We start from the raw sequence: 144,179 nt of genomic DNA, 5'->3' as shown, positions 1-144,179 counted from the left end.
GTTACACATTCAGGCGAAAGGTAAGAAAAAAAAAACACGTGCCAAGGCCCGACGTGTTTACGGACACTAGTCCGGCTGTTTAATCTCCTCCAAGGTTAACCCTACAACTTATGGCGAACTCACTGGTCGTTTTGGAGCGCGCCGGGAACAGTAGCAATTGATCGATTTATCGACAAATTAATCGATTAATGCTTCAATCACGATTAATTTGTTTATTTAACTAATTAAACGATAACATTTTGACGAACCAAAAGAAAGTAAAAACTGAACTCCTTTACTACACAGACGTGGAATAGTATCCCTGTATGAAGGGCAAACTTCAGGTAAAATGTTAACCTAAATTAAAGTGTATGGGCGAGATTTGTAACTCGATCCAGACAAGTGTAGAAGGTTACACGTGTCCCGGCCACTTCAATGACCCGCGAGTGTCCGTTTGGTCCAGCAGAAGCTATAGACCATTCCATTTAGCGCTCTCTGGGCGGCACCATTTTGTTCGACAGCAGCGCCCTCTCCATACATCCGGGAAATTCCGCGGGTTCAGTGTTGGTTCGGCGGGGTAAAAAGAGAGAGAGGGCACGCGCCCGACTCCGCTAGCAGACGACAAAACGGGAGGTTGCCATTCTCCATCTTTGGGCTGTATCGGCGGGCTGTACAGTACACCGAACTCTCGCTCGTGGCTGCCGTTGTGAAGTGGTTCGCGTTCTTAGAATAGTTGTGGCTACTCCAACACCAGCCTAGAGCTCTCTGGTGTTCTACTTCGGTAAATGATCAACTGACATATCTTTTTTTCGTTACTTAAATAGCACTTGAGTCAGCCGGCAGTACTACGCTGAACTACTGCGTGTATTGCGGCAGGAGAGCACGTTTTTATTTATTATTTCAGACATCCACTCATGGTCGCTAAAGGCCTACACCAGTACGAACTCTGTATTGTAAAAAAGGTACAACCATCCAATTCACTTTTCGCCGGAGAGACCGGCCAATCTGACAGTTTTCCCTATTCTTTTTTTATTTGCACGCAGATAACAGCGCAAATGGACCCTGTGAGTCTTTTTATCTAGCATAGTAATTCACGATAACTGGCATACCAAAATCTGCGCATCTGCGCTTGAAATTTCCAAAATGACGCGATTTTAAACAGAGTTTGTACGCCAGCCGGATGATAGGTACTGCCCACTCGGCGGAGCAGACGACATACGGATGAGAGGGGGAGGGCATTTTGTTCTCTTTTTACCCTCTCTGCTATGACCCTAATGGAACGGTCTATAGTGAACAACAAGGAGAGGTCACTCTTGCCTGAGGATATCAACGAACCTCTTTGCCTCGTGCAGCTGAAGTAATAATCTGCTAATGTGAGTGCCTTTGAACCGTTCTCCACTGCACATCGAGGTTGATTCATAATCAAAATCGGATACTTCGCTGTTTATCACATTTTCAGCAAAACGATATTAACAAATAAATGTAATGCCTGAATATGAACGAGACCGATTAATCAATTAAGGGCGGCGATTAATAGGGTTAAAACTTTAAATCGACGCCCAGCATAGTTTTCAGCCATCTGCAATAATGCAGACAATAAAACACTAATATTTGTTTTAACTTATGCATTATAGTGGTGAAGAGAAGGCCAAGAAAATTCCGAGCTCTGTATTTTCTGGGCTTTTTCTTTACCGTGATATAACAAGGTCAGAAAAACGCGAGGCAAGCCCACTTACAGATGTAGAACATGCCAGCTTGCTGTAAGTTCATGCAATACCACGCGGCTTTAAATTAAGATATTTTTCCAGGACCGTCACATGCATCTGAACTTTTAGAGTGCTCTTTTCAGATTAGATTTTGCTTCAGAGGACGTCAACACTTTAGTCTTTGGGAACCAAAACTTACCAGCGTTGCTGCCACATGCATGACGACTGCACATGAGCACGCAACAGAGCAGCTTCATACATGACTAGAAAAAAGTCAAATACATTATTTACTATATTAGTGCTGCCATGGGCGTACCGACCAGGGGGGGGGGGGGGGGGGGCAAACGCTTGCCCCCCAGTTCTCAGAGGGGGGGGCAAGGCATGTGTTTTACCCCCCCCCCCCCTCAAACAGCTGCCACTATGCAGAGCAAACACTGGCCGGCGGCGCCCAAGGGATACCAAGCGCACCGCCCCCAGCCCTGGGGGTCTGGTTCACCTCTCCACTAAAAAAAAAGTTGGTACGCCACTGAGTGCTGCCACCCAGCTGTGTCGGACGACGGACGTGCTGATGAGCTGTCGATCTCAGTACAACAGCCATGGTGTGCCCACTTCTCGCCTACGAACCTCGCCTGGCTTCCTTTCTTTCTTGAAATTGACGACCTCTTCAGGGGATGGATGTACCAAACCACTTTCATTGCTCAACCAAAAATTATGTAGGATAATGCGAGCGTGGAGCACCTCTAAGCAAAAAAGAATCGTACTTACCTTCTCTAGCCATGGATGCTTTGTCTGTTTCCTGGGCCCGTTTGCTCGAAGCTGGTTAACTAACCGCGGTTAACCGGATTTCCCTACGAGGGGGAATTCGGGCCAGGTCACGTGACCGGCAGAGTAAGGACGGCGGGGAAACATGGCGGTGCTCCGGTGAGTGAGCGCTGCTCGCTTTCGAACTAATACGTCGTAGTAGCTGCAGTAGCGGGCGCGTTAGTCAGCAATGAATGGTGCAGGAGGTTTTCGCGTTGCCTTACTTCACGTAAAACGCAAAACATGAGCAATGACCTCGCCGCATTTTTTAGATAACTTTTGACTCTGGCCATTCCTAAGCCTAAATGAACGCGATAGTGGTCGGCATGGCAACGTCTTTGGAAAGTGGATTGCCTTGACTAAATCGGCCGGGTATTGATAGCACACAAAAGCAGTTTCAAAGGCACCGAGGTGCATGCTACGAGTGTAGTTACATGCGTTAAACCTGCTGGCGTCTGCAGTAATAGCTGCTCTTAAGCGAAAAGCATAAAACAAATTTTGCCGTGCACGCGCGTTCGTCAAAGATTTATTATGGTTGTTTACTTCAAATCGTTTATAAGTGGAAGGCCAGCGCGGGCGGATCGTAGAATTACACTTCAAGCGTTCTTCTCGATGTTCGGGTAATTTACTAATAGGTAAATTTTCACTGGAGCCGAGTTACAGGTTTTTCAATTTATGACGGTGTTATATACAGTTCTTGCCTGCTGGCCAACCATGCTGCCGGTGTACCGCCCGCCTTTCACTGCTCACTTCTCCCTCATTGTTTTTAGGACTGAACTTCGTCGTCCTCTTTCGAACTCTGAAGGAAATTTCAACGAGGCTTTTCTTCACTTCAGACAGCCCAATATTTAGAAGATTTCCAAACAATGGTTAATTTAGTTTTACCTTACCGATTATTTGTACCACGAGCAATAAAAATTGTTTCTTAAGCTCAAATGTATGCCGCGCTGCGTCGCGAAAACCAGGCAGCGCGCATTTTTTGGGTCCCCCCATTTCGGGAACCTTTCCACGGAAGCCACTTATATTCGCTACTGCCAGTAGGTGACGCCAGCTACCACCCCATAATAAAACACGGAGCTATCGCTCATCCAGCCCTCGTCAAACTTGGCTAGGTACTTGTAGGTACCTAGTAGGGAAGGGTGGTTAACTTTTAACCGCGGTTAAAGTTAACCGGCTTCGAGCAAACGGGCCCTGGAGAGCATGTGTTCCACTACAAATGAGAAAGAAAACAAAATAACGCCACCAAACAGGTACAGCCTTCGTAATTAAATCAATAATGTTCAAGAAAGTCAATGAATACACTGAGAAGCAAGGTTAATTCTTTTCAAAAGCTGGAAGAACCGGATCGCGTGATTTCGGAATCCGCTGTTTTTCCAGTTCAGTTGACATGCCACCGTCAGCTTTTACTTCATGATGATGATGGATAGATGGATGGACGGATGTTGATGGCTATATTCTTTGTAACGGGCGGTAGCTTGCGCCACCTAGCCTAAGTCTAAAAATACAAAAAACATGATTCTTCTCACCTTTTTAAGCCCAATATTTTCCCTTTCCCCTAACTGTCACCAGTCAGTGTGGGATATCACCAGGATCACATTCGGGCGATCGGGCAAAAAAACTAAAAACATCACCCCCTGCCTCTTTCCCCCGGCGAGGGAGTCAACAATTTTCCTCTAATCAAACCTTGTCGGCTTTACCCCAGCACCGGACCCACTGGGAGACAGTGTTGAGACTTTGGGCCGGAACCACGCGGGAGGGAGTCCCAATTTTCATCTGTCCCGCCTGTCCCCAGTTGTGTTAGTTAGTTGTGCATTATTTAATTTTCCCTAGATAATTTCCACCAATCTTCTAATCGCCTCTTTGTGAGCATGTAATCATTTTTTCTTCCGTCCTTCCATCGTCGCCAGCAGAACCCAGGGCCCCGGCCTGATCCGTTACCCCTTCAGGGAGGGAAGGGTGAAGCCCCGTGCATTTCAAAACCAAGCGCTCTAGTGTCTCGCTATCATTATGGCAGGCGGCACATAATGTGTCTGTCTCTTGAAATTTAGCCCTATACGTCCTCGTCCTCAAAACTCCTGTTCTCGCCTCAAAAAAAGCACTTCCCAGTGAATTGTCAAACACTTTTCCTTTCTTATGTCCCGCTTTCATGACCTGTACACCGTTAAAGCTGATTTCTCCTGCATTCTTCCGTCCCACATTTTCCTATCTTACCCCCTTTTTCACTGAAGTAGTCTGCTCAGCACCATCACCAATGTGTAGGTATTTAAATACAAGCTTTCGGGTTCGCTTTGTCCATTTTGTGTTTAAGCTTTTCACGTATAAATACCAAACGTGTGCCTATTTCAAATACTCTACTCCAGATAGTGTATTTCAAATACTCTTTAAAGTATCTTGGTATCTTTCAAATACTTTTGATCGAAAGTATTTTATACTGTATTTTAATTACATTTCTCAGTATCTTGAACTCATTATCTCAAATACATTTTTGACATTCCGCTATTTTTTCAAGTATTTTCGGAATGAAGTGGCGTGGGCGTGGCAAGAGCAAACGTGAACATTCTTTTGAGCAACCAAATCCTGTTGCTAGCTACGATAATTTAGGGTGACTTAGATTGAGCTCGAGATAAGATCGCTTTTCTGCCGATGGTGACTCATATTTTGCCCTAAAGTTCGTACAATGAAGGTTTTCCCCTCGTCTTCCCAGACGCGCCTTTTATTTCCCAGAGTTTCTTCCAACAAATCTTCGAACAAACGGGGTAATTTTACGGAAGTAAAGATTGCCACACTGAGGCGCAACACAGAACGGGAAACAACCACGACAACAATGCAGACTTCAGTGTAAAAAAAAATAACAAATAGAAGAAAATGAGAAGTAGACACAAAAAGAAGACACTTTTTTGCTTGTATATTTGACGCCGCTATGCAAAATGTCGAGGTTTCGTTTTTTTTTTTTCTTATCTTTTTGTCGTTAGTTTAGCACTTATTGTCCTCGCAAACGCTGTCTGTAAACAAACATTGATAAGCAGAGAACAGGACAGGAAACGAACTACAAGCAGGATGACCTCTCCAAAATTCCAACAAAGCGTCCCCCAATTTTGAGTGCCTTTCTGAACGCAGCCTAATTGAAGAAGGTGCGACCAGTGCTGTGGCTATTATGTCAGCTGTTTTTGTTGTCCATCCACTCATGTTCGTATCCCGAGTTCGCTTATAGTGAACTCCCCATATAAGGAATATGAATTGTAGTTAAACGATGCGTCTAAGGTGCGCCGCAGGACGAGATAATCAATGATGTCATCATAGATTAAGTGAATTTTTTCTCGTTCCAAAAATGTTTTGTAACATGAATCAGTGATATCTTGCTCACTATAGTTGGGCTGCATAAAACAACCCTACAATGTTCTTTTTGCAATTTTGTGTTGTTGCGTGCATAATAAACCACTCTGGTAAACCAGATTTGCGCAACTGCATAATTGTGTTTGTCACTGACGTCGATACAAATTACGCAATGCGTAATTCAAAAGTAATTGAATTACGTTTTAAGTATTTGTATTCTACTCAAGATACATTGTAGTGAAAGTAACTTGACTAGTATTTTAAATACCTTATGAAGTAGGTATTTAGTAACTTAACTTAAATACTTGTGTCGAGTATTTTGTCCAACACTGATTAATACTTGAATACCTTCCCTGCCCACCGCGTATCATCCGTTTCGGTCAACCATTGTTCAAATTTCACCTTACTAATTGCGTCCCTGCTCTCAAAAGACGACCATCCCATATCCCCCTGTACTCCCTCATTTGGTGTTTTTCATGTGTTCCCAGTGCCGATCTGCCTACGCTTCTTTGTCGAATTTCTAATCCTTATTGAACCTCTGATTTCATGCAGAGTACTACATTTCGAAAAGACAGTCCTGGTAGCATCACTCCTTTTCATATACCTCTAATGACTTCGTATCTATTATACTTCCATCGTGCCTTGAGCTTCATATTTGATGAATTTCTTTTCCCTTTTCTAATTACATTCTGCTCGTGCACTTCTAGATACTTCCTTCCCTCATTGAGCCAGACTCCCAGATATTTGTATTTTCTTGCATAGCCTATCACAATTGTCTTGTATCCTCAGGGGTTCCCTCTTTGCATCGTTAAACACCATTACTCCAGCCAGACTCGCCACTACTAAAACTCATGCCCAAAGTGACCCCTTCCTCTCCACATATAGTTCCTTTAATGTGTCCTAGTTATTTGCCATGAGTACTATGCCATCCCCATACATCAGTCCTGGTATTACCTGTATTTCATTTCTCCCTCCTTCTATATAACTCACATCAAAACCTAAGTTCCACTGCTCTAATTTCTGTTCCATTTTACTGAGATATATCACGAGGAGCAGAGGTGACAGTTGATAGCTCTGCCTGAGTCATCTTTTTATTGCTGCGGGTTGTTTAGTTTCTGCTTCCCGTGTTATAACTACCTGATTGTCTGTGTACACCTGCTGAAGAAACCTACCTAAATTTGTATCTAAATTAGACTCCTTCAGCTGACCCCAGAGTTTTTCCTGGTTCACATCATCGTACGCTCCCTTGATGTCCAAATAAGCTAACCATAAAGGAGTTTGGTTCTTCATTGTTATTTTTATACATTGAGTGGTGACGAATAAGTTATCTTCGAGTCGTCTATCGCATCGTAATCTATTTTGAAGCTCGCCCAGTATTTTAATATCTTCTCTCCATTGCTCCATGCTACACTTTACTATCTACATTGCTAATTCGTATAGAATTCAATTTGCCGATATCGGGCGATATGACTTAATGCTGGTTTTGTTTCTTTTGCTTTTATATATTAGTCTCATTTTATTTAGTTTTCAATCATTGGGTACCTCTCCTCCCATAATTACTTGGTTAATCACATGCTGTACCGTCAATTTGCTTGTTTTTCCTAGTGTCTTTATGAGTTCCATGGGTATGTTGTCTGGGCCTGTCGCTGTACCTGCTGAAACCTTACTTTCTGCCCTGTCCAATTCTTTTGTAGTTGTCTCTATCGTTACACAATTATGTCCCTCCTCAACATTGCTGCTGACCTGCTGTTTACTGTCTCCCAATCGCCACAGTGGTGGCGATTGAAACCTATAAGCATCTTGCACATGACGTACTGTACAAAAACATACACACACACACACATGCTTCAGCATCTGTTTCTGCCCCTTCTGTCGTTCATCTCCCAACCCCAACGCGCTTCCGAGGAACATGCCGCTAAAAAAAAAAAGTAATAGCCGGCTTGGTCCGCTTTGGCCCCCCTTGTATATAGACTTGAATGCAAGTGCTGTACGCGACCCGGGCCCTTCATGGATGTTGCCGTGAAGCCCGAGCCCGACCCGCGGGCAAGGCCGGCCCGGCCGTGGCCCGCGGTCTGGCCCGTACCAGTGCAGATCTCTACCTGCGACGCTGACGGCTCGCCCCTCTGCTATGACTGGGCAGACATCGCACCCTCGCGGCGAGCGACGGAGCTGGCGCAATTACACCACGGCCGGACTGCACAGACGCGCTCTGTGCAGTTTGCACAGACGCGCTATGTGCAGTTTGCACAGACGCGCTATGTGCAGTTTGCACAGAGCGCGTCAGTGTATCTCAGCGCTTTCGCAACTTGCGGCCGATATTTTTATAGCCTCTGACACCTGATCCTTACGTTTAGACCCTCAACCACTATCTAATGCGCTTCTGATGAGCCCAAAACGGTGAATATTTGACTCACATCTCCGAGAGATTCGGCAGTAAAAAGCAGTAAGTAGAGACAGCGAATGCAATTGCGGTAAAATTATACTCGTCTTTACCTCCAGGACTTCTGTTGCAGCTCAAGAACTGGAGGAGACGGACCCCTTCTACGTGGAGGAACTTTAAATGATAAATAATTCGTACACTCTCGTGAAATGCAAGCACGCCCAATCTATCTATTGCCTTGGTCGGCATCATCATTTTATAGGCCACATATGAAGTCGGTCAGCTGCTCTAGACGAGGGTGTAGTAGTCTGTACAATTTTCGCACAGTGCTTATTACAGGCTAAAGTGCTTCCTCGAGGGCCTGTGCACATATCCAGCTGATTTTTCGTTTCTGCCCGTGACCGTCTTTGCATGGTTAATCAGAAGTATTCTGAGGAACTTGTTGCAAATTAAACAAGCCAAGCGCTTGAGTGATTGTTGTCAATGCCCTCTGGGCAACTTAGGATTGGCGCGCCTTCAAGATAGGGTGCAATGAGTAGTTGCAGAACTTCGTGCACATTTGTACGCGAAAGGTGCTTAACAGCCTTTAAAAAAAAAAAAAGTTGTCCTGAAGTGCGAGGAACCTAGGATTTGGATAATTAAGTCCGCTTTTCTCCTGGCCTTGCAATAAGACGAAAAGAGCATCACCTCTGTTACTCGTAGTCAACAGCATAACACAGGCGTTGCACCCAAACTCATCAATGAGTTTCACCAGATAGCCACCGACGTACACCAGACCAGAGTATGTAACGGATGGAGATGGAGCGCAAGGCTCTTTCAGTTGTTTCAGGTCAGTGGTAACCGAGTCGTGCACAGCCGCTGCCAACTGCTCAGAATCAGTGTCTGATATCTGTATTTGCTTAGAAGGGGCCTTTTCTTTGACAATGTGATCAAGGGCTGCTGTGCCAGCCCTTGCATCAAGCATGTCATTCTCCCCACACATGGACCGTAGTCGTTAAAGACAAAGAAAGCTCGAACACCAGCGCAAAGAAGCTTGAAGGGACTTGCCGAGTGGGTGAAGTGGCCGGGGTCTGGCCACGGTCAGAGCCTTTTAAAAGGGCTCTGGCCGGGGTGAGGTGGTTGCGCCCCTGGCTGCAAGCAAGTGAACTACATACGGAGAAAAAATGCCATTGACTCAATACCACCTAGAACACAAGGCCTGCGCGTTTCCTCCTCTAAACGTCATCACTAGTAGATCCCCTCAGCGCCCCCTAGCTAGCCCGGATGAGCAACATCGTCTGCTACATCGTCTGCAACATCGTCTGCTCCATTGACTGCTTCAGTGGTTTGTGTAGCAGATAATGAAACAGGTGCTCATGTCGAGTGTCTTTTGCTATGGCATACGATGAAGTTAGACTTTCACGTGGAGCGTCAAATGCATGAGTGAAAGTGCCTTACTGCTGTGCGAAAAGCCGCAAAGCCCTCCGCTGGGCGCTGGACGCTGGCACTAACGCCATTTTTGAGGGCGCTGTTCATACTCCGTTCATTCCTAAGCAGAGAACGCAGCCAATGCCAGAAGCACGAGAGCTCGAGGTGGCTGCTTTGAAGCGCTCTTCGGCAGAACGAGCGCGCGCTCGAGAAATGCTCGTCCCAAATCCAGGAGCGCGTGCTAGCCGGCGCTTCTGGCCGAGGGAGTGTTCGCATGCACGTTACAAATGACCTGCAAGCTCGCTATCAGCTCGCGCTCAGCAGACGGGCACGCACACTGATCTCAATGACAATTGCTGGATCGCGCTTGCCGCTCCCGCAAGTGAAGCCAAGGGCGTCACTCGCTTAGGATACGATTTGCCGTTTTTGCTAGCCTTTGCTGCGGTTTTCCAGCGTGCTGACGACACGTTTTCTACTCGTTCGTCGTCATTCGCCGAAGAAGTTTTTTGAAGACTCTGTGTATTGTTGAGACTTTCCGTTGTGAACACGTGGAAAATTTTACGAAAGTGCAGTGTCGCAGGAAAAAGGCACAACGCGTCGAAAGGAAGGGCTGGCGGCGTGTTCAAAGCATCCTTGGCACGCCGAAGTGCCGTGTCTCTGTGCCTTCGCGCGCTTGGATACCGACCAAGAACCGACGCCGTGTGAATGTGTTTAGCGAGTGCAATGTGCGTGAAGCCGTATCAAAAGGTACAACTCGTCGAAAACGTGTCGCCGGTGTCGCGGCGTGATCAAAGCTTCCTTGGCACGCTGAGTGATGCATCTTTGTGCCTTCGCACGCTTGGATACCGGTCAAGAATTGACGCCGCGCCAAAGTTCTGAACGTGTGTCGCGCGTAGATGCCTTTAGATCATTTATATATATCGGCCACGGAGTTCTGGATCGTCCAGCTGTTCAGGTGAGTTGCTATCAATAAAAGGGGGAGATCTGTACGTATTCTTATGTTCTATATTAACCATGGCTATGTCCCAAATCTACTCTAATAGATTCCGTGGGAGCACGAATAGGGCAACGTTGTACGTGGAGCCAGGGGGGTTTTCGAAAGCAAAAGTACAAGACGGCGAGAATGAAAATCTTTGAAGCGCGGCCGATATGGTCGTGTGCAATCTGTTGACCAATTACAATTAGGCGAGTCGCGTAGGTTGATAATAAGCCAGCACTGATCAGTGATGAGGAGCTGTTGTGCACGGTATTGTGTAAATCGTCTAAGGACGAAAAAAAGACGTACCTTCTCCCCATCCTCCGTCGCTAGTGGACGCTGGATTAAGCTCGTTCCTAAACCGCGAGGGGAAAAGACGCTGATCCAGAGGCACGAACAGCTTCACGCACATTGCACTCGCTGAACACATACACACGGCGTCGGTTCTTGGTCGGTATCCAAGCGTGCGAAGGCACAGAGACACGGCACTTCGGCGTGCCAAGGATGCTTTGAACACGCCGCCAGCCCTTCCTTTCGACGCGTTGTGCCTTTTTCCTGCGACACTGCACTTTCGTAAAATTTTCCACGTGTTCACAACGGAAAGTCTCAACAATACACAGAGTCTTCAAAAAACTTCTTCGGCGAATGACGACGAACGAGTAGAAAACGTGTCGTCAGCACGCTGGAAAACCGCAGCAAAGGCTAGCAAAAACGGCAAATCGTATCCCAAGCGAGTGAAGCCCGGTGGCTTCACTTGCGCTGCAGCGAACAAGCGGGGAAGCGCGATCCAGCAATTGTCATAGAGATCAGTGGGCACGCAGCTGTGGCCGCAAGTGAATGCGACGTAGTTGGCCGTGTTCCAAAATTTACTCGATCTTACTCCAGGATAAGGTGTTTATACCTTGGCGTTCTAAGACCTACCCGCGTCCAGCGTTTTTCAATATCTGTCTTGTCACGTGACACGACCCGTCGGAGTAACTTGGATCTGTTTGGGTAACATTTGGAACGCAGCCGTAGTTCTGAAGCGGCCCATACATACTCTCGTCAAGCTTCGGGGTGTTTGCCGCTTGGGGCGGGTCGGGGATCTACTAACGAAACGTCATGCGCAGGTCTTGTCTTCTAGGTGGTATTGATTGACTCCCGGGTGATTGCAAGGGCCGTAAGAAGAGAAAGAGAGCGCGCGCTTCCACTCCGGCCGTGATTACACTCGTACTGCTGGGGAGCGACTCGAACGAGACGGCCGGAGAAGCCTTCGCGCGCGCGCTTCGGGATCTGGGTGGTTATGATTACACTCGTTCACTCTGGAATCCGGACGTCAGCGCCATAGAGTTATTATGATGTAACTCTATGGTCGGCGCACGGGATTTGCCACTCCTCCCACCCAAATAGCCTTTACCACCCTGCCCTCCGTTGCTCGCCGCGAGGGTGCGATGTCTGCCCACTGCCCAGTCATAACAGAGGGGCGAGCCGTCAGCGTCGCAGGTGGGCAAAACCGCGGGCCACGGGCCGGCCCGGCCCGCGGGTCAGGCTTAGGCTTGAAAAGACGGTGAGAGTGCAGGCGAGCTGGTGGTAGCTAATCATGTCGTATTACACCTGAGACTGCGGTGGAAGAAATCGGAAGAGCTTTCAGTAGAAGGAACAGACACAGAGAACGTCTCAAACTCAGCTAACTGGTTTATTTCTCAAACAGCCTTTAAGTACCCACGGAACTTTTTCCCAACCACACTCTACAGATAAACTCCTTTGTTGCAGACATTTCGAACCGGATGGAACCCGCGCAAAAGATACAAAACAACCCACACATGAGACGAGGACTAAACAATGAGACACTGCGGATCATCGCAGTGACCTTGAGAGAGATATGTCCCGAATTATCCTAACACTCACGTCAAAGCGCACGCACAAAAAAAACACACAGGTGGCCTCTAAACCGTGGCGACGCACCCAGACGTAAAGAGACCACAAAGAGAACACCTTTTTCTCCTTTTTCTTTTCCTTGGGAAAACACACCCAAGTGATCTCGAAACCGCGATCACAAGCACATTAAAAAAAAAATTTATAGATGTATATACACATACACATTGTCTCTCCCCCCCCCCCCCCCCTTTTCTCGTAAACCGAATGCGTTCGTTCAAAGTCTGAGAAACTTTTTGGAGTTGCGTGCAAGTTGCATCGATGCTTGGCTTATGCAGTTTCCAATAGAACTTATTCTTATTGTTACTTTAACGACCCTCTTAAGGTGCAACCCCACCGTGCATGACGCTTTCCTGCTGTTTTGACGGCTTATAACTTTCTTTCTATGTACCTTACATTTATAAACTTAATGTCAAATTAAAGAGCTGTTTTTCAGCGATACTTTAATGTTTCGATATTACGATTATTTGTAGTGGTTTGTTATTTATTTAGCTTTTAATAGACCACAGTCTCTAATATTGACAATTTTATTTCTCGAGTTATAACGTCCCATCGTCCACGATATTTTACGTGAGCGTTCGGTTGGATGTAATAAAGTAAAAAAGTAAGCAACGAACTGTACAGATAATGTATATTTTAAAATAAAAAATAAAGTTTAAAATGGTATTATTTCATGGCGCTATAAAAACGGATTCACGTCAACTAATCAAAATAACGAGACATTAAATTATGAAGCATCCTTCGATATTACAATTTCCAGAACTTCCATATTGATATATTACACGTTAATAATGTTATAGGACCTCAAACTTTTCCCATTCAGTTACGGCAAATTGTAGTTTCTTATTATAAAATACAGATGGCGACACGTGTTCAAGAAGAGCTTGATGTGCATTTTCCGTCATGTGCCGCTTGGAACGCCACGTGAAAGACTGAAAAAGCGCCAGATGTCAAGGTGTCAGATGCCTGGATGCTCGCAGTGACCGAGCCAGAGATGTCAGAACAACAAGCGCGAGGCTGCGGGTGCACCACAGCTACTTTTGCGCGCGTTCTACTGTGCGTCGGTTCACATGCCCGACGCGATCCAAATGAAATGGGCGCCATGAAGTGCATTCTGCCAGCGCAGATTCCGCCACGTATGCGAAAACATTTTAATGATTTTGTCACTCGCAAAAATCATTTTCGCAATCAAACTATGCTTGTCGGAATGTTTCGACTATATTTTGTTTCAAAAACCACATCGGTGGCTCTTAAGTAGCAATAATATTAAAACAAAACACAAAACGTTAAATCGTCTCGGTATCTCTGAGCCAACGTGCTGGCCCATGAATTCATATTTGTCGGATTTAAATATCGGCCGAGGTGCCCGCAATCCGACGGAGGCCAATCTGAGATTTCGGTTGCACGTCAAAAGATCTCCAGTTAGTCAAAATAAACAAGTACTTTTTTTTACTAGGGCGTGATTTTTGTTGGTTTGGCTTGTGAGAAACTAAGATCTGAAAATTTGCTTTACTTTACCTTAGCTCGGAACGCAGCCAACACTACCGGCTGAAGCCACTGAAGCATCGCCAAGAGCGCGAGTTTAAGCTGTTCGTTTTCTTTCTGTGCCTAGGTGGTGGGGCTAAACTAGAGCCACTCTATAGACGATTGCAAGCTGGGCGACTGGCCGCCGCTATGTCTCTGCTCGAGCAGGCACGCCCGTGCGATTACGAGCTTGCCAAAGCTACGTTCACCCGCGCGTTGCACGCGCATGCACGCATGGGGCACCACTTGTGGCGCCATGCTTGCAATTGTCTATATGGCAGCGTAGCTGCCAGAGTAGCGACACGACGCAAAATTATCTAGATGCACAACGTCAGAAGCGCTGATGGTGATCTCCATTTTGGGCCTGGGAGGTTGCCATGGTAACCGTGCTTCTAGCGACGCCGGGCGGAAACTTTTGTAGTCTAGTTGATATCTCCATTCGTTCATTGAAAAGTGGTATAAGACGCTTGGCGTCGCGGTACGGCAGGAACCTCTGGAGGAATGGGGCCTGTTTTTTTCTGAAAAGTGAGACGATTTGCAGCCCGGGGACTGTCGGGCGACGAGTGCTGCTATGGTATCGTACCTGCACGGACAAGGCGAGTGGTTTTCGGCGCCGCCTGGATGGCGCCCGCTTCGTGGGACGAACGTACCGTCCTAGTACTTTCGGACTTCGCTCCGATGGAACAAAATCCGATTACGCCGGCCACGACAGGACGATTGGCTCGGGACATGACTGCTGCTTGACTGCTCCGTGGTGAGCGAGTATACGTTTAGCATCATACTTCTTCAAGACCCAATCATTCCTTCAAGATGAGATTTTCTCACCGACTGGTGAGGAGCGACGTCGACGGGGTTCAACCAAGGAAGGACGGCATGGTGGTCTCTAGGGAATCGTTGACGCCATCAAAAGAGACGGACGCCGGATATGAAATGTTCTTGCCGACAGGCTAAATGGTCGTTCGGAAGTTTACCGGCATTCAAAAAGTCAATATTTTTATCTGGTGTAGCACAGATATTCATGTTAAAGGGGCCACGAAATTATTTTTAAACTTCTTCTTTCTTACCTGTAATCCTCAACTCAAAAGAGAACTGTGAAATCACGCAGTCGTGACATGGTAGGGCACCGGCGCGATGACCCCAAGCTTTCACCGTGCTTTTTAAGCACACCGTAGAACTTGGCATTCGCAAGTGACGATAAGTTTTGTCAGGACACTCATTGGCCAGGAAAGCGAATTCAAATATCCATGGACGAATTGATTGCTGACGAGCGCATACATCCGAGTGACGCAGTTTTTGTGTCCAATGCGTGAGTTGGGGTCGGCTGACGTCATTTTGGCCTTTGTAGGCATTGTAAAGAGGATATTTGGAACCAAGCACACTGACATTTAGGAGCACGAAACGGGCCCAGCTACAGAAAATAAATATTACACTCGTAAGAAATAAATACGTCTGTAACATGTTAATTACAACGACGAACACGCCTCTGAGCATCTAAGTTTAATAGTATGTGTTGATGCACTGTTATATAGCAGGACATTTCATATAAGCCACTTGGGCAAACGCCAGTTTTTCACTTGAAAAACAAACCAAAAAACACTGCGATCAAATGCAAGCTATTGCAACGAAAGCAAGTTATATCAAAATCTTCAGAACTGCCAAGTCGTAAAATTGGCGAGTAGTAAAAAAAGTTAAAGATCGCAGGAGCTTCCTCGCTAAGAATTGCTGTGATTATTCGGTGACCCAGGGCTAAAACAAATTCCCCTACGCCCTAAAAGCGCCGTATACCTTTCGTTATGATTCTCAGAAATTAAGCCTTTCAAAGGAAGCTCGAAAAATGCGAAAATTTTATCCCAAAAGCTATGTGGAGCGCAAGTTCGTCTGCTTCTTTTTGCAGGGGTTGTGGTGACGTCAGAACACCGAGATCTGAGTGACTCCGATTGAAGGATAGTGGGTAGACCTAAAAGCAAGCTTCCTTGAAACCTACCCGCTATTCTTTATTCAGAACCAACCAGAGCTCGGCGTTCTGACGTCACCGCAACCCCTACTAAAAGATGCAGACAAACTTGCGCTGCGCATATCGTAAAATCGTTGATTAGTATGCTTGGGAGCTGTGTTAATATTTATACAGCGTGCAGTTGGTCAGCCATTTCAAAGTTGCGACGAGTCACTCGCTGTAGATGAGCAATTTAGCCAATGCAGTATAACCGCTAGCCTGGGGTCTAAAGGTCTTTAACGTGCACCACGCAGTAGTGATACATAACCGCAGGCCGGTACGATGCTCATCCAGATCGAAACGGGCAAGGGTGGTGATTGAACCCAGGTTCCCTCATTGATTAGTACACAACGTAAGCATCGCAGGAGCTTCCTCGCTAGAAGTTTGTGATCATGCGGTTACCTGGGGCAAAAACAAATTCCCCAAGACCCAACATGCGACGCATAGATTTCGCATCGATTCTCAGGCTCTCCAACGTTCAAATAAAGCTAAGAGAATGCGAAAATTGCATGCTAAATGTCTTATCGATCCTCAAACACATCCGGAAACCCGAGCACCGCTAAGGCGATATTACTGATGCTGCCGCACAGGTGCGAATATCCAGAGCGATCTTGCACAGAAAGGGTATAAATTATCATTCTTTCAGATCTTCACGCTATACCTACGCCAGAAAGCACGAAGAAGCCCTAAATCGTCGGCAAGCTGCGGCATATCACGACTCCGCGCACCGAACAAACTCGCATCCACCAGCTCTGGGCGCTGCCATCTTACCGATGACATCACGGCTCTTGAGAGGTCAGGTGACGAGTCGTCACTCGGTTGCTACGGAAACCGAGCCAGCTCAGCTCGTTGCTATGGTACCGCGTGTGACCAATCGCGGTGAGAGGCGGCACAGGGAAAAGCGTGGCGCTACTCTGGCAGCTTCGCTGCCACATAGAGTGGCTCTAGGCTAAACTAGAGCCACTAAATAAGCTACACTTCATACACAACTTGGTGCTTAAAATGATGGTTGTCAGTTATCTGAAGCTTTATCTGAAATCACAGGAAGCGCTTTTACGTCCTCGACAAATGTTTAAACAGTTCTAGAAAAGGCAAAGCAATATTACGTGAGCTACCTGACACCAAATGCTGAGGAAGTCGCACTTTTGAATTTTCTTGGTTACTAACCTAGAAGATGGCGGCGCCCACAACAATATCGGGGGAAACGTGCCGATACTCTAAGCGTAGCTCATTTGGTTTACCTCACATGCTAAACCTAAAGCCCCTCTACACTCTTAGAAAAAAGGGTATGGATAGTCCTCCCTTACGGGAGGAACAGTCTTGTAACCTATGTTCCTTTAGAAAGGGAGAAACCTTCGTCCCTGAAGCAGGGGAGCAAAGTTCCTCCATCGCTTGCATCTCAATATGGCGGCCCCGAATCGAGCAAATCGAGCCCAATAAGGCTTAACGAGGACGCTACGTCTCTTGTACGGCACGAGAGCAGCAGCAAATGAAACCGTAACACGAGCTTTCCGCAAACTGTGTTTATTTCCGAAGCCAGACTCCCCCCACCGGTACAGAAACCTGCGTTTCGAAAGGAGTTACTAAGTCTTCTCGTCGACAGCACAGCGATGTTAAACGGAGACAACCGATACCCAGTTACTTCGCGCACTTTGCGTCTTACCTTTCGTGTTCCTCGAGTCACAATTCCTTCGTCAACCGCACATCACGGAGAAGGGCAAACTCACTCCGCGAAACTAAAAGCCGCTCTCGAAAGAACGAACTCGAAGCCGCTGTTTTTCGCGTAGCGTAAACGAAGGTTAAATCGCTAGCCACCAGATGGCGGGGTCAGGCAGAGTAATTGCAAGTAGCTGCTAGGCTAGGTGGCGCTAGGTACCGCCCAATTCATGTTCTACAAAAAATAATTTGCTCTTCTTGGGCCACTACTGCGCTTGAGGATCCTCTACTATACACACATTACAACCATTGCACTTATTACAAGCATCAGGTGAACATACATTTAGCACATACACTCCACACAGAAATATCAATACAACGGAACACCGCACTGACCCGAACACTACACTCGTGCTCTGCGTTTCCGTCTTTTATACTGGTCATTTTCAAAGCACATAACTTTTCGGTGACTCCCTAAGCAATAAAAAATATTCCCAGCATGTTGATTTTTTCCCAGCAATGTCATACCTCTGAGAGTATTTTGAATGGCTCAGGGGTTGAATCTCTTATTAAAAAGTAAACGCTTGATAATGCCGTAATTATTTGAAAGCCAATAAATCAAGCCGCTCCAATGCGGTTCGAAGCCATGAGTTCGTTTCCCCACACGGCATGTCGTAGCCTGTATTTCTATTTGTTTTTCTATTTGTGCTGTTCGCGCAAAGCTGTAATTGCCGTCTTGAATTAATCTCTGTAGTGCGGATATTCAGTCAGCTGGAAGTGATGCTTCACGGACTGAGAAATAGCTTTTCGATCAACTTGAATGCAGTCAAAGCCGCGACCTGCGGCAGGTGTTAAGTGTACGGAGCTACGCCGTGGCGAGCCCGAAAACTTCTAGCGCTCATCCCAGCGCGCCACGGAGGGCAGTTTCTCCAGCAACCGTAGTATATTTTAACAGCAAAATAAAGGGTAGCTTCTTTTTTTTCGATTTTACCTACTATTGTTTTTAATGCCGAAATTCTATGCTGTAAATATACGTACTTTACGTCACGCTTTCGTACTGTTCAGTCCTTGCCCCAGAGCGCAATCGCTCTCGGGGACGAGACAATTCCGACAGTCACATTGGCCACTGTACGATAGGAGCTTCTACTGTTCAGACCAGCGTTCCAACATGACTATCCGCACGTTGATCGATTGCACGTAATCCCTCAAGTGGTACTAAACTTTTCAATGTAAAGCGGAATGCCAACCCGCGACACCCCGCCCCCTCCGATCACAACCCGACCAGCGGCATCAATGCCCAACAGTTTACGTTCTTATCTTCTTGTTACACCACTGATACGCGAACACATGGTCACATCGGCGATAATTCCAGTCTTTTGTTCACAACCCACAACACTCCCATCACGATGTTGCAGCTATGTTGCTGACACGCACAAACAGAGAACCACGTTGAACGCCGGTTGCACTCGGCATCGGAAAACAGAACCGAACTCAGGGGGGAAGGCACCCAGGCAGCCGGCAGCAAAACCTGCCTGTCTTGGACGCAGTTCCTGCGGTTTCCTTAACGTCGAAAATGTCGGCACAGTTCCGCGCGGTTTCGCTACTGAAGGACTGTAGCCCTGTATGACTGTAATTCCGTGCCGCGCGAGTCACGCAATCCGGAGACAGCCATCCCCCAGTGTACGTGGCGCTGCTGGCACTGCTCCGGAACTTCGCTGTTTCTAGCGGCTTCGTTTGCTCGCTTGATAAAATTAGTGATTAAAACGTCAATGCAACCGAAATATTCTGCACGTTTAAGCTAGAAGACGGAATTACAGGCGGCCTTTGCTGCTGCTGAAGCTCAATCAACTCAACAGCTATTTATTAAAGAACGTGCGCGACCTGCTCGAAAAACGAAACCGAAAGACGATGAGTCGGGAGGGCGAAAGTTTTCTCCCGTCTGCCTGGAGAAGGAGAAAAACGTTTCGGTCCTCCCCTTTTCTCGTGTCCGCTTGGGGGCGCGTCGGTAGAAGGGAGGAAGACGCGCCGTTGCTACTTTTTTCCTCCCTTTTTTCTTAGAGTGTATCCTGGGAAAAGTGGCGCCATTCATTGTTGTAGAAATGCTCGAGGCACGTGCCGCGCCCCACCTCTGGGAAATTCATGGCGTCTGAAATCTAGCTCGGTGCCGCGCTGTGCCGCCATGATCTTCCCAAGAGCTGCACGTTGCACGTGCCTCGTGCATGGACAAAGCTTGCGCTACTTTTGAAACATGAAGGGGCTTTAGCTAAACCAAGTGCCGTGGGGGATCGTTAACCGAGTGCGTTGTGGCACCGCAGACCAGAGCACGTGGAAAAATGCTTAAACGTGAGCTCCATTCAGGGCACGGAGCTCACGCTACAGAGCCTGTAGGGACTAAATCCCCTCGATGCCGTTTGCGCTGGTTTTTCATGTAACCTCAAATGGGTGCCAGTACACGAGTTCCGCCTCTCGAGCAGCCCTTGGAGGCAAATGGCGGCGCAGCACTAAAATGACTGGCCCCTGAAAGAGATTGGCGGTGGAGCACCCACTCGTGGCACGTGTCTTGCACGTTTCCACAACAATGGTTGGCGATACTTGTAAAAAGACGCTTTTATCAAGGGGCTTTAGCAGGGACCCTGGGTTCAGTCGCCTATCTGCATCCTACCGTCGTGCGATCGTGTACCACATATACTGCGCAATGCACGTTAAAGACACCGAGCTAACAGTTGTACAGCACTTTTTATAATCTTCAACGGGTAACAATGTCGCCCTACGAAACTCATGCTCTCTAAAAAACTAACGACTAATTATGTGGTTCTTACTTATGAAACAGACTATAGTGGTCAGACTTCTGGAAAATATTATATAACTAAGAAAATGGCACGTGAACGCAAAAGAAGAAAAAAAACATAAACACAGGCGCACTTAATAAACATAATTGAAATAATAGAAATGATTATAATTGTGTTTTCAAAGATTTGAGCGCACCAAAGGCTATAAAAGCAAGCTCGATGCATTGGGTGGTGCGCTTGTTCACTGGAAGTGTAGTTCAGGGCAGTATGCTCGCACGTTTATGTTCCGCTTCGCTCACACAATAAAATCAAATACTCTACTGGTAATGTATTTAGTGAAACAAAGCTACCTTCTACATATGTGCAAGGCCCTCAGTTTTCGCGTGATTACACGGGCGCTTGTTTGTCATTATTGTTTTCGTTTCCCACTGCGATTCATTTCGTGCTTTTTGTGTGATACATGCATTAGATACCAAGGTAACCCAGGAGCATTCTATTTCGCGGATTGTAGAAAAAAACTTGACACGGGTGGCACAATCAATACAAAATATTTTATAAGCTTCACATGTGACCGCTGGCCTGAGTAAACGTTGTTTGTCAAAAACAATTGCGATTGTGTAAAATCACGTGGGAAAAACTCGTTCTAAGCACACGACCGTTAGCATGCAGTGAATACTCATAATGGGCGCCGAGATGATTGGTAGCTGTCAGCGGGTGGAGTTTTTCTATCAACACAGAGTTAGAATGTTTCCTTCTTTCTGTTGTAAGCAAACAGGAGACAACTTACACCAAATCTTAGGGTAATAAAGTACTATGAACATTCAAACATTACTGCCTGAGCAGTATATGCGTGCAAACTTTAGCTTTTGATGCACGCTTAACTTTCGATACGCTGAACGCCAGTGCAAAATGTAGCACTGTTTCAGTCTTAAGCAACGTGTCATGTGCGTGCTTACACTGCATTTTATGCAACGTCAAACTCTACCCGTTTGCATCTTTTTCATTTATGCACGTCACTACTTGCGCGCATAAATAAAAAAATTAAGACTGGTGCAGGATGTCACAAAAAGCATTTACAGCCTTCTTTTTACCGCAAAATAAACTACGCATTGCCTAACGCTCACTATCCGCCCAAAGGTAGTGCTAGGTCACAACCAGATGCCAAAGGTTTATTCCGAACGGACACCTTATTCAAAAGTTATAAGTGATTTTCTGAAAATTTTCAATGGGAAAATGAAGCCCGTTATTGCCCGTCTTCGGTTTCTGGTGCTATAGAGCCTCATGTATTCGAAAACTACGTCGGCCGCCATTTTTCCATTGAACTTTTCAGAAAATCACTTATAACTTTTGAATAAGGTATCGGATCGTGCTCAAACTTTGACATCTGGTTGTGACCTCTACCGCTACCTTTGGGCGGAGAATGAGCGTCCGGCGATGCCTAATTTCTTCTTGCGGTAAAAAAAAATCCTGTAATTTTTTTGTGCCTCACTGTACATTGCTTAAACTCTGTGCAAAAGCTATCCACAGACCCAGAATCTTTGCCTGACCAGTCCTGCATTTATCACTGGATTCGTATTAAAATTAATTCTTATAAATTATTGCTGTGAAGGAATTATTAACCTCGTAATTTTTTTATTATGACTCCCGCACCAGTTTTACTTTGGGTTTACCAAACTCAACAGCCAAACCTGAGTGCCATTTTTTGTGTTTTCCAGCCTCGTGGGAAAGAAGAAGAGGGCGGCAGGCAGTGCGGACGTGCTCTGCTCGGCTCCTTTTTTCGACACATTTTCGATTGCTATTCACCAGTTCTGCAGATTTTCTGGATTTCCACCCGACGGCCAACGGTAAGCGGACCACTTTCACACGATTCCGAACCCGGACCGTCGCCAGGAACCAGATTTATGCGCCGCTTTTCCCCCCACGCATGTGGGGGGAGAAGCTAAGCCCAACGCCTCGGCATACGTGGGGCGATCATATAATCGACTCCGCTGCTACTGCATAAGTCGCCTCGACCTTTGGGATGCATTACGAAGTCGAAGGCACCTCGATCACACCGGAGGACCTCCAGGAGGGAGTCTGGGAGTCTGTTTTTCGCCGACAAATGAACGCACACACCGCCTTTGTCTCGAAGAGACAGAAAGAGAAGGCCACACAGGAAGCAGCGCGTACGGCTCAGCAGACGGCCACGCCATTATCCACCACTCCACCCGGGAAGCGGGAAATGAATCCGGCAAAGCCTCTAAAAGGCTTCGCGCAAAAACGCCGTCCGACTTTATCAAGACTACCTATGGAAGAAGGTGGTTTTCCGTCCACGTGGGTTCGATCCCATAACATACGGTGCTAGTACGCTTATGATGGCGATACTTCAGCTTCTTCCACCTCTTCAGTCACGCCCACAGGAGAAGATTAGGATTCACCCGTACAACCGCACCTTTACGGTCAGCACACCAGGTCAGGACAGGGCTCGCCGACTAGGCGGAGCCACATCGCTCACGCTGGGAGACCGGACTTTTCAAGTTTCTGCCTACGTGGCGATGCCCGAAAACTCCACCCGCATAGTTGTACCGGAGGCACTATGCATGGGGGAGACGATAGAGGAAGTCATACACTACGCCACCCTTGACAACCCCGAACTGAACGTCCTTCAGGCGAGGAGGATGGGTACAACTCGGACCATGTTAATGACTATTGAGGGAACCAAGCTACCCAGACAAGTCACCTTTCGTCACGCAGTGCTGCTCTCCTACCCATACAGAGAGAAAATCGAGACCTGCTTCAACTGCCGCCAAACCGGACACAGGGCCGACGTGTGTAGTCAAGCCACCAGCAACAAGTGCCACAGCTGTGGCACCGAACACTCCAACACCAACCCAGACGGCTCGACTTACACCTGTAAACCGGTCTGCATCATCTGCAGAGGGGAACATGAAAGCGGCTCCAAAGTGTGCCCCCACCGCTTTGTGCAACGCAAGAAGACACCGGGACCGTCGACACCGTCAGACAGAAAATACCGACGCCGATCCAGATCGAGGCGGCGGGGAACGGAATCCCTCAGGAGCCGGGACCGCTCCAGGTCCTCAACTTCGCACCCAGGGAGCAAGGGCAGGACGAATCAGCAACAGCAGCGGCAAGATGACCCCCGCAAGGTGAGCTGGGCTAGCAGGGTCGCACACAACACCAACACACGCCCCAACAACACAATACCCCCGGCAGTAGCTAGGGAGCTGGAAGCACTCAGGAACGAATGCGCAATCCTCAGGCGGAAAGTAACCGCAACCCCAACACCACCCCTCGTGAACATGGAAACCACAACCGCGAAGCAGACTTATACCACGCTTCTCAGTCAAGCGCACACACCAGCAGCTACGACTTTAACACCACCAACCCCTCCGAACGCAGAAACCGAAACAGCGAGGCCAACCTTCACTGCGCCGGGAGGACAGACATCCACTCCCACTATGACACACCATCCGCAAAGCTCGAAGCGCAAGGCGACAGACGCCGTATCGGGGAAGTGGGACTCTTCTCTCACGGAAATGTCGACCGTGGGATCGGTGACGAACTCCGTCAAAGAGAATCCTAAACGTAGACTCCGGCTCCGCGATCGCGTGGCTCGGCGGGAGGAGCGCATAAATAGACTAGAAGAGCGCATGGATAGTCTGGAACAGAAGGTCGTGGCAATACAACAGAGCCTCGACAGTATCTTACCCATCATCGCTCTAATAGCGGCCAAATTAGACATAAGCATTAACCATGGCCAACCTCAACAGACCAATAACTGTGTGGCAATGGAACTGCAGGGGACTTCGCCAAAAGCGGAGTAACCTGTCGCTCCACATCAGTCAACAACCGACACAGCCAGACATTCTAGCGTTACAAGAAGCGACGCCACCACTTAAAATGGCGGGCTACGCAGCGTTCGCATACACTTACCCCACGCAACCATCCACTTCCAAACGACAACACAAACAAACGTCGACGGTAGTCACATTCACACAACGCAATCTTGCAGTCACACAACACGAAATCGAGGACACGCTAATTCCACACGTGTTCCTCGAGATCCATCCGCACAAGAAGGGCAGGCCCAGTATATATGTGCTTAACGCTTACAGCTCGCCCAAAGATAGTTCCAAGCAGGCAGCTGCACTCATCCACAAAGCCGCGATCCTGGCCGGCGCAGCACCCTTATTAATTGCGGGGGACTTTAACGCGCGCCACCAGGCATGGGGATATCCGCGCTCACTACCCAAAGGCGTAGCCATATGGAACACGCTCCAGACGGACCATCTCACACTCATAACTGACCCGGATTATCCGACCCGCGAAGGGAACAGCGTGTCTCCGGATACGACCCCGGATCTTTCCATCACGCGCAACATCCCGCTAGCGACTTGGTCGAACACTCGAAACACGCTCGGCAGCGATCACTTTATTCTGGAAATAACGATCCCCGACAACACGCACAAAAGACGGGAGACAGCCGAAAAACGTTTAGTTAATTGGGACCATTTCCGGGCCCTTCGCGAAGAGGAGGGGGAGGCTGTCGACCTGGGCAGCTGGACGCGTTCCTTACAGGACAGTGTCAGGCAGGCCACGGACACGGTCCCCGCTGCCTCACCAGAAGGGAGGGCGGACGCCAAACTGCTACATATGTGGCAGGCTTTGGAGAGACTTCGCGCTCGCTGGTCCAAACAAAAACGCAACCGCTCGCTCCGTAAACGCATCTCGCGCCTAGAGAGGGACATCGAAACGTACGCGATTGAGCTAGACAGTCAACACTGGGGGCAGATATGTGACCAGATCAACGGCAAATTGGGGCTCCGAGACACGTGGGGCCTCCTTCGCCACCTGATGGACCCCCAGGGTTCAAAAACGGTACAGCGTAACACACTAACCAAGGTAGCCAGTACGTTCCCGGGAGATGCCAGGGCACTCATATAGAGGCCCTGAAGGACAAGTACGTTAACCTAAAGAAGGACGACGCGGAATCTCAATCGTACTCGGGAATCGGGAACCCCGAACTAGGTGCGGATATCCTCGAGGCCGAGGTCCGTCACGCCACCACTCAACTCAATCCCAATTCGGCACCGGGCCCCGATGGGATCACCAACAAGACCTTACGCAACCTAGACGCTAAATCTATAACGGATACACGCGTTTCATTAGGGAGTTTTCGTAGATCGTTTCTGACGTCCCGCAATGCCCTCCGCAACCCGCTACGATAGCGGAACTCCACAGTCAAGGCTATCGGCGCGCAGGCGCAGTAGCAACTTCTTCGTTGCGGAACGCTTAGCGGAGGGGGCAACGCGGTCTACGAAAACTCCCTATTAACGAGATATGGCACAGCGGCACAATCCCGCCAGAGTGGAAACGGGCTAAAATGCTTTTTATACCCAAAACTGGTAAACCTCTCAACGTCGATAATTTGAGACCCATTTCGCTGACGTCCTGCGTCGGCAAGGTGATGGAGCACGTAGTGCTCAATCGTCTTCGGGACTACATGGAGGATCAGGGCTTGTTCCCTGACTCCATGTTTGGCTTCCGCCAACACCTCTCGACGCAAGACATCCTTCTCCAACTCCAGTCGGAGGTAATCGAGCCGCGCCGAAACAAAAGGGTTGTGGTGGGGCTTGACTTGCACAGAGCCTTTGACAACATACGGCACACGGCAGTCCTATCCAACATAAATAATTTGGGGCTGGGCGAACGCTTTTTCGCGTACGTGCAGTTGTTCCTCGAAAACCGTACGATAGAAATTTCAGTCGCGGGATACACGTCAGACCCCATACTCACAGGGGACAGAGGCACTCCGCAAGGAGCGGTCCTGTCCCCTATGCTATTCAACATAGCCATGCTGTACCTCCCGAGTAAGCTGGCCACTATACCCAGACTTGGTCACTCTATTTACGCAGACGACATCACGCTGTGGACCAACAAGGGCAGTGACGCGGAGATGGAGGAGACGCTTCAGACAGCCATAGACGTCACATATGAATATGTCGCGAATTTAGGGCTCGACATCTCTCCGCTTAAATCAGAACAGCTAATCAAGGACGAGAGCGCACGTCTCACTGACACAGAAGGCTCAGTAAAGCGACTGGACCTGAGGGTAGGCGACCAACCCATACCGGGGGTCAGAACCATCAGAATACTGGGCTTAATCTTTCATTGCTTCAAACCAAACACGGACGTAATGCTAAAATTACACTCGATCACCCACCAGACTGTTAGACTCATCAGACGCATATCCAACAGACGCGGAGGAGTAAAGGAAGCAGACATTGTGAGACTCATCAAGGCTTTCGTGGAGTCCCGCTTCCTATACTCCTTACCGTATCTACTATTAAGAAAGACCGACAGGAACAAATGCGATCTGCTTCTCCGGTCGGCGTACAAATCGGCACTGGGCCTGTCCCCCCAAACACCAACTGTCCGCCTCATGGCTCTAGGACTACACAACACAGTAGACGAGCTGCTTGAGGCGCACCGCTCTGCTCAGATGCTACGCCTGGCGGGCACCAGAACCGGACGAGCGGTTCTCGAAAGGCTCGGCATACCCCCACCTCTAAATACCGCGTCTCTAATCGTGCCGATACCAACCGAAATTAGGTCTCGGCTCAGGATCCCACCCTTACCCAGGAACATGAACCCGACTTTCCATATTCAACGCCGCAAAGCCCGAGCGGAGGCCCTTCACAAGCTGTACGCGGGGCGTCCCGACGTATACTTCGCAGACGCGGCTAACTACAGCGAACACCGGGACCGCTATGCCCTGGCCGTGGTGGATGGGACGGGGCGCATTGTAGTGATGGCCTCAGTCAAGGAGGATTCCCCCACCAGAGCGGAGGAAGATGCAATCGGCCTGGCCCTCAACCACGCGTCCGAGTCGTTACGCACCGTAATCTGTGACTCCAAGACGGCCATTCTCGGCTTCAGCTCAGGTCGCGTCTCTCGATCAGCAACAAAGCTCCTAACATTGAAATCATCCATCATCCCTCCAGTCACACACCCAATCACATTAATCTGGTCTCCGGCTCATCAGGGGGTCGGTGGTAACGAGGCGGCCCACGCCGCGGCCCGAGATGCGACTCGCCGGGCCGGGACATGCGGGGCGGTCGGCGTGGCCATTCCGATTGCTAACGAGCCGAGAGATATCCCATGGCATAAGGAACCGCTTCGTGGGTTTCATGACATTACACAACACTACAGATTACAGCGCCAGATATACCCACCACCACATAAGTCACTCAACAGACGCCAACAAGTATTATGGCGACAACTTCAGACGAATACTCTTCCTAACCCCGCGACACTCAGACACTACCTCCCGGATCTATACAAGGCCCGATGCACCAAGTGCTATGATCCAACAAAGGACGGCTACGAATACAACAAGGCCACGATCGAACATATATTCTGGTCCTGCCCGGCCGATCCCCCACCGTCTTCCCTCACACGACATTTGACACAACCAGACACTCAGTGGACGACCCTGCTGCTCAGCTCCGACTGCGTTATTCAACTCGCTGCGGTCACAAGAGCCGAGCAAGTCGCCGCCCGGCCCAGTCCGTCCGGCCACTCTGCAGGGGAGGCACCACGCCGGCCGTAGGAGAAGGAACCCACGTTCTGGATCTTATGAAGCTTTTATAAAGTTTATTCTCTCTCTCTCTCTCCAGCCTCGTGGTTTTGGTCAAACTAAACACCCAGCTACTTAAAGGAGACACCTGACCGATAGTTCATTTGTTTTGATATTTTAGGTAGTTAATTCCTCAAGCTAGAATTTTGGAAACCCATGTCTATCACGTCATCACGTTTTCCTGGAAATCCACAAAGAGCCAAACACATGCACGACGAAAGGGCCGGCCCGTCTTATTGCCGCCCGCAGAGCCGGGAAAGCAACGATCGGTCACGGACTTCTGGAAGATTCGCGTTCATTCCTGCACCAGACTTAACTTTCGCCCTGTTTTCTTGTTCTCGAAAGTGCCAGTTCATCCTCGCCCCAAGCGCGCGACGCTCGAACCTTCTTTGCCGAACTTTCGAGATGGTGACGCACTGTAGATAAGCAGCTGCCGGCGACCTTGTCGAGTCACTCTCGCTCTCGCTCTCTGTCACGCTGCCGAATCGCCGCCTGCTTTTCTGCTACCTCGACGCTCTTTCCTTACTTTTTTTGTGTGGCACAAGTTCGCCGATTAAGCCTTTATTTTTCAGTTCACTATTCGTCCTCTTGTAACCTTCATTCGTCTCAACATAAATCTGATCATATTGAAATATGTGTAATTGGCCTCTGAAATCTCCGGTAACGGCGCTCAGGCAATTTTATGTATTTCAACGCGTCGGTGGTTTGATTGTGCATGTGTCTCGCCATTTGGCTCGGGACGATTTTCGCGTTTTGTTCTACCCACATTTGCTAGAGACGTGAGCTCGGGGCGTAAGCAACTGGCCCCCTTGCGCGAGAAATAGCGCAGCTGTGCGCGTTCCAAAGAAAGCTCGAGCAGAGAAAATCAAGCAAGGGACCAGGGATGTCAAATTCAGGGTATAGAAAAATACCCCACTGTATCGAAGCGCCACCACACACGATTTCTCGGATTGATGAACAGGCTTGGAAGGCGATCCCACCGCCATCTGTTGGTTCAGAATCACACTAACCAAGCGTTGGGTTGCACCTTAATGTCATTTCGCTCTTTATGCAGAACTTCTGTCTCTGACCAATGCGCATTACAATTATTGCACTCCTCTATGTGCTTTTATTTCGGAGTTCGGCGCATGCGTGCGTACATTTCTCTTGTGTTCTAGTAACCTGTCATTGAGGCATCTTGAAGTTTGTCCCACGTACCTAAATCCATATGTCAACGGAATCTCATATACTCCACTCTCTTTGCAAGGAACTGAAGGTTCCCGATGGGCCTTCTGACAGCCCTTGTGGTCCGACAGAAAGGGCGTCAACCTGCTCATTTTTAAATCTGAAGAAAACACTACGTCCACGCCGAACTTTTTTGCGAGAGCCTTTAGGTTGTGGGAAATCCCGTGGGAATACGGGATTACTGCTATCTTCTTTCTTGCTTCCTTTTCCCGTGGTTCGTTGTTAAATTTCAGTTCTAATTGTCTTTTAATGAATTCTTCTTCATAACCTGCCGATTCTAGCCTCCTCCACTGTTCTTTCACAGCACTACTCATAAAATGAGCGCACGATTTACCCAACGCGTTTGTTACTAAGGGCTTAACTAACCCTGCTTTAACCGACTTGTCGTGACAACTCTTTCTACTTAACACAGGTTTTCCGGCTTTTTTCCCGTATTCCCAACAAAGACCTTGTTCGACATGTGCGCGTAAATCTAGAAACTACAGAATTCCATTTTCAGCTTTTTCAGTTGTAAACCTAAGCTCCGGAGCTGCTGCTTTTATAATCGATTCCAAACCCTGAGCATCATTCTCTCGAAAAGCGCAAATAAAAATATCATCCACGTACCTTTTAACAATGCAACCATTCAAGTTATTTTCTTTAAGTGTTTCACTTATGCAACTATCTAAGGTGTTAAGATAGATTTCTGCTAACATCGGAGCCACCGAAGATCTAATGCATACACCATCTCTTTGAACATATTTCTGCCCATTATATTCAACAACTGTTGCTTGAAGGTACAAATCAAGAAGTGAAAGGAAACTGTCGACGGCGATGCCCGTCCTGGACTGAAAGTTTACCAGGTTTAACCCTAGCACTTGCCGAACTCTTTGCATCAAGCGCACTTTCTCAAGCGAATGGTATAGATCCTTAATGTCCATTGACATTACAGTGCATTGTCTTCCATGAAAGCCCTCTAGAACATCAATTAGTGCCTCTGAATTTCTCAGTGAAAGACTCCACTCCAATTGAATTACATTCAACCCTCTTTGCAAAAATTTCGAGACGCTACACTGCCACGTTCTGAGTTCGTTGATTACTGTGCGAAAAGGCATATCCGGTTTGTGATCTTTCAAAAAAAAATTTTAGACTTAACGAAGACCTTGTTTGGTTAACTACTTGTTTTGCCAAATTATCCATCTCATCTTCCTTGAAGATTTCAACAATATTCTTCTTAATTTTCTTAATGTTCCCTTTCCATTCAATAAAGAATGCGCTGAGGGCTTCGTCTGCCTTTCTTCCGAACAGTGTCTCGGGAAGTACACCGAACACACCCCTTTTGTCAGCCTGCAGCAGACGCAGCGATCCCCTTTCTAGTTCCTTCACGGCAGCGCTTATGACACGAAAATCTCTCTTTTCAGTTCGAAAGCTATCATTCATTAGTTTGTCCATTCTATCAACAGCACAATCCACAAACGTGGCTCTTTCATCATGACCCGTCACTTTTGAAATAGTCTGAATTGCGGAAAACACATCTACCCTTGAAGGTTTCACGTTCATGCAGAACTTTGGGCCATTCCCCAGTGTTTGTTCCGTCTTTCTAGAAATGGACACCTCGCATGGATTCACCACGTGCGGTATAGTCAGATTGGACTGATTGTTGAGGTCTGGTAGTCTTCCACATGCTGTCGCCTGATTGTTCCTTTGGATGCTCCTTAACACTGTTCTTCGCTTTACGCTCCAAAAGACTGTCAAAAAGTACCTTCTTTCCTGCGTTCCAGCGTTGGAAGTCGTGATCGTGCTTGTATTGCTGGCCCCGAAGGATGGGAGATGCGCTCGCAGGCCCGTCGTAGTTCTTCAATTCTCTTGGTCGCACCTCGTCTGTATGCCTTGATAACCTTCTTTTTGGCGCTCCATGGGAATCTTGAGGATGATAGATGTTTGAAGAGGTTCGGATCCACATACCGCTTTCTCAAACTGATGCCCAGGAAAGCGACCTCCGCTTCCAATTCAGCCAGACGTCGTCCCAGGTTGTCGAGTACCATGAATGCTTGAAGGAGCAGCGAGGTTGGTTGGGGTACAGCCGCGGGGCCATGGTTGAAGGGAAATAAGCCTGCTTCCGGAATTATTAGTGAAAAGACGGTGAGAGTGCAGGCGAGCTGGTGGTAGCTAATCATGTCGTATTACACCTGAGACTGCGGTGGAAGAAATCGGAAGAACTTTCAGTAGAAGGAACAGACACAGAGAACGTTTCAAACTCAGCTAACTGGTTTATTTCTATCTATTTATTATTTAAGCGAATCAAGCCGGCCATTACTTTTTTTTTTTTTTTTTTAGCGGCATGTTTTTTGGAAGCGCGTTCGGGGGTTGAACGAGGAACCACAGTGGGGGAGAAACAGATGCTGAAAGCATGTGTGTGTGCGTGTTTTTGTACGATTCGGTGTGTGCAGCGAATGCTTTTCTAGAGGATTAGTGGCGCGGCGTTCCTGTTCGTTCCCGGCGTCCCCGCCATCATACGATCGCTTTTCACCACAAACACGCACACACACACGCCTACAGAATGCGGACCCTCACCGGCGTAAACCAGAGCTGGCAGTAATGCAATTACTGTAATGAAATTACAGTAATTTAATTACTTGTTCCAGTAATTAGTAATGTAATTCATTACTTTTTGTAGCAGGTAATTTAGTAATGTAATAAATTACTCCAGCGACGGTAATTGTAATTAAATTACCTAATTACTTTTTCGCACCAGGCATATTTTTTGTGCCCACAATACACAAGAGCGCTTTTCTTTTTATTTTATTTTTTCTTTTTCCTCTACACCTTTCCAAAAAACGCTCTTTGGCCGCCGCTATGTTGCTGATGCTAATGCGGCTGGTGCGACTCTCGCGCCCGCTATCAGCTAGACATTTTCTGCCACTCTCTTGAACTGTGAAAACCCGCTCTGCGCGATTCTCTACCTATGTTTTGCGGTTTTGCATTCGACGTTTTCTGGCCCCTCTTGAAAGTTTCCGCTTACTTTTTCTGATGCATACTGCGTACCCTCTCTGTGTTATCTTCCACTGTGAGAAATAGGGCTGGTGAGTGGCTTCCATTCGAGCTTTTCTGCTCGATATTCTCGGGAAACGAAGGAGGGGAAGTAGGTCGAACTAAGGCCCCTGGTGGAACGGCCCTCGACGCGATTTTGCGAACAATGACAATTGTTCTCCCCCCTCCCAGAGATAATCCGCGTAGGGTCCTCAGTCATCTCCAAAAATAGTTGTCCGGGTTGGGGTGGGAAACGGATCAGTCGCGTGCGTTCCTCTGTCCATCGGTAAACATGCAACAGAGAGTTCTAGCTGTGTGCCATGAACTGTCTAAATAATGTAAATAAAGTTATCTATAAAAGGAAGTTATCAATAGCTCCTTTATATTTAAAAGCATACAAAAGTAATGCGAAAGTAATGTCATTACTTTTAAAAATAATTTGTAATAGTAATTAAAAACTTTGTGGCTGTGGTAATTTGTAATGTAATTTAATTACATTTTAGCAATTTTCAGCAAAGTAATTAGTAATGTAATTTAATTACAAAATATGAGTAATTTGGCCAGCTCTGGCGTAAACCATCCATCTGTTCGTTAGGGTGCTTGCATCCCCAATATGGGTGAAGACATTCCCCTGAGGGGTACTTTTCCTGAACAATTTCTCCTAAATCACCACAAAAACAGTAACATATTTTTTTGTTGTTGTTGTGCACAGCGAGAGTGGCCCGCTTAGAACTTTGTCCTTCCTTTGTTTAAACCCGTCGCGACGTTTCCCTTTCTTTTCGACTGTGAAACGTGGTTTTGTTTGCTAGCTGATGCTTGTCATTATTTGTTTTTCTGTCCTTTTCGCGCGGGTTTGGTCGCAGAAAAAGAATATCGGGGTGATTTTTTTTTTTTTTAACAAGCTGTCTAGGCCTGCAGGCTGGCCCAACTAACAATAGTAGCAAAAAAAAAAGATGTTTACAGTATTTTTAATGTAAGTATTTACAGTATTTACATTGGAAAGGACAGAAGGTACTTCTAGTAGAAGCAAACACCTTTAAGAATGAAATGTATTTGTTACATTTCTTGAGAAATACACCCCTTCCCCCTTCCCAAAAAAAAAAAAGGTTTAAACGTTGAATGACGACAAATAATCCTTGGAGAAGGGGAACAAGAGGGACAAAGGGACAAACACAAATTATTTTCGTCGTTCTTGTCCAGCTCGCTTGCACCTTTGCATTTAATTGCATTATACTCGCAGTGAAGTTCAACGGGTACGTCATCAGTCGACGTGAACGTGACCCGCTGCTCTGGTGATCTGATACCCAGGAAGGAGGCCAGACATGGCCTCGCTGTGCCGACCCCAGACTTCGTACACCTGCGACTCGTCTCGAGTGCGCGCTGTTTCTCGGAGAGCTCGCACCTGTCACCTGTGCCCGCAATCTCGGGTAGCAATCCACGAGGGGTCTCTGTTTGGATGACGCTAGGCGACACCTAAGGACTGCCTCCCATGCGTCATAGCATCGTCGGGTCGGCGGGAAGAACGGTCACAACAGCGGTGTCGTTTTTTTCAACAGAAGATAAGACATGTGTTCCAGGATGCTTCAGGTGGTCCACCTATTCTCGAAAATTCCAAATGCACAATTGCCTGCACGATCTCCAACAAGGTCGCCTACAACGAAAGTACGTATTGTCATTTCATACACCAGCGTGGGTAATGTTTCATGTTCAGGGCCAAACTAAAGTGCCTTCATGTTCGCTTTGCCTTGGCACAACCCTTAGCGAACCGGGAGATGAAGGCACCCTGGCCAAACCTACAGATACAATAATACTAGTTCATTCCACCGTGGCGTCATGTGACCACTGTTGACAGGGGCGCCCTTATTGGCCAGGAGCGTGGTTACGTTTCGATGGGATTTAGGGTGACATGGAATTTATTTAGAGGTTGAAGCATTTTCGCATCACTTGTCAGAGAGAGAGGATGTCAGGGAAGGAACCGCGGTCAATCCTTGGTGGAGCGCTTTTTGAGCCCACTGTAGGCTCCTCTTCCGAAACCACTACCTTCAATACAAAATGCTAATCCTACGAGAAAGTAATTTCAGGATCAAAAACTTCCACTTCAAACTTCAAGCTTCATCTCAATTGGCGTCTCAAACAAATTTGAAAACATTATTGCAGTATCTTCTGTAGTATATTTCTGCCTTCCCTAAAATGTATTCTTGTATTTGTATTTCCGAAGACTTTTGGCCTCTTTTTAAAATGTATTCCCGAATCCCGATACATATTGCGATACATTATTACAGACATATTTCAGTACCAGTATTTTAGCTCCTATTTTCATGTATTTCCAAATACATTTTTGAGCATTTCCGCCCTTGCGCCATGCTCTCGATGACTTAAAGGGGCACTGACACCACAAAGGTCGTATTATTTTTTATTGTCTAAGACGATGCAAGTTGTAGTCATAGACACGCAAAAAAAAAAAAAAAAACCGCATCGCGAAAAAAAATTTTCCCGCGCGCGCGCGCGCCTTTTTATTTTTGGCGTTTATATTTCCCGCGCTCAACTCCTTGCTTCTTTTGATCGGTGTCGTCAAAAATCTGGAAATTTAGAAGCTTTGTAGGCGACATTTTTATAACATTTAATAACGGCAATCGGAAAACATGTTTTTTAACGCAATGACGAACGCACTACGCCCTTTCTTTTTGAAATACCAAAAATCAGATTTCGGCGGCGCTCGAGCAGAGGCTTAACGCCGATTTGGGGAACAAACCGGTTTTTCCCCGCGCCGGCTCCCTTCTATCCCGCCTGCTCACCTCCTCCTTTCTTCGGGTCGCGGTAGCAACGGCGCTTTGCTTCACAGCATGGTGCGGAGGTCCGAAAGAAAGTCGAGTCGCAGGAGACCGCAAAATTTGACTCACTGCACTGGCGCGGATCGCGCGGGAACTTCAAATTCGGCATTTGGAAATTGTTTTTTTAATTCACAAATACTGAATTCCCAAGTTTCGAATTTTGAGGGTAATGTCCCGGCATCATTTTCAATCGTTTCGGATAATAAAATAAATTACGATTTTGATGTGTCAATGCCCCTTTAAGGTCCCTCTGGGTTGGGAGCGCCTCCCAGCGGAGAGATGCCACCCCCTTCTCTTTTTCGGATTACGCCCTCTCCGCACGAATGGGCAGCCGGAGAAGCGTTCGCGCGCGGTGCAAGCGAGCTGGACAAGAATGACGAAAATAATCCCTGAAGAAGGGGAAAAAGAGGGACAAAGGACGAACACAAATCTCCAAACACCGCTAGGTGACTGGTGCGCGACCGAAAAAATTCGCCTGGCCCGGGTATCGAACCCGGGACCTCTCCATTTCCAGTGGAGCGCACTACCAACTGAGCTATCCGGGGGTTAGGCGTCAGTTCTATTGGGCAGGAGATCGAACTATAGGGGGCGCTCTGACCGGTTTGTTTTCCCCGCGCTCGGTGTTTACTCAACACAAGGCCTGAGCACATGCCGATAGGCCTTATGGGGCATGGTTATGTCATCTTCTACAATAGAGCGCGGGGCGCAGTTTAATGTAAAAAATACTAACAATCGACGAAGCGACGTTAAGTGCCAGATCTATCCTCAGAGAATGCGAGCTTGACCCACTTCGGCTTTTGTGCTGAGCTGGGATCGTGCATGCTGCATTGTTCATGCAGGCCGGAGTGGAAACAAAAGAGCCCCTCCTCCCCCTCGCCGGAGAGCACGAACTCCAGCCGAACGCTGACGCCGCGTTCGGTTATGTCGGCCGAGCGCTGCGTCATTGTAATTGTTGTCCCCATCCGTGTAGTTGTAAAGTTAACCGCTTGGCTCGTCACGGTCTGTCCTCCTCCCTACTCCTCCCCAATCAGCTGCCACCAGTCTAACACCAACAAGGGCGAAAGGATTGACTTTTAAGGTTATGATTATAATGCAATTAAATGCAAAGCTGCAAGCGAGGTGGACGATAACGACGAAATAATCCCTGCAGAATGAGAACAAGAGGGACAAAGGACAAACACAAATCTCCAAACACAGCTAGGTGGCTGGTACGCGACCGAAGAAAATCCGCCTGGGCCGGGTATCGAACTTGGGACCTCTTCAGTTCCAGTGGAGCGCTCTACCAACTGAGCTATCCAAGGGTTAGACGTCATTAGAGCAGACATGTTTTATCAGCTGCCACCAGTCTAACACCAACAAGGGTGAAAGGCTTGCCTTTTAAGGTTATGATTATAATGCAATTAAATGCAAGGGTTCAAGCGGGCTGGACATGAATGGGGAAAATAATCCCTGGAGAAGGGGAACAAGATGGACAAAGGAAAAAGGTTCCGCGTTCGATACCCGGACCAGGCGGATTATTTCGGTCGCGCACCAGTCACCTAGCTGTTTTCGAGTTTTGTGTTTGCCCTTTGTTCGTTTTGTTCCCTTTCTCCAGGGATTATTTTCGTCATGATTGCACACGTACTAAAAGAGGTTTTTGCTCGTACTGCTGGGGACATAGAGATCATGGCTGGGGAGCGACTCAAATGGGACAGCCGGAGAAGCCTTAGGCTAGATGGCGCAAGCTACCGCCCATTACAAAGGGTACAGCCACTAACATTTATCCTTCCAACTGCTAAAAACAAATTTAAAACCAAAAAATTACTATAAATCGTAAATTTGCTTTACGCAATTTATGGTATTTTTTTATTGTATTTGACCTTGCCGAATTTATTTTGTTTTCTGTGCCTGTTTTTTTTTTTCGTTGATGATTTCGCTATTTTTTACGGTTTTAGTAATTCCCATCCCCCAACACTGGAGGCCGGCTCGCGTTTATTGTTTTTTTTAGGGGTAGCGATGTAGCGATGGTCGCGGTGTTGCGGTTCGTGCAAAATTGTGTTATGTGACCTTGCCTAAAGTAAAATAATTTCGCCTTATGCTGAGTCGCGTTACCCCGTAACGATGCCAGACACTCGGGTAGGACTCCCAACAGAACTCGGCGCCGCTGTATAACAAACAAGCCCTCAAACGACCTTTTCACACCTCGAGAACCAGCACACATCGTCGGCTGCCACAACTGCCAAGACATGATCGGCCTTTCTTTTGACCTAAACCACTAATGTGCCTAGTCGACTGAGGGTGCGAGCGGACAGAACCGTGAACTTGGACCGGCATGGTACGAGCTAACGGCAAACGAGATGTCCGAATTCTCCTAGTCGGCGAAGGTGAGTTTCGAGGAAAAGCGTGCGTGCGAGGCACGCACATGCTTTTTCTTTCAAGGTTTGCGTTCAGAGGAAAATAAATAAATGGGGGTATGAGTGGCTGAGTGCGTTAAAGCCACCGCTGCTCGGAACGCGAAGAGCGAATGCTTACGCTGCAGCACCCAGGGATCCTGGGTTCAATCCCCATCTCTGCCCGTTTCGATCGAGTGAACGTCGTACCGACGTGCGGTCGTGTATCACTACTGCGTGGTGCACGTTCAAGTCACCGGGCTAGTGGGCGGTTGTACCGCACTGGCTAAATTCCTCACTCACAGCGGAGACAGCAGACGCTCAATGGGGCTGATAAACTTCCGGCTGCCTTAACATACACAGGACACGGTTTAGAAGAAAATATGAAGTTCCACACTGGAGCAACCGCGTGCCTCTCTGGGAACATTCTAAAAATGCGAAATGGACCTCATGAAGTGCGTCCTATCTGAGCGTTTCTGTGGAAACAGACCCGCATCGCTTGAAAGCAACTCTTATTGAAAGTGAGGTACACGCTTGAGAAGCTCGAATGGTCTTATTTATTCCTTGTTTTTCCGAAGTTAAATGTCGCAGTTGGCGAAGTTGCAAGGTGAATCAAAGGGGACGATGGCTTTTTGAAGGAATGGCGTAAATCGGTTTGTGAACGTGTCGAGCTAAGATTTTTTTGAGATGTGGCTGAAGAATGTGCATTAAGTGTATACAAATTTCACCCAATTAATTCACTCGAGTAAAAAGTTAGAAATGGAAAACTTGAAATACCTACCTACGGTGGCCGTGTGCTAGCCAAAGGCATCCGATGGGCGCAACAGCCGATGGATGTCAACAGTGCTCTTCTCGTCAACATGTGGGTGTCGGTGGTGAAGGCACCGCGAGTACCGCGTTTTTCAGCTTGGGTGATGACAGCGCTGTTGTCGGCTTGTTTCAAAGGTTTCCCTCCTCACTGAGGCACGCTTTAACCAGTGTAGAGCTGTAAGGGAGCCTGGAGTTCGCCGCCCGAACTCTGCCCGAAAATGTCGGTGGACCTCTTTTGTCCTTTTGCACTCCTTGTAACGGAGAACAACTTTCAGGCGCTCGTTGGGAGCGAAGCACACCATGACTTACACCTTAAAACAGTGCGGATGAGAGTTGTGGACAAGAAAAGACATGGTAACAATCGGAGGTTGCAAAGCAGACAGCGACATGTAGCCGGAAATAATTCTTGGAAAAAAAATGAGACAACACATCTGTTTTGTTGTTCTTGTTTTATATTAATTTTTTCATGTTTTATTGGTTGAATAAAATAACCACACCCTGGACAATTCGAGCAGAAAAAGAGAGCATTGTTTCTGGCTCTGAAACATTGTCTGCTATTGCCGAGGTCAAAGACCGTTGCACAAGCAGGACACATGCCTGAGATACTGTCTGAAGACTGTCTTTTGAATGATGTCTTAGCAGTGGGACTGCCACCTAAGAGCACGCCACTAATAAATATCCCCAAAATCCACCAAAAAAGGTGGGAAAGGAAAGTCCCCCCCCCCCCCCCCCCCCACTCCACCCTCCGGACACCCACGTGTTGTATTGTAATCTGCAGCTGCGATGCGACTAGTGCCTGCTACTTGTTGGCTGTTGCTCCAATCAGACGCATTTCTTTAGCAGATGGCCTCCGTGGGTTGGAATTTCATGCTTTTCGTTTTAAACTTTTTACTCGGCTATGTTTATTCTGGGAAAATTTTATGGCCTTAAAGGGACACTGACAGGGTGTTTATGCTCACCAAAATTTTTATTTGTACATGACATATGTCATGTACATAACACTACCCAGAACACAATTTGCAGCTTGAATTTCGTTTTTCCTCTCGAAAACCGCCGATCGAGAACTTACTGGTTTGAGTCGCGCTCACTCTCTTCCCATTGGTCACGTGCCGTTTTCTATGGTTTAGACACAACCTCTGAATATAGTCGTGGGTCATTGAAGGCACACACTCAATATTAAAAATAGAAAAAGAAATACGCTACCTATTATTTTGGCTTCTAAAACGCCGCAAATATGTTCATTGAAAAAAAAAAAAAAAAAAAAGGTTGCACAGCCACATGATTTTTGGCAATGCTCTCCTGTTCTATATTTCTTCTTCCTTTCCAGTCTAGTTGCAGGTTCGGTTTCGAGTAGTTGCAGTTTTTTACTTAATGTAAAACATACATGTTACGCTGTAGTAAAATATTGATTGGGATTGACACCATTATAAATTGCCTAGCAAAAAACAATTTTGGGGGGGTGTCAGTGTCCCTTTAAATTCTTCAGCCATCTTTCTAAAAAGTTTTGGCTTAATACGTTCACAATCCAGTTTACGCGGTTTTCCATTGATCCCTTTGACTCGCCCTGAAGATCTGATGCGTATATAAAATATCTAGCCATATTTAATGTTCTCCCTTTTTTTGTGAAAATCTGCTCTACCTTATATATGGGCCTATATATGCTTAACAGGCACATAGCCAGGATTTTGTTTTGGGGGGGGCCCGCCCATGACATAATGCTGTATGAGGGGGAGGGGGGAGAGGAGGTCCCAGCAAAATGGAAGATTTCGGGGGGGGGGGGGGGGGGGGGGGCCGGGCCCCATGGGCCACCCCCCTGGCTACGTGCCTGATGCTTAAGTTTGTTCAACATTCTAAGCCCAGCTGAGATTGCTCTAATTGTGGTGTTGCACACAACTCTAATATAGTGCAAACTTATAGACATTGTAATTTGCCAGATGCAGACCAACTTTTAGCAAACTGCTGTTTACCAGAAAGTTGGTTACCTAATCACTTGCTCTTAGGACGCAAAAAGAAAATGTTTTTCTTTATATGCTAAGCACAATTTCCGAAGCTAATAAGCAGTCAGTATAGCCCCATCTTTTGAAAACATATCCTTATATAATCAGGATTTCAGTCGGTCCAGTGAATGACTTCGGTCAAACACAGGTTTAAATGTTTGCCCCATAGCTCTCAAAAATTGGTAACTAGATGTGGTGAGAAATTCACAAATATTTCTGCGGTATGTGCAAGCGGACCCAGTATTGATAGCATATCTGATGCGTGATAGAGCCGACCCTTCATTGTAATTGAGCTATCAAAGAGAATAACAAAACTTGACCTCATGAGTGCGGCTGACCGACACCCGGCACAAGTCACTGCACTCCTGCCTGCAAGATTGCATTCTTTCATGCTGTATCACACAGAGCCTGTCCACCTCTTTGCATAACTAATCATCTTTCCTGGAATACCCATGTCGACTATGTCACTAACAACGCTATAAAATTCTTGGCTACATCGAAATAAATTTTTTTCTGGTCTCTATCTCATTAAATCTTCTTTATAAAATTTTAATTTCTGCTAAACTTGAATATGTAGCTTTAGTCTTGGACCCTGGTATCACCCTTGCATCTGCAGTAGAATCCATCCAAAATTTCTCTGCTTGTTTTTTTCTCTGCTTGTTTTATACTTCAAAACTATCGCCGCAGAGCCAGCTTTACCTCTGTGAAAGCATCCCTCTCTTTCCCTAATCTCTCCTTTCTTAGAAAAATATCTAGCCTATGTTTATTTCACAAGATCTATCATTCTAGTGTAACACTTCTTCAAGCGCTGTTTTCAGAACCATCTTAAATGTCACCAGTCACCAATCGTCAACTAAAAGTTAGAATTCCCCATTGAAGTGCATCTACTTTTAATGCCTCCTTCTTGCCCTGAATCTCCATTGATTAGAACCACTTTTCTGCAGACCTAGCTACAATTACTAACACCGCTGATTTTAAAATTGCAATTACTGATTTCTTAAATGATGCTTCGTAGTAATTTTGTATTGTTGCCTTTTCATTGTTTTTACTTTTATACATATATTAAGTGCCCTCTCCTCTCTGTAATGCCCTCAGAACCTTAGAGAAAATACAGTAAAATACTGGGGAATCGCCCACTGCTAACATTTCTCATACTTGGGAATTATGCAAATTATACGTTAAGCAGCCACCCCCTCTAAAGCAATGGCATCTGTCGAAAATATTCACAGCATTACGGTGGCCACAAGGCCGCCAATGGCGATGACAGGGATATCATGTGAAAATAAACGTGCTTTCCCTGATCTCGTTCACCCTGTCTTCAAAGCTCTTTATTGGCCTCCATTTTGGCTTCCATCGATTTGACTGGGCAAGCACCCATGACTATGTTAACTCAGTTTTCACTGGAAGGGGGGGTGGGGGTGTTTCCCCAGTATTTTACTTGTAATGAAATTAAACTCTCTTTTCCCGGGCAGGTGTATGGTGCCCTTTCTGTGCTATTTATTTATTTATAGGGCAGAGGCACACCTAGCATTTTGCAGTGTCAGGCAGTATTCAAAAGTGCCTACACACATATTTCTGCAAGTTGGTTCGCAGGTTACTTCAACCAGTGGGTCTCCATTGGTTGAAGTATGCTGTTTTACATATTTAAGAGTCATGATTTCAAAGAAATGGAGTTGGAGGGAGCACTATCATAAGATTTGCCATACTGCAATTAAAGAAAGCTTTGGTGTCTAAGGCAAAATCTTACATGTGCCCCCTGCACTGAAACTAATGGCGTACAAAGCATATACTGTAAACGACTTAATTTTCGCGGGCTCAAATTTTCGCGAATCGGGCAAAAGCTGAAAGTTTGAAATTATTAGCGGGTTCTAATTTTCGCGAATCGAGTGTAGCTTCTGTAGCATTCACATATTGTCCGAATTGTTCGCGGGACATATGTTTCACGAATTGTAGGCGATTCGCGAAATTCGCGAAAATTAAGTCGTTTATAGCATTAGGCCGACTTTACTGTGGATTACCGTGAATATCTGAGAAAATATGCTCAGTACATTGATATGTAAAATTGATGACCGGACAAGTGCCCATCCCCCATTTTTTCGTGATTATCTCGAAATTTTGAGTGGGCGCTTGCCCAGTATTTTACGGTAGATTATGCAGCGACGGTATGGGACCCTCATAGAAAAAATCAAATTGAGGAACTAGAGAAAGTTTAAAAGAAGACTGCAATGTTTTTTTTTGTTTTTTTTTTAAAATATATGCGACAAGATTCCGTTAAAATGTGTTAACCAAGTTTCATATCCCATTGCTCGGCAAAACGGAACTCAGCCCAACAAAATATATTTTTTAGGGTTTCTCGTCACCTGTACAATGCCGGTTCCTACTATAGGCTATATCCTCGCTACTTAAAAGAACCAAGATATAATAATGAGCATCAGTTTAAAATCCCAAAATATCATATCGACTCCAAAATTATACGTGACTAGAGTAACCTTCCGCAGGATATTGTGTCGATAAGCTGTCCACGGGAATTCGCAAACGCTATTTCAAATTTATGTGGTATAAATTACCTGTTAAATATGTTGTATTTTTTCTTGTTCGTGTCAGAGGAAGTGGTAATTAGCATCGACTGCTTGGAATTGTGAACCACCTCTTCAACACAGTCACCTCTCTGTTTCTCATGCAGGCTGCTTGATACCTTCTGCTTGTGTTTATCAGCAGAAGTTGGCCTCATAAAACATTTTTTTCCAGTTTTACATTTGTTTGCCGTTTTCTGTCCGTGACAGTATAAGTGAAAATGATGTCGCTGCCAAAGACGTGTTCTTTTAGTATAAGCTCGACTGTCCTGGATTAATTTCCACATTCTCTGTTTGTAATGGTCATGGAGTTTATTCGATATAGTGGAGGAAAGCCTGGAGAAGTTGGGAAATTTGTAAGTAGTAATTTGCTAGACACTCCGGTACCAGGAAATACAGCACTATCGAACCTGGACTCAGCTCTTTGGTAATCAGCCTTTTTTGAGTAAGGAGCACCGTTTTGGGGAGGCTGTCTGCGTTCTATAAATGAAGGGCACCCCAGCACTCATTGGAACCTATTGGCAGTTTGCTATTGTTTTGGTTTTTATTAGGTTTTTATTAGTTTTTTTTTTTTTACCTGTGCTATCTATGTTCAAAAAAGAATCATAAAGAAAGACGAAATATGTGCGAAGGTAGGGGGCTGACAATGTCGGTCGTGTGAGACAGTGTCCTCTGAAAATGGCAATGGCAAGAAGCAGGCAGGAAGCAGGGGACAGGCTGTACACATGTGCGGAGGTTTACTGTTAGTGGTTCATTGCTTCTACGCATTGCATGCTAATGACCTTGGGCTAGCAGCCAAACCCTACCGACGAAAACTAGAAGCCACGTTTCAACAGAGACTTATTTCTCACCGCCCGATAGCGTGCGCAGAAAATCTCTCGCCTCTGAAGTCGATTAGCACGCGTCTGGAACAGCGAGGTGACCGGAGGTCCACGACAAGCCTTGTTTTTGTGTTTTCCTTGTTTCCCGCTCGTTGCATCGCCGCCTTCCGAAGTGATCCGAGCTGTCTGCGATCATCGGCGTCGCATTAAGCGCTTTTGCACACTTTTGCATTATGCAGCGGGTGTGGGCAAGACGTCACTGATCCTGTCCCTGGTTAGCGAGCAGTTTCCCGAGGATGTCCCACCGCGGGCGGAAGAAATCACGATCCCGGCCGACGTGACGCCCGAAAAGGTGCCCACCCGGATCGTCGATTTTTCGAGTGAGTCTGTGGAGCTGTGTCCTTCATAATACATTCTTCCGCGTTGTTCTCCAAATCATGGGCTCTCAAACTGGGGTCCTAGGGACCCAGGGATTCCCCAGGGTACCCTCCGGCGTTCCTCAAGCTCCCGAATTTCCTTGAGAAGCACGACTATGAGCCAATCACTCCCTAGTGCGCAAACTATTGTTCAGAGAGCCCATAGGTGATTCTGCACTGCTTCATTGTGTCGATGCCGAGGGTGGGAAGGGTTCCTCGCATGTCAATCGAGGGTGGCAGGGGTTCCTCAAGATCGAAGAGTTTCAGAACGGAAAGAAAAGCACCAAAAACTGTGACAGAGTAAAGAAGAACACAATGCAAGGTGCACTTGCAACTGAATTTTTATTTAGAAAAACGGTCTTAAATACACTTTGAAACACCCCACACCATTTTCCCAGGTGCCCACTCTTTATCTAAAAATGAACACACTTTATCTGTCAGGGTCAAGGATCACTGATACACTTATCTGCCTTTTCTTTCCATACAATGAACCAACGAGCCCAACTCGCCATTGAGTTTCAGAACCCATGCTCTGAAATTTTTCTATTGGGGGTCAATTCTTGAGTGGCCTTGCAATGGCAATTTTTTTTTCTACGCTTCTCTTCTGGCGGTTGTTTGGGTAGCAGCTCGTTTCGGTGACTATTGTTCTGCTTGCAAAGACACTTTGTCGGCAGAAAGAGTTTGCAGTGTTCTGCCGGCCGCCGCCTGATTTATTCTCGCTCTGTCCTGTCCCCTCTTCTTTTCCTTGGTGTTTGCACTTTTGATTTTTAACAATCTGTTCTCGACCCAGCATGTTCAGAATGGGGGCTTGAAATCATCAAATTGATGGATGTCTGGTTTGTGGTGTTGTGTGGTGTAATTGAGCATAACCAAATGCGCATTGCATGCAAATTAAAATTTTTTTTTTTGCATACTTGTTTTGGCAATGTGGTGGAGGGTGCCTACTGACTGGACCAGTTGACTGCGACATTTTGTTATGCGACTGCTCTTTAAGCACATTTTTACGTGCAAAGCAGAGTCACATGACAGAAGGCCAACTGTTCATTGGTTCAACTTTAAGAAACGTGCAGTTACAACTTCATTGTAACAAAAGAAAAACAACACCAAGAAGAGAAAATAATGAAGGTTATGGAGAGAATGGCAGCCTTAAAAATGGCAAGAAATAGCACATGAGGGTGTGTTAATAGTTTTGAAGGTATCAATTGATTCCTTGTTATGAGACTACAGGTTGCCTTTGATATCTCAAAGATCTAAGTATGTTTTTGGTTTTTATGTGCACAGAATACTCTTATTAATTCAAACTCCAGGAATCCACGAATTTTGTTTAACTTATCAGTAGTTTGAATTATCAGAATTTCATACAAATTTTATGCGAGATAAAATTATGATTTGTTATATGGATGGTTATGCGTACAAAGCAGATGTTTGATGATTTCTTCTACACACACCTACTAATCATAAGCAGGTATCTCGCACGTAAAACATTGGTGAAAACTACGAGATAAGTTTCTTCATTTCTCAAAGATTTCTGTTGTGGACTGTTTGACAGCACATGACACCTCAAAGTTCATCCAGCATGGAAATAGTCTATTGTGGGCTATTAGCTCCGTTGAAATCTCTTCTTATCGAGCACCGGCGCACTGCGGAGAAGCAACACCCGTGAAAGCAAACTTTGCGGGTGTTACTTCTTCTCAGTGCTCCAGTGCTCGGTAAGAAGTGCACTCAACAGGGCCGCGAGAACAAAAAGTATGAATTACACGAAAATGCCATTCGAATTAACCGGCTTATAAATACAGTAAAAATGTATTGGGACAATCAAAATTGGGAAATTTGTTTGAATTGACAAGAAGTACAAAATATCTGATTTTGAATTACCATGAGCCTACTTTATTTACGTGTTCTTATGTAGAGGCACATGGTTGCTCGTTACAGCAATCTGGCCAGCTTCGTGGACGAGTTAGTTTTAGCTGAGGTGACTAAAGGTGCTAATTAAAGTTGTAGAAATTTTCTTACCTTCAAAAATGAGCATTCACTTAGGTATACAGTGAAATAGCACTTGAGCAAACTCCAGTGGAACAAACTACTCGGATAAACAAATTTTCATAAGATTCCCCAGCAAAATCCTACTGTGTATAATGCATTCAGTTGAGTGAACTTTCCTCTTCAGGTTCCTAGGAGTTTGTTTAAGTGGTATTTCGCTGTATTAATATTTCTGCTTTGTTCTTGACAAGTTGTCTAACATAACGTTTGACCTATGTCTGCAGTTGATCCGTATTTGAGTAGATGCGGTGAGACAGGATGAAAAGGGATGTTTTCAATGAACTGACAGAGAATAGAAGAAGGGTGGGTTCAGTTCTAACCCTGTTCGTGGCAATGCAGTCCTGCTGAAATTACTCGTCTAATAACCTGACCAACCCCTCTATTGTCTGTTTCTATGAAGCGCAAGAGCAAAGTCAGGAAAACTTGGCTGAAGAAATTGGCAAGGTGAGAATTTCAGTTTAGAACGAACCGGTGGGTGCCTGCGGGGCCGCCGAAGGTCACTCGACTAACTCTATTTTCCGCAGGCCAACGTGGTGTGCATCGTTTACGCCGTGGACGACGATGACACGATTGACAAGGTGGGTGACCGATTACCGCATCGCTTTGGCGCTCATCATTTCTCTTTTTTTTTTGCTGGCATTCACATTTGTATTGTCTGGCTTTCGGCGTTTCTTTCTTTCTACAGGATCTTGTGTAAGAAATAAACATTGATTTTACTCTGATAGAGTTTAGACACATTTTAGATAGCAAAGGCACTTAAAAAAGTTACGAACGTGGCGAAGCGAAGTTAAAGCACACTTTGTAACTTGGTTTGGGCATCTGAGACACTTGAATGAGATGGGGGCAGTTAAGTGGAGATGCTTTCCTCGCTAAAGTTTATTTACCTGAGAGGAGTGTTTTAGTCTCTGTTTTGCGCGAGCACAACCTCAGTGTATAAAGTTGCTACAAAACAAATTGGGAAAAACCGAAACGGGGCTCACTAGAGCGTGGCAAGAAGCAGAGGATACAAAGGCTGTGTTCCAAATCTTGCCCAAGCAGTGTAAACGACTCAATTTTCGCAAAGACCTAATTTTTGCACGCAACTCGAATATTATCGAGAAAAAGAGAACCTGCTTATGTTTCCTTATGATACCGAAAGCATTGCATACCACCCTCCTTCGCGAAATTTCGTGCCCGCAAAATATCCCAGAAAACCACATTTTTCCAAATTCGCTAACTATTGAACCCGCGAAAGTAAAATTGTTTACAGTAGTTTAAAATTACTTTCCTGGGTCGTGTCACGCAAGGACAGAGATGGGAGTGACGCCGGATGCAAGTAGGTCTTCCTTCGCCGAGGTACGACACCTTTAAATTTTGAAACTTGGCCAAAGAATGAATTTTGTGTTTGTTTGGTTGTCTTCACTTTTTTTTTTTTCCTCAGATACATTCACAAAGTTAGGCCTACCGTAATCGGCCCGCATAACTGGGAACCTTAATATAGCGGCGCATTTGTTGTTGTTTACGGGAGGCTGGCTTTACTGGTGGGGACTCTCCCAGATCACGGACTACTGGCTGCCTCTCCTGCGAGAGCAGCTGGGGGACGAGCACGCTACCCCGGTGGTCCTGGTGGGGAACAAGGCGGACCTGGTGGAGTACAGCTCCCTGGAGGTGAGCGGGGGCAAGCAAAGTTTGCCCAATTAAAAACCAAGATAACTCTGTGTTCGGATTTTGAATATTCTGCCGTCTCGGCAGTTTGAATGGGCCCTGGGTTCCCTTGGCTCAAAATTTCTGCATTCATCAAATCGGTTCTTGTCCGTATTTCCTTGCTTTTAGGGGCGAAGCTCCTTAGGGGCTAGCCATGTCTGTATGTTCGTCCGCCGTTGGATGCACGTCCTCCTGCTCGTGAACTCACGTGCTCACGAGAATTGAAATACGTGCTCCCTTGCTCATGTAGGGCACAAAAAAAAAAAAAAACAATTGCATCTCCACGTGGTGAATGATGTTGATTGGGGCGAAGCTCTGGTGATGCTTGTCTGCGTAGACGGTGAGCCGCAGCATGCCGAGCCTTTCGTTCGTTTTCATCCATGTCAGAGAGAGAATGTGTGGTATGGAACGTGGTTATATACGCATTTGAGCATTTGACCGCAGCGTGACATGGATGAAAACGAACGAAAGGCTCGGCATGCTGCGGCTCAGCGTCTACGCAGACAAGCACCACCAGAGCTTCGCCCCAATCAACATCATTCACCACGTGGAGATGCGGTTGTTTTTTTGATATTGTTGTGGTCAATGCACATTTCCATCCTACGCTTTTTGTGGATAAAGCCTTCGTTCGGAGCACAACTCCACTCAGCTTCAAAAATATTCAGATAACGTTTGATCTTGGTCGGTGGGGTACACTAAAAAATTCTGCACCGGCTGTTTCGTGAGAAATGGAAGGTTTTCTGGGAAAGTTTGCTTTAAATGCAATCGAAAACCGAAATCGAAACTTGCACCATGGTGGACAACGTTGGCCCCGCGCAATTGCTGGGATCAAGGTTCGTGTGGTGCGAACGGGCCATGTGAACTGGCATGTGCAAACATCTGTGCCAGATGTCCTGAACTTTTACGGGGAGAGCATCACGTAACAATAAAGCCATACTTGATGCCTGCTCAATTGGATTCCACCAACTCGGCGCACAACATAATTTGGTGGCTGGTTCAGTAAATTTCGGACAGGATTGCATCACGATTCTTGAACTGCGGTTTCCCTAGGTGCTACTTACAAAAACTGCATTGTTTTCTTAAAAACTAATTTTGAGATTGTGTCACTAACCTCCGGTAGTTTTTCACTCGATTAGATGCCCCCTGACGCCTAAAGAAACTGTGACCCTTTTTCAAACGATTAAAATGCACCATTTTTTTATTTGGGAAGAGTCGGCATGTCTTTTTCTTTTTTCTTTGTTATAGCAGAAATTTTTTAGTCTTTTCATTCACTTAAGGGGAGGCACGGCCTAGGAATTGCAATTTTTTCAAAAAAGTCACATTTTTCGAAAACAGGCTGACCAGCTTTTACAACTCATAAAGAATGCTGTCCAAAAATTTTATTCCTGTAAGTGAAGTATTTACTCCGAAATAAATTATTTTCGAAGTGCTGGCGGCCGCACGTGCGCGCCAACGACGCGGCCAATTACGAAAATGTGCCATTTTCAAAGCGCGCTCCCTCCGCGTTTCTTAGGACTAGCATGGACAGGCCCCCCTCGTTGGAATGAGCATCTCGCCCCCTTTCGTTCTGTTCACAGCATTGTTCGCGATATTGTGCTCACAGACCGTAAAACCTTGTAGAAAACATAGCTGTGCACGCTCTTATTGGTCAAGCTGGCGAAACAAGAGCTCTGATTCGCTAGGACGAGCCACGTGACGTGGCTCGTCCTAGCGAATCAGGAAGCTCTGTTGGAAATGGGCATACAGCCGGGGAGCTACCAAGCGTCATACGGAGAGAGGGCCACCAAGATGAAGGTTGCGAAGGCCCAAGTGAAAGCGCTCGAGTCCTCCAAGATGTCCCACAAAAAAAGGAAGATGGAAGCTGTGGCCAAGGCACAGAGGGACCGTGCAGAGGAAGGAGTGACATATGCCCCTGAAGCATTTTTGATGAGATGGCAAGCCCCATCTAAACTAAAACACTGTTTGAACTTTCAAACCCGTTTTTCTCAGCTTCATGTTTTCATTATTTTTTCACAGCTCTAAAACTATTGTTTGATAAGTTAAACACCCCCAAGTCTAATGTATGGCTTTTTTGGCATGTAATTAACTGGAGAACTCGGCTATGCGCTTACTTTTTACAAATTGTTATTTCTTCACACAAAAATGTTGACGTTTGTGAAACAAGAAAAAAATAAAAAATTCATACCATTATTGAAAGTTAATTTTTACGTGAAATATGGCCTTAAAAATTATTTCAAGCCTACTACCGATTAGTTTAGTGATTCAGCGTTATATCCCAACAAAGAAATTGTGCCTTTTTATTCATTTCTTGAAACGATAGTTTTTTTCCTTTGGCACGGCTACATGTACATTTTTTTCAACGAATAAGGCTGTAACTCGTCAAAAAATAAACCTTTTGGGTTGAAAGTTGGTGTAGCCTCCTAAGTTTTGACGTTTAACATACCCTAAAAATTTCATTGACCTGGCACAAATACTTAAAAAGTAGACCCTCCAAGGGAGTGCCTCCCTTTAAGGCGGGACATAAGCTTAAGTTTAAAAATGTTTTGAAAAAATGCATTTTTCAGTTTTGAGGTTTTCGGTTTTATAAACTAATTATACGCCCTTACACTAAATTTCATAACTATGCACCAAATAGTTCCGTTGGTATACACCAACTCAACTCTCCTACGTCACGCCGCGGTAGTGGCGCGCCGGACGCACTTCCGGTCTGTGGCGGTGGGCAGAAGTCGCCGTGCCAGACATGCATTCCTGTGTTCCCTTGGAAGAAACGAGACAAAAAAACCTGCCTTCTCGTCAAAATGCTGCGACGGGGGTTGTACCAAGAGAGTCTGGAAAGGTTTGAAGATCAGTTTTCATGTGTTTTTGCCCCCTCCGTTCGTCCGAGAACGTGGATAGTAGCCGTGAAAAGGGCTAACCAGACGCTGTCGAACTACGATTGCGTGCGCGGGCAACACTTTGCGGTCGCCAGATGTACAGGGTGTCACAAAAGAAATTTTACACGGTTTTTCTTACCGCAAAAATAAACTAGGCATCGCCGAACGCGCATTCTTTGCCCAAACGTAGAGCTAGAGGTCACAACCAGATGCCAAAGTTTCAGCCCGATCCGATAACTTAATCAAAAGTTATAAGTGATTTTCTAAAAATTTCAATGGGAAAATGGCGGCCGAGGTAGTTTTCAAACACATGGGGGTTCTATAACACCAGAAACCGAAAACGGGCGAAAATGGGCTCCATTTTCCCATTGAACTTTTCACAAAATCGCTTATAACTTTTGATTAAGTTATCGGATCGGGCTGAAACTTTGGCATCTGTTTGTGACCTCTAGCGCTACCTTTGGGCGGAGAATGAGCGTTCGGCGATGCCTAGTTTATTTTTGCGGTAAAAGAGACAGTGTAAATTTTCTTTTGTGACACCCTGTATTTGCTTTGTTCCAACATAAACGAGAGAAAACCACCAAGTTGTCCGAACCACCCACGGGTTCAGTGCGTCTTCAAATTCACACGGCCGCCTGATCGTTCGAACTTTTGTCTGCTCTTTCAAATGTCTGCTTTTTGTCGTCTGCTCGTTCAAACAAAAGCAGCCCGTAGACCAAACTTTGACCCGGTGATTGCAATAAGAAGTAATTACAGACCTCAAAAGACTTAAGTAGGCTCGGTGTAAAAAGTAGATACAAGGTGTTGATCATTGGTACCGGTGGTCATCACCGACTTGTTACGTTTGGTCTGTTCCCGCTTCCGATTTTCAGTATCGACGTCGATCATCGCCGCTACCTTCTACACTTTTGTAACACGAGCGACGTCGCTACTGAAAATAGCTGGAAGAATCTCATCATGGTTGTGGCGTCCATTCTGCGGCGTTCATGCGAATGAATCGCCGCACGTCAAATTATTTAGGGAAAGTTTAGCGGTGTAACGAGCCTTGATAATTTTGCTTAAGTGATTAAAGTGGTAAGACATTGCGATGAGGACATAGAATCGACAATTCCAACGCGGAAAAGAGTAGTCAGACTCACACAGACGCCGACAACGTGACATTCGAGTGGTTTGTTGACGGGGGACGGGCGGTGCTTCTTGCCCGTACCCCATTACGCATGCGTTCGAAGTGTCGTCTGCTCTTTCAAACTTGGCTGCTTTTTGTCGTCAGCTCGTTCAAACGGCAGCGGCCCATAAACCAAACGTTGACCCGGTAATTGCGATAAGAACTAAGTGCAGGCCTCAAAACACTTTTGAAGGTTGGTTGGGGTAAGTAGGCTAAGTGTAAACAGATACAAGAAGATGTTTATCATTATTGTTACTAGTGGCATCACCGACTTGTAATGCCCGATTCTACTTGCGGTTTTCAGTATCGACGTCCACCATCTCAGCTACGGTCCACGCTTTTGCAGTCCGAGCAACGTCGCGTCTGAGAACAGCGAGCAGAATCTCATCATGGGAGTCGGGCTATAGCGCCCATTCTGCGGCGTCCACGTGAAATGAATCGGCGCACATTATTCACGCAAAGTTTTGCCTCGTTAGTTTTGCTGAAGCCGCTCAAGTAGTCAGGCATTGTTAGGAGGACGTGAAATCAACAATTCCAACGCGAAAAAGAGCACGGGGACTCCCACCGACGCCGACAACAACGCAATTCAATGGTTTGTTTATGGGCGACGGCGGGCTTCTTGCCCACCATCCACCGCGCATGCGCGGCGCCGGTGGCGTCCGCGCGCTCCGGTTTGTTTGTAAACATGAGTTGGTGTATAAAATATTTTCAACACATGGTGAGGCAGTAACAAAGTAAAGGAGCTCAATGTTCGAATGCATTTTTCTCAGTTCCACTTTTTGCTGGAAATTTCATACGAAGGAATCTTTTGTTTGAAGGTAAAAGTATTCTGATAGCACAATCAAGATGTTTCTGAACTGAAATTTACTGGGGAATCGGGCTATCTACTTTATTTTGTTTTACATTAAAGTTCTCATTGAGAGTAACCATATTTTCAAAAATTGACATAAGACAGATGTGGTTCTCATATTTTGAGGTAATCACTCTTCATGAAATATTTACATTTGAGTTATAAAAACTAGATAGCCCGAAGTCCCATATCCCCCACTTTATACTGAAGCAGTTAAATTGATGCTTAAAAGCTTCATTTGCATATCATAAGATTCCTTAACAAAGAGTGACACATCATCTTATGCAGGTATGTAAAGTTGTCCTAGAGAGCTGAAAGTTTGCACTGTACTACACCTACATCTGAAGTTCAATCTCCCCTGCAAATTTCATTCCGATCACTTGAGTAGTTCAGAAGTTCAACCTCTAGCCAGTGTCCCCCTTTAGAGCAGGGGTTTCAAACATGTGGCCCGCGACTCGCTGGGATGCGGCCCGCAGGCAATCGGTTACGAGTCCCAGTTCCCATGTCTCGAGGTCTAGAAATAACATGTGCCCCTTCTCTCCGATTCATTTTCGCTCAAAAAGTAGCTCTTCTCTTTTAACGCATTCAAAAGTTTATATTTATTTGTGATCATTTGCCCTTTGTTTAACTTTATCTTTTGCTTCCGAGCTTTTTGAAAGGAACAACAATTGCGCGAATTCTCAATCAGCACGAGCAACTGCCAGAGGTAAAGCTACAAGCTCGGGGCTTTCGCCTTCAAAAGAGTATCACCATTCATTAAAAGACTAGTATTTGTGCACAGTGAATAAAAATCATCAGAAAAGCAAACTGTCGAATTAACTGAATACTTTTTGGAGACGTTGAGCTTGGTTAATTCCTAAGTGAATTGAGCAACGGGAGCGACGGTGTACTTCCTCTCTTGATTCATTAAAAATGACCGCTTGTTGGCAGGGCAATGTCATATTAATTTTTGGTATCACATGAGGTCAGTGCCCAAGTAGTCTTAAAAACAAACAAAATCTAAAGATGTCACTGACAAAACTGTTTGTTCACAAGAAAACATAAAGCAAGAGGTCTCTTCTCTTTAAAATCTTTAGATATCCATCTCATGTAGACCCTCGACCTTTCTGGTGTAGGCTATCTGGCCCCCATACTCAAATGAGTTTGAGACCACTGACTTAAAGAGACACTGACATTTAAAAAAAAAAAGGCTTTTTTTTTTTAAAGGCATAGATGGGACACATTTTGTTTAGTAGTTTTTCCAGTCTTGGGTGAGTTACTTTTAAAAAGTAATTAGTTATGGTTACAAATAGTTTGTGAAAAATGTATTTTAGTTACAGTTACTTAAAGATAAAAGTAATATGTTACAGTTACAGTTACTTCGTTTAGTATCTTAAATATTTTCAAGATACTTCCATTGTTTTTTTTTAAATTTATCTACAAAGACGTTGATGACAGCATATATTGTCTACAATCTACATTTATTTTAAACTTTTAAACTTAAAGGACTAAAAAAAGCAGCAAACTAAATATCCAGTCATTTCAGCTTTTATGTTCTTGTTATTATTTTTTTTCGCATCGCATCCGCGAGCAAAGTGAGTGAGCATCATGACATACAATTAAAATGTGCCCTAAATATGTTTGCTTTGGCCGGCCAGGTGCACTGCAAAACTTGAACTTGCCCTTTGCAGAACTTGATGCGAGCCGAACGCCCGATTGCCTTTAGCTAAATGGCTTGCCAATTCCGAAATGGTGATTTGGAATGTCCGTCTGGGAAAGGGCTTGGTGGGAGGATCAAGGGGTTTCACTAGAGCTCTAACAATTACTGAAATGTGAGATGCTTTTAGGGCTACTCTCTAAATCCCCAAATTGTGTCCCTTTGTGCATTTTGCAGCTAAATTTAGCAAGAATGTTGAGGTCACGTGAACCTACACCACTTATGTTTCCCCGCTAAATAATGTGGAGAAATTCATGCCACGTAACCTTAATACAATTCAATTTTCCCGCTAAATATTGTGGAGAAATTCATGCCACGTAACCTTAATCCAATTCACTTTCCCCGCCAAATATAGCGGTGAAATTGACGTCACGTTACCCATAGACCAGTTGTTTCCCTGCTAAATATACCGGTGAAATTCACATCGCATGATTTGACACCTGAACTATACACCAATTCACTTTCCCCGCTAAACTTGGCAAAGAAATTTATAAAAAAAAGCTTGATCGTGCTGACAAAGACTGGTAAGCACAGAATGTGCGATAGGCCTTCCAGGGAAGAAGAGAAGGGCGTAGCGCGTGACCGCTTCCTCGTGTGCCGCGCCAAAGACTGCACATTTGCGTGATCCGAACACCTATCCGATTCTACTGGAAAGGAAGCGAATCGTGCGTGCTCAGTCGCGTGCTGTGCGAATGAGCTCGCCCTTGCATGCTCCGTACCACCAATCCTGGATAGCTCAGTCAGCAAAGCACTTGGCTGACAATTTTTTAGGAGGTAGGTTCGAATCCTGCTGGAGACCGAAGTCTTTTTATGCGGCTCCTTATGGGTTTAACGCTTTGTGGTGTCAGTTTTTTGCTAGAACCGGCCACTACAGCCGGCTAATACAGCCGGCTGTTACTGTCAAATGTTACGGCACTCCATGGAAATCGGCTGATAAAACACGTTCTGTGTTAATATATGTTCTTCACTTCCGAAATGACTGCTAAACATCTTCTAGACAAATTAAAACAATCGCTCCTGCATCTTGTTCGTTATAGAAATTTAAAAATAAGGGTTGCTGCAAATTTTTAAAGTTGCACGCACAAATTGTGCATCTTATTTGACCAGCTGCGAATTCTTTGACTTGGGATTATGATAAAACTTCAATGTTCTGAGAAATAGCAACCACACACCGTAAACGTTCTGTTAACAATACTTCTTATAATGTTGACGATTGGGCTAATTGGTAGTCTATTCTTAAAAGTACACACAGTGCAATGACATGGACAGAGTCAAAGCATTGCTGTTGCCTGTCAGTCTTTTTGAACAATAATTGGGGGCCGACGCATCGAAATAGGAGCATTTTTTATGATCACTCGTAACTGAAGAGGTATCTCATTGCGCTACAATCTTTTTCTTTTGATGGCGGATTTTGTGACATATGCGTGCTATCCAAGCACTTCAAAAAATTAATTTTTGGTACAGAGTTTTTTTAAGCGTTCTCGTACAGAGTTTCTTTAAGTGTCCTCATGGATCTAAAGAAAATCTATGCAGAGCGCAAGTTTGTCTGCTTCTTTTGATGTCAAAACGACGCTGAACTTTGATAGGCTCTGTTGGAGGGGTAGTGGGTAGACCTCAAGGCAGCTTGCTTTGAGGTCTACCTACCATCCTTCAAACGGAGCCAATCGAAGCTCGGCGCCGTTCTGATGTCGCCACGACCCTGTGCTAAAGAAGCAGACAAATTTGCACTCCGCGTATTTAGCCTTCTACAGTATCAAAATATACACGGGGAAAGGCTAATTCAATTCTGTGGAACATCAATCTCAAACTCTGTATCAAGTTTATCTTAGAAATTCGGGTAAACTTTAACGAGGCATTCTCTCTTCCTTTCTTTGTCAGTTATCTTCATTCTCATAGCATTTCTTTGTTGCATTCGTATAGCTTCACATATTAAGTAAATGTTTGGCATTTCCTCGCTAAGTAGCATTTCAGTCTGTTCTTTAAAAACTTATGTCGCTCACTGAAAGCCGACCAACGGAAGTCAAGGGACCACTCTTTAGGGCGTGGTAAACACGCCAGTCAGAGGCGTGTTCGGGGCATTATACCCTCGTGTAACGTTTCGCCAGATGCGATTGGGGTAAAATAAATGAAACGAAACAACATGAAATCTTGTATCTTGGCCGTTGCGACGCTGACCCATTGTTGTTGTCTGTTGTTGCAGATGATTGTTCCCATCATGAGTCAGTACCAGGAGGTGGAAACGTGCGTCGAGGTGAGTAATGGCTTATTTCTGTGTTTTTAACTTGAGAAGAAAAGGGTTCGCCGACCTCCGCTGGAGGAGGAGCAGGCGACGGTGTGCCCTGAGAGGCGAGGACCAACCGGAATGTCTGAGTGCTGGGGCATAGCTAAATCCGGGGTTCACGGCATACTCCTCTCGCAATTAAAGGGGCACTAAAGTGATATCTGAGATCGTCCCTCCAGGGTCGTAACTTCATCTGTGGGCTCTAAGCATTCCATAAAACCCGAGGTTGTACTGATACTCCACTGATTTTCCTTTTAAAAACATGATTGTGGATCGTGACGTGACTTTTTTTTTTTTTTGCAATTAGGTGCGGAAATTAGGGGGCACAGCGCCCATCAAAGTTTGCTTGTATGTTGATGGCACACCAATGTATATTTGCACATGTGTGCGATAGATAACGGGAGAATGTTACAAACCGACTCTTTTGAAAAGAAGTGCTTTGTTAGCTAATATTTTGCCACTTCAAACCAGCTAAAAGAAGTGGAACTGTTGCCAACTAACATACGTGCCTTCCTTTTTCTTATTTATCGCACATTTAAACGCGAAATGTGTCATATGACCGGACCCTAATCATTTTCAGTTCTCACTCCAGTGATGGAATGAGAAAACGCGAGTGCCGGCCGAACGCCGACGCGGCTCTTGTTCCCTCACTGATCGGACGCCGAACGTCTCGCCGGAGATCCGAGTTGTTCCTGCGGGTCACGTCACATGATGTAACATAGAGTGATGCGGTCCACTTCTAGCTCGCGCTAAATGAACAAGCTCTAGGCTTCCAGCATCGCTGCCGGATGCGCACACTCCGTCGTTTTAGAGCGCAGCTCTTAGGGGCCCGTTTCCGGCTTGAGCGGCGTCGCCGTCGCCGTTGCCGTCGGCGTCGGCGTAACCGCGCGGTGCATCATGGGAAATGTCCCATAATGCACCGCGCGAGCCCCCCACCAAGGTCACGTGACCTCGTGGGGGGTCACGTGACCCCCCGAAGTCACGTGACTCCCCTGAGGTCACGTGGCCCCCTCCTCGAGGTCACGTGACCCCCGCCGATGTCGCGTGACCCCCCGATGACGTCATCGTCACTGATGACGTCACCGGCATCCACATCGTCATCGTCATCATCACTGATGACGTCACCGGCATCCACATCGTCATCGTCATCATCACTGATGACGTCACCGGCATCCACATCGTCATCGTCATCACTGATGACGTCACCGGCATCCGCATCGTCATCGTCATCATCACTGATGACGTCACCGGCATCCACATCGTCATCGTCATCATCACTGATGACGTCACCGGCATCCACATCGTCATCGTCATCATCACTGATGACGTCACCGGCATCCGCATCGTCATCGTCATCATCACTGATGACGTCACCGGCATCCACATCGTCATCGTCATCATCACTGATGACGTCACCGGCATCCACATCGTCATCGTCATCATCACTGATGACGTCACCGGCATCCACATCGTCATCGTCATCATCACTGATGACGTCACCGACATCCGCATTGTCATCGTCATCATCACTGATGACGTCATCAGTGACGTCACTGATGTCGTCACCGGCATCCACATCGTCATCGTCATCATCACTGATGACGTCATCAGCGACGTCACTGATGACGTCACCGACATTCGCATCGTCATCGTCATCACTGGTGAAGTCATCAGTGACGTCACTAATGACGTCATCGGTACCCGCATCGTCATCGTCACTGATGACGTCATCAGTGACGTCAGTGATGACATCATCGGCATTGGGGGTCACGTGACCCCCAAGGTAACGTGACCCCCCCCCCTGGTTAGTTTAACCCCCCCCCCCAGTGCCCTTCCCTCCTCCTCCTCAAGAGCTGCGCTCTAATTCGGCGTTACAGGGAGTTGTAAGCGGCTTTCATTTTTTCTTTCTTCTTTCTTTGTTTGCGCGCATTTCCTGGTTAGGGCCGTTCACGAGGAAGTAATGGCGCATCTCTTTCACAAATCTGTGTTCGAATGTGTCTCGATCCCAGAGTTGAGGTGCCAGAGTTGCCACAGCCCCGGAAACAGTGGCTCTGCCATTTCGTCTATTCTCCGTTTCGCCTGAAGTCTCGGTGAAGCCGACGCTACAACCAGATCGGACCGATCGAACAGCGTCGAAAGTGCACCAACATGGCGTTGGACACGTTTCTGTATGCATTCTATCATCGGTGAACCAATTGTGTACAGGGAATAATAAGTGACTTGCGCTTTTGAAGCTGTTCGATTGGTCTTATCGGCTCGTAGCGTCGGCCGCATCCAGATTTTAGTTGAAACGAAACGTAGCTCGACGCTTCATCACATTTTGTGCTGTCAACTTCTTTTTCTACGATAATGTTGGAAAAAGGGCGATTTCTTGTACTTTTTTGTCTGGCCTTTTTGTTTTTTGTTGTGCCTCTGTTGAGAAGGAAGGTGGTGCCTCGTGCAGTGCTCGGCCAAGACGTTCAAGAACATCTCTGAGCTGTTCTACTACGCACAGAAGGCGGTGCTCCACCCGACGGGGCCCCTCTACCTGCCCCAGGAGAGGGACGTGAGTCTTTCCCTCTCTCCATTTTACTAATGCGCATTCTTATCGAAGCTACCCAAACCGTTATACGCAATTCTGCGTACGACGGTTTGATTGATCCAAATACAAATGCAAACTTTAAACTTATTGGAGCACCGACTACAAATCTATGCTTGCCGAGATTCTGACCGTAACGCGATCTACAGAGTGTCCCCCCCAAAAAATTTGCGTTTTCTTCACTGCAGAAATAAACTGCATTGCCAAATGCTCATTCTCTGTCGAAATGTGGCGCTAGAGGTTCAAACCAGACGCTAAAGTTTGAGTACCAACTGTTATTTTATTCAAAAGTTATACATAAATGATTTTCTGAATTTTTCAATGAGAGAATGAGGCCCATTTTTGCCCGTTTTCGGTAACTGGCGCTGTAGAGCTCCATGCATTCGAGAGCTCTGTTACCCACCATTTTCCCATTGAAATTTTCAGAAAATAACTTATAACTTTTGATTAAGTCATCAGATCGGGCTGAAACTTTGGCATCTGGTTGTGACCTCTAGCTCTACCTTTGGGCGGAGAATGAGCATTCGGCGATGCATAGTTTATCTTCGCAGTGACGGAAACTCTGAAAATCTTTTTTGAGACACCCTGTACAAGGCGCAAAAGTCATTTGTGACTTGGAATAGACATTTTTTTTCTGCACAACAACTCCCGGTCAAGAGTGGAGTGTTGAGGTTTTTTTGAACTTAATTAGAACAAATTTGTGCCTAGGAGATAGGGTGTTTTTGTACATACCAGGGATGTGATTGCTGCGCCAATTGCGACAAACTACGCCAAGGTGCTAACCCTGCTGCATCCTGCTACATTTTGCCAAAATATGGGTAATTTGCGCCAAGCCTGCGTGAAACGACCAATTTCGATCACTTTTCAAAACCGAAACTAAACTAACATTGTAATTGAGCATGCGTGAGCTAGGTGGCGCAAGCAGCTGCCCGACACAAAGTACCCTGCATCCATCCGGTCGTGCATGGTTTTTGCCGCCGTCTCGCGTTTCGCGCCTCGTCATCTCGGGAATCTCGTCTCGCGTCTTTTTTAAACTTTTTCAACGATAGACCTGGGCATGTGCGGACGTTTCAACACTAGTGTGCCGGGTGCCAGACATGCTGTCATGCTGTGAAACAAAACCACGTTTTTGCGCCACGAGAATTGCTTTGTGAGCTAAAACGCTGGTCGCGCGACCAGCATTTCAGCGTGGGGACGGCAGTGCTGGTCGTGTGTCCGTCCCCACATCGCTGCAGATATGGTGCTTTCTAAACTTGTTCATCGACATTCCTGTCCTTGTTTAAATCATACTGTACTACAAAAATCCCTTTTTAAAGGGATACTGCAACGAAATTTCGGCGCTTATCTCTCGGTCTATTCCTGTTCAAGGGAGCTCTATCAGATCAGACATATCAATCTCTTGTTGAAAAGGTATGAAAAGGAATTTTAAGACAAATTAAACGGTTAGCAAAGAGCACCTGGTGGTTGTCGCCAACGCCTCGTTTGTAATGCCCGTCTAGGAACTTTGACAGGTAGTGATGATAACTGTCTTGCCTCCGGCCACCACGAGAGAAAAGGGGAACATTAACCCGTCACTCAAAATTCTTACAAAAGCAGCCACTTTGGTGGCTGGAACCGTTAGGACATCCTCTCGACATCAGCCTCGCCGAAGCTTTGCTCGTTCCGAGACGAACTACGTCACGATTGCGGCGAATGTCACGGGCTCACCGCTGGCTGCTCTCCGAGTGCTTGCCAGAGTGGGCTGTTTATAACCAAAAATAGAGCCCGCAGGCTCGAAACACAAACGTGCAATTATCATTTACGGATATTGTGGATCATGTTCAACCTATTTCTGAACACGACGGGTGTTTTTCAAATTTTGTTGAAGTGTCCCTTTAATTCAAAGACCGCTTGTCGAAATAATGATTATTATAGGTTTCTCTCAGTGGGCCTTCTTTCGAGAGGGACCCCGCTGTGTGAAAAATTTGCTGCAAAAGAAAGTTGGTGAAGAGAAGTGAGCTAAAGCAAAAAAAGGCGTTGTCTGCATGCTGAACCCACACATTGCGCTTGTTTGTCTCGAGTTCAGTGGTTGCACAAAACACTCCAAGAAGTTTTTGACCCTGGCTTGCACGCACCGCGTGACTGTTATTTTGTCGTATGCTGGACAATTACATTTTGCATACTATTTTGGGAACCAGTTGGCGACAGAGCGGAGTGGCATTGTTTCGATTTCGATTGAACAGCCGTTGTCTCCGCTTGCGCGACGAAGCACGTACCACTGCAAGCGTGCTGATGTTGCCCTCACGTGCATGTGAACATGATTGCACGACAGAGGCTCCAGCCGGGACTCTTGCAATTCAATGTTTTGCGTTTTCTGTGCACCCTGTTTTTTTAGTTAAACAATGAATATCAATGTGGTCGAGGACGAATCTGTTAAGCAATGTGGGCGAGTTAGGAATGAGGGTTTGAAGCATGTAATTAGTATAAAAATGGGGAACGATCCATAATTTCCTGGTGTTTTCCAACGCGATCGCCAGCTCTCCCGCTTTGCCAGCATCACTCTTCGTCGCTTCCTCGGTCCGCTCACTCGCTGCGCCTGGTTGGTTTTTCTATTTTTCTTGGGAACTTTTTTTTTTTTTTTGTATTAACAACAATAATCATTTGTGCTGTATGTCGATCGGTGGTGTGCGCAATAGTAAAACATTCTTTCATGAGCAATTTTTTTATATAAAACAATAAAACAAATTCGAGTTTTGAGTTTAATGTATCTCTTGTGCAGCTGCGCTAAATACGCACAAAAAAATGGGCGTTTTTTTTTTTTGTTTTTTTTTGCTTTGCTTTACTTTTTGTGCTCACCCACAGGGACATGGCCCACCCCACTTTTTTTTTATGAATTTCAGGCGGCGGGGGTGGGCGACGACTGAGGATATTACGGTAGTAATCGACTTTCTAGCACAGTTGAAGTCTTTATGTATTAAAATCATTTCAAGAAATCTCCACCATCTTAAGATCTTTATTTAGAGGATGCTGATGCAAGAAAATAAGAAGACGCGCATAAGCAGCAAATATTTGGCAACTAAGGCTTTCATTTGCGAGGGTTTACATTTACTAAAATATTCGTACAAACTAAAATGAGTTACTGGATCTGCATCATTTTTTAAAATGTTAAAAGGATAGTGGCTACTTTTAAAGAAGTTGTTTCATTACTTTTGCTTTTGAGTAGCTGAATAACTTGATTTAATACTTGATTTAATACCTTTTTTATTGGGAGTAATTATAATTGTAACTTGTTGCTAACGGTACAAGTGTGGATTTGACTGTCATTTGGGAATTGGATTGCCCAGTGGATTGGATTGCTCAACAAGGGTCATTTAAAATGTTAAGCGTTCTGTTCTTCAAGAGCATGATGGTGACGTGGATGGATTGATGGCGTTGTTCACAAATGTTTTGTTAGTCTCGGGTCGCCATGTTTCAAGTTCATGCTGACAAAGGCTTTTGGTTTCAGCTGACAGACCGTTGCAAGACGGCGCTGACCAGGGTTTTCAGGATCTGCGACTCGGACAATGACGGCGTACTCAGTGACAAGGAGCTGAACCAGTTTCAGGTTTGTGTCGTGCCACACCAGTGGTGCGGTGCCATGGAACGATTCTCCCGACCGGTGTGTTTAGCGTCCCGTTCTGCCCATGCATCGAAAGTGGTCCCGGGGTGGCAACAAATGATGTCGCCCCACGGTGACATTTGCCCGCAATCTGACGGAGACTCACTGCGGAGAAGGCGCCGCGTGACCGAGATTTCGGTTGCACAGTAAAAGATCCCCGGGTGGGCAAAGTTATTCCTCGGTCTTCCACCGGAAAATTGCCAGACGCCCTTCGTTGGCGTGGGAGGTGGAACATCCACATTTGACTTTCTCTTGGTTCTTTCGGGTTGTGGAGTGCGTCGTGACCTCTCGCGATATCTTACGACGAGAGAACAATGCTAGCACCATCTGTGAGGCAGCCCTGGAACCGCATTTCACTAGCGCAAAATCAAATGTACCTACTATTTATGAAAATGGTTGTTTACAGTTGCCACCCAATTTTTCGGACTTCGAAAGAATCGTAGAAATGTCCGAATAATAGAGCAGTCCAAGAAATCAGCAGATGAGAAAAGTCACCTCAATTACGTCTAAGCGGGCTTAGAAAAGCCGTCAATAGTGCCTTGCTTCAGGTTACGCCTGCGCCTCTGTTTCACGTTACGCCTCCATTTGCGTTCGGCAATTTTCTGTTAGCTTGAGAATCGCTGCCTTCTTCTCTAGCGTTACGGTCGAGTACCTTTCGCGTTTCTTAGCAACATTTTGTGGCGATGGAAGAACAGATGGGGCCACGACGTCCAAGCCAGCGTAGTCAAAAAATATGATTCGATGAGACAAGACGAGAGGCGCAAGTCCACAACTGCAATGGCGAAGGAACAAAGCAAACTGGTAACAATGATAATGATAATGACGCGCAGCTAGAGAAAAAAGACCCGTATAGTGTCACCTAGCGGTAGGACTTACCAGTACTCAAGTAGCGCTGCCAAACCGAGTCAATCCATGTGCAGCCAGCATACCTAGAATCTAAAATGGCGGCTTTTCGGCTGTCTTTACCGCCGATCGCTCGCGACAATTTTTTTCCGAAAAATTAATCTTTCATATTTGAAATTCTGTCCGAAACTTTGGTCGTTAATATCCACTACTTCTATCGAATAGGTCATGGTTCCTCCTTTAGGTCCAAAATATTGAACAAGTTTGAATTACAGGTGTCTGAAAAATCTTTTGGCGACTGTATGACATTACCAAAAGTTTTTCGAGCCAATAATGAAAGAGTGATGCAGGAAAAAAAAAGAGGAAATATACAAAAGTCGCGAGTGTTGCATGGCCTCTTGTGATCAGACAAGACAATGCACTGGCGCCATCTATTGGATAGCCTTCGAACAATCGCAACTTCCGTATATTTCCTCTTTTTTTTCCCTGAATCACTCTTTCCTTATTGGTGTGAAAAACTTTTGATTTGGAAAACGCTCGGTCGTGAGCAGTTACAAGCGTGTGGTGAGCCTTTTTGATCGTTGGGTTCATAACATTTTCTCGCGAAAAGCGTGCGGAAATGTTTAGCAGTCCAGCGCGGCCGAGTATTTCAGCCGACAGTTTTCGAAGGCAGCAAATATTCCCAGGTGCAGAACTGATATGCCAGACACCTCGAAGACGTAGCCGTTCGACTGTGTGAAAGTTGTCAGTCGTTCCTTGCTACGTAAATTTCCAAAGACCTTGTTTCTGAACTTGGGGTTGATAGATATCTCGAAAATGTTTTTTTTATCCTCAGAAATGGTGTACTGATTTGCTACCCAGCTGTAGCCAAGTCGGCAGAAATCGCTAATATGCTTGCCAGATGCTTAATTTGGTCTGGCCTTTGTAAAAAGTCTGAATTTCTTAATGCCCATGGGACACGTAGGTCATGCAGCGTACAGCATTAATTGGATGAATAGTCATTATCTTATTTTTTAAATATTTAGCTCAAAGTAGCTACAACAACGCTGCATTTGCATTTGTGAAACTCCGGTGAATTTTTTTTTAGTTCAGGATTACGACTGTTTTTAGCTAAGGCAGTGTCCCTAAATTACTAGGTATAATTTTTTTTTCTATATTGTGTGTAGTTTTATGAGCATCATGGCTCAAGTTTGGTTTTGTGCATCTACGGCAAAACCAAAACTATCTGCTAGAGGGATGGCAACACCGATCATCAGCCGTACAGCCGCGACGTGACGTCACACTGGTGCTGTTGTGCGCGATACAATCAATCAACCGCAACTCCACCGCACCGTGATGTCACAAGGCTGCTGCGAAAAGTGTTCCTTGACTAAAAACTAACCCGCTTGCCGCCTCCTGAAGAGCAGGTGGTCGCATCTTTAAAACCGGCTTCACTTTGACATAATATTTAGGCTGTGATCATATTTCGTGCTACTGAAGCAATACCAGGCATTTATTTTGGTCTCGTTTTCGACCGGAATTGCCCTTTAAGGGGAGACGAGACATTGGTCCCATAATATATTTTCTAAAATTTATTTGGATATTTTAGTGCAAATTACTATGTGTATCTGTTTCTTCTTTCATTTTTGAAGTGTTGATTTAGTTTTAAAATACCTTAGTGATTGAGATACAAGAATAATATAAAAGCCTGATTAGGTTATTTCTTAAAGGTCATTGAGTCCCTTTTGAAAATTTATTTGTCTTTCTTGAGTGGTATGGATTGGTAGGTAAAGATTTGTGCATTATAAAGCTATTTATATTTCAGTAGAGAGATATCATTGCATAAAATTGTCCCGTGCCAAAAACTCTGACTCCAGGGGCAGAATTTGTGCTACCAGAGCATAGTCTCCACCTGCTGCATACTCTGAATGTGAAAAAATCGCACAAACAGCACACCTTATATCATACAAAAATTATTTTTAACATAATCTGTCAATCGCAAAATCTGTCACGTGTCGTCACCATGAACAATCTTGAAAACACAAATCCTGGTATGATCCACACCTACAGATCATTTGCACCTCATTTCCTTCTAGCTTTAAAGGATGTATAGTCCAGAGAATGTGGTAATACTGAATGGGAATTTGTAAGTATCTTTATGAACATAATGACTCGCTGCTTTACGGTTACAGCGAAGGTGCTTCAACACTCCCCTGGAGCCCAGAGCGCTGCAGGACCTCAAAGCCATCGTGGCCAAAAACTTGGAGGGAGGCGTTGAACGCGACGGCCTTACCTTGGATGGTGAGTCGAAGCTACTGGAAACGACCTAATTTTTGCAGGAACCTTATTTTTGCAAATTTTGCGACTCAAATGACATCGCAAAAAATAGAGCCAGCGAGTATGTTTTCCTGCGGTAACCGATAGCTAGCACGCCACCCTCATCGCAAAATTTTGTTCCCACGAAACATTCCCGGAATTTACACTTTGCCCAATTAATGCGAAAATAAAGTTGTTTGGAGTACCGTATTTTCCGGACTATAAGTCGCACATCCGTATATTGAGCCATTTTCGCAGAAATGTTTGTATAAAAGTCGCACCTCTTTGCACGGTTCACGCGATAGCTTTTTCGTTTTACGCGCATTGGTATCACAAAACTGGAGTTTCGCACACTTGGCTAGATTGCACGTACCATTTGATGCGCAACTTTGACAGTGGTCGTGGAATTCATTCGAAATAGTCGGGGCAAAAACGCAGAAAAGTGAGGGAGTTTGAAAGAAGCAGTCTGGCAGACACTTTGACAGCGTCTCCTGCTCTTGCAGGGTTCCTCTTCCTGCACATGGTGTTCATCCAGCGGGGCCGGCATGAGACCACGTGGACGGTGCTGCGCAAGTTTGGCTACGACGACCAGCTGGTGCTGCCGCGAGAGTACCTCTGCCCTCCGTGAGTGCCCCACTGGCTTCTGACCCACACCTCCCGCTGTCCCAGGTAGCACACCACAGGAGCGCCTAGCTTGGCACAAGGTTGGCAATCCTAGGGCCCTAACTTGGGCCAGTCTTGCTCCAAGGCATTGGTTAGTTCCAGACTTTTCTTTGGCTCACCACATAACTGCCAAAGTGCCAAACTTGAGCCAAAGATGCCACTGAAGTCACTGAATGTTCCCAGAGTACCGAAACTCCCAAGCTTCTTTTCAGAACCGAGTCGCGGCGCAGCAGTCGCGATCCCCAATATGATGCTACCCTGTGCGGCCAAAGCAAAGCATGCATGGTTTAGCGTTCCTTGTCGTGTGATCTCTTCAATTCATGTTCCTGACGTCACACTTGGAATGCACGACGTCACGCGCAAAATGGAAGTGATTAAAACATGGCATGTAATGCGAATTAAAGGTTGCCGCATGTCTCAAATGATTTCACTTTATAAAGTAATTAATTTGCCTTAAAGAAAAATTTGAAAAATTTTAGGCGGCATCCGAACGCAGGACTCTTTGGTTGTGAGCCAGACATACTGCTGATTACCACGCAAGGCACGCTTGCAAGGCGAATGAGAAGGCGATGTGAACGGGGCCCGATAACGCTATCGCATTCCACTCTTAAAGACGAAGCTTAAGTGTCCGCCAAGTTTTCCTGCCTGGCACAATGACACCGCCACGAATGCAGCTGGGGAGTCCCCGGGATAACTCTCGTCGTAAGATTAGTGCAACATGTCGGCCCCTGCCTGTTTGGAATCTATGGCTCCCACTTATGATGCAGGCGTGCTGACCACGACAAACTGGCGCTGTGTTGGGGGAGAGTGTTTCGGGCATGTGCAATTACACACGAAGGAAGGCAACTTGTGGAACTCTTTTTTCTCGCATTGTTTGTCGATGTTCTTGTGAACTACCAAGGCTATGCAGTCACCACCGTTGTTGAATCCTCGTGTTTTGGAGACAGCATGTCGTGCAGCGACAAACACTTGCGCGCTGATTGCTGAGGCTTTTCCTTCCTAGTCAGACCGAAACATCAGGGGTGCATTTTAGGATCTGTCAACTCGAAGGAGTACTGCTTTCATTTAGCAACATGACCCGCGTGATTGCTACGCAATCTAGCTGCTGTTTTGGGCAGCGTTTGTTATAAGTTTCTTTCAAGCTTAGAATAATTTTCTTTTCATTTGGACGCGGGAATTGCATGTCGTCTTTCGGATTTCCAAGAATCGAGGACCTAGTGAAAACCAAGCTGCTGAAGATTGAGATCATTGTCGCAGAAATAACATCTGACCGTTTGGAAGCCCGTCTGTCTCCTATGACAAATTGCACTCGAACGTGCCAGACTCCCGCATTTCTTTTTCTCCTTTCCGATTTCAGGATTCGAGTGCCGCCCGGCAGCAGCACGGAACTCAGTTCCAAGGGCTTCCAGTTTGTGACTGCTCTCTTCGAGAAGCACGACCAGGCAAGTGCGAGCCTGCCGTCCCGCATCTGCGGGGTGCAGGGGGGGCCTCCTTGTCGGGCTCGCCGTTGAAGCTCATTGTGAGCCAAACTCCAACGCCGCAGATTTTAGGGGCGAAGCTCCTTGGGCGCTAGCCATGTCCGTATGTCTGTCCGTTGTCCGGCATCGGGTGCTCGTGCTCACGAGCACGTGAGCACATTCTCTCGTGCTCGTGTAAGGCAAAAAAAGACAAAAAAAAAAAAACACATCTTCACGTGGTGAATGATGTTGATTGGGGCGAAGCTCTGGTGGTGCTTGTCTGCATAGACGGTGAGCCGCAGCATGCCGAGCCTTTCGTTCGTTTGCATCCATGTCAGAATGAGAATGTGTGGTATGGAACGTGGTTATGTACGCATTTGGGCATTTGATCGCAGCGTTACATGGATGAAAACGAATGAAAGGCTCGGCATGCTGTGGCTCAGCATCTACGCAGACAAGCACCACCAGAGCTTCGCCCCAATCAACATCATTCACCACGTGGAGATGCGGTTGTTTGGAAAGGTCTATAATCTCCACTGTAATAACACGGTGTCGAGAAGCTCGAGTAATATAATTTTCTTTAGTCGCGGACTGTCATCATTTTTTTATTTGGGGACTAAGGAGTCAAGGCAGAGTGCCGTCTTTCCTTTCTGCCTCCTTGTCTTTTTCGCTACTTGCGGTCGGAGCTAGAGGAACTGCTGGTGCGCGCTATGGCTTTCTTTGCAAAGTCTCGGCACGTGCAAACCGATTACAAGAGCCGCAATGGCAGTGTGTGGGGAGAGCCTACCTACCAAGAGTGCTGCGCACGGTTCAATGTGTTGGAGGTCCCGGGTGATGGAGTTCAATACAGAAGCACAAGGCACCTATATTTTTACACGGGGCTTTGAAAGGAATGTCTTAAATGTTCGAAGGAGACTATAATCCTAAATACTGGGTTCTATATAATCAGGCTTCACTGTATAATTAGTCTAAAAACATTACATTAAGTAAAAGAACCCTTTGAAGGGAGCTCTCCTGGTTGACTCAGAGTGCTTGCCTGCACAGAATGGTGTCCGCTGCATGATGTTACTTTCACCAGGTGTGTTGCCTAGCCATACCTGCTCATATACATCTTTATAGTTCTGATTTTTTGCGCAATATTTGCTGGCAATATTTGCTTCAGCAGCCGAATTCACATGCTTTTCAAAAAGTTCCGATCTCCAGTAGAGATACCTGACTGGTCCGGTGTCGCTTGGAACTTCCAGTAACCACTCTTAAAGTTTAGAATCCATTAGCCCCCATTTTTTCTAAATTGTTGCATATGCCGTAAAATCCTGAACAAGCACCCACGAAAAATTTAGAGATAATCATGTATAACTGGGGGATGGGCGCTCCTAAGGTCAACAATATGTAAAGGTATGCACTTTGTGTATTTTCCTAATGTTGCAAAATTCGGTGGTGGGCACTTATTGTTTAATGGGCGGATTTTCAGCATTTTACGGTTGTTCAGTTGGCCCATGTCGTCTGGTAGACCCAAAAGATGAACTCTTACATTGACTTCCAAACCAAATGAAAACATGTTTCAATGTTTGCCACCATAATATCTTAGTTGCATCACAAACATTATTTTCACTCGCAACAATTTTGTTCAGTAAGCATAAAGAATGACCTTACGATTCTAGTTTACCGCAAAAACTAAGCTATTTACGACCGATTAATGCAAACTGGAGAACATTTGAGACCGTCGGTAAAACGCCAGCACGACTCAAAAACTGGTAAAAATTCCGCCAACCGCAAAACGGCAATTTCTCTCACCAGACAAATGAAAAGACCACAACATTTAGCGGGAAAGGCGCTAAATCGGCGACACTGATGCGCGTCTCGGGGTCGATGCGGGGTTGCAGGACGAGGACGGCTGCCTGTCCCCCGTGGAGCTGCGCTCCCTGTTTGGAGTGTGCCCGTGCTCCCCATGGGCCCCCGACCTGGTGGGCACCGTGGCCACCGACCACCGGGGATGGCTCACCCTCCAGGGCTACCTGGCACACTGGGCGTGAGTGCAGCCCCTAAAAGCTTTTGTTCGACGAGCAGCGTCAAATGAGCCGGTTCGTCCGCTTCTTTTGCGGGGATCGTGGTGATGTCCAAACGCCGAGCTCCGATTGGTCCTGATTGAAGGATAGGGGGTAGACCTCGAGGCAGCTTGCTTCGAAGTGTACCCGCCGTCCTTCAATCGGAGCCCTGCATTCCGACGTCAGCACAACCCCCGCAAAAGAAGCAAACGAATTTGCGCTCTGCATACCACCTAGAAGATGAGGCACGCACCTAGCCTGTATTCACGTCGCCGCTGGCACCTCTCGCAGCGTTTGCATAAACAATGATAGCACCTGGCGACACCGAGACATGTGCGTCTGCCACTTTGCGGCATACTCTCGTGGAGTTTGGGCGTTTTTGCCACTTCGGGCAAATCGGGGATCCACTAAGGATGACGCCGAGCGCGGGCCTTGTCTTCTAGGGGGTGTGGACGAGGTCCTTGCCTTGTGCGGACCTTGGAAGTGAGAGGCAACGCAGCGCCCGCTCGTGTCACGTGTTTCGCGTGTTTGTGCAACAACGGTTCTTGGCACTTTAAATGGCTGGCTCACGCACTAGCGATTTTTTACGATCGAGTGCGTTACGCCCTCCAGAATACGGCATTTTAGGTCGCCCTCGCTCACCCTCACCCTCACAGCCACACTCACCTAAGCCCCTCACTCACCCTCACAGCTATACTCACCTTCAGCCCCTTACTCATCCTCACTGTCACACTCACCTTCAGTCCTTCACTCACCCTCACTGAACCTCACCCCCCTCACGGCCCCCACGCACTCATGGCCCTCACGCTTCTCACCGCCCTCACGCACTCATGGCTCTCACGCTACTCACCGCCCTCGCGTCCCTCACTCACTCATGCCCCTCACTCACTCATGGCCCTCACTCACTCACGGCCCTCACGCACTCATACCCCTCACGCCCCTCACGCACTCATGGCTCTCACGCTACTCACCGCCCTCGCGTCCCTCACTCACTCATAACCCTCACGCCCCTCACTGCCCTCACGCCACTCACCACCCTCATGCCCCTCACTCACTCATGGCCCTCACGCACTCATGGCTCTCACGCTACTCACCGCCCTCGCGTCCCTCACTCACTCATGACCCTCATGCCCCTCACCGCCCTTACGCCACTCACCACCCTCATGCCCCTCACTCACTCATGGCCCCCACGCCCCTTACGCGCTCGCGGCCCTCATGCACTCATACCCCTCACGCCCCTCCACGCTACTCACCGCCCACGCGTCCCTCACTCACTCATAACCTTCACGCACCTCACCGCCGTCACGCCACTCACCACCCTCATGGCCCTCACGCCCCTCGTGCACTCACTGCCCTCACGGCCCTCATGCACTCATACCCCTTACGCCCCTCACGCACTCATGGCTCTCACGCTACTCACCGCCCTCGCGTCCCTCACTCACTCATGACCCTCATGCCCCTCGCCGCCCTCACGCCACTTACCACCCTTATGCCCCTCACTCACTCATGGCCCCCACGCCCCTTACGCACTCACGGCCCTCACGCACTCATACCCCTCACGCCCCTCACGCACTCATGGCTCTCACGCTACTCACCGCCCTCGCGTCCCTCACTCACTCATAACCCTCACACCCCTCACTGCCGTCACGCCACTCACCATTCTCATGCCCCTCACTCACTCATGGCCCTCACGCCCCTCACTGCCCTCACTGCCCTCACGCACTTACACCCCTCACACACATGGCTCTCACGCTACTCACCGGCCTCGCGTCCCTCACTCACTCATAACCCTCATGCCCCTCACCGCCCTCGCGCCACTCACCACCCTCATGCTTCTCACTCACTCATGGCCCTCACGCCCCTTATGCGCTCACTGCCCTCATGGCCCTCACGCACTCTTAGCCCTCCCGCACTCACCGCCCTCACGGCCCCTCACGCACTCATACCCCCTCACACCCTCATGCACTTATGGCAGTGATGTGATTGGTGCACCAATTGCGCCAATATACGGGTAATCTGCGCCAAGCCTGCGCAAAAAAAAAAATATTGGTCGCCTTTCAAAACTGAAACTAAACTAAGTACCGTAATTGAGCATGCATGTGTCATGTGGCGCAAGCGGCACCCGGCACAAAATACCCTGCATCAATCCCCCGCCCGGTCTTGCATAGTTTTTCCGCTGTCTCGCGTTTCGCGCTCTCGTCGTCTCGTAAATCTCGTCTCGTGTCTTTTTTTTTTTTTTTTTTCAAATATTTTGAATAGACGCGGGTGTGTGCGAATGCTCCGACGCTAGTGTGCCAGGTACCAGCCATGCCGTCATGCTGTGAAACGAAACCACGTTTTTGCACGGCAGGAGTTATTTTGTGAGCTGAAGCACTCGCTCCTCAAAGCAATAGCCGTGGAATAACGGTATTTGGTCCCCGCTTTCCATTCAATGTGGTCGCGCGGCGTTGGGTGGTGCCATCCCCACGTCGCTGCAGATATGGTGCTTTCTAAAAATGAAACTAAGTACCGCCGCATGTTCGTCAACATTCCTGTTCTTGTTTAAGTCATACGTTACTACAAAGCTATCTGTAACTTGAAGACTGCTGTGTGGAATTATTGATTACCTATAGGTTTCTCTCGGTGAGCTTTCTTTCGAGAGGGACCCCGGTACGTGAAAAATCTGCCACAAAAGAAAGTTGGTGAAGAGAAGTGAGCTAAAGCAAAGAAGGCAATGTTCCCAAGCTGAACCCGCACAGCGCACTTGTTTGTGTCGAGTTCAGTTGTTGCACAAAGTGCTCAAAAAACTTTTTGACCCCGCGCGCCATGTCTTGCATTGATTAACCCGTTTTTTTTTTTTTTTAACTTGTATTTTTTGCCGGCCTGGCAATAACGCACCGCTGGATTTTTTTCGTCGTATGCTCGACAGTTACATTTTGCATGCAATTTCGGGAATCAGTTGGCGACGGAGCGGAGTGGCATGATTTCGGTTTCGATCGAACAGCCGTCGTCTCCGCTCGCGCAACGAAGCACGCGCAACTGCAAGCCTGCCGAAGTTGCCCTCACGTGCATGTAAACATGATTGCACGACAGAGGCACTTGTCGGGACGCTTGCAATTCATTGTTTTACGTTTGCTTACTTTTAAAGAAAGTCTGGCACGTCGGGAACCAGTAAAACGGTGGCAAGCGGTTTTTCAGAATTGCTCGGCAACGCCTACAGCACTGCACACTTGTGGGATGTCTCAACATTAAACACACAAGCAGCGAGTTCCGTCACAACACGTCACGTCAGAACACAACACAACACAAAGTGTCCTTCTTTTGTACAGCACGAATATATTTATTTTTGTAAGAAAATCTGCTCCAAAAGCCGCTTTTGCTGCTCCGAAACACTGTCTTGGCTGCTCCTAAATCCACTTTTGCTGCTCCAAAACACAGTTTTGGCTGCTCCAAAAGGTGCTCCAAAATGACTTAGGCCAATCACATCACTGTCATGGCCTTCACGCCACTCAGGCCCGCTTCAGATGGGGCAATTTCGCCCAGAAACTTGATGTCGCAACACCAGAAACATGGGCCGCCCACGGTCACACGCAGCAACCATTGGCTGCAATTTTCCAGCACCATCATGAAATTTGATTTTTCTTGCACTATTTAGACACATAATTTCGCGCTATAAACGTGTTTTTAGGCATTTAAATCTCATTGAGAATACTAATGCATCTTTTGTGAAACAGTTTATTTCCAAAAACAATCAATTTCAAACCAGAACCAAGTCTTTTGTTGTCATCATCACTGGCACGAGGTTTCACGTGAAAATATTGCATCCCTGATTGGATGCAGCTGCTTCAAACGTCTTCGAATTGCTCCAAGTTGCACGCTTGTTTCGAGCCGGACCCGAATTCAGAAATTCGTGTTGGTCTAGGGAAAGCTAGGGACCAACCCTACAGGAACACCAAAATTGCTGTGAAATTCGCTCCGTATAAAGGGGGCCACACGCACTCACCGCCCTCATGGCCCTCACCGCCCTCACACCCCTCACGTCCCTCACGCACTCATGCCACTCACACATTCCCTGCCCTCGCGCCCCTCCTGGACTCGTGGCCCTCACACCCATCACACACTCACCGCCCTCACGGCCCTCATACCCCTCACACCACTCACTGCCCTCACGCCCCTCACACACTCATGGCCCTCACACCCATCACGCAGTCACCGCCCTCAAAGCCCTCATACCCCTCATGCACTCATGGCCCTCACGCCACTCACTGCCCTCACGCCCCTCACGCACTCATGGCCCTAACACCCCTCACGCGCTCACACTCACGGTCCTTACAGCTCTCACAGCCCTCACTCACCTTCACACTCATGAATTTTCTTTGTTCAGAAACTGCCTCACCCTCGCCTCACCTGTGAAGATGAGGGCGAGTGAGGGTGGGTGAGGGCCCTCATGAGTGAGGTTTGCTGAGGTATGAAGCCCTCTCGCGATCTCCTACGACAAAATGACGCACCGGCACCATCTGTCGGCCAGCCATCGAAAGCTCGCAATTTTCATATATTTTCTGGGGTTTTATTTGCTTATCATTTTTTCCCTATTGGCTGGAAAAATATTTGCAATGCTATAAATGACCATTTCTCGTAGACGGTACTTACATATGATCTCGCAAATGCTGCAAATCCTCCACTCCAGTGAAATGTAGTTCCGGGGCCACCTCATAGACGACGCCAGTGTGTTATCTGGTCGTAAGTGATTGCGAGAAATTTGAAGGCTCGCGGTTGTGAGCGGTCGAAAGCGCGTGAACCAGCCTTTAGGTCTGTCAGTCCCCGCTCCGACCAGTGCGACTCTGCGTTGCAGTCTGACGACGGCGCTGGACGTGCACAAGACCTTCGAGTGCCTTGCCTACCTGGGCTACCTGGGGGCGGGGGAGGAGAGCCAGCTGTCGGCCGTGCATGGTGAGCAGCCACGTTGGGGTCCGCTCCATCTCGCCGAGAGGCGGTCCGGTATTTGGGTCCATTATTTGTAGCGAACGAGTTGGAAGGGGGACCGGGAATGGGGGGTGGGGGACTACCGCGGACCTTTTTAAATGCTGGGTGTTTTTGAGAAAAGAGAACCGCATTTTTTGGAGCGCATAAGTAAACTGCGCATCGCGGGAAGCTGAAACTCTGAGGTTATGACGTAGCGGTTGGAATGGAACGCAAACGTTTGAGGAGATGGCATTACCAGTATCTAAAGATGGAAGAGAAGGACCAAATTTTTCTCTGAGCCAACGTCCACCTAAGCCTAGAATCGGCGGAACAAGGAAAGACAATGTGGGTGTCCTTGGATTTACAGTCGAACCTCCTTATAACAAACTAGCATTGAAAGAAAAAATTTGTTCGCTATATGCGATATTCATTATAAAAGTGTACACAAAAATCGACGCAAACATTCCCGCAATTGAGCCCGTGCAAGAACGTGCGCAGCACTAAGATATAAAAACGTGCAATCGCAGACCACGAGATCCTTGCCTGTCCCTAAGCAGCATTAAAGAAATAGACCCAAAATTCCTACAAATAGGCCGTTTGAGAAAGAAAAGAAACTCTTTCCAAGAAGAAACTTCCAGCCACGGCGGACGTCGGGGATTTCTAGAAGCACGCGAATTAGCAAAATAATTACTGATAATGAACTAATTATCTTTTTATTGGCAAAAATAAAGATCTGGTTTCAACGAGAAACTGTCCGAGCGTCATCAAAAAGCCCATTATTAGGAAGGCTTAAAGCATCTGTGAAAAGTGAGGGTTTCCACTCATGCGGCAGGCTGACGCAGATAATAAGAAAGTCAAGCAAGTTTTCGCATTGCCAGCCTTACGCCTGCTGCACATGTGGAAACTTGGCACACCCTCACGTTTTGCACATGCTTTATGCTGACAGTGGGAGCAAAGCTTCTGTTCCCGAAAAGAGTGTCTTTTTTTTTCTTCTCAGCCGCCCCATTCGTAAAGATTTTGAAAGTTTTCTTAGAAACGCCCTCTCTAGTTGCTAACAGCTGAAGAAATGCAAGGCTTAGCAATTCCCAGGCATCCCAATGTACAGGGTGTCCCCCCCAAAAATTGACTAAGTTTCTTTGTTTTTTGGTGTACCGCAAAACTAAACTACATTTCCGTATGCTCATTCTGCGCCCAAATGTAGGCCTAGCGGTCTCAGCCAGATGCCAAAGTTTCAGAACTCACCGTCATCTTATTCAAAAGTCGTGAGCTATTTTCTGAAGTTTTCTATGGGAAAATGGCGGTTGATGGACCCCTTATAATACATAGAGTTCAGTGGCACTGGTTACCGAAAACGGGACCAATTTTTTTATTTAAATTTTCAGAAAGTAACCTATAATTTTTTACTTAGACTGCAGTTAGTTTTGAAAGTCTGGCATCCGGTTCAGACCGCCACGGCTTTATTTCAACAAGGAATGAGCGTTCGGTGACGCTCAATGTATACATTTGTTTGCTTATTTGTTTTATTAATTGATGTCTTTTTTTGTACATTTTTCTCTCTTATGTTGGTGTTGCTTGATTTGTGGCGGTACCAAGGGCTAGCCAAGCTGCAAAACACAGTTTTTCCCTTTTGTTTTGTCCCATTCTTGTGGATGGAAATAAAGCAATGTTTCAAATACTGTAAACAACTTAATTTTCGCAAAAACCTAGTTTTCACGAATTTTGCGAAATATCTACAATTCGCAAAAAAATATGTCCTGCGAACAATTCAGTAAAATATAAACACATTGGAATCTATCTTAAGATCCTACCGCTTTGCTAAAATTAGAACCCGGAAATTATTTTAGAACTGCAGCTTAGACCTAAATTGCGAAATTTTGCAGCGCACGCAGCTGGCCAAGTAGGCAGCAGCGTGCCCGTGGCCTAACGGTTATCGTGCTTACTTCCCGCGCGAAAAGCTGAGGTTTATTGCCTGGCTGCGGATGCACCTTTTTGTTGTTCCTGTAATGTTACATTCTGGTAAATTTGAGAACCCTGTTGTTTATTTGAGATTAGAATGTTCTATGTGCCGAACCTTTTACGCCGATTGTTCCAGAAGCCCATGCGTCCACATGAGGGGCTCCGCGTGGTGAGCCGGTGTCAGCTTTGCCCCAGCGCCCGATCCTGGTGTTTCGCCAACATCGACGCCTGCGACTCTAGCCTTCCCCTCTTTTGTTTTGGGCACAAGTTTGCCCCATTAATTGTTTAATTCCTTTAATTATTCACAGCCTCATCATTTGTCATTTGTGACAATTGTTTACAGTAGTTGTTTACAGTAGTTTATTTTTGCGGTAAACAAAACCCCGTAAATTGTTTGGGGGACACCCTGTATGTCCAATGAGATTGGGACACTAGCCAAAAGTTCCGCATTTTTCAAGCTGTAGGCAACTACGGCGGCTCCGGCCGCGGTCATGCAAGGGGCGAGGGTCCTCAGACGCTTGGGGATCCCGTGCAGTGACGCGGGAGAAGCAGCTGGAAGTGCAGCAGCGGCAGACGAGCCGGCAGGTGCTGCACTGCCACGTGCTGGGCCCCCAGGGGGCAGGCAAGACCTCCTTCCTGCGGGGCCTGCTGGGCTGCGGCCTGGACAGGGGCTCCCACCCGGGCTCCAAGTACGCCGTGGACCGGCTGCCTGTCTACGGCCAGGACAAGTACCTGCTGGTGAGGACCCAAACCTCCTTCGGGGGTCCGATTTTGGCCATTGCATGAGCGACACCGGGGGGCGAGCAAAGATAGCATTCGTTGATGGTTCGTCCGCTAGCGCGAGCGAGGAACGCCTTTTGTCTGCTACGAAGCATCATTCGTAGACGTAAGTAAATCTAGCAATAATCTAGCAATCTAGCAATCTAGTAAATCTAGTACGTTGTCTGCCAAGAGACTGGCAAAAAAAGTTGCAGGAGGACGCTTAAGCTCCGCCTTTAAGAGTGGAACGCTACAGCTAAATGTATAAACCCGGGCTCATTCCTAAGCCATGCAAGCGTGTCTGCACGGCCAAGTCGGTAGCGACTTGGTCGTGCAGGGTTTTGGGTTCAAATCCCTCCCAAAATTCTTCAAATTTTTTTATGAGGGGACATTACCTGGAAATGTAATTTTTTTAATTGCTTACTCAATCGGCGTGATATTTGCAGTTGCTTTTTGTAGCCACATAGGGGGCCGTGTGAAGTTACAGCCTTGTGAACCAATTTTATGAGGTACTAATACTATACCCCCGGTGCAAAGTAAAGCATGGAATCTGCTCAACGAATGTATCGTTGAGAAATGGTATTGACAGCCACATATCTCTCTGGTGGAATGCATACTGGAATACCTATTACCGGTTACTATGAAAAGAAACTAAAAAAGATATGCATTTTTCATTAAAAAAAATTTATGGAAACAATTTTTTTTTTTTTACATTTACCAGGTTTTGTTAATTGCAATTCTTCGTAATAAAGGAATTTAAAAATGCATAATCTAAGTTCATAGTAACAGGCTCCATAAATTTTTGGCATATAAGACGCAAATATTAAGTCTCGATAGTTTCATACTGAAACAATAGTTTTATTAAAGGGACCATGAAATGATTTTAAAATCGAATTTCATCCACCGCACGTCGTAAAAGGTGTGAAAAGGAACACAAAAACACAAGACTAGGGAGCCAAAAAAAATTATTTGCTATAGAACTTTTAAAAGAAAACTGGACTCTTTTGCGACTTCTTTCCTTCGAAAGCTCTGCCTTTTCACTACGATGCATATGCAGAATCGGTGCACGTCAGCCGAATCCACATCGCCTATTGGGTAAGAGCCTACCTCACCAGCACCGCGATCGTAAACAATAAATAGCCGGCGAATGTTTCCTAAAAGTTTTGTTAAATAATATTCAGATCCACATTTTGTAGCATAATTAGAGATGTGTGGCGAAAATTGCCAAATTTGATAATGCTGAGAGCCAAGCGCCATCTATCGTGTGGTAAACGAAGCAACTACTGCGCGTGCGCAGTAGGGCAGGGCCAAGTTCAGAACGGTTATTTCCTTTGGTTTCCTTCCTCTCAAAACTCTGACTGACTGAACGTTTATTTTTCTACGTGTTCATCTCGCGCGTGCCGACTTCAAGCAGCAAGAAAGAAATGTACTTAAAACAAACCACGACGAACAAGAACGCTGGATCCACAAACACCCGAGAAGAGCGACAACAGCCGCGAATCCCGCTCCGACGAAGCTCAGAATATAGGCCTAGCAGGCACTCCGACTCGGCGCAGCGTTGCTTCGTCGCAAGACCGTCTGCCTTCGACCGGCTGGCGTACTGAATGGAATATGCCCGCGCTACCCTTGTGGACCCTTCCGTATTATAGTTTGATCGCTGACCTCAATTTTAGGTTAAGAGGTGAGGTCAATCTCTTCCCCTTGTTTTCCGAGGCAGTGTTGACGAACACTCGTCGAAAAGGGACCCTCGTCGATTCTCTCCTTGTTTTGTGTGATATAGAGCTGAAATAAACGCTGTATGGATTACCTTCGTAGCACGGTATGTACACTTTGTTATTGGTATGCCATTTTTATTCTGACAGACTGCTTGTCACTGTCGAGCTGTAACAGTTCGTGGGAGGTATACGTGCAATACCGGTCCAACCTTTCTTTGCCGAGTGTCGCGTCAGTATCGAGTTGCAATTGTAAAAGATCGGTCCCGAAGCGCTTACCAACAGCGCGAATACAGCACTTCATCAAACGCGCGCGTCCGCTCCGAGTGTGAACAGGTATTTACGTGGCTCTTGCTGACAGTTCAAACGTATCTTTTTTAACGTCGGCTCGCTCCTGCATCTCCGAGACCGCGAAAAACGCCGCGGCAAATTGTTCCCATGTGCACTTCCCAACAGGCATACCGGCGTATGGGACTAGTCCCATGCTGTCGCTGTAGCGCAACGTATCTCATTGAATTTCGTTCAGCTGCGATGCGGCGATGAGAGGCGCCGATTCAGAAAATACGTCGGTGACATCGGCGCAGTAAAACCCACCGGCGCACCACAACTCGCTGACGCTCCCATCCCCTACTGCAGAGAGAACTTCCGGTTCCGGAAACATCGTACGTCACGGCTTGTTTTGCGGTCAAGAAGAAGTCGATATTTCATTAATTTTTTGTGTAGAAGTTAATAAACCGAGACGAAAACGGATGCCTGTTCGGCATTCAGTGAACATTGACGGTTTATTGTAAGAGTTATGTGGAAAAAGTAAAAAAGTCATTTCATGGTCCCTTTAAGGTGGGAGTTATGCCAAAAGGTGGATTGGAGAAGAATGCATTCAAAGTGCACAAACCTCTACCTTTCATTAGCATCGGTGGTCTGAAAATATAAGTATGCACTGTAAACAAATGAAACTTTCTGGGAATACATCTCTAGGTGTTGGCGGATGTAAATATGGCATTTTTCAAACTCAAGTTTTTTTCAGAAATCTTTTTTTTCTGTGTAGTTTGCCCTCCTTAAGGCAAATGAATTACTTTATAAAGTGAAACCATTTGAGACATGCAGCGACCTTTAATTCGCATTACATGTCGTGTTTTAATCCCTTTCATTCCATGCATGACGTCACGCTTTACTTGAGCGCTGTGGGTTTGAAATTCCCGCGCATGTGGCTGTGACATTATGAACCTATCGACCAATCCTGGATTTTCCCCGTTCCAACACCACCAATGCCGGCTTTTGTGCGACACAAGCTCCTTAAAGCTTTCACTTTAAAAATTCTTGTCTGCTACGAACCGAGCGGCGCTGCAAAGGGAGATCAGATGCGGGCTGTAATTGTGATCGCCCGCTATTTCGCGTTAAAAGGCACTGACAGCCCGCGCTTTGTTTGCAAATCTCGAGTTGTTCGGCTGCCGTGCACATGCTGTCGTTGATTGGCGGGTGAAGGAGTACTAAAGACGAGCACATCAGAGGCTACGATGTCTTTCACCGTTTGTGCGTTGGTAAGACGTTCTCACCACGATTTTGCCCGATTGTGAACTCGTGAATGGGTCAAAATTTGTCTCGCCGCTTAATTATCCGCTAGCTGTGGTGCCACGTCCAATCAGCTGCCAAGAATGCTCTCGATCTCGCCTTGACACTGGCTCCTGCGAGGCATTTTGTTGCCGCTTGGGGACCACTTTTGGTGCACGGCTGATAGAGGACGGTAAACGCACCCGTTGAAGGTGCATTCCAGGCACCTCAGGCGTGCAGCGGCAGTCCTCTCCCGGTCATTTGCGCCGGTCGCTCGCCCCTGACACTCTCTTTTTGGCTAGGCCCAGTCTTGTTGTGCCATTGTTGCGTTGCTTTGTGATCAATTCTGACGTGGTCCTGTCGATTGTGGCCTTTTGTTACGGTCGCACGGGTGAGTCCCTTGTGCACGGTGACATTTGCAGGCGCGACACTGCCCGTGCGGTCCCGCTGATCGCGGCTCAGAAACGGCCGGCCCCCGAGGCAGAAGGAGCCCCCGCATTTTGCCGCGGCGGCTGAAGGGACGAAGCCTGGTCAATGTAGAACCCATCCAGGTTAAGGCGTCCGCTCGTTCGATGCTTTCCGACTGTTGCCCCACAGCTAGCATTACCTCTGAAAGCATCGCTATGCGTGTGCTGGGGCCGGCCATTTGAGAGAGACGCCCCAGTGTTCTCAGCTTACCAGGGACTGTCGTAATTGTAGGGACGACCATTCAGTTTCAGAAGAAAAACAGAAAAAGCTGGTGATGACTCGTTTGTGTTGACACTGTCAGTGCGTGTATGTGTAGCAGATGCACATACACCCTAACATCTTTGGCAGGCCTGCAGTTGAACTTGCTTGCCCACACGATTGGAGACGGGATAGCGGCCCTAGGCACCCCTTACCGGGGGCTCTAAGTGGAGACGTGGTGAGAAAGTCGCTGAGGTCGCCGGCCGCCCTGCATTGATGATCCCGCCAACTTTCTTGCCTAGTGTTCAGCTTGGAGCCTCAGTTGTCCCTGTGCTGCAAGGGCTCCTGTGATTGGGTGTCCCGGCGTGTGGGCGTAAGCCGCGTTTGTGCTTTGCGCAGCTGCACGAGGTGGACCTGTTTGGCCAGCACGACGCCCCGGTGACACCCGAGCTTCACTGCGACGCTGTCTGCCTGCTGTTTGATGCCAGCAACCCCAGGTCCTTTGAGCACGTTGCACGAGCCTACCTGGTGAGTGGTGGGGACCATGCTGGGGCTGTTGTCTATGGAGCAGAGCACACTCTACATGGTTACACCGCCGTCTTCCAATAGCAAGTCACTCGCGATGCATGGTGGAGGCTACACGGTCGCTACACTACCGCCTTTAAGCCACTGTATTTGTCCGCGTTGCAGAAACACAAGCAGACAAATACTTTGTAGAACTTGGTGCCGTCTGCATTGTAGAAGCAGGCATCATCTCCTCTGCAGACGCAGATGGCAGCGTGTCTCAGAGTTACAATCTTTGTGTGGTCTGCTTGGAAAAAGCTGGGGCAGGCTGAGTCTGCTTCATGCTGCAGACTGCTGTGTCTGGGTGTGCCAACGGCCGTGTGCCTTGCAGAAGCACCTGGCCGGCAGCTCGGTGCCCGTGCTGCTGGTGGCCTCCAAGAGTGACCGGCCGGCCGTGCGCCAGGACTACCCGATCCAGCCGGCAGAGTTCTGCCGGCGCCACGGGCTACCTCCTCCGCAGAGGTTCACCTGCGCCGTCCCGCCTTCCAGGGATGTCTACGTCAAGCTGGCAACCATGGCTGCCTACCCGTGAGTGTACAGGTGGCGCGAGCTGCCACCCATTATATAGAGTAGAGCCGTTAGCATCTATCCACCCGGTGAGCAGTCGTCGTGTGCACTAGGTGGACCAGTTGGTGCAAGCTACAGTCACTGGATTCTTGGAAAGTAGTGCCTTCTCTACCTGCTAGCAGGGCACTATCAGATACAGATACTTAAAGCAACCTGTCAACACAAATTTGGAGGGGCTTTCCAGAACTGGAGAGGTCAATGAGAAACTGCTCAACCCATAGACCTAAATAGCGACCATACTGGGACCTTAGCACTGCTTTTTGCCACTGCTAGCAAAGCTAGCAGTGGCGGAACGCAATGATAATCTAATCACCCACGTTCCGCCACTGCTAGCTTTGTGCCTGCTGCACTAGTGGTAACTTTGGTGTGCTCCCGAGTTTCCCACGAGCTTCAAGTCGTTCTAAAAAGAGTTGATTAAGAGTTGATCTAGTGATTTTCGATGACGCTCAGCATGTTCTAATTGGAACCATATGTCTAGTTTCACTAATTAAAAAGTTATTTAATGAATTTTAATTAATTCGCCGACTTATCGCAAAGATTAGCCACCCACGTAATGTCCCCCTGGCCATATAGCTCACCTGCACAAATCGTATTAGTGCATATCTTATGAATGTTTTGTAATAAATCTGTTAGAATTAAAATGGAACACCCGGTGTATGTATATATATTTTTTAACTATTGTTGTTGGCTAAGATGGTCTTGTTTTGTTGTCTTGTATTTTATGCTATTGTGCATTTACGTGCCTTTTCATGTGTTTATATTTTTGCTCCTCCTGCTTGAGCCAGAAAACTGGCCTGCAGCATTGTGAAAAATATATATAAATAGAATGAGACCGATGCCACATGACACTGTGACGTTACCACAATGCCATGTGAAGTCATGACATTACTGTGTCATTGATGCCATGACCCCATATGACAGCTTGACATCACGCGACACTGTGGCGTCACATAAAACTTTGATGCCATGGTGTCATGTGACACCATGACCTGATGTGACATCAGGACCTTATGTGACATCAGGACCTGATGTGACATTGATGCCGTGTGACACTGTGACTTGTGGCACTGTTGTGCTGCATGACACCATGACGTAACAACAGGGCAAAATACACACGATCCGCTGTCATATCTCGCCAATAACGGCCATTCAAAAATTGATTCAGTGGAATTGAGAGTCCCAGCATTGACATGTTTGTGTCTCCACCGCAGGAGCTTGCGTCGACTGGTCCACGTGCTGTTGGTGAGGCCCATGGCTCCGTGGCTCTCACGGTACACAAGGTGAGGCATCACTTGTGTTTTCTGACAGTGCAAAACACGGTAACCTCTAACGAATTACCGTATTTACTCGAGTAATACAGTATAGACCACTTACAACGTAACCGTTTATAGTGCAGGACCCGGTATAACGCGGCTTTTTTAAACCACTGGTTCGCCTCCCATAGAACTCCATGTAATTAAATACCGCTTAAAATGCAGGCGCGCGAAGGGAAATACCGGTTATAGTGCGGTTTCTGAAACAGCCCGCCGACCGGCGCAGCGAGCACGCTTCCCTGTGCGACACTAGATAAAGCCGCTAGCCGCAAGCGGGACTCGCGGGGCAAGGAGGTTGCTCGAAGAAGCAAGGAGAAGCGAAGAGAGAGGCTTCAGTCGCCTTAGCGACAGAAGGACGCACGCACGTGTCGTTCACGTGCGTGCGTCCCTCCGCTGCGTTGGAAACAACTGCAACGACAGACCAATTGCAGGTCGAGGAGAAGTGTTCGCGCGTGTTGCATGCTGGTCGTGGGGCAGCTTCTTCTATCCGCAAACATGGCGTCGGTTGTGATCGTCGACATAGACGGCGTGGTGGAAGCTCATCGTTCCGCGTAGAAGCGCTATCCTTGACTGTAAATTTTCATTGTGTGTCGCTATGATAACCCAGCACGTACCAGAAGGGAAGATCCACATACTCGTGCGATGATGTCGTGGCGGCACTCTCAAGACGGCAGAAACGCCCGTGTCATCGTGTTTGTTTACTTCGACTACTATGGTGCTTTCTAAGCATTTGTGTTTTCGAACATCGCCCGGATTTCTTATTTGGAGCATTTCATGCCTGTGCTAAAGTTGAAGGTATTACTGGCGCGTACCGTATAAAGGATGTGAATTTTCACACATTTTCATCACTGGTGAAAAGTGATTAGGGTTAGCAATCCTGAACGCTTGCAACGTCCGTCCGCAACCCGCGACGTTGTTAAAAGGCTGCCCCAGGCAAAAGTCGCTCATTTCTTTCAAAATGTGTGACACACTTGAGAGAGAAGTGTACTAGTCTGGTGAAATAAAGAGTTTCCTCAAACTAAGCTTTATTTTTCATCTGACATAAAAGAAATTATTTTACAAAGGTAAGTTGTCTCATGGCAAGTATTTTGGCCTGAAGTATCAATGTTTTGGTTATAGCGCGGTACCGCTTATAGTGCGGATTTTCGCGACTCCCGCGACATACGTTATATGCGGTCTACACTGTAGATGCATTATTTATGTGCAAGGCCCTCGCGTCTGCTTTCCCACAGGGTACACACACAGCCAATCGTCGCGTTGCACATAAATAACGTACGAATAACTAGGCCGAGAACTCGGCCTAGTTATTCGTACGTTGCTCCCCGCTGTTGAGACCCCAAACTGCAAGGTTGAAGGACATCTGTAACAAAAGGTGAAAGAGGTAACAGAAAAGTTTTTGTTTCATACGCAACCACAAGCCTGTTTGCACAGCCTAGGTTATGTACAATGCGCAACACTGCTAGCTCGAACACGACGTCGGCGCTTTCCTTCAATTTACTCTGACAGACTGTTGGTAAGCACCAAACTGTAGCGCTTAGGTGGCTTCCCTGAATGTGTACTTTCACCACATGAGTAGTTCTTGTGGCAGCCGTTCAGTTCTTAGACAAAAATGGTAAAAACTGGAGGATGCTCGTTTGCACTAACAGTGTCGTGTTGTGTGGTTCCCATCTGCGTGCTGCTGCAGTTCTTGGATTCGATTGCTGTTCTCTTACCATTGATTTTGGTTCAGATAATGATGCTTTTACGTGTATGAAAATGACAGCGAATGAAGGAAAATTTCTTGGGACGCCGGGACATTCCGACTTTTTTTTTGGCTCATACTTGTTCTTGGTTCGGGCCATGCGTTATTTGTGCCATACGTCAATACATCCCTTCATCACATACAAATTTCCACTTTTCTTCTCTTTTTTTCTCCATAGAGCCCTACCGTTTTGGGTGGGCGTTCCGAAAGAACGCCCACCCAAAATGGAGAGATAAATGGTGAAAAACGTGGGGTGGGCTATCTTTGGGGATGCCACAGCAAAACTTTATCAAAAAACCGCCTACAAAACATGTGACACAGGAACTGATACCACAGATCGTGGACACCGCAAATCCGCATTTCACAATGCAGTAAACACGCGGGAATTCGCTACAAACACCTGTGTCACGGGAAAGGATACCACAGCAGATTTGCATTTAACAGTGCGAAGGACCCGCGGAAATCTGCCAAGAACTCGCATCTCACGGGAATGAACAGCGCAGATCACGGATGCAGCAGATGCAAGTTTTATGGTGCAATAAACACGCGGGGCCCCGCTACAAACACGGCTGTAAGGGAACCGATTTCGCACGGGTAGATCGCGGACAAAAAGACGGGAATCCACTACAAACTCGTATGTTGCGGGAAGAAATACCGCAGATTGCAAACGCAGCAGAATCTTATTTCACGATGCAATATACACGTGGGACCAACTTGCGTAGAATGGATCGCACACGCAGATCACGAACAAAAATGCGGGAATCCACAAAAAAGTTTATGTCACGGGTACGGATACCGCAGATTGTGGATGCAGCAGATTCGCCTCTCACAGTGCAACATACACATGGGAACAACGCGCGTGTTACGGGAGCCGATATCGCATGCGCAGATTGCGGACAAAAACGCGGGAATCCTCTAAATATTTTATGTCACGGGAACAGATACTGCGGATTGTGGATGCAGCAGATTCGCATCTCACAGTGCAACATACACGTGGGAACAACTCGCGTGTTATGGGAGCCGATATTGCGTGCGCAGATCGCGGAGAAAAACGTGGGAATTCACTTTTACTCGCTTGTCAGACGTGCCGGTACAGCAAATTGCGTGGTTGATGCGATTCCCGTCGGGCATTGCATGACGTCCGATGGAAACCGGGGGGTGGGCGATGTTTTGGAATTTTTATGTTACAGTAAAACCTCGTTATAACAAAATGGGATATAACAAACTAATGGATATAACAAAGCAATCATAATACCCCTTGCTTGCTAATAGTGGGAAGAAATGGACATTGGCTATAACAAACTAATGGTTATAACGAAATAATTACGACCGCTCCTTCAACTTTGTTATAACGAGGTTTTACTGTACAGATATTTAGCCAGAAAAACATTCTCTCGGAACTTTACGGTATGTCTTTTTTTGTCTTTTAAATGTGCAGCCGGCTAGCGTCGGCGGAAGCCTCGGCTTGGCTCGGAGCCGGACTCGGAGCCGCAGCCGCCGCCTTGGCTGGGGTGCTGCTAGTGCGTCTGCTTCGAACCACTTCGCGAGACAGGTAAGTCTCGTTCGAAATCTAACTCTGATGATGGGCGTGATAACACATTACTTGTTCGGGCTTGGAATGTCTGGCTTTAGTTGAATGCCTGTATTGGGAACTTCACAAGACCGGCAGAAATTTTCATTGTAAGAGTCGCTCGTTCGTAAAGTGGAGTGGAAAGCATACGAAATAAATTGGTAGTCGTTGCGTAGTGGTGGAAATGCGTGGCATAGGGGCTCTTTTCACGCAATTTAATTGGTTTGGCATTTAGGGGGGGCGGGGGGGGGGGGGGGGGGGGGGAGGGGGAGGGGGAGGGGGAGGAGGAGGGAGGGAGGGGAGGGGGAGGGAGTTGCAGCGTACGTAATCAAAAACTTGCGTATCATACTGCAGACCTTTAGACGGGCAGAAGTGCTCGGATATAGTCGAGTACTTTGTCCTCACCTCCGACCAAGAATCATCTTGACTGGTCTTACGCCGAACCACTGAAAAACAGGCGTGTCGCAATGTTCGATCCTGTTCTTAATAGGAAACTTTTCCGCGTAACAATCTACCGTAAAATACGGGGGGTGGATCACACCACTTTCGCTGAAAACTGGGTTAATCTAGACATGGGCGCTTGTCCAGTCAATTCGGGCGCTTAATGTATAATTTTCAAAATTTCCAAGTTTGGAAAATGTTAATAGTGGGCGCCTGAACAAAGTGGACACTTCCACAGTAGTTTACGATAATCTTGGGTTGTTTAGAACGCTTAGGGAACGTAGACTGAGCTAGGATCATAAATAAACAATCTCCAAAACTGCTTTAGTGCCCCTTTAAGGCTATTCGATTTCTCTAATGCTTTTCTAACGTGAAACATTCTTTGGCTAGCTGCTCCAGATTTTGTGAAGCTGCATTTCATGAAGCTGTGGGCTGTGGGGACCTAAGTTTCCATGCTAGATTTAGTGGGAAAATGGATGTTATGTGACCTCATTGTCAATTCAGTTTCCCTGCTGAATTTAGTGGGGAAAATTATGTCACTTGACTTCATGTTATGTGGCCTATACACAAATTCAGTTTCCTCGCTAAACTTAGCGGAAAAATTGATGTCATGTGGGGGAGGTCAGTGAAAACACCTGAAGGAACAGCTTGGGAAGTAATGCCTGGAGGTTGCTGGCACTAAACCAAAAACGTTAAGGCCCGTTCACACTCTTGCGACTGCTTGCGACCTCTTAAACCTGGGTTCCTTAAAACTTCTTAAACCAGAGAACACACTGGTGCCATCTATTGGGAAGCAGTGTAAACTCGGCGGTCCGGCATATTTTTTTTTTATTTCACGCGCAATATCCTTCCTTTTTTGGCTCGAAAAGCTTTTGTCAATGTTATAAGCGAGCCTTTCTATGGGTATTACGCACATTTGACCTCGGAAATCCCGCAAAACCTTCGCTTTTGTGAAATGCAGTTCTAGGGTCACCGCATAGATGGCGCCACAATGTCAGTGTGTTCCCTCATTCTAAAAACATTTAAGAAGTTGTAAGAGATCTCGTCTCTCTCAGTCGTACTCGGTCGCAAGAGTGTGAACGGGCCTTTACTCGTAGCAACACAATTGGAAAGCAATTTGCGGCATAATTTTTTTTTTTACTAGTGCGAACAATAGCCAGATTTCCCGACCAGGAATCTCTAACACAATGTTGATGCAGACAGGAGTGAACGTGCGTGTGTGCGGTTTGCAGGTAGCGAGAGGACCCAACCACTGCCAGTGCTGTCGTCTTCGCCAGTCCTGCCCTCCTTTTCGCCCTCCCTCTTACCGCGAGGCCAAGTCTGAAGGGTCCTGGCCAGACCCCCCTATCCCCCGAGCACCGGCACAACGACCGTTCCGGGGATGTGCTGCTGTCACATAAAGTCGAGTTTCTAGCGTTTTTTATCTAGCGCATTCAACCGTCTCTTTATTCGACACGATGACTGCCGCAATCGCCGCAGATTGATTCGGTGCTGGAGCTTCCAAGCCATCATAGTCGTCATGCGGTGACGGAGGCGTCGGTCTGTCGTGAGAGTGGATTCGATGGTACTTGGCTTTGTGCTGAACCGAGGTTGTTTGCACTAACGGGTGTCCTGGCGTTGTATGCCCACTCCAAGCGACGGGAAGGCGTCAACAAAGTGAGCGAGATGTCTCTGTCTTCTACAGTCCACACTAGGGTGAGACGGAGTTAGCTCGCCTGTATGCCATTCAGCATGCCAATGGTAGTGGCTCTAAGGGTACTCTAAAACTCTTTAAAGGCTGGTCTGCATTAGCGTTTGGGTGTGACCGGACCCGCTTATGGCCGCCTACGGCGACGGAACAACCCTGGCGCCATTCATCGGGCAACCCTGCAACACTTCCAATCCGCATACATTTCGGAAATTTTTACGCATTATTCTTTCGCCGTGGGTTTGAAATACTTTCGACAATGTTACGAGTAGGATTCTGTGTTGTCTGAGGCTGTTTCTCGTGGAATTCGGAGCGGGATTTTCCGAGTTCATTTTTCGCCGAAAATTCTGGGTCTGCCAGAGTTAATTCTGGGCAGATTTCAGATTCTCTCAAATTCAGAGTTTATTTCTACTGTTGGCCCAATTTTTCAAGATTTAAAAACAAAATAAACAAAGCCCGGACACATACATACGCTAAATTTGCAACAATTCTCCTGTGGCAGATGATAATACTGCAGCTGCATTTGACGTTGGTGCCCATTGCCATTGGAAATACTATCCCACAACAAATATCGTGAAAAAGTGCTGCCTCACTGACAGTTCATACTTTGAAATAACTAATTTCCTGGAAGTTTGTCAATGGAAAGCATGAAAGCTTGAGCTATCTTCCCGCTCCATTTATATCTAAGGGTTCGTAGCTTTCGCTGTCATAAAAACACTACCTTTCTTCCTTTAAGAAGTGAAAATAGTATGGTTCAAACTGAAAACTTAAACAATGGCTTTGGCAGTGACCAAGTGGTACCATGGACCATTGTCCTGGACAAACATTGACAAGCTGAAACATAAATCCTCTTTTGTCAGTGTCCAAAATTTCAAAAGAAAATTAAAGTGATCACTCTTCAGGACCACTGATCTTGTGCTCTTATAAAATCTATTTGAAGAACAGTCTTTTTTTAAAATTAAAATTTGATCTATTTTGCCGTTGTGACCTTAAAATTCGAGGTTTCTCGGATAAATCCGAATTGACTGAAATTTTACTGGCAAACGTTCGGATCCTATTTGAGTTCATCCAAAAACACGAAACCTTAGTTATAAGTAGACTTCTGTTTTTCCGGATAAATCCACTAAAATTTGAAAAACACTTGCTGCTAAAACTTCCTTACATTGGAATTATAAAAAAAAACTCAGGATTTCGAGGTCACGATGGGCAAAAGAAACAAAAAAGACAGTTCTCTACAAACATGTTCGGTCAGAGCAGAGGTTCAGCAGTCATCAGGAGAAGCCTCATGAGATTCCTTCAAAATATCGTAGTATTGACCAAAGAAGGTTCATTGTTTATGCCGTCTGTTCATTCACGACAATGTAATTCTGGGCAATGACACAAATCACTGTTTTGGTTTCCTGATTGATCTTGGAGGAAGGTAGAGTTCCGATTTGATAACCGTGAAAGCTATGAACGCTTAAATCAGGGAGAAGTGGTACAATAGGATGAAAAGAAAACAAGCTTTCAAACGCCTACACCAAGGAGTTCGGTGGTTTTAATGTCTGTTTTCAAGTTTTGTCGTCGGCCAGTTAGTATTACTAATGACAAGGGCACCAATGTCATGTACACGTGCATTGGTGGTTAATATGTGTTTCTATTTTCGATCTCGGAAAATTTGGAAACGTATAAAAAATAAACTTCCCACTTTGGAGAACTTAGAATCTAACAAAAATTAGCTCCGATATACTCGGAATATTCGGCAAAAAATAAACTCCAAAAAACGCTCTTAGAATTTCACGAAAAATGAGTTCCGAAAACACGGAATTATAATTTACCTTTTCTCATAGATAGCGTGTAAGCTCACGATAATTCAAACTCGGATATTTCATACTTTTAGATATTCTAAATAAATTTTCAAAAATGTGGTTGTCCCACTACGTTTCTGATGCGAATGACGTTTTCGTGCAATTTCTGCTTTTCGTTCTCGTAGTCCTGTTGAGCATGTTTCTTATCGAGCAGTGGTGGACTGCGGAGAAGCAGCAGCCGCAAAGCTAGTCTTTGTGCTTGGTAGAAGAGCGTGTTGGTTTAAGTCATGGATGAAGAAAGAATAAACAATTATTCTCTCATGCCCCCCAAGGATTTTTTGATTCCCCCAAGGGAAATCGAAGAATCATTCGCCATGACCACAGCAAAAAATAACGTGTCAAACCCTTCCCTCCTGCTGACGAAAACTGAGGTTGAATTTTTAAAATCTGAGATAACCCTACCACCCTGACTTGCACTTCGCGTGTTTTATCTTTCCTTCTCTCCCCTTCTCTCCCCCACTCCTACTGGGTATAGTCGGCTGCTCGCTGTTGAAAAGTTTACTCGTCTGTTGCTAGTTGAAAGATTGGTTGTGTTGTCCCTGTTGTAATTGTTTATTCTTTCTTCATCCATGACTAGTCTTTGTGAGTGTTGCTTCTCCGCAGTGGACCGGCGCTCGGCAACAAGCACGCTCAACTGGGCTAATAGTCCATAATAGACAACTTTTTTGCTGGTGAACAGACTCAATTTTGTTTTGAGGTGCCATGTGCCGTGCCGTCTAAACAGCTTACGATACACACCATTCCTGAGGGACAAATAAACTTATACATTTCACCAATGTTTCATAAGTGGCATACCTGCTTATGGTTAGTAGTAGGTCTGTGTAGAAAAAATAATGAAGTATCTGCTTTGTATGTGTAGCCATCGGTATAACAAATCGAAATTTTACCTCTCATCATGCTTAGATGAATTCGTTATAATCCAAACAAAATTTTTGGCTTCCTGGAGTTTCAATTAATGAGAGTACTGTCGGTTTGTGCTTACTGTGAAACATTGAACGATTTAAAATATACCTTTATCGATGAAAAAAAAAACTGTTGCAATATGGCACGGCATGACAAGAAAAGAAATATTGAAATGTTTTACTGAGGCCCGTTTTTGCCAGATAGAAAGCTATGGATCTCAGCCACTCAAGTTCTTTGGAATTGCCTGTAGGATTTCTCTCATGCTTGTCCGTCTTTCGCCTTGTCTAGTGGGTCCGCGGTTGCAAGTATTTCCTCCCTCTCTTTTCTGAAACATTTACAGTCCCATAGGAGACGATGTACGTCGTAAATTTTAGATCTTGTCTAATTTCTCGCGCGTCTCCCATTTCTAGACGGAGTTGCAGGGTTATGCTCTGCCCGTCCTTGCCCTTCTCGGGTGAACTTTTGACACCTCCAGAGTCCAGGGGGAACCGAACGATTGTTCATCAAGATGTCTGTTTCATAGTTGCTTCTTTAGTTGCCTCTTGGCCTTCTTAATGATGGCTGCTGGGTTGTATTCATTACAGTTGCCGACCGATTTTTCGGACTTGGAGGGGACCCCGAAATTGTCCAAATAATCAGGCGGCCCAAAAAATCAATTTCAGCAAAAATATAAAATTTCTCTGCATGTTGGCCACTTTCCACTTGATGTCAATTTTAAGTTCTCGTGCAACTTCCGCTTTATGTTTTTCACTTTGATCACGGTGCTGCACTTTGTTGGCGCCTTCGTTGGCATTAACAGCGAAGTTGAAGTTGGCACTATTTGGAGACAACGTTTAGTCCACCAAGCTCGCTTCAATACTAAGCCTATCAGCAAAAAACCTTCATGCTCAAAGACCACAAGAATGGCAGACGGCCTCTCTTCTCACGGAGTCACTCGAAAAACACGGACCACCAGAGGAACTGGAAGAATGGGCAGATGGCAGCCATGTTGGCTATAGCGGAACCGGAAAACCCGACTTATACATGAACTCATCTCTGTTATGTCACGGCGCGGTGTTGGCGCATCGGGCGCACTTTTGGTCTAGGGCTGTGGGCGGAATCCGCTATGGGGCAGGTGCATTCCTGTGTTACTTTGGAAGAAACCGGACAAAAACCTGCCTTCTCCTCAAAACGCCGCGACTGGGGCTTTACCAAAAGAGTCGGGAAAGGTTTGAAGGTCAGTTTTCATGGGTTTTTTTGCCCGCTCGGTTCGTCCGAGAACGTGAATAGGGGCCATCTAGAAGGAAAAACAGACGCCATCGAACCACGATTACTTGGGCGGAAAGCACTTTGGATTGAATTCACGGATACTTGTGGTCGTCAGATTTATTTGTTTTGTTCCAACATGAAGGCGGGAAAAACGTCAAGTTGCATGGACCACCTGTGGACTGCGTTCGGTGCATCATCACATTCAAACGGCCGCCTCATCGTTTGAGCTGTCGTCTGCTCTCTCAAATGTTTCTGCGTGTCTGCTGGTTCAAACGACAGCAGCCCGTAGACCAAACGTTGACCTGGTAATTGCGATAAGAAGTGCAGTCCCCAAAAGACGTTTAAGTTCAAAGGTTCCTTCGGGTAAGTAGGCTCGGTGTAAACAGTAGATACAAGGAAAAGTTGATAATTGTTACCAGTGGCCATCACTGACTTGTTATGCCCGATTCGCTCGGTTCGATTCTGCTTGCAATTTTGAGTATCGACGTCGGCATCTCACCTACGGTTCAGGCTTTTGCAGCCCGAGCGACTTCATGACTGAAAATAGCGAGCAGAACCTCACCATGTGAATCGGGCTTTAGCGTCCATTCTGCAGCGTCCACACAGAATGAATCGCCACATGTTACATTATTCACGCCAAGTTTTGCGGTGTAACGAGCCTCATTAATTTCGCTGAAGCCACTCAAGTAGTCAGACATTGCCAGGAAGACGTAGAATCAACAATTCCAACACGAAAAAAAGCGCGGGGACTCACACAGACGCCGACAACATCCCATTCCAATGGTTTCTTTATGGGCGACGGCGAGCTTCTTGCCCACACCCCCATCGCGCTTGCGCAGCGTCGGTGGCGTTTGCTAGGGGCGCTCCGGTTTGTTTGCAGACATGAGTTGGTGTATACCCTCATGCAATCAAGTTTGGTGTGACATGTTGCGCCATCTAGCTCTAAATATTTGCAACACTGGGAAGGCCCTTTCGCCAGCCTGCTTGCTCGTGGGGCTATTCACGCATTGATTTGAAGGTGTTGATTTGTGCGTTTTTGGTCTTTTATTCTTAACATTGCTATCAGATATCGCAGAAGAATAAACACCGAAGCTGTAGGCACTGTTGCGTACCGGACTGTCGCAACCCCGGAACCTTAGCAGGCGTGAAGCTTCGCAGGTTTCCGCTAAGGCAGTGGAAAGTGCAATGCCGTCGGAGATTAATAAATGCCGTAAAACATGTAAAATAAGCATTGTGTTCACATTGCCTGAGTTGTGCGCTATTTGGCTCAATATTTGGAATTAATGCGCTCAAAGCCCGGCGTTGTCTTTGGATCCGATGCAATGACTCTAGAGTCGGATCAGTCCTTTGACACTCTCCCTGCTATCTGCTCCGCGGCCACGTGTCGATTGAACGACGTTTTGTGGGCGTTTGAGCGTAGTTACCGAAAACCGAAGTGAGCGTTTTCGCCGATTGCAGAACAGACCGTCGTTTGTGCCTTTAGCATGGTCGCACAGCTGCCCAAGACGGTTGCTCTATTTCAACCCATGTCTATGTGGTTCTAACTTCGTCCCCGCTGCGAGAAAACAGTCTAGTTAAGAAACTATTTTAAAAAAATGTACTTACCCTACGAGAGAAGGTTATCCATGCTGCGTTTATTTCTGTTCTATGTAATAGTGAGCAGCATATTCAATCGACGAGAATGAGCATCAGCTTGCGACGAGCAACTGCATACAACATCGTCCAAACTACAGTCAGAATGCACGAAAAGCACATTCCTCAGACACCATAATCGTCTTCAACACGGCAATGAAGGGACTGGAAACAAGCTAATCACCAAAATGAGGTCAGCTATTCATGCGGGAAGAGTTCACTTGGCAAAAAAAAGGGTGGATAAGTGGTGAGAGGGAGGGGAGGGGGCACTTTTAGTTCTGCCTTTGTAGAGGAGGGAAACTCGACGAAGTCTTTGCTTTTGCAGTGGTGGAACAGCTGCGACCATTTGCACCAAACTGCGCCAGAACGAAAACCGTGTACGTGCTGCTCCAAAGGTTGTATTTGTGCGCAATTTGCGCCATGACTGCACCAAAAGGGAGCTGTTCTCAAAAAGGGAACTGAAAGTGTCTGGCACGTGGCATTCTTGGCGATGCCACTGAAAATCACGAAAGTGCACTTGGTGTTTTTTCGGATGCCTCAATACTATGTGCGAAGAGTGGGGCTGCGCAAATATTCGAATTATCAAATGCTAGTTTGAAATTATACACTATTTGATAATCACTTCAAAGTTAACTGCAATATTCATACTTTTTCGAAGTGTCGATCGTGGCGGGTTAGCCCATTTCAGTGCGCTTTTCCTCAAGCATTGATGCACTGCGGAGAAGCAATACCCGCAGAGCTGACGCCGCGATCTCGTGACTCGCTTCGTCACAGCGCAGCTGCGCACTTATTCTGTTTCATACTTAGCGTGCAACGCTGTCAAGGCTACTGGCACGAGCGCGTAGCATCACCTATGGATCTATGCTTTTGTTCGCGCAAGAACGCATGCAAATGATCAATGAGATCAAGCCCCACGCTCATGCCAGTAGCTTTGACAGCGTTGCACAATAAGTACGAAACGGAGTATAGGCGGAAAACACACCTTCAAAGTGGTGGTATAACAAACGCGCGCTCCTAAAGCAATAAAAAAAAAAAAACTGCGACTGTTAATATTTATATTGCAGTAAAATCTTCAAAATTTAACTGGCTTTTATGGAAGGGTGTATATTAGGGAGTGATGTTTCAACAACCCGTGTTCATTAGTTGTGCTTGTTTTGTTTTAATTAAGAATTGAAGAAAATATTTTCATATAGCATGTAGATTCATAAATCCCCTGAATTAGGTATGGCGGGGCTCCTTTGTAGCTTTAATTGTATGTCAAATGTGTCATTTACTTGCCATCATAATGTAGGCATTGGACTGTCTGAGGCCACAGTCTATAAATATAGCTAGATTAAATTTAACAGAGCCGCAAGTTCAGCTGAATTTTTGTTTAAGCATGGTGTCGCAGTAGTGAAAGGCATGGAGAAAGGTGCAGCAAACTATTCAATATTTGATTTAAAAAAATATAAGGCCGAAACCACTATTCACTTCAAATTTGCTTCGAACCCAACATCCATTATCTGCACACACCTAAGAGGACTTACCGGATTTATGCGAACAATGCTCACATCGATCGCATGAATAGGTAGTGCTACTCGTGGTCAGTAGGAGTAGATGTGTGTTCGCTTAGCTGCTCTGTGAACAGTAGCAAGTTGAATACGAGCAAGGGCAGTGTGAGACACATTCAACACAAAAGTGTCCGCTTGATGTCGAACTCGCGACAATTACCTCACCGTGATACAAACCCTACAATGTAGCCAAAATCATCTTTTTCACGTCGAACACAAACCGAAGATGCCGTCGGTACTCCTAATAGGTTAATTGAGACATCTGGAAAATTACCGGTGTATGATTGTTCAATAAATAAATAAATATCTGTAGTTCCCAGGTACCCCCCCCCCCCCCCCCCCCCCTTGTAGGTATACCTTAAATAGTCTCCCAACAACTGAAGTTTTTCCCACAGACTAAATTTTAAAGAGATTGTATAAAATGTTTTTATATGAAAGCTCAAATTCTACAAAAGTGGGAATCTCTACTCCAAAACCAGTTGTTCCCTGCTACAAGAACTGCTCCAAATCGCCATTTGTCAGTTCCACCCCTGCTTTTGTTATCTTAAAGTGCGTGCAAACAATGTAAAAAAAAAACGAAAAAAACTGCCCTTGTCTACTTGCTTTCACTTATATTTGGCCGTAATATTGGGACGTTTCATTTTGTTATGCTAGCTCCTGTTTTGGGTTGTCTTTACCTATTCAGGAAGGCACCTACTAAAGCTCCTTAAAGAGGAACTTCAACGGAATTTGAAATGTGTGTGTTGTTCTCAGAAATAGGCTGAGTATGATCCACGATATCTGTAAATGACAATTGCACGTTTGTATTTTGAGCCTGATGGCTGTATTTTTCATTATAAACGGCGGACTCTGTCAAGCGCTTGGAGAGCAGCCAGCGGGGAGCACGTCACATCCGGCGCAATTGTGAAGTAGTTTGTCGCGGGATGAGCAAAGCTGCAGCGAGGCTGACGTCGTCAGGACGCCCTAGCCGTTCCAGCCACTGAAGCAGTCGAAGCATGTCAGCGATCGGGCCACCGCAACTAACCGCAGAGCTACTTTTGTGTGAATTTTGGGTGACGGGTTATTCTTCTATAACCTTGTAGAGGGAGAATAAGACGTGTGGGACACACAAAAGAGTCCCGTTGAGTGGGGAGTTCCTCCCTCTTCTGTTTTGCTGGCCGTAGAGCTGTGGGGATGGCGTCAGGTTCAAAGCATGTATAGTTCTGTACCCCGTTTCACCTTATGTTGTACCGCAGCAAAGGCTAGAAGCGCAAGCTCATAGCATTTGCAGCTGCCCTTAATGCGCAAGAGCTTGTGCCGACGAGATGTGCCCCGAGCAAGGAGCTCGTGCTTGTAGCCGTTCCTGCGGCACATCATTAGGTGAAACAGGGTGTAGGCGAGACAGTTATCTTCACTACCTGTCAAGGTTCCTAGACGGGCATTACAAACGCGCTTTTTGGGCGTGTGAAGCAGACGACAAGGACGTTGCTTGAACCGTTTGTTGTGAGATTGTTTTGCACCTATATCCCTTATCCTCGCTATGTTATGTGCTTGAATATTGATTGGCCAGTACCATGAACCACGGTTTTGAAGTTGCGGTCCCATGTCTGTCACCATATTGAGAATGCCGTGCATTTTATTTAATTATTTATCAATACTGCCAGCCCATTGGGGCCAAAGCAGACGTGAATGATACAAGTACAATTTACATTATTCGCTGAAAGAATACAACTTGTGTACACATCCTCCTTTTACACAATATAATGGTATGCATCTACCTCCTGTGATCTGCGCTACAATTTATTTTTCTATCAACGTATGTGCAGCTTTGAAGCCACAAAAAATAGGGTTAAAATTCTTTTCTATTTTTTAGTGCTTAGATGATCCATGACTTTGAATATATTTGGCAAATACAGGACATTCCTAAAAGAACACATTGGAAAAGACAACAACAAAGATCTGCAGAAAAACGCCTGATGGCGGCAGCGCTGCAGTGTTGGCATAAGCGATCCCGTCAACCGCACCACATTCCGAGGCATCGCCTTCACGTGGTCTGGCGGCGAGGAGGCGGGTGGGCAAGAGAGCCGTCGCCAAATAAAGCACTCCACAAGGGGCGGTTTGTGGTGCAGCCGTCATTTTGTCTAATGCAAATGAGGAGTGTCCTGTATTCTCTTAGTAAAGTATTTCTATTTGGTATGCATGAGTTTGAACGGCACGTGACCATAGAAAGAGAGTGAGCACGCCTGAAACCGGCAAATTCTCAACCAGCGGTTTTCAGGCGGAAAGAATATGAATTTCGAGCCGCAAATTGTGTTCTGGGTACTGAGGCTCTCATAGGTCATGTTCAAATAAAAACCTTGACGAGCATAAATACCGTCGGTGACCCTTTAAGCTTATAGCGACCAGCAAAGACGATAAAGAAGTCCAGCGGTCAATAAGCGCGAGCGCGAAAGCACGAGATATTCGATGCTAATCGGGTCGGCGGCAACGGTCAGTGGTGGCTGGCTCCTTCTCATTGTGTATATATTAAATAACTTATAAGTGGTGACCCGAGCAGAACCGTTTCACCTTCAACCGACCATTATGGCCAACAACGGAGACTCTGCCTCAGCAGATCTCTCATCAGTGCACCTACGTCTTCCAAAATATTGGACCGCCGATCCGGAAGTATGGTTCACTCAGATTGAGAGCCAATTCTGCACATATAGGATTACTTCTGAAATCCGTATGTTCCATCACGTGGTCGCCGCGCTTCCACCAGAAATTGCGACTGAAGTGCGGGATTTGATCCTCACCCCGCCAGCAACGGATCCTAACACCATCTTGAAGAAGGAACTGGTAAAACGGACCTCAGAATCCGAACAGCGCCGGCTACAACAGCTTTTAACTAGCGAAGAGCTCGGCGATCGCAAACCGTCACAATTGCTCAGACGCCTGCAACAACTCTTTGGCGAAAGGGCCTCCTCGTTTGACACTTCGTTGTTGAAAGAGCTGTTCCTTCAACGGTTGCCAACTAACGTTGGTATGGTGTTAGCAACACGCCGGATCTCCAATTGGCCGCCCTGGCACAACTGGCGGATTCCGTCATGGATGTGGCTATACCAACGGTAGCACAGCTCCAACAGGCGCAAGAACCCTCAAGACCGGTTATGGCGTCAGCAGTTTCCAGCCACTCCTCGGAGTTGAACGAACTTCGAGACATGTTCTGTCGTCAGCTGGCAGACCTGAGAAACGACATAGCAATCTCGCTACGCTCTCGGTCGTCGTCGCGAAGACGCAGTGACAGCACCAGTCTTCGTCAACGATCCAACTCACCGCATCCAAGAGTGTGTTGGTATCACCGAACATTTGGGAACCAAGCCAGAAACTGCACTCCACCCTGCGCCGCGGCGGAAAATTTCAACCCCCACCACTAGAAGCGGCAAGTGGTGTTAGGACCAATGCGGGCCGCTTATTTTTTGTCACAGATCGGGATACCGGACAGCGTTTTCTTGTAGACACTGGTGCTGAAATTAGCGTTTTGCCCGCTTCTGCATTTCCACGTTGCCACAAGCAACCACATTCGTCGCTACAAGCTGCAAATAAAACACCAATTGCGACTTACGGTGAGCGAGTGTTACCAATCAACATCGGATTACGCAGTGTTCACTTGGGTGTTTCTAGTTGCTGACGTTACATATCCAATATTGGGCGCCGACTTTCTTCGGCATTTTAACCTGCTAGTTGACATGTTACGTCTAGTCGACTCTACAACGGACCTTACGGTCCAAGGCATCGCTCTCACAGCATCCGATGCACGCCCTAGAGAGTGCCAACGCGCAGAGTCTGCATACGAAATCTTACTTCAAGCTTTCCCAGCATTGACACGGCCTCACAATTTTCTACATCCAATCAAACACGATGTAAGCCATCACATCGTAACAACCGGACCACCCGTTCATGCCCGCCCACGTCGCATGCACCCCGACCGCATGAAGGCTGCACAACAAGAATTCGCACATATGCTTGAAATCGGAATCATACGTCCATCGTCAAGTCCTTGGGCATCGCTTCTACATATGGTCCCAAAGAAAAAAACCAGAGACTGGCGACCTTGTGGTAATTATCGTGCCCTTAATAACTCGACAGCACCCGATCGTTACCCGCTCCCTCACATTGAAGATTTCACCTCGTCTCTTCACTGCTCCAAAATCTTCTCCAAAATTGATCTAGTTAAAGCATATCACCAGATACCGGTACACCCTCCTGACATCCCCAAGACAGCTATTGCTACTCCGTTCGGTCTTTTCGAATATGTAAGAATGCCATTCGGTTTGCGCAACGCAGCCCAGACGCTTCAACGCTTTGTAAATCAAGTGACTCGAGATCTGCATTTTTGTTACGCGTACCTCGATGACCTTCTCATCTTCAGCATAAACCAACAAGAACACCTGAAACATCTCAAACTCCTGTTCCAGCGCCTCGATGAATATGGACTCATCATCAATAAGAACAAGTGCGAATTCGGTGTGACTGAAATCAATTTTCTCGGTCACCGCCTAGACCAGCACGGACTTCGACCCCTCGAAGAGAAAGTCAACGCCATTCAAAATTTTCCCCAGCCAAGCTCCATTCGTAAACTTCGAGAATTTCTTGGTTTAATTAATTTCTACAGGCGTTTCATCCCTCACTGCGCTCAGATACTGAAACCTCTAACTGACCTCCTCAGAGGTGCACGAACACCTTCCACGGCACTGGAGTGGTCCTCCCAAACCACAGCGGCATTTCACCATGCCAAACAAGCACTAGCTGACGCCACACTCCTATTCCACCCCAGACCAAATGTTCCCTTGAACGTCATGGTCGACGCTTCCAACACCGCGGTTGGGGCAGTTCTGCAACAATACATCGGAGCAGTCTGGCACCCGATTGCATTCTTCTAAAAAAATTGGAACCTGCAGAATGCCGCTACAGCACCTTCGGCCGTGAGCTTCTGGCAATATATCTAACCATCAAGCACTTCAAACATTTTTTAGAAGGTCGACAGTTCTTTATCCTCACGGACCACAAACCTCTCACGTACGCTTTAAAATCATCAAGCGATAAGTTTTCTCCACGAGAAACACGGCACCTATCTTACATCGCCGAATTCACGACAGACATCCGACACGTCAAGGGATCTCACAACCCAGCAGCGGGACGCCCTGTCACGCATATTATTGACTTTTGACTGCAATGCTATATCACCTACCATCGACTTCGCAGATATGGCTGCCGCGCAACAAGATGACAAGGACATCCTCCTGCTCACTCAGTTATCCAACCAACTGAAGCTCTTAAAGATTACGATCCCGCAAGGTGATCACCCTCTCCTTTGCGATGTTTCAACTGGAGTGCTGCGACCTGTTGTCCCTGTACCGTTTCGCCATCAGGTTTTTGACTCGACCCATGGTCTTTCACACCCTGGAATACACGCAACGCAGCGTTTGATAACTCAGCGTTTTATTTGGCACAGCGTAAATAAGGATGTGAGAGAATGGGCACGCTTTTGTATTGCTTGCCAAAAATCAAAAATTCATCGCCACACCTCCACAGACTTTGAACAATTCCCCGTGGCCACCACACGATTCGATAACGTCCATATTGACATTGTTGGTCCCTTACCCCCATCAGATGGGAACACATACATACTTACGTGCATCGACAGATTCACGCGCTGGCCAGAAGCCTACCCGATTTTTGACATCACTGCCGCCACCATCGCGCGGGTTTTCGTGAGCAGATGGGTTGCAAGATTTGGTGTGCCATCCACCATAACAACAGACCGCGGACGGCAGTTTGAGTCAGCTTTATTTCGTTCCCTTATGCATCTACTTGGTACACATCGTATACGCACAACCTCGTATCATCCTATCGCCAATGGTATGGTGGAAAGATTTCATCGCTCACTCAAGTCCTCACTCAAGGCACAAGGAGACTCTACGCACTGGTGCAGACAGCTACCACTCGTCCTACTTGGCCTCCGATCGGCGGTCAAGGAAGAGCTCAACTGCAGCCCCGCAGAGCTCATATATGGCAGCACTTTGCGTCTTCCAGGTGATTTTTTCTCCCCAAGTGATCCACAAGCTGAACCGGACCCTGCAACTTACGCCAATGAACTAAAAACTGCCATGCGCAGAGTATGCCCATTGCAGCCAAGACTACAATGTGCCACACGATCTCCGAACATCTACACACGTTTTCGTTCGACGAGACACCGTTCGAAAGCCGCTACAACCACCATATGATGGACCCTTCAGGGTGGTAGAACGGAGGGACAAACATTTTGTACTGGACATAGGAGGCCGAACAGACACTGTGTCTCTTGACCGACTCAAAGCTGTGCACTTGTCAGCTGCCATCAACACACGTGACTCTCGGCGCGTCGCCTGGGCTACGCCTCTCTGCCGCCAACTCCTCCAGGAGGGGGGCACTTATACACTCCGTGCGGGAACTATAGGGGGCGCTTTGAAAAACGCGCGCAGCGCCGCTAGCGGAGGAGCTGGCGTTCGACAGTGAGGCGCGTTCAGCAGCCTGCGGCGCCTTTTCGCATGCCAAGCTATGGCGGCGGAAGCGCGCATGGACGAAACTTTTGCTTTTCGAGCCGATACGTTGAGGGTGACGTTGCATGAATGCTGGGGCAGACCTAAGAAGGGCCATTTAGCTGTTCTCCTCTTCTTATATATTGAGTTTTAGTCGTTATTCGGGGGAATTTATCTAGTTGCGGCCAAAAAAGGAGTTGGAGCAATTTTCCGAAAAGCAAGACGGCCGCCACCATAATTGCTTTGAGTGGGAAATTTATTTCGCTCGTCGCTGTAAACGTAGGACTGCTGGAACGATGATATTGGAGGCGAGTAAGATGTCCACTAAGTTTCTGCACGAAGTGTGCCAAGTTTCATTAAGACAGCAGGTGTGAAAGTTGTTTCTAACGAATAAAGAAATAAAGCTGTATGGTATATCCAATATTGGACCCAAAATGTTGTGTTATAGCGGGCTGTGCGAAGTGCAGATTTGGGCAACAGGTGCTTGGACTTGACAGTAACATGACACAGCACTTATTATACAAAAAAAAGGTGGCATAGGGAAACAAGGTGAAAATTTGGTTTGGGCGGCGTAACTCAATGGGAACCGGTTTTGACCATGAAAAGGCTGTCAAGAGAATAACACTGGTCGGGGGACGTGGAGACTTTAGAGGTAGGAAGGGACTGGTGGAATGTACTTCCAATTGAAACAACATTACGAAAGGTGGTTCCAAAGCCGAGAAAACGAAGTTGTCGGCCAACAGACGGTTTGACCGCCAAGGGCTTTTGCGGTCAGCTGTTGTGTAATAACCTGTTGTGCGAGGTGCTGATTTTCGGCCCACAGGTACTTTGACATGACCGCCACTTGGCACAACACTTATTATAACAAAAATAGTTGGCATAGCGAAACCAGGTGGAAATTTAGTTTGGGCGGCGTAACTAAATGGGAACTGGCTTTGACCGTCAAAGGCTGTCAGAAACTACCACGCATCGTGGGAGGTGCACACTTTACAGGTAGGAAGGGACCAGTGGACGGTACTTCCTGTTCGAACCACTTTGCGATAGGTGGCTCTAAAGCCGAGAAAAAAAAATTGTTGTCTACAGAACTCGGGGTGTCAGTGTTTCCACATCCAAAAGGAGGCTGACCAAGAAAGAAAGCACTCCACATAAACTTCCATACTCAAACGCCGATTCTCCAGTGATTCCGAGTTTCATGGTTGTTTTCTTTAGATTTATATTTGTCACTTTTTTACCGTTCAAATCTTTCTTCATGAAGTACAGATTGCGTGCAATATTTGTCCGGAAATATCATCGACATGTACGATGGGGACGAAACTTCTTTGGAGGGCATTCCTCCAACGAAATTGGCGAGTGTGGGATGGCATTTCAGTTCGTCCCATCGGCGCTGACACATGTAGGCGTTACTGGTACGAAAACAAACGCAGAGCGCAAAGTGGCAGTGTAGAATATGTCAGCCGTGCCGACACAGTGGCAGACATGATCGGTACACCAAATTTCTCGCGTCGTACGGCACGGCTCCATCGTTGTCGCTGTCCCACAAAACATCGGCGAGGTGAAGACCTGTGAAACTTTGTCTCCACGAGATACGACGCATAACTATTGAAGCACTTAATGACGCAGCACAGGCAGCACTTCATGTTGTGAACCCAGCGCAACAGCACCACTCCGACTTCAACGCGTACCAACGTACGCGGCGTGGTTTCGGTTTCGTTTTCTCTGGGGTGCTCACTGCCTACCTTCGGTACCGGCCGCGCGGCGGCGCGCCAGTCGCGTTGCACGGAGTGTATAGCGACCAGCAAAGACGATAAAAAAGTCCAGCGGTCAATAAGCGCGAGCGCGAAAGCAAGAGGTATTCGATGCTAATCGGGTCGGCGGCAACGGTCAGTGGTGGCTGGCTCCTTCTCATTGTGTATATATTAAATAACTTATAAGCTATAAGAAAATGAATAAGGAACACTGCAACTTGTATGACGACATCCAATCTATGCATTTTGGTGAAGAGAGCCAGGAATCAGAACTACAATACCCAGGAACAAGTGCCGGGTGCAACAAAATATTTCGGTCACGTAAGTGCTAGATAGGGATAGTCTGTAACAAGCGACTGTCGTTTAACAGTATGCAATTACAAAGATGCCCGTGCTGAGGACTGTCAGCTCAATAAAATCGGTTCAAAGTTCCTCTAGTCTCCCATGTCTTTTTTTCATACATTTGCGAAGGCAGCGTGATGCTTTCACATGCATTAAACAGCACAAACATGATGTCACCTCCTACGTAAACCTGCCGGAGGGCAGGAATTGGGCTACGGTCAGAACAGACATCAGGAGCCACCACTTTGACTTATGTGCTGCGATACGGACTTCCACTTGGTAGTCGATTTCTTGGCGACAAAACTGTTCCAGTGGGATCCTGGCATTGTGCAGGATGGCAGAGTGGGAACATTCTAAAGAGCTGCTCTGCCCACAGCACTTTGGCTTCAGCGAAGATATGCAATGGAAGAAAAAAAAGACAACACTGCGGGAGCTCGACTGTCAATCTTTATTCCTGAGCAAGAGTGAAACGGAAGTTTGATTACATATTTATCATCCGCAGATTTCGTTCAAGACAAACAACGTAAAAGTAAAAAGAAAAAAAATTGCCGCGATAAAGATGTGCTTGCAAATTAATTAAACAATGCGAAACTATTCACAGATTGAGCAATGATTCAAAGGATATAGTAAAGAAAGCAAATTTATGGTCGAGCTGGTATTCATTGACACTTAAGCAGGGGACACATAAGCGATGAGAACGGACGGCGAGCGGCAGTATCATAGCAACCGGTGCTGGTGTCCCTACGTCGCCTCGCCACAACGTGGCGGCGGAGCTTGGATCTGGTCGATACGGATAAAGCCGTGCGGTGCGCCTGTGACGAGCTTAGTGGCGCCCAGTTTCATTGCTCAGGTGTTCCATGCTTTAGCTTCACCAACCCTTTTCATTCTTTTAAAAAAATGTAAGAATGTTAGCCATCGGAGAAGCAGAAAAACAAACTATTCTATGTTACACAAGCAAAAGGAACTTTTTAGCAAACAATGACACCTACGGTTCGAAAATTCTGATGCAGACAGCCAGGCAACACGGAAACAACTGCCGGGAAAATGGACACGGAGCGAGAAAATATTGGGAACACATTACACAAAGGAAAGCAATATCTGAAAGCAGGTGTCGTATAAATACATGACTGTGAAGTTGCCAATACAAAGAGGGAAGGCAAAAGCAGCGAGTATGAGCATGTTAGTCGGTTCCAAAGTTTCCACAACTTTCGTCAATGCAGCTCCGATGGGGCAATACACTATCCAAAATGGGTACAGTGCCAATTTATTGGGACCGGACATTTCATCAAACGCCGTTTCGTCCATTGCCGTTTCATTGAAGCCGTTTCATTGAAGCCGCTTCATCGAATGCCGTGTCATCGAATGCCGTTTCATCGAACACCGTTTCATCGAACGCCGTTTTATTGAACACCGTCTTATCGAACGCCAGGGTGGCATTCCCGCTTCCTGAAGCTGGTCGGAGGTGCCCATCCCGGGTTCTGGAAGTTTTTGACTTGCATTGCCGCAGAACATCAACTGACGGAAGACAAGCTGGAGGCGATGCTGAATTCCCAAAAGCCTCTTCGCCAAAGGAAGGTCATAGCGGCAAGAAATGAGAAAGTCCGCCTTTTTGATGAGAACCGACGGAGCATGGCTGTGGGAGACTTCTTGAGAGCAATTGCTCATCATTTGAAACGGTGAATGGCTGTCGCACAAACACATGAACTCTCGAAAGTTTTCAAATAAAATTTGAAGTGACGTACTTACTTTTGACTTCATTGAGTATTGAAACTAAAAAAACAATGTTTCGTTGTAGTTTCATAAATAGCACCTCAGCTTTAGCTACTGCAAGCTTCAGGCAGTAAAAGAGTATCAATAGAAAGACATGAGAGGCTAGGAGGCTCACATGGCTAAAGTTGTTGCGCCTGCGCAAAACCCAAGTCACCTTCTGGCCTCCATGAGTTGGAGTGCGCTCTTACCGGGAGTGCGACTTTTTATTTATTTGTTACAATACCCTCAAGGCCCATCGGGTAATACAGAGGGGGTGAACAGATAAGCACAATATGCGAAACAAACTTAAAAATCGGTACACATATCCTCTGGGTTACTTGCATCAAAATAAATTGTAACAGCTACATGTTCGGACATTAAGAAAACCTGACAATGAAATGGATAAATGACACGAAAATGCACTCGATCCGTGCATAAAAGAGCATCTTTCCCATTTTTTATGTAAGATACATTCAATGAAACGGCTGTCAGCGATTTAATGAAACGGCGTTCAATGAAACGGCCATTTTCTTGGATGAAATGGCGTTCTATGAAATGTTTGGGAACCCCAATTTATTGCAAAACCTGCTGGGCAGTGCAAGGGATTCAATTAGCAACGTCCCAACCTGTAGCAGGAAGTGTACAGTGTATGCACACTCGGCAATTATAGTTCCCCACCGAGGTAACTGCTAAAATGAGGTCTTAGCACTGTACAGGAGGCCAAAATGAAAATCTTGGAAAAAGTTACTTCATACTACTTAAGGCCCATTCACACACTTGCGCTTGACTACGACCGACTGAAACAAGACCGGTTTTCAAGCCTCTTGCGACTGCTTACGACCGGCTGCACAGCAGTGCAGAAAGTTGTAAACCCTCACAAGAGGCTTAAAAACAGGTTTCTACGGTCGTAAGCACAAGTGTGCGAACCAGCTGTCACTTCAGTACCATAATCTGCAGCAGCTGAAAGAAACAAGAGTGTTAAAGTTGAAACTGCCAACCTTTTTGTTTTTCAATAGTCAAGATTGAATTGTGGTCATATATTAACTTTTGGCACGATTATATCTTCCTTCCACATAGATAAGAGTAGAATCAAAAGAAAACAATGAAGACATTTTTACAAGCATATTCAACCTCGCCTCAATAAGCATACATCGAGCAAGTTCAAGGGAGTTTGGAACAAGAGCTAGAGCATGACCCAGTGCACATTTGGTGCAGAACACAGAGTAGATGCTCTGAAATGCATTAAGAAATGTCTCCTGTTTATTGACCCAGCCTCTAGATCACAAATGGAGAAGAATCATTTCCTAAGCACCAATACATTTGTGTGATGACAAATGATGGCCTTCGGACAAAAGGAGGGAGAGCAATGACAAACAGTCTGGCTGTATGGCCAACCAAGCTGGAATTATGATCCAAGCTTCTCGGATATTGCTGGCATTTGAAAGGCCTACCCGCTGCAGGCTTTATGCAAATGCCCTTAGGGTTTGTTAGCTTGTGCCCGATGAGGCAAAACCGATCAGAAAATGGCCTGGAACGCTGCTGGAGTTTGTGAGGTTTATTGCGCATAAGCGCTTCAGTGCGGTGAGCTTCACTATTAAGCTGGGCAAGGGCCTTGGGACCTATCTTGCACTCAGGTATATGCGTACTTTGAGTGAAAAGGCATTAAGTTTTGTATGAGCTACTCAATGATTACACACGGTGCAGGCTCAACTTACGGGTCAACCGCAAATGCACATGTGCATTTGGTTCTGGCGGATAAACTCCCATACCGAGCAAAGCTTTTGGGGCATTGTTTGCCCTTGTAAGGTTTTCAAGAGGGAACGAGGGCCTTTAACGTTTTATTTTTCATTATCGTGCTGAAATTTAGTATACAGATGTATTTTTCAGTGGTGATTTCAAATGTGCAATTAGTTTTCAGACAGATCCTGAGTTATCAATAAATATGTAATTTTAATTAGGTCCTCTTTACGGGTCGTTAGTGACTAATTAAGACAGGCTAATTAAATAAAATTATTTTATGACATATAAAGCAACAAAAATAGCATCACTCCACAAAGCATGTCTTGGTCAATGCAATTCTATAAAAATTTCTGATATATTCTGAAGAATTTTACGCTAACTACCCAAAACAAGGGCCTAAATAAAACTAAAATTTATTGATAAGTCAGGATCTAGTAAAACTATCTTTAAGACTAGTTGCATAATTAAAATCACCACTAAGAAATACATCAATTTACAGTATACTAAATTTCAAGATGATAAATGAAAATTAAAAAAAAAAGTTGACTGAATATATTTACTCGTTTCCCTTTAAACACTGTTTTCGATAATGGCGGATCAGACTGGTATTGTGAGAAAAAACCTGTGGGCACAGCTTACACTTAAATGGCTTTTCACCTGTGTGTTAGATTATGGCTTTCCAGATAGGAATTAAAAGCAAAGGCTCGAGGGCACTGTTGGCACTTAAATGGCTTTTCACCAGTGTGTAAATGATTATGGCTTTGTAGATGAGAATTTCGACCGAAAGCTTGGGGGCACTGCTTGCACTTAAACGGTTTTTCACCAGAGTGTGTTAGATGATGATGTCTCAGAGTGGACTCGTGAGCAAAGGCTTGTGGGCACTGCTTGCACTTAAATGGCTTTTCACCTGTGTGTGTTCGATTATGGCTTCGCAGATTAGAACTCGAAGCAAAGGCTTGGAGGCACTGCTTGCACTTGAACGGCTTTTCACCAGTATGCGTTCGATTATGACTTCTCAGAGCCGAATTATCAGCAAAGGCTTGGGGACACTGCTTGCACTTAAATGGCTTTTCACCAGTGTGCCTTCGATTATGCGTTTGCAGATGACAATTTTGAGAAAAGGCTTGAGGGCATTGCTTGCACTTAAATGGCTTTTCACCAGTGTGTGTTCGATTATGGGTTCGCAGATGGCAATTTAGAGCAAAGGCTTTGGGGCATTGCGTGCACTTAAAAGGCTTTTCCCCAGTGTGCAGATGATTATGGTAGGTGAGAAGGGAATTACTGGCAAACTCTTCGGGGCAAAGCTTGCACTTAAATGGCTTTTCACCTGTGTGTGTTCGATTGTGGTAGATCAGATTTTTATTCTGAGCAAAGGATTTGGGGCATTGCATGCACTTAAATCGCTTTTCACCAGTGTGTATTTGATCATGACAGGTCAGAAGGGAATGATAAGCAAATTCTTGGGGGCAAAGCTTGCACTTAAATGGTTTTTCACTCTTGTGCTTTTGAGTTTTGCCAAGCACTTGGGACTTAGAGCCAGAAATGGGAAGATGCTGGCACTTGGATTGTTCATCACCATGGGCCGCCAGGTGGCTCACAATTCCACACTGATCTTTAGTGACATAGGTGCAGGAACAGCATCCGAACCAGATGTCCTCGGTGACTTTCAGTGGGCAGCTGGTCTCCCCCAACAATGTGGCTCCATCACCTAGAAGAAAACACCGTATGTATTGACCCACAAAAGCTTAAACAAAATAGTCACTTAGTTTGGCAAATGAGTAGTCATTAATGCCGTTCTGCCACAGCTGTACAGTTTAATATTTCGCTGCGCTTTGGAATTCGGTTCACGGAAGCACTCAAATGCGACTGGTACCATGACAGAGTCACTGAAAAAAAGTTTTTTTAAACAGCGTGATCGGGACATGCTTGTCAAGAAATAAATTTTACGCAATAAACAAAATTTTTAGAGCAATATTGATGGCGCGAGATTTTTTTTTTAATTCTGCGCGCAAAGTCCATGACGTCACAGAATGGTCATACACTCTTTCCACCTCAACGAGAGTCGTACTCTCTCCACCTTAACGTGATGGCCAAGCCGATCCACCTCTTCAAGCGCACGAAATGCCGAGAGAAAACAAGTGGAAAGGAGGTGACTACCGAATAAATCGTGTCAACGTCACTCTAAACCTATCAATATTGCTCTAAATTTTTTTTCATAAAATTTATTTTTGATGTACATGTTCCAACCAGACTGTTTAATCTAAAAAAAGACATTTTCTTTTCAGTGTCCCTTTAGGAAATCTTGAAAAGTGAAAACCCAGCAAAAAAAGTATACCCTTTTATTTTTATTTCTAAATCACACTTTACACATCTCGCTTTGAAAAGTATTCGTGCCTTCTCAGAATTTTCTCTTTTTTGTCACAAGAAAATCCTCGTCTTGAAAAGCGAAAATCTGGATGTGTATAATACGCCTTGGGGGGCTGGATACCTCATTATTCAGAGTGCAACAGAAACAATACTTCTAGAGATTTTTAAATATGACGTTCTTTAATTTACCAATGACTTTGATTATGGCAGGTCTGACCGAAAGTCTTCTTTGAAGTTACCATTAAAAGAATTTCAACATGTGATGCAGTCATGTCTCACTAATATGGATGCAACGCTATATAGACAAGTTTGAGGGACCAATTCCTCCCCATGCAATTCCGCCTTCTGGATATTAAAACCCGCAGTCCAGACTATGGACAGCTAGTTTTGGGAACAAACTGCATAAATACATGCAGGTTTGTCTCATTATTACGGACACAAGAGGGTCCTCTAATAAAAGAAAAGAGCTTAGTTAAGACCTTGAGCTACAGAGTTCACCGAGAGTTTCACTACTGTTGGCTGTCGGTTGCGCTTCCTTCGAAAGGCATAAGACCTTGGCACCGAACAATGGTTCAACTTATCTGGGCTTTCCAGCCAAACGCTTAACCTGTACTTCTCTCTTCATGTTACGACATTCTTCAGGTTTGTCATTGTGGCTGCTTTTCTAGCTTGTCTGGCCTCTTTAGTCTACGCACATTTATGGGCAGCCACATTTTGGTTGAACATCAGTCTGGTAACCATGGGCACACCTTGGCAAGGGAATAAATTCGAGAGGGAGCACTTAGCTGGCTCAGGCCACTGAAGGAGTTTTAAGAAGAAACGTATACAGGGCAGCACAAACACAGACAGGGCTAGATTTGAAGATGCAGATCAAATATGCGCTATATGTAAAGAGGAGGGAAACATTTGAACTTGTGATTCTGAAATGTAAGGAGCTTAGTGCTGTTCTTCCTAAAGTGGCGACAAAGATACCGGGTGCCCCGAGTTTCGCTGGAGAAGATAGAAGTGTGGATTACAGTAACGTATATGCAACAAATAGGAGGTTAGAGTGCTGGTTCAAATTATCTGGAGAAAACTGAATGAAGAACAACTAAGTAGCACAGCTGGGGGACAGGAGGAAAATCTGGACTCCCTCCCTCATGTCTCTGGAGCAGTCTCAAATCTGTGCCCCAGTGGGTCTCGTGTTGGGGCGATGCCAACAGAAAATTGGCACTCCGTCGACAGGATGATAAGGAGGGAGTGTTTTTTTTAAATGTTTTCTGGCTAGGTTGCACAAAATGATGCCCATTATAAAAGGTACAGCTATTAATATTCATTCTTGCATGCGTCCGGATTTTGACCAAAATTGTAAACATGGTATTCTTATATAAATAAACAAAGGCAAAACTTCCTGGACCTAAGAGTACTCTGGCTCGACTGCACTTTTTGTATGTTTCAACGAGTAAGAATGAGCAGCGTGTCGGAAGTTTTTCTTTATGTAGAATCAGAAAGGGTATGTCAAAACGATACACCGTGGATCGATGAGTGTACCTAGATCATATGAGGCCAAGAATAAGCACAGTTGCCCATTTGGCCTCTGTGCTGAAAGTTATGTGTCCCTATGCGACAGTGCATTAGTAAGTAAGATTAAGGTTTTAATGGCGCAGCAGCAACTGAGGCCATAATGCGCCAAACAAAATGTTTATTAAAACTCCGCAAAACAGATGCTAGACTAGAGAAGATTTTTATAACTTGTGTAGATAACCAGTTTTGTTAAGAAAATTAAAAACTCGTCTAAGTGGTACTAAAGCACTGTCACCAAGTAAAAACATAGGATGAAAGGGTAGATAGTTTCTAAAAAGTTCAGGAAAACATGATACGTGCAGTTGATGATAAAACCTACACTCCCATAGAATGTGTAAAATTGTAAGTAATTCCCCACAATGGGCACAAAGTGCAACTTCTTCGCCACAGAGGAGGTACATATGTGTCAGACGTGAGTGGCCGATTCTCAAGCGACAAAGCATAACCTCGAGACGACGGTTTCTGTGAAATGAACTTTCCCAGATGCCTATCATTGGTTTAATCACGTGGAGTTTGTTGTTGGTTTCAGTGTCCCATTCTAGCTGCCAAGCCTTTAAAAGAGATTTCTTTAAAAGTGGTTTGAAATCCTGATAGGGCAGGCCAAAAGATGCTATTGAATCTGTGGCAGATGCAGCCAAGCGATCCGCACTCTCATTCCCTGCAATTCCCACGTGACTTGGTACCCAGCAAAATTTGATATTACTTCCAAGGCGCAGAGCTCTGTTTACTTTAAAACGAACATGTTGTGTAAGTACATTCTTTGTGGAAACTCTGGAAGAGATAGCAGCTAAGACGCTTTGTGAATCGACAAAAATGACTGCGTTCAATACACTGTTATCCAGAATATGCTCAATGGCTAATAAAATACCATAGAACTCAATGGCAAGCATGAAGATGCTTGCCATTGAGTCAAGCTGCACAGCTCTTCCAAAGCCACTAGAATAAACTGCGCAACCAACGAAACATAAAGATTTTGATCCGTCGGTGTAGTATTCGGCGCAACCACTAGATATCCTTTCTTGCAAAGATAGAAACTCTTGCTGAAGAAACTGTGGAGCCACGGTCTTCTTACTGTATTTGGTAAAAGACCAGTCACAACATACGGGTAGCTCGTTCCAAGGGGCAATTCTCTCCATAGATTTTAGCAAGTTAACACCACTTGTGGAAGGGACAGGGAGGCTGAGAAAGCTACAAATACTTTGAACTCGAAAACCTAGGGGGCGCACAATTGTTGGCTTGTTTTCAAACAAATTACAGAACTGAGAAATTTGTAAAATACTATAAGCAGGATTTTTCGGATCCGAAAGCACTTTGTAATAATAACACAGGCTCAAGTACTGTCGGCGTTTTTCTAGAGACATTTGATGAGTGTCCATATACAAGCTTAATACAGGTGACGTGCGAAATGCCCCAGTGGCTAGCCGGAGTCCGAGGTGATGAACCGGATCCAACATCTTTAGAGTGGAAGGTCGTGCCGAACCATAAACAATCGCTCCATAATCCAGACGTGACCGAACTAAAGCATTGTACAAACGTAGGAGGCATCGTCTGTCAGACCCCCAAGATATATGTGACAGAACCTTAAGAATGTTTGAGGATCGCAAGCACTTTTGCTTTACTTCCTTTAAATGAGACTTGAATGTAAGCTTTTTATCGAAGACCATGCCTAAAAATTTATGTTCCTGCTTCACCGATATTTCTATGTTGTTCAATTGTAAGATTGGGTTCAAAGTCAAACCTCGTCGCAGGGAAAACGGCACACACACAGTTTTCTCTGGGGAGAACTTAAAACCATTTTCATTTGCCCACTTGGTCATTCTGTTTATTGTGAGCTGCAGTTGCCGTTCACAACTGGAGAGGTTGCAGGACGAAAAAGATATTTGCACATCATCCACGTAGAGCGAGTATGAAACAGATGACGGTATAACTTGAGCCAGACTGTTTATCTTAACTGCAAATAAGGTGGCACTTAAGACTCCGCCTTGGGGGACACCATTTTCTTGCAAGAAGACATTGGATAAAGTCGAGCCTAATCGGACTTGAAATGTACGCTCACTTAAAAAATTCTGCAAGCAACGAAGCATACGGCCACACACTCCACAGTTGTATAGATCTCGAAGGATACCATACCTCCACATAGTGTCATATGCCTTCTCTAAATCAAAAAACACCGACACGCAATGCTGCCGGTGTACAAAGGCCTCACGTATGACGGTCTCAAGTCGGACCAGATGGTCCATGGTGGACCGTCCAGCACGAAAGCCACACTGCTTAGTGTCAAAAAAGTTTTTCTCTTCCAAAAGGAACATAAGGCGGCGATTTATAAGCCTTTCATAAGTTTTCCCCAAGCAGCTTGTAAGTGCTATGGGGCGGTAGCTGGTAGCCAGAGAGGGATCTTTTCCAGGTTTCAGCAAAGGTATAACATGGGCACTTCTCCAAGAATGTGGGAAAGCAGCAGCTTCCCATAGGTAGTTGAAAAAGGACAACAGGTGGGACAAAGATTCATGAGACAGGTGCTTAAGCATCTCGTAGTGAATTCTGTCTGGCCCAGGTGCAGATTGCTTTTTTAGGCTGAGAGCAACTTCCAGTTCACACATTGTGAACGGTCTATTGTATGCAGCAGAGTTGAAGCCTGACATAGTGATTTTCTGCTTCTCAGCGGTAGACCGGTACTTTAAAAACTCCGTACTGTAATTGGAAGAGCTGCAGACATGCTGAAAATGTTCTGCGAGGAAGTCTGCTTGTCCTGTTAGAGATGCTGAGATTGAAGGAAAAAGTGGAATCCTGAAAGCGTGGTACTGCCCACGAACTTTTTTGAGACGATCCCATACTTTAGCAGTAACGAAACTATTTAAGGATGAAACATACTTTGTCCATGAAGCCCACTTGGCCTGTCTTCGCGTCCACCGAGCTTGTGCTCTTTTTTTCCTAAACTCTATCAAATTACGGAAAGTTGGATAGCGACGAAAAGTTCCCCACGCCTTGTTCTGGCTTTTCCGAGTGGAAGTACATTCCTCATTCCACCAGGGCTTGGACCTCCGGGGAAGATTTCCTGAGGTCTGTGGAATCGAAGCAGAAGCAGCATTTATAATGCATTCCGTAACGTAAAGCGTTGCATCTTCGGGAGTCATATGAAGACACAAAGAGGGATCAAGTGTAGCTTTTAAACCAAAAATAGACCAGTCGGCCTTTTCCAACTTCCATCGTGGAAGGCGGGTTGGTATCGATGAAACTGGTAAAACGCTCTCTAAAATTATGGGTAGATGGTCGCTTCCAAAAGGATTGTCTAAAACGTTCCATGAAAAGCATGAAAGTAGAGATGGTGATGATAGTGATAGGTCGATCAATGTAAAAGTGTTATGGGCAGCGCTAAAAAATGTTGGTTCTTTCTTATTGAGCAGGCAGATTCCAGTTGATAATAAAAGCCTTTCAATAACTCCACCTCGAGAGTCTTGACGAGAGCTTCCCCACAAAGGATGGTGGGCATTAAAATCACCAAGAATTAAAAAAGGTTTGGGAAGTTGTTTGATGAGTGCTTGAAGTTCATGGAGATGCAGCGGAACATTAGGTGGTAAGTAGAGTGATACTAGAGTGATGAGGCGATCAAGAAGGATGCGAACTGCAACTGCCTCGAGTGAAGTTTGTAAAGGAACTTCAGCACATGCCACTCCACTTTGAACCACCACTGCTACACCACCCGAAGGGGTTGAGGAATGGCGGTCCTTCCTAAAAACTTGTTGATGACGCAAAATCTGCGTGTGCGAATCATAAGATACGTCTCCTGTAGGCAAATAGCAACAGGACGGAGCTCATCAAAAAACGAATTGATGTCATCTATGTTATGTAGAAGGCCGCGACAGTTCCACTGCATAATGCCTATATGCTTAGCCAGTGCAAAAGTGAATATAAAAACTGGTAAAAAGTAAAATGAGGTGACTATGGCTTAAAATCTATTTTTTTGCGCGGGGCGTTTTTCTTTTTTACAGCCTCTTTCTGCAGGCCAGTGGAGTCACTGGTGGCAGAAAGAGAAGAGTCAGATCCAGCGAGGAAACTTTCCTCGCCGGACTTGGGTCCACCCTCGTCCATAGGCTCCTCAGGAGGAGCCGGAGGGAGACCTGGTGGGGTAGGCAGCCTTAACGGCTCACTAGGTCTCTGTTGGGTCGAGACGCGGGGTTGTCCCCGGCCTCGAGGAGGCAGGGAGGCAGGGGCGGCGGGGGTTGCTGTCCCTTGCTTCAAGGTGGACGTTGACGGAACAGCGTCCACCGTGTGGTTGGGGTGCAGTGCAGCTGGCATTGCACCCGCTGGTTTTAGAGGGGACACTGACGGGAGACACACCCCCCCAGGAGGGGTCTGTGTTCCCGCCGATGTTATTACGGGTCGTGTGGGTCCCCTGCGCACGACTTCGGCATACCCTCCTTTAGATAGGAAGGAGAAACGTTTTTTAGCCTCATGGTAGGAGATGTTTTCTGTGGTCTTCAAAGTAAGTATCTCTTTTTCTTCTTTCCATTTTGGACAAGAGCGCGAGTATGCTGGGTGACGGCGATCACAGTTGGCACATCTCGGTTCGCTCTCACAACTGTCAGCAACATGTTCTTTACTGGAGCACTTTGCGCAAGTGTCACTTCCCCGGCAGCTCCGTGACCCATGGCCGAACCTTTGGCATTTAAAGCACCGCTGGGGATTCGGCACATAGGGGTGAACACGGCACCGGAGGTAGCCTGCCTTAATGGCCTCTGGGAGAGTGGTGGTGTCAAAGGTCAGTATAATGTGCCTTGTTTTACGCTCTACACCCTCACGACTAAGGGTGATGCGACGAGCGGCAACAACTCCTTGGTCTGAAAGGCCTTCAACGAGTTCTTCCTCAGATGAGTCCATTAGGTCATCCTCCGAGATAACTCCTTGAACTGTATTAAGTCTGCGGGGTGGAGTAACGTTTACTCTGTATTCAGACACAGCGTTGAGTGAAAGGGCATCATTTTGCTTTTTGGTGCTGATCTCAACAAGAAGATCACCGGATGGCATCTTTTTAGCAGAGTAATCTTTCCCAACGATTCCTTCCAGTACCTTGGCGACTAAGAAGGGGGACAGTTTGGCAAGTGGTTTTTCTTCTTCAGAGTGTAAGACCAGGAATTTTGGAAATTTTTCGAGTGCTTTGGATGTTTCGGGAGTGATTTGAGCTTCGGTGCGGCCCCTTTTGGGGGCCAACTAAAAGGTTTAAGTTTGGAACCCATATAAAGGGGGAGGGTTTTCGGAAACTGTGGTGCACCGCCCACCACCGAGCCCAACAAGGGAATAGGTAACGCTCCATAACAAGAATGGCTTGGCTGAAGACGTTACTCTATTAGTGCTGCCCAGTCTCTATAACCAAGAGTGGTTCTGGACAAGGTGTCTGTCGCCACCCAAGGTTAGCCCTTGCCGCCAAAGGAGTTGAAAAGGAAAGAAGAGAAATGAGAAGAGTGAAAAGGAGGAGAAGACAAGGGTGAAAGTAGAGAGGGGATAGTAGAAGTGGCGACTAGACTGAATCATCCTGGCCGGGCCTCACCAGGACTCCCGTCTACGAGAAGCAGGGGCCGAAGTGGTGTATTGCCTCGCCCGGGGGGCCCCGAAGGGTCCAAACCTACCCCGGGCTCGGCTCAACCACCAGGATGCTCTTTTCCCCAGACACGGGAAAGCCACGCACAGCCATACGTGGGCGGGCGAACCCGCATGGCTCGGGGTCCGTGGAGACGCCACTCTCCAAACACCTGCTTTCACAGGTGCCCCTGCGGGGGCGACAGTGCATTAGAAACCCGGCTATTTAAGCAGGAGACATTCAACGAAGCTGGAAGCAAATCAATTGAGGCCCTTGTAATAATTTTGTAAATGGGAAGTGAGTGTGTGTACCAGCTTATGTCGCTTCGTTGACGGCCTGCGTGTCGTGATTGTTGAAGCTGGTCAAATGCTACCACCAGCAACTCGGCGGGCATTCAGCGGATTGGCTGTTTGCCAAGCAACCTTGTGCTCTGATGTCATCTTCGTTTTAGAGCACAACTCTTGCGCCCGTTTCGCGGCGTCGGCGGAACTGTCCCGCTAAATTTAGCAGAAATTTAATTAGTGTTGAGATCACGTGACATCAATTTTCTCGCTAAATCTAGCGGAGAAGCTGAATTTTCTCATGAGTGATGCGACACGAGGTCATGCGACATCATTTTCCCCACTAGATTTAGCAGGGAAACTGAAATGTAGCTGACGTCACAACACCAATTTCATCGCTTAATTTAGCGGGGACTCTTAACCCCCTGAATTTAGCTTTGTGTAACACGAAGGCCATGCAGCTGATCACAAGAGCTGCCATCAAGCTTGAGCTGATAGTTTCAGTTTTGCCGTAGACCCCCCCCGAGACAAAACTTTGAGGAGGATATCTACGGAACTGCAGAGCACATTGAAAAAGAACTGACATCTCGTAATTGAGGAACACTTCCTTCACTAAAAACCGCCATAACCCTAAAATCAAGAAAGTGTCTGGAGTTACCCTTTAAAGGGATACTTCAACGAAATTTGAAATATTCCCGTCGTGTTCAAAAATAGGTTGAATATGATCCACAATATCCGTAAATGACAATCGCACGTTTGTATTTTGAGCCTGGTGGCTGTATTTTTCGTTATAAACGGCCCACTCTGGCAAGCGCTCGGAGAAGGCCCAGCGGAGACCACGTGACATTCAACGCAATCGTGACGTAGGTCGTCTCAAGACGAGCAAAGCTACGGCGAGGCTGACGTCGAGAGGATGGCCTAGTCGTTCCAGCCACCGAAGCGGCTGCTTTTGTACGAATTTTGAGTGACAGGTTAATCTTCTATAATCTTGTAGGGGGACAATAGCGACTTCTGTGACACACAAAAGGCATTCTCGGGAAGAGGGGAGTTCCTCCTGCCCCTCTTCTCTCGTCGTGGCCGGAGGCGAGACAACCTCCGTCACTAGCTGCCAAGGTTGCTAGACGGGCATTAAAAGCGAGGCGTTAGCGACATCCACCAGGTGCTCTTTGCTAATCGTTTAATTTGTTTTAAAATTCCTTTTCGTGACTTTTTTAACAAGATATTTGTATGTTCGATTTGATGGTGCCTTTTTGAACATATATAGACCAAAAAATTAGCGCCGAAATTTCGTTGTAGTATCCCTTTAAAGGGACACTGACACCCCCCAAAAAATATTTCTATCTTTTGCCACGTGGCCCATTATGGTGCCAGAAGACCACCCAATCAATATTTTGCTACAGCGTCAAGTATATTTTTAATAAAGTAAAAAATCGCCACTGCTCGAAACCAAAACTGAAACTGGACTGGGGAGGAAGAAGAAATATAGAGGAGAAAGTTACCAAAAGTCACGCGGCTGTGCAACTCTTTTTTTTTTCTTCAATCAACGTATTTGCAGTTCTTTACAAGCTACGAAAAATGGGTATCATATTTCTTTTCTGTTTTTAGCATTGTGTGTGCCTTCAATGACTCACGACTGATTATCTTTGGTGGTTGTGTCTAAAGCATAGAAAACAACACGTGACCATGGAGAAGAGAGTGAGCGTGACTCAAACCGGCCAGTTTTCGATCAACGGTTTTCAGGCAGAAAGAAAACGAATTTCGAGCCCCAAACTGTGTTCTGGGTAGTTGGTCTCATATGTCATATACAAATGAAAACCTTGGCGACCATAAATACCCTGTCAGTGTCCCTTTAAGAATACAAAGGATTGTGCCACCCGTGCTTGCGCCCGCCGAAAAGCAAACGGTGCATTTTCACCGACGAATGGAGATATCAAGATTGCACCATCGGCCTACCATGACAATTTCATGAATGATATTCACGTGGAGACATCTCAGATGCAGACTTGAGAAGGATGTTCAAGAATCTAGAACCCGGGTAATAAGACAAGAAAACAAGATTTGTGTGCAGCTTGCTGCCGATCACGTGAAACTGCTCGAACATACCATGCAGATACAGGTCACTTGAATGTCCTATCGAGGTGTGTTTTTGTTTTTGCTATGTGGGCAGTTTAGTCTAGGAATTGTATAACGGTGAGCCATTGGGCGTGCGCAGTTGTCCGGGTGTGGCTGCGGGAGAAAACGTATATAAGGGATGGTTTCAATAAAAGTTGTTAGCTGAGTTTGAGACATGTGTCCTGTCACCATTCTTTCCGTTCGTCTCCTGTCTTAACGATGTGCAGAGACACGTCGTCATGCATGACGATGTCCACGAATAATGAAATTGAGAGGATGGTACTAATAGTTTTGTGCCACTTCATTTTTACTTCCTGAAGAGACATTTAATTGCACGCCCCAAAAAGAAAAAGCTTTCCTGGCTTTCGGGTTATCTTGGGCAAATTGTAGCGACTTGCGGATTCCCAGGTTCAGGTCTACGTTGAAAGATTTCCATCCGCAGTCCTCTCCCAGCTGGAGTTTGTTCAAGACTGCCACAAACAACTGTCTGGTCACAACCGTTCAAGAGCTCGAAATTTAATATAAATAAAAGTATTTTGCTTTAACAAAAAAATTCATATTTTTGTTTTTTTAAATGTCTAAAAATATAGTCAGCAACTCATGTATGGCAGCATATGCCTCAAACTAAAATGTAAACTTATTTATATTTCTCGTTTGAACATTTCAAAGTGGCAGCCATAAATTACTCTTTCAATCAATCTTTATATGCAAGTCTCTTCAATTACTGGAAAAGTAAGGTGTGCGCAACCTTGATAAAAAAATAAAAATAAAATTCCTAGTGCTTGCGTGAAATCGACGCGTATTCGAAGCGACTGGCCACAATAGAGCCCGGGCTACGCTCGACAGCCACGGCGTCTTTTATTGCACAGAGATCTCTCAAATCAAAGCCGTGCAGTCAACCGCACAAAACTAGGGCATTTTCGTAGCCAGCGGGCACGCAGAACAGCACAAAGCACCGATTCTGTTACAAAACGCAAAACTTTGCCTTTTAAAGGCATGCAACGAATACTCAAATCAAAACAGATTTTCGGCCCCTGTCAAGGTGGCCAGTGGCCAGAAGTGCCCGGAATACCACGTATAGGAACTTAACATTTAAATTGCCAAACATTCACTCACCATTGCCACGAACCTCCCTTAAAATTCCCGATTTTCTGCTTTCGTGTACTCTAAGCCCAACCCTCATCACCATGCACACCTTTTTCTGGTATTTGGACTTCATGCATGGGCCCCCTACGGGAGCCAGAGTTGCACGTTTAAAAATCGTAGGTTATGCGGAAAATCCACTCCTCGCACGTGTAGGAGCCATGCTCCGTCGATTGTGGCCGGTCACGCAACTAAATTCGGCAAATAGCGGCGCTGCGCACGCCGCCACTTCACACACACTTGCACGCCGGAGCGCGTGTGAAACGTCGGCGAATCAACTTTCCTACATGGTGCAGGATTCTTTGCTCCTCGCGTGATTAATCTCGGAGAATAGCGGCACGTGGAAAACAGACGCACGACTCTTGCTCCCTATTTGGGATCTGCTGACAACGCCTCCCTGGCGGAGGATCTCAGAATTAGCATGGACTTCTAGGAGTCTGTACAAGAGCTGATCTAGACTTTGACTGGCCGTAGTCAAACCACCACCACTGTTCCATGTTTATTAAAGAGAGGGAAACAAACTTACTGTGATATAAAGACTGATTTGGTTCCATACTAACGTTGGATGGGGTCAGGCTCCAAAGACACCCGCCAATACGACATTTATCCAGATCAAAACTGGCAGGGACAGGGATTGAACCCCAGATCCCCGGGTTCTGCAGCATGAGCTTTCATCCACATTATTCCAGCTGTGGTGCGTTAACATGTCCGGTCACCGTCCCCCCTCCATATCGTAATCAAGTTCAGAACCGGAGGATGAGAAATATGTCTCGCCAAGCTGAAGGCAAGCTGCAAACACACAAGGCAGGTCTAGAGCTCGCTGGAAAGTAAACAAATACATAATGTTCAGAGTAACATTGTGAGCCACGGTGACTTTTAATGCAATGTCCGCTACCAAATTAGGTTTGCCAGCTGTCGGTTCGTCCTCTTTGCAAATGTTTAGAGCGCTGTTAAACCTTTTTCACAGTACAGGCATGTAGTTTACAATGGAATGACATATAGTTTGATAGTTGACTGCCCAATATTTACAATCGTTGCAGCTATGCACCAACGCAACTCTGATGTCACGCCTCTGCGGTGGCGCTGTTGTCGCCACGGCGCATGCGCAGAAGCTCCACCTCGCACAAATCTAGTTTGTGCGCTCGCGCAGTGCCCACACCTGGTGTTAGCAAATGCAGACTTGTTTGTAACCAATGTGTCAGTTTATACTAGGCGTCAACTATTTCTTGCTGCATTGTGCAGCCTAGTGCAGTGATGTGATTGGTCTGAGTCATTTTTGTCCAGCTCTTGGAGCAGTGAAAAGTAAATTTTGGAGCAGCAAAAAGAGCTTTTGGAGCATAAGGCCACACTTCATTTTCATTCACATCACTGCAAATATTATATTAAGATTCACGTGTTGGCCTGTCCAACTAATATGCCATGTGTACTTCGCCTTCTCACTAATGTGTAACCTTTCGTTAGCATTGATTACACAGCAGGAGCGATTCCCTCAAACACAGAATTAGCCATTTAGTAGCATGTAAAAGCACCAGACACGGAACAATATGACCGATCAAGGACAGCACAAGCTGCCGTGAATGGATATTTAGGTAAGAAATTCCACTGAAATAATATAATACAATAATTAAAAGCACAAAAACTTGTAAGTTCTAGAGGTTGCAATAAAACTGCAAGTCTTAATTTAGACAAAAGCAAAGTATAAACATAAGCCTACCGAAGAGTCCATATAAATCTTGTTGAATACCAAAGTATCTATACGAATCTGGAATTGAAAAAAAGATGCCACCAGGATATCGCAGTCTATCGTATGGGGAGTATTCATTGGCGGCCATAGTTGCATGCGCGTCTGCTGAGCGCGTGCTGACGGCGAGCATCCAAAGTTCTTTTGCAACGCGCATTCCGCACCATCAAGATTACCGGTCTTACCAGCCTATTAATGGGAGTTCATTCTCAGCATCCACTTAAAACAGCACACTCAAATATAGAGTCCAGACCCTTCCAATAAAGGGCCTCAGTAGGGTGACCATATTTCTCAAGGTAGAAAACGGGACATCCCAACGGGGGGGGGAGTGAGTAACAAAGATTGAGTTTGGGAGAAAACATTTAATGAAATAACTGCTCACAGTTCAGTTGCATGCACTCATGCACTCATTTGGAAGGTCCTGCTTCGGGTCCTTCGTTGGTGTGGGCGTATTTTGCCGACGACTGAAGTTTCCTAAGCAGGACTTTATCCTGCAAGACTCGGTTATAAAAGTCTGCGCACTTATATGGGAAGTTCAACTGCACAAGTAGCATTGCTCGCAACGTTGAGACAAGAAGACGAGACTTCTCGCTTGTCCACATGGAGTTCATAATTGAGAAGACGCGCTCCACTGGAGCCGTCGTTCCAGGGAAGCACAGAGCCAGTTCCACAACCCGGGAAATCTCGGCACAGCATACATTCTCTGTTTTCATCTCTTTAAAGACTTCCACCCATCTCTCAGAGACTGTAATACCTGAAGAGTTCCAATCTTCTAGTTTCTTTTCAATGCTTTTCTTGACAATGGTCCACTGGTAAAATAGTGCCTCTTCAAAGTCTTCTTTTGTTGTAAGCTCAAGGAATGACACCAATTCTTCGAGGCTGCTTTGAATTTCTTGCCATTCTGGCATTTTTCGCAGCAGTACCCATTTCAGGTTTGCAGTAGCTCCATAGTTATCTTGCCATTTGTCGAGGTATTCTATGCAGGTTCCATAGAAGTCACACACCACTTTCATGAAATCATTTTCTTTGATGCTACCAGCTTCAACAAGCTCTTGGAGATGACGTTTAACATCCGTTGTCACGAACAGCTCTTGTTTTCTGGCCACAAGCACATCTCTTAGAGTGGCTATGTGCAAGGCTGCTTCTGTTGCAGAGATGTCAGTTTTTTCAAGTAAGGCCACTGTTTTTTGGAACATGTTTGTCTGAATCTTTGCAAATAGAAGCCACAGCTCAGTGCATGGGTGCTCAAAATGTGCTTTCAACACCGCCGGGCACTTTTCTTGCGAGAGAAAATAGGAGCGCAGCCCTTCAAATATTTTCAGAATTCGCTCAAGTGCTGGACCGAGTGACAGGAAACGCGTGCTTCCATGTTCCAGAAGTTTGGCATACTCTATGCCAGCAAACGCACAAAACTCCTTGAGCTCTTCCACTCTCACTGTGTATATGTGGAAGTACTTGTAAACCTTTACGGCGAAGCTCTCCACGTCAAAAGGGCAAGCAATCGACTCCTGACTGCAGGCAGTTGTGCACGATGTGGGCACCACAGCCAATGCCAATAACATTCCTCCCCAGAGCTTTCTGCAGCTTTCGCCACACATTGTTCTGCCCCAATCGCTTGGCGCCACCGAAGTTTGTGTTCGTGTTGTCTGCACAAAGACCCACAACCTTGGTCTGCAGGGAATACTTCTCAATGACCGTATTGAGATACGGAGTTTGGAGGTTGGATGTTTCGCCACTGAGAGAAGAGAACTCCAACACTTTTGTTTGTTCCCCGCTTCTTGGATCAAAGTACCTCACCAGGACAGAAAACATCTTTTGCTCTTTCCTGTTCGACGCATCTACACTCAGCGTGACGTAGGAACAGCTGTTGAGACTTGCTGTCAGTTCTTCCAACGACAAGGGTGCCAAGACATTGCAGATTATTACTTCGCACATTGTACGCGCACTACAGTACTTGGGCTGGAAGAGTTTTTTAATCAGTTGCGACGTACAGTCATTAGACCGAAATGTCTGCCCGTGTCTGATGGTGTGGTAGGCGAACAACGCCTCTGCAGCGGCCACTTTGTCAGCATCAGAGTTTTGAAGGAAAAACGAAGACACGCTGGCACTCACGGATCTGGCCTTCTCCGCGTTCTTGTGCTTCTGACTTCTGATGCGCTGGCTGATGTCGCTACGGCCTCCATGCGCAAGGGAAAAACACGTTCCACAGGTTCGACAAAGAACTCTGCTGTTACAGTATGTTGGGCTAAGAAACGTATACTCATTGCGAAGATCTTCGTTGAAAACACACGTGCGTTTCTTCGCCATTTTTGAAAAATAGTGTAGTGTTGCCAACCGAGATTCTACATGCGTGCTATATGCAATAACTCAAAAGAATATTTCTACACACGCGTCGAGAAAAAGTGTTTATGGGCAACAACAGTTATAGGTCTTACTCTCTGGGTAAATATCTTAAAGTACCTACGGTTATTTTTGTACAATTCCCTTTTAACGAGCAGGCATAGTTTCGGTTTGCTTCAGCTCGCTTGGTGCCAATTTCGAAACTATGCGCCCCTGCGAAAACGGGACATGATTCTTTATTGGGTCAAAAAGACGGGACGGCAAAAACGGACCTCGAAAACGGGACTGTCCCGGCCAAAACGGGACGTCTCGTCATCCTAGGCCTCAGGCAAGCTCCATCTTCAGAGTTTGTGCGTATGACGCGCGTTTTCCTCAAGACAAGAGCCCGTGTGTGTTTGGTTGTGAATATCCCACGCTGAGCTGCGGATTTGTATAGATCTGTAAACATCAGAGAGGTGTATACAAGCCGAAGTTTTATTCAGAGATTGTGCTACGTCTAGCTTTCGAGGAGTGCTTTCCCCTGAGCACGCGAGTGCACTGCGGTGAAGCAAGACAAGCGAAATCTCGATGACTACTTTGCGTTTGTCGCGTCACTGCAGTACATCAGTGCGTGCGGAGCAACCCACTCAACGATACTAACCTGCCAGGACAAACAATCAACATGAGAATAATTGCCAAACTTCCTAGTGGCGCCAGTGTGTGACGCGAAATCAAATTGAATAGTATGTTATCTGAGGTGATTATCGAAAGTTCTGAAAACCTGCACAGGCATATCATAACAATCCGGCTGGGTAGCAAGGCCTGAGCAATTCATTTCCAGGATTATTAATGTGAAATGAAGTTTCTGCGCAATGTTGGTACAAATTCCTCACATTTCGGTAAAATGTAGCAGGATGTAGCAGGTTGAGCCCTTGGGCGCAACAATCACATCACTGCGAGTGTAGCTTCCACAGTGCAGCAGTCATGCACTGTGGAAGCTATGCGAGGCTCGACAAAGCAACACGAAATAGACGACGCCAGCCAGAGTAATAGACCTATTGCTAAATTATCCTAGCATCACCGAAAATGCTAGGAATGTAGGTCAACACGCCTCATGCGCTCACCTTCCCCACATAAAAGATTTGAAGTAAATTACCAAAATAGGGCGTTCACGAATGCACAAAGAAGATGCCCCATTTGCTTTAGGTTTTTGCTTTAAAACAGCTTCTGCTGCAGACTGCAGCACATGCAGCACGTGTCACTTCACTCGTAGCATGCTCCTTGGTGCTTTGGGTTGACGGTTTTCGGTTCAGTTTTGCACCACGAAAAAAACAAAAAAAAACAAATTCAAACTGGCTCGAACCGCTAAATTGAGAATATATTTTCCATATTGTTTTGGGGAAAGACACTATTTTCCCTGTGAAACGGGTATTCACACGACGAACTGATCCGTGGACGGATTGATCACGTGACGACATGTCCACGGTTCGTCCGTCTCCTAAGCGCATTCACACGAGGGAGACGACGAGCAGACGCCAGCGAGGACAGACCGAACCTGTTCACCACCCCACAGTGTTGCAAAATTCAAACATCGCACCGTGGCACCGTTGTGCAAGAGAGAAATCGACGTTTGCTACCGCGATAAAGAATCGTAGGCCGCCGTTACGTACAGATCGAGACAAAACACCGCGACAGGCTTCGCGCGAAGCGCCACTAACTTTACTAACCCAAAGCATGACAGTGACACAGGCATGGTCCTGCTCGAGAAGGCTTCGGCGTAGACGCGACAAAGTTTGGGCTCGCGGAGGGGCATTTGGAGATGCCTTCACACACACCGTGCTCGTGCACAACACTCAAGCACACCACATCCACAAGAGACGTCTTGCTCGGTGAAATCCGTCGGGAGCAGCGTCTGAAGGTGCAGCCGACCAGCGAAAGATAGCAGACGACACGCAGACAAAATCCGTTGGCAGCAAAAGCGCCGCCGTTATGCAGACGCTTTTTTTGACTTTAAGTTTTGCTTTTATTGTTCGCATTTATTTTTTTACCCAAAGGTACATTTCACAAGGATTATATTCATTTTAATAAACCACGGTAGTCGCGAGCCGTCGCGATGAGGAGGTAGCGCCGTCTATCAATATGAACGCCAAACACACCCCACTACTGAACCCCTGTCTGCATTGCTGCCCGCCAAAGACCCTGGCAAGTTTCTTGGCCTTATTTTTTACAGAAAGAGAGCTACGCTTTGTAATTTTACAAGGAAAGACCGACCTGTGAATTACACCTTTGACGAAAAGTTTGGATGGCTACGTGCAGGCGTCGATTTTTACGGTCCATTTTAGATCGAGCCTGGTGACTTGAACCACCCTATACATTAACTTTATGAGGTGAGTGACGGTTCGGCAAAAACGTCCGAATAATCGACGTCCGAAAAATCACTCGGCAACTGTACATGTGTCAGGAACAGCTGTAGGACCATTTGTTGAATGACAATTTGCAACACGTCAACTGGTGACAGGCCTAATCGTCACATAGTGCACTTTGCCATAGGGTAGTTTGTCACAATGACCCTTCATCGAACTGTTAACCGATATTTCTTATTTTTAAGCGTTTCTGATGCTTATCGAGAACACCGTAAAATATTGCAGAAACGCACACTTCGTGCAAGCGCCCACTATTAACATTTCTCAAACTTGGGAATTCTGCAAATTGTATGTTGAGTGCCCACCCTCCCCAAAGCGCCGGCATCAGCCGAAAATATTCACCCCTTTACGGCAGCCACAAACCGCCAGTGGCGATGACGGGAATATCCACTTTCTTGCGATCGAAAGGGAAAAACTACTTGTCATGAGCGCAATGACCTCCTATTCTGCACTGACTCAGATGAGTTGTTTTCTGGGTTCAGTGAAAATGAATAAGTACTAGGTCATTTATTTTCGCATGATAAATGATAAGGGGACCCCATCATCCACGATGTGAAAATAAATGTGCTTTCTCAGATTCCATTCACCCTCCCTACCTTCAAAGCTCTTCATTTACTGCCATCTTGGTTTTTACCGATTTGACTGAACAAGCGCCCATGTCAAGATTAACAGAGTTTTCAGTGAAAGTGGGGTAGGCGCTTCCTAGGTATTTCACGGGAATTTTCTAAATGTGTACAATTACCAGCAACCCCCTTTTTTGATTTGTTTACTTTTTTCTCGACAGAAGAAATTAGACTTTTACTAAGTTCTAATAGACACTGACTAATTATGTCTTGTCCACCACGATCCTGGCACCTGTGTTGCTAATGGAAAAAAGGGATGATAAACATTTTGGTCATGCATGCGCATGTCTGTCACGCATGCGGACGAGGTACATCCTTTCCGTGTCGCACATGCGCAGAGAAAACGTGGAGGTGGATTACAAAGGAGACCTGAAAGTTTTATATTCTGTGCTTCCAAGGTTAAGTAAAATGTTAATCAACTTGTAAAGAAACAGAAGACTAAACTTCCTAAACAGAACGCTACACAGAAGCTGAATAACAAAAGCAACCGAACGCTAAAAAAGCTAGTATGTGGGCAACATGATTTTTAAACATTATCTCCAACTTTTCAACAAGTTGCCCCAGTGACGAACTGCCCTGCTACGAGTTGCCCTACTACGAATTGTCTTTCTACGAATGGCCCGTATCCCTAAGAGTCAGGAACACATAGTTATTTAAATCGGCTTAAAAATGAGAAATTTGTTTAAAGGTGCACTGAAGATGTTCCTGTGATTGTCTCTTCTTTATTTATTTTATTTATTTATCAATACTACCTGGCCCAAAGGGCTGTGGTAGGAGGCACAAAACAATAGAAAAAATAAAAAGAATACAATTGAACACCAGGGATAATGTGGCCCAAAACATTATACGTTATATATATAGCACCGAGCATACAATACAATAAATATTAACAAGACATAGAGTCTGAATTGGTGACATCAGCGTGAAGAAATGTGTTCCAAAACATTATGCAATATATATAGCACCCAGCATACAAAACAATAAATATTACCAAACCATCTGAACGTGAGAAAACAAAATTCAATCTATTTTGGAAAAAAGATAGTGGCCTCATCGATAAAATAGTCAGTACAGTCTGAATTGGTGACATCAGCGAGCAGCTTGTTCCATTGAACAATTGACCTAAGGAAAAAGGAGTATTTCAATGTGTCCAATCGTACTTGATACTTAAGCATTGAATATGCATGAGATGATCTAGTGCTTAATCTACCTCAAAATGTAATGAATCTTGAAATGCCAATGTCTAATTTACCCTGAATCCTTGAGAATAGTATCTTTCATCTATCTCTCTACATTCTTTCGCTTAATGTTAGTAGGTTAGCTTGTTGCACCATTTCTGAAGGGAAGCTTTGTGTTTCATTTGTGTTGTAAACAAACCGTATTGCTCTTCTTTGTATGCCTTCTAGCTTATTAATATTAATTTTAGTGAACAGGTCCCAGACAACCTTTGCGTATTCTAAAATTGGCCTGAATATTGTTTTATAAACTAGTTTTGTGTTGGAGGAAAGTGCCTCAGGAGACGTTTTAAAGACCATAGTCTGTAATGTAATCAAAGTGCTTGTCCCAAAAGAGTTTATAACTAAAATATAACTCCAAATACTTGTACTCTCCAACGGATTGAATAGGCTGACCATCAATACAATAAACAAATTCCAGGAGACACATTTTTCACATAATGGACACTGAAAGAGTTTTTGAGGTATTAAGCTTCATTTGCCATTCCCAACACCAAGAAAGTATCCTTTCAAAGCAATTATTCAAAGCTATTTCGTCTTGATAGGACTTAACTTCTTTGTATAAAACGCAATCGTCTGCAAATAATCTAATGTGGTGATAACTTATCTTACATGCTCCAAGCATCCTATAAATCCAAAAATTAAGCTTGCGCGACGTCTATTTCCCTTTTAAAGATGTGATCCTTGTGACTGGCTGACGTGTGCCCGTGGTCACGCCGCCGGCACCTTGACTGCATTTTGTGCTCCAGATATTTCTGCTCAGAAAGGGGCATGGCACAAACTTCTACCACATTTTTAGTAGGGAAATAGACGTTGCACAACCATAAGTTTCAATTCCTGGGATCCTAAGATCAAACAAAAAGAGCAAACTTCTTTTTGAATTGCCAAAGAAGTTATATTTTCTTAATCAAAATATTTCTGCACAGTAGGCTTCTTTTTCAATCTCAACTCTCTCATATCTCTTTCCGCTTACTTCACTGCCTTCTTAACTGATTTTGTTAGCTTGCTTAGCTTGCCCAACGTTAATTCGCCGCTTTCAGGCACCTCTCCTCAAATTCAATTTCGCTGCTTGCCTCCCTCTCCTTGGAAGAAAAACCCAATCACCCTGCACATTTTCATCTGGCCTCTTTGCTCCCCTGGTGGAGGATCTCCGAATCGGCACAGACCCCAAGGAGTCTCTGGACAGCTGTACAAGAAGCACTGCTCTAGACCATGACCGCCTGGAGTCTAGACACCGACACTGCCCTCTATTTACAAAAGAAATGGAAACAAACAAAAAAACTCACCACGACTTGAGGACTGAATTGGTTCCATTCCAATCGCGGCCCAAGGTCAGGTTCGTAGGGAGTCTCGTAAGATCAAGAGGGACGCACGGGACCACTTGAGATGCTAGGAACCAAATGCAATGAGTAATGACAGCAATTAAGAACAAAATGAGCACACCCTCCAACACCACAAGCTACTCAGACACCTATGAGAGTAATACACAAGAGACACCAAGGATTTCGTAATTTCAGGATAACTATAATGAATGGATGAGGAAAGGAAATGCCTGTGTCTAGTAATGGATGGCAGCCTGTGCCACCTGACTTAGAGTTTAAAGGTGTCTCAAAACAACCACGTCCTTTTTGGCATTGCCAGTATGGTAAAAATACTAACAGTTAAAGGAGTTAGGGCTTGCACTATACCAAATCTGAGGTAACTCTATAGCTGGACCCCATTGGGTGTTCCCAATGGGGTCCAATGGGGTTGTATAGGACAATAATAAAAACAAAAGCTCTTGTCTGCAAAGATGACCCCAAAATTACATAAAGGAAAAATGTGTTTGAATGTTACCGTAGGGAGAAATAATTTTTGTTAATAATTTTGCCAGAAATCGATGCTGCAGAAGACTGCGATAAGCGTAGACAATGTGGTGCCAACGACAACCATTTGAAGAACCGCGCACACAATAAAGGCTCTAATTTATGCAGTTCTGGGCTGCCAGTTTCTACAATACTTATTTGACTAATTTCGCTTTATTAATGGTCCTTACTTTTCTTATATTAAAATATCAATCAAAGATAATTAAACACCATAAAACCCCTAAGTAAATTTTTTTGCAAAAGTTTCCATTTTTCGATCCGCATCTCCCTGTAATGGGAGACTAACACCCCTCAAAATTTATTTTTTATTTTTTTGCCAGGCAATTTATTATGCTGCCCGAAGACTACCCAATGAATATTTTGCTCAGCGTCACTTATTATTTTAATCAAGTAAAAAAACACAACTGCTCAAAACCGAAACCAAAATGGGGGAGGAAAAAGAGATATAGAGGAGGAGACAGTTGCAGGAGGTCACGTGGTTATGCAACTTATTTTTCCCAATCAACGTATTTGCAGCTTTTTAGAAGCCACAAGAAATGGGTATCATATTTCTTTTCTATTTTTAATACTGTGTGCGTACCTTCGATGGCAGACAAGTTAGATTACATTTGGAGGTTGTGTCTAAACCATAGAAAACTGCACGTGACCACGGAGAAGAGAGTAAGCTCGACTCAAACCGGCCAATTCTCGATCAGCGGTTTTGAGGTGGAATGAAAACGAATTTCGAGCCGCGAATTGTTTTCTGGGTCGTTGGGCTCTCATATGTCATGTAAAAAATGAAAGACGTTTACAACTCCCTGTAATGCCGAATTAGAGCGCAGCTCTTGAGGAGGAGGAGGGAAGGGCACTGAGGGGAGGGTATACCCTTCCTCCTCCCGTCTTCCCTTCTCCTGGCGCCACGAGGGTCACGTGACACCACAAAGGTCACGTGACCCTCGTGGCATCACGTGACCTTCGTGACGCCATGCGACCGTTGTGACGTCATGTGACCCTCATGACGTCATGTGACCGTCGTGACGTCACGAGTCCTGCGCATTGCATTATGGGACATTTCCCATAATTAGGGCTCCGTGTTTTCGGATAAATCCGAAAAACTCCGAGCGGGTAAAATTTTGGTCAATTCGGATTTATCCGATAAACTCCGAATGTTTATGTGCCAATGCCACCCCCCCCCCCCCCCCCCCCCCCCCGCAAAAAAAAAGTAAAAGACATTTATTTATTTTTAACAATTTGATCAGCACAGAGTCAATGGTCCTGAGAAAATGGCACCATAATTATTTTTCAAATCTCAGACCGTTGTCAAAAGGGGTCATGCCGCTTGTATCGTCGAGGTTGGTTCAGGGCAGCAGGTCATAGTACATTCGGGTCACGACAAAAGCCACTCTTTTGTTTCCAGTTTGAGCCATGCGATTTGTGACTTAGAGAAAGGAGAGGGTATGTTTTTGTAACAATGAAAGCTATGGACCATAGAGATTGTATTAAATAGAGAAGTGGGACAGTTGAAACTTTCTATTACATCCTTAACCACTCCACCTCGCACGGCCGCGGGCTAGATTGATGGAATAGGATGGGATGACTACGAGCTTCCTAGCGACTGCCCCCGGGAGTTTATTGATTTTAAGATATCGACGTTTATCGAAGCAACACTTTTGTAGTGGGACAAATTAATAATGCCAATGGCAATGGCACGAACGTCAAAATCAACTGAAGCAATTTTAATCGATACAAGCACATTTTATTTTTTATTTGGCATACGTTTACATCCGGTTATTATATACATATTTATGTTCAATAGGAAACACTGCAAAATTAAACTCCCAATTTCGGAGAATTGGGAGTCAAACAAATATAAACTCCGATAAACTCCGAATCTTCGACAAAAAATAAACTCCGAAAAATACCCTCCGAATTTGACGAAAAATAAACTCCGAAAACACGGAGCCCTACCCATAATGCACCGCACAATTACGCCGACGCCGCTCAAGCCGGAAACGGGCGTCTAAAAGCTGCGCTTTAAAATGAAAACCTTGGCGAGCATAATACCCTGTCAGTGTCCTTTTAACATAATGAGCAATCATACATAGACTGCTCGGTGTCTTTGGTGCTCAATAAGTGGGACTACAAGCAAACAACACCAGCTTAAACATGCACGACGCACCGATTATATCTATGAGGGAAGAGAGAAGTTGATAACCACAAGGACATTTTCTTTCAGAACTCTGACCGGATATTTGGAGCCGAGAGAGAGGAATTCAGAATCTCTCAAAAAGGCGTTTGCGAGGGCGTTTCAAGTTCTGTCATTTACGAAGCGAGTAAGAGTTTAGTGTCAGATCGAACAGCAATGGCCCGACGATTCAGCACCGTGCGAATGTTCTGTGTGAACTATCTACGAAGACACAAGAAGAAAATGTACAGCGATAAGCACCTTGTACCTGTAGGGAGATTCAACAAAGTGCGGTTAGAAAAACTACTGGCTTCACGGACAGTGAATGAATCTGACCTTTTATGCCAACATTGCTACAAATACCCCCAGAAAGAGATTGCTTCTCCTCACAACGCCAGTACATCAAATTCTTCTTTCCGGGACTCTGATGAAATTCTGGCTGAAGTGAGTCAAAACTTGTGTGCTGCTAGTCCGCTGGTAATTCCATTGAAACCATGTAAAACCAATAAAAAAAAGGTGCGAAGCATATTTTAGACAAATCAAGCTCAAGTGAGTTCTTTGATTAGAAGAAAGCAGTCAAGCGTTTATGGCCTGAAAACCGGCAAAGACAGTTGTGAGCACTGCGCGGAGTGGTTTGATGCGTTCCGTGAAGCGCTGAAGGCACGCAATTCCCACCAGTAACGCAAGCGATTGTACACGCTCCTGCCACCAAGCATTTTGAAGAAAGAAATACTGCTTCTGGTGCCAGAAGCAACTGCCTACATGATTGATCGAACAAGAAAACTGAAGCGTAAAGGTGGTGTATGGGCAACCCCTGATCCTTACATGGGGAAAAAGGTGAATGCCGAAGACGTGAGGGTTGCACTTGAGTACTACACACGCAACGACCTCGCATGCCCTGTTCAAAGTCCCAACAAAAAGGACGTCGTCAAAGCCATGATCAACGACAACAAAACCAGTCGTAAAAAGGTTTATGACCCTCTCTATTAAGGAAGCTTACCAGCTGTTTAGGAAGGACCATCCCCATCGAGAACTAGGCATCTCTAAGTTCTATTCCCTACGACCAAAATGGGCAAAAAAATGTCCCGAGCACGAGGTCTGCGCATGCATATATTGCATCGATTTTCAGTTGCTTTTAACGGCAATAACAAATGGCTCAAAGAAGACAGTTACTAAAGGCAACCTCAAGCGCATCTACCTCTGCAGCGCTCCACAGAACGATTGCTTTCTGCACCGTTGTGAAAAGTGCCCAAAAGTTCAGAGCATATCGCTACAGTCGTTCCATCTCGACGAAGACGAAGAGATCTGTTTTGCGTTATGGGATGCCAGCGAACTCGTCAAAAGGGTTATGGACACTTCCGCCTTCCTAAGGGAACTAGAGTCATGGAGCGAAAAGTGTATGAGGCACTTTTACATCCCTTACCTTCAACGAAGCCTGATTTGTGACACAAGAACCGCCTTACTACCCAAGGCAATGATGTTTGACTTCGATTTTGCGGAAAATTGGACAATAATCTTCTCAACCGAAGTGCAGAGTTTTCATTGGAAAAAAAACTCAAGTGTCACTCTTCACATGTGTGGTTACGTCCACGCAAGGCACGCAAAGCTTTGCCGTTGTCAGCGATGACACGACACATGACACAGCTCACGCTCTTCTAGCCATGGAGGCCATAGAAGAGTATACCTTGATGAACACTACCCAGTCTTTCATGAAATAATTTTTGTATCAGACGGAGCGACGGCGCATTTCAAGATCGCTTCCGATTGCATGAATTGTCTCGGAAGCCATACGCTTCGGCAAGATGGATCTTTTCAGCCACTGAACACGGAAAAAGCGCTTGTGATGGAGTAGGTGGTGTTCTTAAACACTATGCAATGCTCACCAACTTGAGATCTTCGCTCAACTCAGCGACTGTCACCGCTAAAGACTTTGTGGAAGTGCTGCGTGAAAAAGTAACAAATGTCTGCATGTTCCACCTGTCTGCAGAACGGGTTCGAGAGTTTTGTGCGGCGAAGCAAGTAGAGTGGTCCACCGTAAAAGCTGTGAGAGGAATTCAGGCATCTCATCTGTGGAAGTCATCATATGCCGAGAGGCCGGATGTATACGTGGCCACTTGCGCAACTGAGAGATTTAACCTTATGTATGCATAGTTAGCGAATTTGCAGAGTGGGGCCCTTTTGTTTTTGTGAATTGTAAGCAAAGTAATGGTATTCCAGCTCAAAGTCCCTTTTTGTGTCAGTTATACCCACCCCTTATGAAAAAAGAATTTGAAAAATATAAAATACATGCCATAACTAACGCTAAAAATGTTTGGTGCTGTGCGGCAAAGCCGCTATGACGAAGACGTTGGCTCGCTCGGAGTGAAGGTTTGTCGTAGCTTTCCCCGTTTGGAGGTCATATGTTACTCAATGTTTTGCCATTACAAGTTAGTTCAAGTCACTGCAAAGTGCCAAGGAAAGTTAAAAACAAATAAAAGATGGAGTTTTTTTAAATATCACCGCCAATCTTGCCACATTTTGAGAAATCAGCTGCATTTCCAAGTTAATAAAAGGAGACAATTAAGGGTGGGCATATTACCTTCATATATTCGCAAAGATAATTTAAAGACACACATTTTGACATGTTTTGTGAAGTATTATAAAAGACAGTTTATTTGAAAAAAAAAATTGTGAATGTATCTAAAACATGTTTTTATGCCATGTTTGATTTTTTTTCTTCCAAAAAATATTTCATTGATATTTTAATTTTTTTTGTGAATGTGTCGTGAAATGTATTAAAAACATTATTGTGACGTGAAAGCTTTGATGAGAAAATGACGACTGTGCAAAGTAGCATCGTGAAGTCTTCTTGATTTCCACGCCTTGGGCTTCACTCAGCGAAAAAAAATTGTTACGGCATTTATGTATAGCTGAATGTTCCTCCCAAGAACATGGCTTTCATATATATTTTTTACAAAAATATCAAAATTATGACCCAGACCATCATTGCATGAACTGACGTGGAATCGCCCAGCAGGGCACAGCACTCATTCGAGGCATTGCCCAGAAAATGAGGAGCCAGTGAGAAGATTGCAACGATCTTAGTCGAAACCGTACACGCGTCTAAGGTAATGTACAGAGCCAATTACCACACACTTTGCAAAAGCGAGTGGAAAGCACTCAAATCGATTCTCATGTAAACCGATCTTCAGGATGTCATAAGATAATGCAGGACATATGACCCCACCAGCCCAACAATCAAGAGGATTCTCTTCATGGCAAACAAGGCTAGACAACTGCACGACGGCCAGGTCACCATACACGGGATCCCCGGCCACACTGGGATTCCCGGGAACAGGGCGGCCCACCTGGCTGCAGGAGAGATGGTAATGTACCTCCTCTCCCAGCCAACCAGGGACTCCTCCCCGCCAGGAAGCTCACTTGAAGACGGCTAGAGGTACGGCCCCAAAGGAACCTTGACGAAAACCAGGCAAGAACTAAAGAAACGACTGCTTGGCTCTCTTCCATGAGACTCGTCCCAAAGGCTTGTCTAGGAGACGTACTGTGCTGTGCTTCTGAGAAGGATTCTATCATCTAATTCTTTTACTCCCCACACCAGAAGACTGTGGAGAGACAGTGCAAGCAAAACCAGCAAAAATTAAAAAAAAAAAAGACCAATCAGTCTTAGCCCTGCTTTTCCACCTTACCAAGCCCAAAGCCTGCCCTCACTGCCTCAAGACCCTCGCAGCAGACCTCATCCATTTCCTATGGAACTGCCAACACTTTCTTCGAATCAGGAAAAAGGCCATTGATTCCCTCCCCCCTTCAATCCAAGGCCAGTCACCCTTGAAAAGTGGATTAGTGCACCTGGAGACCCTACAGAAGTTAATATTGCCTTGGAGTCCCTGCTCCTCTATCCAGAGGAGTCGGGCCTGGGGTCGTCCTTCCATACGGGACTTCAGCGTGTGAAGACCAAGCCCGTGTCACACAATTCCTTGTTGCAACAATAAACGTTTACATCCATGGATCCATCGGCCCTTCAAGGCACTTTTTCGATCCCGCTGCCCGTTTAAAACTACAACATCGGTCAAAGAAACTACAAAGATCCGATCCCCTCCCCCCGCGAAATTTTCCACATGTCAGACCTTGCCGGCGTTACCCCAACACCGAACCCACTGGAGGAAAGGGTTGAGGCATTGGGCCGGAGCCACGCGGGAGGAATTCCCAAGTTTGCTCTGTCCCGCCTGTAAGTACCCGGCTGTGCTGATCAGTTTTATTTACTTCATTCAATTTTCCCTCCGCCGTTCTTCCATCCTCGCCAGCAAAGCCCAGGGCCTACCCAAATCCACTACTCCTTTACCTGCGAGTCTTTTCTTCTCTTTCTTTTTTAGATCTTAATTGGTCTGTTAATTGGTTAGAACGGTCAGGCGAGCCCGCCGTTTTCACGGCTTCAGATGACGCTACTCGTGCGCAAAAGCGCGAAAAGTCGACGTTGAAGCAGTCTCACATGAAGCCACGGCCGTGAGCAGGGCCTTGCGAAGTATATTTCAAAGCTATTGCCTCGCGCCTAACAAACGATTCAGTCTTGGGAACAGTACCTGTTTGTTGAGTGAGTCCTTGAACGTGAAACTTCTCTTTCGCGCGATGCGGTTGTTGTTGCCTTCAAAACGTACGGTGGATCAATGAACACGGCTGAAGCTGAAGCCTTTGAAACGGGCGGCATTCCGCGCCACCTGGTCAGTAAGAATTGATATTGGTATTTATTGCCATGGCCTCCGAGATCCCGAAGCGCGCGCGCGCGCTTCGGGATCTCGGAGGCCATGTTATTGCGTACCCGAAACATCGTGAAAGCTAATAGCGAGTTCGTTTCACACGCACTGGCACCGTTCGAGTTCTCTCCCAGAATGCATCGCACTCACAGAGTGTTGCACGGAAAACTGGACTCAAACGAACTCGCCAAATGCCCTGAGTGCAGAAGACTGACGCTGCCGCCATCTATGTTGTAGAAAAGGTACCGACTTCAAACCGAAACTAGCGCCTTTCTGTTCGGAGTGATCCGTGGGAATGCGAGAATGCCAGTCGCTACCAACGTTTATCTACAAACGTTGGTCGCTGCAACCTGTAGTTTATAGTTTCGATGACTTCAAGCAGCTAGGCTGCCGTAGAGATAATTACAGACGGCGTAAATTTCCGCAACCAGCTGTCTACAAAGCAGCTGGTTGCGATCTTTCAATTCTTATAACCGTTTACACTGAAGAAAACTGATGATGCTGTCCGAGCAGAAGCTTGATCCGTTTGAGCATGGTATTATTTGTGAACCACTGAAAGGGTACGGCTTAAAACTAGCCTGTTGGAATATCCAGCAAAACTGGGACTTTCGATTTCGATCGTCAGGATTAGATATTAGCCTTGGTGAGGGCGTCGAGAACGAGAGCTTTTTCGAACAAAATACGACGGGGCAAGTTAGCTGACGTAGGTAAATGTTAAACATGATCATGTTGCCCCACCCTCGGGTAAAGTCTCCATCTTTAGCTTTCTTTGATGCTTATTGGGCAGTCAGAGGTTTCTGCTGGGGGAGTTTTGTCGACAAATGTTAAATCTTTCACCCGCACACGGATGGTGATAGACATCTCGGGGGCCGCTGTTGCGTTTGTTCTGAGCATTTCTTTACACACTGGTGTATTTCAGCCTTTGGACGGCAACAGAGCGATTTAAAACCTGCAAATAAATCACGGGTTGTCAATTGCTTCCTTCGTGAAATAGCAGACGCTCACAATTCAAGCCCGCGTTTGATTCCGTTGCCCGCGGGATGCGATTTCTATCAGAAAATCTACCTTTTTTTCCTTTCGGTTCCGCGACACATCGTAGCAGACGAACCCTCGTCGTCTGCTCCCGCTCCTCGCCGGCCCCGCCGGAGCGAGGCATGACGGGATTGCATTTTGGCGCACTCCCGATTTTCTCGGTGCAGCGAGTGCATGCACGCGTGGGGTGTCAGCGCTGAAACGAACTCGGAGAGTGCAACCACTCGTGGAGTGCCGGCCGAAACGAACCCGTTCCACGCTGCGAGTGGGCACGCGTGGGCACGAGTGCCGTGAAACGAACTCGCTATAAGTTAGTACAACATGCAAAGACGTTAAATACAGGAGTGACACATCAGTCATAACAAAACAAATTACAGACACACCTCGGTATTCAAAGTAAAATAAGGCATGGAAGAGAAATCATGATGCACAAGGCTATTAGAACAAAGTTGAATTCTATGCATAGGTCAGGGTAGTGGGTTCGTTTCACGGCACTCGTGCCCACGCGTTCCCACCATAGAGTTATTATAATAACTCTATGGTGGCCACCATAGGTGCCCACTCGCAGCGTGGAACGGGTTCGTTTCGGCCGGCACTCCACGAGTGGTTGCACTCTCCGAGTTCGTTTCAGCGCTGACACCCCACGCGTGCATGCACTCGCTGCACCGAGAAAATCGGGAGTGCGCCAAAATGCAATCCCGTCATGCCTCGCTCCGGTGGGGCCGGCGAGGAGCGGGAGCAGACGACGAGGGTTCGTCTGCTACGATGTGTCGCGGAACCGAAAGGAAAAAGAAAAAGTAGATTTTCTGAGAGAAATCGCGTTTCGCGGTCAACGAAATCAAACGCGAGCTTGAATTGTGAGCGTCTGCTATTTCACGAAGGAAGCAATTGACAACCCGTGATTTATTTGCAGGTTTTAAATCGCTCTGTTGCCGAACAAAACGCTGAAATATACCATTGTGTAAAGAAATTCTCAGAACAAACGCAACAGCAGCCCCCGAGATGTCTATCAACATACGTGTGCGGGTGAAAAATTTAACATTTGTCGACAAAACTCTCCCAGCAGAAACCTCTGACTGCCCAATAAGCATCAGAGAAAGCTAAAGATGGAGACTTTATTCGAGGATTGGGCAACATCTTCATGTTTAACATTTACCTACGTCGGATAACTCGCCCCGTCGTATTTTGTTCGAGAAAGCTCTCGTTCTCAACGCCCTCACCAAGGCTAATATCTAATCCACCTGTAATGACGATCCAAATCGAAAGTCCCAGTTTTGCTGGATATTCCAACAGGCTAGTTTTAAGCCTTACCCTTTCAGTGGTTCACGCATAATACCATGCTCAAACGGATCAAGCTTCTACTCGGACAGCATCATCAGATTTTTTTTCTTCAGTGTAAACGGTTATAAGAATTAAAAGATCGCAACCACCTGCTTTGTAGACAGCTAGTTGCGGAAATTTACGCCGTCTGTAATTATCTCTAAGGCAGCCTAGCTGCTTGAAGTCATCGCAACTATAAACTACAGGTTGCAGCGACCAACGTTTGTAGATAAACGTTGGTAGCGACCTGCATTTTCGCGTTCCCACGCATCACTCCGAACAGAAAGGCGCTGGTTTCGGTTTGAAGTCGGTACCTTTTCTACAACATAGATGGCGGCAGCATCAGTCTTCTGCACTTGGTGCATTTGGAGAGTTCGGTTGAGCCCAGTTTTCCATGCAACACTGTGAGGGCGATGCATTCTGGGAGAGAACCCGAACGGTGCCAGTGCGTGTGAAACGAACTCGCTATAAGTTACACTATGCCTGTCAGCAGAGGTCGGCATTTTAGGTCGCCCTCACTCACCCTCACCCTCACAGCCATACTCACCTAGGCCCCTCACTCACCCTCACCCTCAGCCCCTCACTCATCCTCACCCTCACAGTCACACTCACCTTCAGCCCTTCACTCACCCTCACTGAACCTCACGGCCCTCACGCACTCACCGCCCTCACGGCCCTCACGCCACTCACCGCCCTCACGCCACTCACCGCCCTCACGGCCCTCACCGCCCTCACGCCACTCACCGCCCTCACGGCCCTCACGCCACTCACCGCCCTCACGCCACTCACCGCCCTCACGCCACTCACCGCCCTCACGGCCCTCACCGCCCTCACGGCCCTCACGCCACTCACCGCCCTCACGCCCTCACGGCCCTCACGCCACTCACCGCCCTCACGCCACTCACCGCCCTCACGCCATTCACCGCCCTCACGCTACTCACCGCCCTCACGCCACTCACCGCCCTCACGCCACTCACCGCCCTTGCGGCCCTCACACCCTTACGCCCCTCACGTCAGTCATGGCCCTCACGCCACTCAGGCCAGCCTCAGATGGGGCAATTTCGCCCAAAAACTTTACGTCGCAACACCAGCAACACGGGCCGCCCGCGATCACACGCAGCATCCAATTGCTGCAATTTGCCATCGTCATCATAAAATTTTATTTTTCTTGCACTATTTAGACACAATTACGCGTTATAAACGTGTTTTTATGCATTTAAATCTCGTTAAGAATACTAATGCACCTTTCTGAAACAGTTTATTTCCAAAAAAACGATCGATTTCAAACCAGAACCAAGTCTTTGGGTGTCATCATCACCGTCACCAGGTATCACGTGAAAATTTTGCGTCCCTGATTGGATGCAGCCGGTTCAAACGTATTCGAATTGCTCCGAGTTGCTTGCTTATTTCGAGCCGGACCCGATCTCAGCAATTCGTGTCGATCTAGGGAAAGCTAGAGAACAACCCGCCATTAACACCAAAATTGCTGAGAAAGATGCTCGACCTGAAGGGCGCCTCACGTAAGGTCCCTCACGCACTCACCGCCCTCACGCACTCATGGCCCTCACCGGCCTCACGGCCCTCACCACCCTCACAGCCCTCACCGCCCTCACCGCATTCACGGCCCTCACCGCCCTCACAGCCCTCACCGCCCTCACCGCCCTCACCGCCCTCACGGCCCCCACGGCCCTCACGGCCCTCACGGCACTCACGGCCCTCACGGCCCTCACGGCCCTCACTGCCCTCACAGCCCTCACGGCCCTCACTCACCCTCACTCACCCTCACACTCATGAATTTTCCTGGTTCAGAAACTCACTCACCCTCACCTCGCCTGTGAAGATGAGGGTGAGTGAGGGTGAGTGAGGGCCCTCATGAGTGAGGTTTGCCGAGGTATGCCTGTCAGCTCCTCTCCAAGACGCGTCCAGGCCCGATGTTTCACCTCACAACATGCACGTTCAGCTAGGTAGCGCTGCCTGGCGGACGTTCGTTTTTGTCTATTTTTCTGGCATGTTGTATTTACCTTATTATTGAAGATATATCATATTTATGTTTTTTTAACAACATGCCGAACACCGTTCTGGATGTGACTGCCCTGATTCAAACGAGTTTCGCTGAGACAAAATGCGAAACTACGAAGCAAGCACGGCCAGGCTTCGCTTCTGCAGCGCGAACGCGGAGAACGCTTGGCCGCTTGACCGTCTGCTTCGGCGGCAGTTTGGGGCTTTGGCGGTCACCATGAATCGCGCGCATAGAATTAGTTGGCGCCGGGTCGTGTGCGGGTGAAAAGGTAGGAAAATAAGAAGTAATATTCCGTTGAAAACGGCGAGCTGGTCCCGAGCTGTCAGTCAAAAACATTTAGATTTCTTGCTGTCGGTGCTGTGGGGCGACATCATTGAATCTCCTACGGAAGAAATGGCTGGCTTCACTACATGACAGGTTTGTACGCCTAGGTGGCCCCACCGCATGGCAATCACACGTACTATTTGCCCTCTCCCTTCCGCTTGCCAGTGTTCGGAGCTGACAGGCATAGTGTAACTTATCTAGGAGGCTCTGGTCAGGGTGTAAGATAGACAGGTGGGGAAACGGCCCATAGAAGTAAAGCCCCGCGATGTGTTTGCGCTTGTCTTGCAAGTAGCGTCAAATGCGCGAGTGCGCGA

The 144,179-nt window shown here is 46.3% G+C and overlaps 2 protein-coding genes across 2 annotated transcripts; one reads left to right on the top strand and one right to left on the bottom strand.

The window, feature by feature from the left end:
- The first annotated feature begins 37,093 nt into the window (after window positions 1-37,093).
- On the top strand, window positions 37,094-89,463 carry LOC8027129 (mitochondrial Rho GTPase 1). Its single transcript, XM_029986759.3, has 19 exons — window positions 37,094-37,524; window positions 43,971-44,111; window positions 46,588-46,631; window positions 46,712-46,765; window positions 47,724-47,834; window positions 56,655-56,705; window positions 59,179-59,280; window positions 62,798-62,896; window positions 65,965-66,073; window positions 66,592-66,712; window positions 68,109-68,193; window positions 70,092-70,237; window positions 75,085-75,182; window positions 77,686-77,888; window positions 82,235-82,363; window positions 82,731-82,927; window positions 84,178-84,246; window positions 87,459-87,572; window positions 89,264-89,463. The coding sequence occupies exons 1-19, from the start codon at window positions 37,473-37,475 to the stop codon at window positions 89,265-89,267; spliced, it is 1,929 nt and encodes a 642-aa protein (XP_029842619.1). The 5' UTR covers window positions 37,094-37,472; the 3' UTR covers window positions 89,268-89,463.
- A 16,490-nt stretch (window positions 89,464-105,953) lies between these two features.
- Window positions 105,954-139,187, bottom strand: LOC120841822 (zinc finger protein 525-like). Its single transcript, XM_042294508.1, has 3 exons — window positions 138,999-139,187; window positions 131,679-131,781; window positions 105,954-110,721 (listed from the first exon to the last, which is right to left on the bottom strand). The coding sequence occupies exons 2-3, from the start codon at window positions 131,704-131,706 to the stop codon at window positions 109,667-109,669; spliced, it is 1,083 nt and encodes a 360-aa protein (XP_042150442.1). The 5' UTR covers window positions 131,707-131,781; window positions 138,999-139,187; the 3' UTR covers window positions 105,954-109,666.
- Between the last annotated feature and the right edge of the window lie 4,992 nt (window positions 139,188-144,179).

The sequence above is a fragment of the Ixodes scapularis genome, unplaced genomic scaffold, assembly GCF_016920785.2.
Source record: "Ixodes scapularis isolate PalLabHiFi unplaced genomic scaffold, ASM1692078v2 PGA_scaffold6__148_contigs__length_123643588, whole genome shotgun sequence".
Taxonomy (NCBI): domain Eukaryota; kingdom Metazoa; phylum Arthropoda; class Arachnida; order Ixodida; family Ixodidae; genus Ixodes; species Ixodes scapularis.
This window is presented reverse-complemented; position numbering and strand designations above follow the sequence as displayed.

Bases quoted from the DNA above. Each gene is read 5' to 3' on its own strand.
- LOC8027129 (XM_029986759.3), top strand. From the start codon at position 37,473: ATGGTACGAGCTAACGGCAAACGAGATGTCCGAATTCTCCTAGTCGGC. The intron at 66,074-66,591 runs GTGAGTCGAAGC...CTGCTCTTGCAG, and splicing joins CGACGGCCTTACCTTGGATG to GGTTCCTCTTCCTGCACATG. The intron at 75,183-77,685 runs GTGAGCAGCCAC...GATCCCGTGCAG, and splicing joins CCAGCTGTCGGCCGTGCATG to TGACGCGGGAGAAGCAGCTG.
- LOC120841822 (XM_042294508.1), bottom strand. From the start codon at position 131,706: ATGGAACCAATTCAGTCCTCAAGTCGTG. The intron at 110,722-131,678 runs GTGAGTTTTTTT...GTTTTCTTCTAG, and splicing joins AATTCAGTCCTCAAGTCGTG to GTGATGGAGCCACATTGTTG.